The sequence below is a fragment of the Schistocerca gregaria genome, chromosome 4 (assembly GCF_023897955.1).
Source record: "Schistocerca gregaria isolate iqSchGreg1 chromosome 4, iqSchGreg1.2, whole genome shotgun sequence".
Lineage (NCBI taxonomy): Eukaryota > Metazoa > Arthropoda > Insecta > Orthoptera > Acrididae > Schistocerca > Schistocerca gregaria.
The window spans coordinates 284,268,916-284,413,094 of NC_064923.1; the positions used below are offsets into that span (position 1 = coordinate 284,268,916).

The 144,179-nt window shown below is 41.8% G+C and overlaps 1 protein-coding gene across 2 annotated transcripts; it reads right to left on the reverse strand.

Moving 5' to 3' along the window:
- Positions 1-28,482: 28,482 nt before the first annotated feature.
- Positions 28,483-72,637, reverse strand: LOC126267431 (salivary glue protein Sgs-3-like). Of its 2 annotated transcripts, XM_049972685.1 has the most exons (6): positions 72,590-72,635; positions 57,218-57,334; positions 49,237-49,526; positions 36,834-37,016; positions 29,622-29,856; positions 28,483-29,561 (listed from the first exon to the last, which is right to left on the reverse strand). In XM_049972685.1, the coding sequence occupies exons 1-6, from the start codon at positions 72,623-72,625 to the stop codon at positions 29,307-29,309; spliced, it is 1,116 nt and encodes a 371-aa protein (XP_049828642.1). In that variant the 5' UTR covers positions 72,626-72,635; the 3' UTR covers positions 28,483-29,306. The 2 variants fall into 2 exon arrangements, with proteins under 2 accessions (XP_049828642.1, XP_049828641.1); XM_049972684.1 differs by having other exon boundaries at positions 28,483-29,856; positions 72,590-72,637.
- Between the last annotated feature and the right edge of the window lie 71,542 nt (positions 72,638-144,179).

Consider the following 144,179-nt stretch of genomic DNA (forward strand, 5'->3'; position numbering starts at 1 on the left):
TTAATTTTCTTGTGGGCAGTATCTATGTTATCCCTCGTGAGATAAGCCTCTACATCCTTATACTTGTTTTCTAGCCATCCCTGCTTAGCCATTTTGCACTTCTTGTCGATCTCATTTTTGAGACGTTTGTATTCCTTTTTGCCTGCTTCATTTACTGCATTTTGGTATTTTCTCCTTTCATCAATTAAATTCAGTATCTCTTCTGTTACCCAAGGAGTTCTACTAGCCCTCGTCTTTTTACCTACTTGATCCTCTGCTGCCTTCAGTATTTCATTCCCCAAAGCGACCCATTCTTCTTCTACTGTATTTCGTTTCGCCATTCCTGTCAATTATTCCCTTGTGCTCTCCCTGAAACTCTGGACAACCTCTGGTTCTTTCAGTTTATCCAGATCTCATCTCCTTATATTGCACCTTTTTGTACTTTCTTCAGTTTTAATCTACAGTTCATAACCAATAGATTGTGGTCAGGGTCCACATCTGCCCTTGGAAATGTCTTACAATTTAAAACCTGGTTCTGAAATCTCTGTCTTACCATTATATAATCTATCTGAAACCTTTTAGTATCGCCAGGGTTCTTCCATGTATACAACCTTGTATCATGATTCTTGAACCAAGTGTTAGCTATGATTAAGTTAAGCTCTGTGCAAAATTCTATCGGGCGGCTTCCTTTCCATTTCTTAGCCCCAATCCATATTCACCTACTATGTTTCATTCTCTCCCTTTTCCTACTATCGAATTCCAGTCACCCTTGACTATTAAATTTTCGTCTCCCTTCACTACCTGAATAATTTCTGTTATCTCATCACACATTTCATCAATTTCTTCATCATCTGCAGAGCTGGTTGGCATATAAGCTTGTACTACTGTAGTAGGCGTGGGTTTCGTGTCTATCTTGGCCACAATAATGTGTTCACTACGCTGTTTCTAGTAGCTTACCCGCACTCCTATTTTTTATTCATTATTAAACCTACTCCTGCATTACCCCTATTTGATTTTGTATTTATAACCCTGTATTCACCTGACCAGAAGTCTTGTTCCTCCTGCAACCGAACTTCACTAATTCCCACTATATCTAACTTTAACCTATCCATTTCCCTTTTCAAATTTTCTAACCTACCTGGCCGATTAAGGGATCTGACATTCCACTCTTCGATCCGTGTAACGCTAGTTTTCTTTCTCCTGGTAAAGACGTCCTCCTGATTAGTCCCCGCCCGGAGATCCGAAAAGGGGACTATTTTACCTCCGGAATATTTTACCCAAGAAGACGCCTTCATCATTTAATCATACAGTAAAGCTGCATGCCCTCGGGAAAAATTATTGGTGTAGTTTCCCCTTGATTTCAGCCGTTGGAAGTACCACAACGGCAAGGCCGTGTTGGTTAGTGTTACAGGGCCCGATCAGTCAATCATCCAGACTGTTGCCCCTGCAACTACTGGAAAGGTTGCTGCCCCTCCTCAGGAACCACACGTTAGTCTGGCGTCTCAACAGATGCCCTTCCGTTGTGGTTGCAGCTACGGTACGGCTATCTGTGTCGTTGAGGCACGCAAGGCTCTCCACCAACGGCTAAGTCCATGGTTCATGGGGTGGAATAACGCCGGTAAATGCCAAACGACGCCTCGCTTGGTGTAAGGAGCGTAAACACTGGACGACTGAACAGTGGAAAAGCGTTGTGCGGAGTGACGAATCACGGTACACAATGTGGCGTTCCGATGACAGTAGGTATGGCGAATGCCCGGTGAACGTCATCTGTCCGCGTGTGTAGTGCCAGCCGTAAAATTCGGAGAGGGTGGTGTTATGGTGTGGTGGCGTATTTCATTGTTGTTTTGCGTATCACTATTTTAGCACAGGACTACATTCATATTTTAAGCACCTTCTTAAGTCCAACTGTTGAAGAGCAATTCGGGGATGGCGATTGCATCTTTCCACACGAACGAGCTGCTGTTCATAACGCACGCCCTGTGGCGGAGTGGTTACACGACAACAGCGTCACTATAATGGACTAGCCTGCTCAGAGTCCTGACCTGAATCCTATAGAACACCTCTGGAGTGTTTCGGAACGACGACTTCGTGTCAGGCCTCACCGACCGACATCGATACCTCTCCTCAGTGCAGCACTCGGTGAACAATGGGCTGCCATTCCCCAAGGAACCTTCCAGCATCTGATTGAACGTATGCCTGCGAGAGTGGAAGCTGCCATCAAGGCGAAGGGTGGGCCAACACCATGTTGAATTCCAGTATTACAGATGGAGGGCGCCACAAACTTGTAAGTAATTTTCAGCCAGTGTCCGGATACTTTAGATGACATAGTGTACCTTCTTGGCATGAAACATCTGGCGGTGTCAATTTTTGTATTTCCATTTTGCTAAGATTTTACTTGACCTTTCGATGATAAGTACGGCGATCAAAGCGTCTAATAGAGAATAATTTGCTGCTCATACATTTGACGCTCCCACATGAGAGAAAATTTGTAACCCCGCCCTTTCCTTTGTGTCCTTAAGTGCCGAGAGTAAACGGCTCGCCACAGAATCCACAGGAATTTTAATGGAAACATGACTCAGACCTGACCGTGGGAGGATATCAACGTCGTTATCAATATCGTTATTCCTTTCAGTGGTTTCCAATTCATTACCACATTGACGAAAGTAGTCCGAGGGTACGACTATAATTAAAATAGATGAATTTTAAACAATATGAGATACTCTTCTTGAATTTACGAACGTAGAGACAAGAGAAGCCTTGAATGAGCAGATAAACTACCGATTTACAGAGTTAGTAATCAATTAATGCAGGAATCAACATGATGACTATCAAAAACCGTAAACGATCATTGGAGTTCAATGTCACAATGGTCCGCAGCTCGTGGTCGTGCGGTAGCGTTCTCGCTTCCCACGCCCGGGTTCCCGGGTTAGATTCCCGGCGGAGTCAGGGATTTTCTCTGCCTCGTGATGACTGGGTGTTGTGTGATGTCCTTAGGTTAGTTAGGTTTAAGTAGTTCTAATTTCTAGGGGACTGATGACCACAGATGTTAAGTCCCATAGTGCTCAAAGCCATTTGAACCATTTGAACTAATGTCACAATGGCTAGTCTACATTCCTGCATTCTGCTGAAGGTAATGAAAATGCAAACTTTACTCTGACTCAAGGTCCTTAAGTGTGGAGAGTAGCGGGTGATTCAGAAAGAAAGAAAGAACAGATTTTAACTTTTTATTACAGGCAAACTGCAAAAAATAGAAACACGTTGGGCATGTCACTAGATAGAGGAAGGTACAAAATTGTGACACAGCTATGCTGATGCTTGTTTGTGGCAACATGGTGAATACACCACCAAGAGAAATCATTTTGTCTGTTGGAATCTGCCAAAAGTCAATCCATTATTCAATGGAACGCGCTTACCGCCGTCGATTCAGCAACAAGCCGCTTCTGCACAAGCAGATTTATGACTGGCATACAAAAGGAAGAGGACTGGTCGATTATGCACGTCTCATGAAAATGTAGAGTATATCCGTTCACACGGAGCCCCCGGAAGTCCACAACATGGGCAGGCCAGGAACGCCAACTACACTACTACATTTTCACGCAATTTTGGGTTCTTAGATCCTGAGAAATCAGTACCCATAACAACCACCTCTGGCCGTGATAACGGCCTTGATACGCCTGGGCATTGAGTCAAACACAGCTTGGATGGCGTGTACATGTCAGTGGTGTACACGTTCCGCTTTTAACCCGCCCCTGCTTGCCCGGTGGCCAGGCGGGCAGGCTGCTTCACTCCCAGCCAAGCCAAGCAGAACCCAACCCGGGCAGTCTGCGGGAAACTTGCTTCCCTGCCCATAATTTCAGGTCAAAAAATATTGGGTTTTATTTGTACATTATTCCTTTACGCGTCTGTTTCGGGCTTATTACCTATACGAATAAAAATGAATTGCCAAATGTGTTGATAAGCGTAAAACTCGAGAACGGCTGGACCAATTCGGCATTTTTTCTTTTGCTCTGTTCGTAATATGAAATAAAATTTTTGGAAAATCGACCGAAAAATTGGAAAATTTGAGAAAAACTGAAAGTGCGTTTTCAGTGTGTCCTGTATTTGTATTGCATACAACGTTCATGAAATTTTGCAAACTATACCTTGAAACCAAGCGGAAGGTCACAGTCTACATAAAATTTCGTATTGTGCATGGCAAAGGTTACTTTACCTAACGGAATTGTACGTTTTTATTCCGATGTTGATGAAATTTGGCACACTTGATATTCAAAGCAGGATGAAGGGCGCTGTCTGCTTAAAATTATGAATGGTGCATGGCGGAGGGTACTTTACTTACAGACTTCAACACCAACCTACAGTTTGATACCGATCTTGAAGAACTTTTACACACTTAATATTTGTAGAATAATGTGAAGACCGTACTACACATAGTTGAAATTGTAATAGTTTTTAGATGATGCTATCATTTATCGTCCAGTAAAGTCACCAGAAGATAAAAAATAACTGCAAATATTCATTGTGCTGCACCCATCGTTGCGATAAATGTACTGCGGGCTAACTACCTGCCTACTCTATTCATGGTAGCTTGACAGCGCAACCTGTAATTAGGCGCAGCAAGCTGAGCGGGTCCGGTGAAGCTTGGCAGAACCCAGGTAGCCCGGGCTTGCGGGAGCCCAAGTCGGCGGCATTACCCACTATGCCTCAGTACATGCGCACTCTTGTGTTTACGTCGCGGCAGGCTGACCTGCATGAATGGTTGCAGGGGAGCTAGGGGCAAGCAGGCTGCAAGGGGAATTTGTAGATCTCTGGTACATGTACAGCTGCCCATGCAGCTTCAACACAATACCACAGTTCATCAAGAGTAGTGACTGGCGTATTGTGACGAGCCAGTTGCTCGACCACCATTGACCAGACGTGTTCAATTGGTGAGAGATCTGGAGAATGTGCTGGCCAGGGCAGCAGTCGAACATTTTCTGTATCCAGAAAGGCCTGTACAGGGCCTACAACATGCGGTCGTGCATTATCCTGCTTAAATGTAGAGTTTCGCAGGGATCGAATGAAGGGTAGAGCCACGGGTCGTAACACGTGTTAAATGTAACGTCCACTGTTCAAAGTGCTGTCAGTGCGAACAAGAGATGACCGAGACGTGTAACTAATGGCACCTCATACTATCACGCAGGGTGATACGCCAATATGGCGATGACGAATACACGCTTCCAATGTGCGTTCACCACGATGTTGCCAAATACGGATGCGACCATCATGATGCTGTAAACAGAACCTGGATTCATCCGAAAAAATGACGTTTTGCCGTTCATGCACCCAGGTTCGTCGTTGAGTACACCATCGCAGGCTCTCCTGTCTATGATGCAGCATCAAGGGGAAACGCAGCCGTGGTCTCCGAGCTGATAGTCCATGCTGCTGCAAACGTCGTCGAACTGTTCGTGCAGATGGTTGTTGTCTTGCAAACGTCCCCATCTGCTGACTCAGGGATCGAGACGTGGCTGCACGATCCGTTACAGCCATGCCGATAAGATGCCTGTGACCTCAACTGCTACTGATACGAGGTCGTTGGGATCCAGCACGGCGTTCCATATTACCCTCCTGAACCCACCGATTCAATATTCTGCTAACAGTCATTGGATCTCGGCCAACGCGCTCAGCAATGTAGCGATACGATAAACCGCAATCGCGATAGGCTACAATCCGTCCTTTATCAAAGTCGGAAACGTGATGGTACGCATTTCTCCTCCTTACACGAGTCATCAGAACAATGTTTCACCAGGCAACGCCGGTCAACTGCTGTTTGTGTTTAAGAAATCGGTTGGAAACTTTCTTCATGTTAGTACGTTGTAGGTGTCGCCACCGGTGCCAACCTTGTGTGAATGCTCTGAAAAGCTAATCATTTGCATATCGGAACATCTTCTTCCTGTCGGTTAAATTTCGCGTCTGTAGCACGTCATCTTCGTGGTGTAACGATTTTAATGGCCACTAGTGTACCTCAAACAACGGTGGGGCGTTTTCTGAAACGGCACCTGCATATGAATCGTTGTAATTTGCAGTTATTGCCGTAATTACGTCCCTCTAAATATAACACAAAGTACGAATTTTGCATTTCAGTACTTCGAGATATGGTAGAGGACACTTCTTCAGGACGAGTCATCTTTCTGCACGAATTGACGTTTCATGTGTCCGGTAAATGAAACCGCTATAATGTAGGAATTTGGAGGTCACTGAATTCTGGCGTCGTCGTCGAACTTGAAAGAGACTCACTAAACTGAAGATGTTTTGTGCCGTTTATGTTCACAAATGTTGTGGACCTTCTGTTTTATGCGGAAGGAACTGTCACAGAAATGTCATATCTGGACAAGCTGTCAAATTGTTTGTTTCTTCGGCTTCAGGAAGATTCTAATGATTTTCTTTCTATCCACGACGGCGACCCACCTCACTTTCACCTTGAGGTGCGGCATTATCTTAATATCATCTCACAACAAGAGATGGACTACAAGATACTGTTCATTGCTTTTGGCATCCCAGATGAGGAGGGTGGGGGTACGTGGAAGCCAGGGCCTTAGTCCCACCCAAGGCGTCTACTCTTCAGAAGAAATCGAATTATTGAATCTCTCTATTCAGTAAACAGGGACCTGTCGGTTGGTGTGGAATTAAATGGACTACTCTTTCGCTCTCGAGCAACGCATAGTGCACATGCTGAATGTATGGTATAGCGAACATAAGACACTGAACCTTCCTATGTCCAATGACTTACGCAATGTGTTTCTGTCTTCAATAATTTTTCTGTAATAAACGCGAATTCTTTACAGACGAATGGAAAAACTGGTAGAAGCCGACCTCGGGGAAGATCAGTTTGGATTCCGTAGAAATGTTGGAACACATGAGGCAATACTGACCCGACGAGTTAGAAAACAGATTAAGGAAAGGCAAACCTACGTTTCTAGCATTTTTAGACTTAGAGAAAGCTTTTGACAATGTTCACTGGAATACTCTCTTTCAAATTCTGAAGGTGGGAGGGATAAAATACAGGGAGCGAAAGGCTATTTGCAATTTGTACAGAAACCAGATGGCAATTATAAGATTCGAGGGACATGAAAGGGAAGCAGTGGTTGGGAAAGGAAGTGAGGCAGCGTTGTAGCCTCTCACCGATGCTATTCCATCTGTATATTGAGCAAGCAGTAAAGGAAACAAAAGAAAAGTTCGGAGTATGTATTAAAATCCAAGGAGAAGAAATAAAAACTTTGAGGTTCGCCGAGGTCATTGTAATTCTGTCATAGACCGCAAAGGACTTGGAAGAGCAGGTGAACGGAATGGACAGCGTCTTGAAAGGAGGATGTAAGATGAACACCAACAAAAGCAAAACGAGGATATTTGAATGTAGTCGAATTAAGTCGGGTGATACTGAGGGAATTAGATTAGGAAATGAGACACTTAAAGTAGTAAAGGAGTTTTGCTATTTGGGGAGCAAAATAAGTGATGATGGTCGAAGTAGAGAGGATATAAAATGTAGACCGGCAATGGCAAGGAAAGCGTTTCTGAAGAAGAGAAATTTGTTAACATCGAGTATTGATTTAAGTGTCAGAAAGTCGTTTCTGAAAGTATTTGTATGGAGTGTAGCCATATATGGAAGTGAAACATGGACGATAAATAGTTTGGACAAGAAGAGAATAGAAGCTTTAGAAATGTGGTGCTACAGAAGAATGGTGAAGATTAGATGGGTAGATCACATAACTAAAGAGGAGGTACTGAACAGAATTGGGGAGGAGTTTGTGGCAAAACTTGACTAGAAAAAGGAATCGGTTGGTAGGACATGTTCTAAGGCATCAAGGTATCACCAATTTAGTATTGGAGGGCAGCGTGGAGGGTAAAAATCGTAGAGGGAGACCAAGAGATGAATACACTAAGCAGATTCAGAATGATGTAGGTTGTAATAGGTACTGAGAGGCGAAGAATCTTGCACAGGATAGAGTAGCATGGAGAGCTGCATCAAACCAGTCTCACGACTGAAATTGTTCTTTCTTTTTGATTCACCCTGCACATGGCGTGCGCATGGCAGTCCTCTTTCTGAAACCCTTGATTTGAACAAAAGCTGCCAAACTAAGCTGAGCGACGAAGTTTTAAGACCTCTGAACATCCGCACGTTATTTGTGCATCCTACTTCTCAAAATCGGTCCAGTACCAACCGTTGGAATGTGCCGTGGTCAAAGACGGCCTCCTGGGTATTAGAGAACAGCCACAGTCTTTCGTCCATGGAAGTTTCCCTCGTAACTAGATCCCAACCGCCGAAACACAGTCGTTTTTTGAGCACTGAGCCTCCTCTAGGAAGACGAAGCCCTACTCGAATTTTTTTCTGAATTTAATGATTGTCGCAGACTTGAGCCAATCCGCCTAAAATGATCTAATCCAAGTTTATGTTCCGGCAGACTGTCCCTCAGTATGTCTCTCTTTCTGAATTTTTAATCAGGGGTAAACTTGCATTTTTATAACTGCTAAAACTTGAAATAAAAAGGGATAACGCGATAAAAACTTGTGATTCAACCGCTTAAAGTGGGTCCGGAGTCTGCAAGACATACATTTATTTTTAAGTATCTGGGTCTCCTTTCTTTGTTAATCTCTGGTCACGAACGCACATTTTTACATCCTGACGTGTAACTATCGCTGTCAGGATTGTGGCATTACAAATTAACAACGTCCCCTGGTGCATAACTGCCTGCGATTCTATTGTCAGCAGAACTTCCAATATCTCTAGCCAACCGACCACAGAAAAAACGGATGAACCGTAATAACCTGTCTTTCACTAAAGGGCAAAAATTGTTCAAATGGCTCTAAGCACTCAGGGACTTAACATCTTAGGTCATTAGTCCCCTAGACTTAGAACAATTTAAACATACACTTCTGGTCATTACAATTGCTACACCAAGAAGATATATAGATGATAATCGGGTATTCATTGGACAAATATGTTATACTAGAACTGACAAATGAACCATTTTCACGCAATTTGTTCATAGATCCTGAAAAATCAGTACCCAGAACATTTGGCCGTAATAACGGCCTTGATACGCCTGGGCATTGAGTCAAACAGAGCTCTGATGGCGTGTACAGGTACAGCTGCCCATACAGCTTCAATACGATACCACAGTTCATCAAGAGTAGTGACTGGCGTATTGTGACGAACCAGTTGCTCGTCCACCATTGACCAGACGTTTCCAATTGGTGAAAAATCTGGAGAATGTGCTGGCCGGAGCAGCAGTCGAACATTTTCTGTATCCAGAAAGGTCAGTACAGAACCTGCAGCATGCAGCCGTGCCGGGCATTATCCTGCTGCGATGTAGGGTTTCGCAGGGATGGCACCCCATACGCCGGGTGATACGCCAGTATTGCGATGACGAATACACGCTTCCAATGTGTGTTCGCCACGATGTTGCCAAATACAGATGCGACCATCATGATGCTGTAAACACAACCTGGATTCATCCGAAAAAATGACGTTTTGCAATTCTTGCAACCAGGTTCGTCGCTGAGTACACCATCGCAGGCGCTCCTGTCTATGATGCAGCACCCATGGTCTTCGAGCTGATAGTCCATGCTGCTGCAAACGTCGTCGAACTTTTCGTGCAGATGGTTGTTGTCTTGCAAACGTCCCCATCTGCTGACTCAGGGATCGAGACGTGTCTGCACGATCCGTTACAGCCATGCGGATAAGACGCCTGTCGTCTCGACTGCTAGTGATACGAGGCCGTTGCGATCCAGCACGGCGTTCCGTATTGCCCTCCTGAACCCAACGATTCCATGTTCCATGTCCTGCTAACAGTCATTGGATCTCGACCAACGCGAGCAGGACTGTCGCGATACGATAAACCGCAATCGCGATAGGCTACAATCCGATCTTCATCAAAGTCGTAAACGTGATGGTGCCCATTTCTCCTCCTTACACGAGGCATCACAACGTTTCACCAGGCAACGCAGGTCAACTGCTGTTTGTGTATGAGAAATCGGTTGGAAACTTTCCTCATGTCAGCACGTTGTAGGTATCGGCAATGGTGCCAACCTTGTGTGAATGCTCTGAAAAGCTAATCATTTGCATATCACAGCATGTGCTTCCTGTCGGTTAAATTCCGTGTCCGTAGCACGTCATGTTCGTGGTGTAGCAATTTTGATGGCCAGTGGTGTAACTAACCTAAGGGCATCACACCCATCCATGACCTAGGCGGGATTCGAACTTGCGACCATAGCAGCAGCGCAGATTCGGACTGAAGCTCGGCCACAGAGGCCGGCTGCTAAAGAGCATTTGTAAACATTCCTTTTAGCGAAGAGAAATTTCTGAGCGCTGTGATTCCATGCCATGACAAAGCACCCTATCCAGTTGCTCCACAATCGAATGCTGCAAGGTTTGTCTATGAATTGTCAAACTGACCTAATTCCAACTTTTATCCGTATTTGACGTTACAGTGAGTATTCGATTTAGTGGAGAAAAGCGAGGTTTACCAGTCGTGAACTCTTAAAAAAACTCGTGTGAAATGGACAACTATAGATCGACCGTCCCCATGAATGTACTCGGTAAGTTGCTCCAATATATGGTGAAACAGAGGCTGTGTTTTTCTCTCGGGATCTTTGTCTTGGTATGTTTTGCACAGGCGTTCGTAAGTGGAGACAAGAGAGGACACTTACCAATTCTTGGTATCTATGCACAGGATTTTATTCATTCCAGAATTCTCGCTAATGTCCACTTATAACTGATTGCGACTCTACTAAACTGTTGTTTGAAAATTGGCGTGAGATACTCTGACTGTAGGACAGGCTGCTCAATTTCTTGGAGCCCGCAGGGAAGCAAGCTCTCGAATTTTACGTTATTTTCATTTTGTGCAGTATAGCAAACAGCGACGTCTACAGTGGTATAGTCAGAAGGTAGAGTGAAAGTACTTCAGTATTTTGTAAAGCTAAAGTCTTTTATGTCATGTCTGGTTTTGGAATAGTTTAGTTTTTTAAAACTATTCATACGCATTTCCGTGTACCGAACTTTTATCTCGTAATCACTTCCACTGTATATCTCTTCTTGTAATGACTGCACGAAATATGACAGCCAATATATTTAATGACTCTCTAGTGTTAATAACTGTGGACAGTTCACGAAACTGAAGAAATGAGTAATCCGCATTTGTATGATGATGTTACTGTGATCATAATACTGGTACATTTCCGAAGTGAAATGAGTCTGAAGATGCGGTTAAGCCATATGCGCAGTACAAATACAGTACACCAGAAAATCTTATCGGCAGAAGCCAGAGTTAATTTGACACTATTCCAATAAGTATGGGTTCAGCGTTAGAAAAGTCAGTGCAGTTAATTAGTTCAGTCAAGTATCTTCAGCTAATTACTGAATAAGTATAATGAAGGTAACTGCGTATAATGACTGGCACAAATTAAGTAAATCTTCAATGTCTTTAATTTTTAAATTAATGTTTGCTTCTTGAAATGTCAATAATATGCCACCTCAGCTAGCTGCCGTACTGTCCCCCTCCTGGTACCACTGGGGTCAATAGAATCTTCACATCGGAAAAAAATATATATACCACCGGAGTTAGAATGCCCACAATTTATATTTGTTGGTTTCTTGAATGTAAGGCTTATAAAAATAGAATATAACTTTTATGTTGAACATCTGATAGACGAAACACCTGCAACAATGAAAAAATTGTTTCTCGCTTAGTTTTGTAGCTATTCTTACAGTTTCGTGCATCAGCTGTTGTACAATTCCTAGTACTACTGGGGTAAATATGATCCCATAATCACATTGGGAATACGTAGCTGCCTTGTTACCAGAGGTATTCTTTTGAAAATATGAGTCAGTTGTATCCATTGGCTTTGTCCAGTTTTATATTTACAACACATTAAAATTTATTCATAGTTTTTTGCACTGAATACCACTGGGGCCAAAATGACCACAATCTAAATATTTTTTGTTTTGTAGACGTAACATTTGTAAAAATAGAATTATTACTATTACATTGAAAAGGTGCAATGCATATTTTATTTTAGTTCATTAAAATTGTGCCAAAATATTCCTTGTAAATTACGTGGGGTCTACATGACCCCAGTGGTACTCAGTGAAAAAAAATAAAAAATAAAAAACCGAGTATCAAGAGGTTCAGTAAATCGAATTGACATCGATATGTATTACAGCTCTTGTGCCATGTATACTGTGGTGTGCCATCTATAAGAGAAACGCTAAGACCACACTTTGGTTTTCAATTTTTACTACCAAAACCTGTTTGATACAGTTCTGCCGGTATAGAAAAGTTCTTACACATCCATAACTCAACCTTAATAACAAATGGCCCAATGTAGCGTCATCATAACAGACTTGTTGAGAGTTTAATCTGATGGCTGTTTGATGTGGCTACCTAATATGGTTCAGCTAAAGACGATGATTCTGTAAAATTAATCCTGCCGGCCACTGTAACAGTATGGGAACAGTCAAGGGTCAAATCTATGGTCAGAAATTCAGGGTTGATGTCCTCTTTGGTCAAAGTCCCGGTCCCTTCCCTCCCCTCCTGCTGTAGGAGAGCTGTGCTTCCTTTTTTTTTCTTCACACGCGTACTTACGTAGGACCAAATTGAGGAGAAAATCTCCTAGGTCATGGAACGTGTTAGCAAATGAAATGACAATACAAAAGTAATAACAGATCAAATAAAATGTTTATGAACAAAAAACAGTCAAGCCATAAGTTTAAATAAACGCAATCAATAATATAATATAGGAATCAGCTTAATTTTTCAAGGAACTCCACAACAGAATAAAGAGTAACCCCCGAGGAAATTCTTCAGTTTAGATTTGAAAGAACGTGGATTACTGCTAAGATTTTTGAATTCTTCTGATAGCTTATTGAAATTGAATGCAGCAGTATACTGCACACCTTCCTGCACAAGAGTTAACGAAGTTCGATCCAAATGGAGGCTGGATTTCTGCCTAGTATTAACTGGGTGAAAGTTGTTTATTCTTGGGAATAAGCTGATATTGTTAACAAGGAACGGCATTAAAGAATAAATATATAGAGAGGCTATTGTGAACAGGGCTCGACAAGAAGTTCACCAACTTACACCACTTATCTTAACGACTACAAATTTGAACTGTTCGGTGTTACTAGTCACACGCCCATTCTGTGAAATTAAATCATCGAGTTTTGTTGAATTGTATGTTAGAAACTGTAAAAACTGAGTTTTACTGTGATTTAGCGTTAGTTTATCTTCTATAAGCCAGGAACTTATATCATGAACTGCACTGTTTGAAGCAGAGCCAGTATTGCATCCTTCACTACCGATCTAGTGTCATCAGCAAACAGAAATATTTTAGAATTACCTGCAGTACTAGAGGGCAAGTCGTTTGTATTAAAAAGAAATAGGAGTGGTCCCATGAGTGATTCATGGGGCATCCCCCCCCCCCCCCCCCCCAATTTGATTATATCCCACTCAGACCCCACAGTCATTTTTAACACTGTGGATAATGACCTTTTGCTGTTGTTAAAGTAAGAGGTGAAACAATTGTGGGCTATTCCCCATATTCCATATTGGTCAACTTCTGGAGCAATATTTTGGGGCCACCACAACCAAACGCCTTAGTTAAATAAAATAAAATAAGCCTAGTGCTCGAAACCTTTCGTTTCATCCATCCAGTACCTCTTAGATAAAAGAGAATATGGCATTTTCTTCTCCCCACTCCCCAATTGTGGAATTTCTGAAGAAAACGATGTGAACCCCTTCCAAAATATGTTCCTAATCCACTTGACTCAAATGCTGTGCGGTTAATGTAAAATTGTCCTGGAAAATAGATCGCAACAGAGAAATAAGAGCGTTCCTTTGATTCAAGCAACTTCTGAAAATTCTTAAAATATCAAAATGACATACACAGACAACATTGTTTTTTAACAGCTTCCTTTTCAGCAAACGTAAGAACAACTCTGATACAATAATATTGCACTGCAGTATTATTATTGATGAAGCAAAATTTCTCTACGTTTCCAAATTTGCGTGAGTGATATGTTAAAAAAAAAAAAACATTGAAACTTCGGTCTTGCTGTATTATTAAGTGACAAAGAGAAACTACACTCGATGCTTCTTATTTCTTTAGTAGCAAGATCATGTGATTAAATAACAAATTCGCTATTTAATCTCCTGCTACCTTCAAGTTTTTATCTCCTCTTTACAGTTTTAACCCCTTGTGTTTTCGACACTAGACTCATTAATATATTTTATTACAAGCATTTTATTTGTCAGTTTAACTCGATTGGGGTTTAAGTATGACGTCTCAACACACACTTCCAACCTCAACGAATGGCATTAGTCACGCTTTTTCCCTTTCGTGGTAAAACGTTTCCAAAGAAAATGAACTTTGTAGTTTTCGGCTGCGTTTGCGCTGTGACTATGAAGAGTTGTTTAAAACCGCATTGCAACAGTTGATGCCTTTTCTTACCACTTACATACATGAGCAGACCTCTTCTGGTCTTTGCAGTATTAAAACCTTAAAGCGAAATCGTGTTAACGTGGAATCAGACCTAAGATTGGTAGTGACAAATGACAAAACGTATTCCAGATTTTATTGGAATTATGGAAAAACACAAAGAATTTCTTTTCTCTCATTATTGACCCCACATTTGCGATCACTGTTATTCAAGTGGATTTCCTTAAAAAAAAGATTTTTAGTTACTATACTGTATAAAAGTATTTTCTGTATTACTGTACTGTTACAGTAATATGTAAGTTACTTTATTTTAAACTGAATTTTTTCTTTTCAGGAGAAGGGGAAAACTGGTAAAAGCTGATCTCGGGGCAGATCAATTTTGATTCCGGAGATATGTAGGAACACGTGATGCAGTACTGACCCAACGGCTTATCTTAAAAGGTAAGTTAAGGAAAGACAAACATATGGTTATGGAATTTATAGACTTAGAGAAAATTTCTGACAGTGTCGACTGGAATACGCTCTTTGAAATTCTGAAGGCAGCAGGGGTGATGTACAGGGAGCGAGGAGGTATTTACGACTTGTACAGGACCCGGACGGCAGTTGCAAGAGTCGAGGGGCATGAGAGGCAAGCAGTGGTTGAGAAGAGAGTGAGACAGGTTTTTAACCTGACCCCGATGTATGTTTAATGAGTGCATTGAAAAAGCAGTAAAAGAAACCAGAGAAAAATTTTGAGTATCAATTAAAACCAAGGAAAAGGAACGAAAACTCTGAATTTTGCCCAAGTCATTGCAATTCTGTCAGAGACAGCAAATGACTTGGAAGAGTAGCTGAATGGAATGGTTAGTGAATTGATAGGTGGGTAACTGTAGAGAGGAATATTTACTGCCGACTAGGTGCCATGTGAAAGAAGGACATAAGATGAACATCAACGAAAGGAAAACAAGGATAACGGAATATAGTCGAATTAAATTAGGTGATGCTAAGGGAATTAGATTAGGATACGAGACACTTAAAGTAGTAGGCGAGTTTTGCTACTTGGGTGTCAAAATAACTGATTATGGCCGCAATAGAGAGGATATAAATTGTAGACTGGCAATGGCAAGAAAAACGTTTCTGAAGAGGAGAAATTTGTTGATACTGAATATGCTTTTTAAGTGTTAAGAAGTCTTTTTTGAAAGTGTTTGTCTGAGTGTAGCCACGTGTGGCAGTGAAACATGGAAGAAAAATAGTTTAGACAAAATGAAAATAGAAGCTTTCGAAATGTGGTGGTTCAGAATAATGTTGGAGATCAGATGGGTCGATCTCGTAGCTAATGAGGAGGTACTGAATAGATCCGAGGAGACAAAATATTTGCGGGAGAATGTGACCAATGTGACCAAAAGAAGGAATCGGGTGATGGGACACACTCTGAGATACCAAGGGATCACCAATTTAGTATTGAAGTGAAGTGTGTGTGTGGGGGGGGGGGGGGGGGTAAAAATCATAGAAGGCGACCAAGATATGAATACAATAAGGAGATTAAGGAGGATGTAGGTTGCGGTAGTTGTTCAGAGAAGGAGAGGCTCACACAGGATATACTAGCATGGAGAGATCAAAGCAGCCTTCGGACTGAAGACAACAACAACAGGCAACAATCAAATATCTTTAGAATAAATTACTTAATGGACAGTTTTTCTTGTTTTTTTTTCTTGTCGGTGGCAGCTCTATTTAGTAGCCTACATTTTTAATGCCATATGAAATTCCAGACACCACTGCAAGTGGGTCCGCAGATCGCTTTCCGAATAAGGATGGGTCCACGTTATCAGAAAATTTGAGTACCATTGCTGTAGATCACTAACAGTATCACTCTCACACAAGAGACGTGTAACACACTTGGCATACAAATTCTGCCTTGGTCGCTCTTTCTCAATTAACCATATACATTCAGTTTTGTTCTGAGAGCTTTCTATTCTCTTGGTGTAATGCAGTGGTATTCAACGCGGGCGCAGCGGCGTACTGGTGCGCTGTGAATGACCGCCTGGGGCGTCGTGGATTTCTTTCATAGTTAGAGGCAAAGAAGAAGGCTGCGGAAAATTTCATTTCTGGTGTCAGTGTGCGTGGCCTCGAAGGAATTCCACTTTAAATGTGGGCCAGCCTATGTAAACGGTCATCACCTAGAAGCTGAACAATCGCACGTTCCTCTTGTGATAGCACCAGCTGTGATTGTTGTATTTCAAACCAGTTTTTATTTTATTGTGACGTCGTTACAAAGTTGGTAAAGGCTTCCCAAAGGACTGGAAAAAAAGCGCAGACGACTCCTGTGTATAAGAAGGTAAAAGAACGGAGCTGCAAAATTACCGACCAATATCCCTAACTTCGGTTTGCTGCAGACACCTTGAACGTATTCTCAGTTCGAGAAGTAATAGATTTTCTTGAGACCGAGATGATTATGTCCACGGATGAGCATGGTTTACAGGGTGGGGCAAAGAAAAGTGGCCTGCACGAGTGGATACGATTGGACGTGAATGTATGCATATAAACACACTCAGTGACGCCCACACCACGCGTACGCCTGTCACGTGATCCACACCAGTTGAGAGACTAGTGTGGGCTGTGTCAGCGTGAGTGGAGCAGTCCAAAGGGACGGTGGTACTCACAATGGAGAGCAGCGCGTGCTCGTTGTGGAAAGTTTACGTCACGACAAAGTCGTGGAAACGGTGTCGTTAGTTGTTTGCCGAGAACGGTGTCAAAGTGTAAGCACAGAGTGCCATGGACCTCTTAGTCCGAAAATGGCGGCAGACAGGATCTGTTTTGAAAAAGTCAAAAAACAGTTGAAAACGTGTCCGTACACCAGAAGATGTGGCTGCAGTTCATCAGAAAATGCTTCAGAGTTCTACCATATCAACCTGGCGCAAGATACCGTCGTATCAAGTCGATCATGCGGATGAATACGCCACCTGGACCCGCACATGCATCTCACTGTCTGTTGTTCATTCATTAAAACCAGCAGATGCTCCTCAGCGCCTCCAGTTTTATGAGTGGCTGTGCACTGAGATGACAATGAATGACTTGGACATGGATCTGTACTTTATGTTCGATGCAGCCTGCTTTCGCTTGAGTGGTTAAGTGAACTCAGAGACTCACATGTTCTGTGCAGTGGAGAATCCGCATAACTTCCACGAAACATCATTGCTTGACCAGAAGGTTGGGGTTTGGTGTGCAGTGTCTGCACATCGTATTATTGGTCCCATCTTCTTACATCCGACGCTGACTTCGATGCGTTACATTGCCAACATTATGAAACCATTTATGGCAGCATTAACGGAGAAGGAAAAGGCTTACATTTACGTCCAACAGGATGGAGCAACTGACCATACAGCTGACCGAACCTTGAAACACATTTACACAATCTTCACGTCTGACAGAGTTCTTAGCAGAGGTCAGTCTAGTCACGGCCCTAGCTGGCCACTTAGATCACATGATCTGTCAGTGTGCGATTACTTTGTGTAGAAAGCCCTTAGGTCTTAGGTGTACCGCAACAAGCCTCCTAGTCTTCAAGAACTGCAGGAGAACATGTCGGATAAGATTGGGGGGATCCCAGCAGCCCCCCTCTTCGATCTGCCTTCAGCAGCTTCCTCACCATGGGCCAAAAGTGTCAAGGGACGAATGGTGGCACTTTCAACATCTGATACAGACAGGTTAGTACTTTTTTTTCCTCTGTTGTGTTTCTTTGTATCCTAGAACTCTGTTCTCTGGGCCAATTTTATTTGCTACACTCTGGTTTGAGTGGGGCAGTGCACAAATGGTTTAATTCATACTTAACTGGAAGAATGCAGAAAGTTGAAATAAGTGGTTCGTGTAATGTTAAAACAGCTGATTCCTCAAACTGGGGTGCTATCAAGCACGGGGTCCCACAGGGTTCGGTCTTAGGTCCTTTACTGTTCTTGATATACATTAATGACTTACCATTCCACATTGATGAAGATGCAAAGTTAGTTCTTTTTGCTGAAGATACAAGAATAGTAATAACATCCAAAAACCAAGAACTAAGTGATGTAATTGTAAATGATGTTTTTCACAAAATTATTAAGTGGTTCTCAGCAAACGGACTCTCTTTAAATTTTGATAAAACACAGTATATACAGTTCCGTACAGTAAATGGCACAACTCCAGTAATAAATATAGAATTTGAACAGAAGTCTGTAGCTAAGGTAGAATTTTCAAAATTTTTAGGTGTGCCCATTGATGAGAGGTTAAACTGGAAGCAACACATTGATGGTCTGCTGAAACGTCTGAGTTCAGCTACGTATGCTATTAGGGTTATTGCAAATTTTGGTGATAAGAATCTCAGTAAATTAGCTTACTATGCCTACTTTCATTCACTGCTTTCGTATGGCATCATATTCTGGGGTAATTCATCGTTGAGTAGAAAAGTATTCATTGCACAAAAACGTGTAATCAGAATAATTGCTGGAGCCCACCCACGGTCATCCTGCAGACATCTATTTAAGGATCTAGGGATCCTCACAGTAACCTCACAGTATATATATTCCCTTATGAAATTTGTTGATAATAATCCAACCCAATTCAAAAGTAATAGCAGTGTGCATACCTATAACACCAGGAGAAAGGATGATCTTCACTATGCAGGGTTAAATCTGACTTTGGCACAGAAAGGGGTAAATTATGCTGCCACAAAAGTCTTTGGGCACCTACCAAACAGCATCAAAAGCCTGACAGATAGCCAACTAACATTTAAAAATAAATTAAAAGAATTTCTAGATGACAACTCCTTCTACTCATTGGCTGAATTTTTAGATATAAAGTAAGTATTAAAAAAAAAAAAAAAAAAAAAAAAAAAAAAAACTTAATCATTAGTGTCATGCAATATTTTGCGTAATGTAATTTCTTGTACAGACATCTTTTATTAACCTGACACGTTCCACATCATTACGAAGTGTCGTGTTCATGATCTATGGAACAAGTATTAATCTAATCTAATCTAATCTGTAGAGAGCATCCCTCATGCGAAGCCGGCAGGAGTGGCCGTGCGGTTCTGGTCGCTACAGTCTGGAGCCGAGCGACCGCTACGGTCGCAGGTTCGAATCCTGCCTCGGGCATAGATGTGTGTGATGTCCTTACGTTAGTTAGGTTTAATTAGTTCTGAGTTCTGGGAGACTGATGACCTTAGAAGTTAAGTCACATATTGCTCAGAGCCATTTGAACCTCAAGCGTAACTCAAAAATGGTTCAAATGGCTCTGAGCACTATGGGCCTTAACTTCTGAGGTCATCAGTCGCCCAGAACTCAGAACTAATTAAACCTAACTAACCTAAGGACGTCACACACATCCATGCCCGAGGCAGAATTCGAACCTGCGACCGTAGCGGTCGCGCGGTTCCAGACTGAAGCGCCTAGAACCACTCGGCCACTATGGCCGGCTGCGAAACTCAGCTTTCCCTTTTCTCACATGATACATTGCGACGTATGGATGAAGGGCAACAGGCTGATTCCGTAGTTCTAGATTTCCGGAAAGCATCTGAAAAGGTACCCCATTTCAGGCTGTTGGCGAAGGTACGGGAATATGGAATAGGTTCACAGATACGTGAGTAGTTCGAACACTTTTTAAGTTATAGAATCGAGTATGTTGTCCTGAGACGGCGAGTGCTCATCAGAGACAAGGGTATCGTCAGGAATGCCCAAGGGAAGTGTGTTAGGACCGCTGTTGTTTATATAGATAAATGAGTTGCTCGAAAGGGTGGGCAGCAAGCCCCGGTTCTTTGAGAATGTTGAACTGAATTCCCAAGGGTCTAAACTGCTGAGTTCATCGGTCTCTTGACTTACACACTACTTAACTAACTGGCCCCGGTTGCTTGCTGATGATGCTGTGGTGTGAGGTATGGTGTCGAAGCTGAGTGATTGTAGTAGGGCGCAAGACGACTTAGATAAAATTTCTAGTTGGCGTCATGAATGGCAGCTAGCTCTAAATGTAGAAAACTGACTAAGTTAATGCGGATGTGTAGGAAAAACAAACCCTAAAGTTCGGATACAGCATTAGCAGTTTCCTGCTTGACCCAGTCACGTCATTTATGTATCTGGGCGTTACCTTGCAAAGTTATATGAAGTACACTACTGGAAATGGAAAAAAGAACACATTGACACCGGTGTGTCAGACCCACCATACTTGCTCCGGACACTGTGAGAGGGCTGTACAAGCAATGATCACACGCACGGCACAGCGGACACACCAGGAACCGCGGTGTTGGCCGTCGAATGGCACTAGCTGCGCAGCATTTGTGCACCGCCGCCGTCAGTGTCAGCCAGTTTGCCGTGGCATACGGAGCTCCATCGCAGTCTTTAACACTGGTAGCATGCCGCGACAGCGTGGACGTGAACCGTATGTGCAGTTGACGGACATTGAGCGAGGGCGTATAGTGGGCATGCGGGAGGCCGGGTGGACGTACCGCCGAATTGCTCAACACGTGGGGCGTGAGGTCTCCACAGTACATCGATGTTGTCGCCAGTGGTCGGCGGAAGTTGCACGTGCCCGTCGACCTGGGACCGGACCGCAGCGACGCACGGATGCACGCCAAGACCGTAGGATCCTACGCAGTGCCGTAGGGGACCGCACCGCCACTTCCCAGCAAATTAGGGACACTGTTGCTCCTGGGGTATCGGTGAGGACCATTCGCAACCGTCTCCATGAAGCTGGGCTACGGTCCCGCACACCATTAGGCCGTCTTCCGCTCACGCCCCAACATCGTGCAGCCCGCCTCCAGTGGTGTCGCGACAGGCGTGAATGGAGGGACGAATGGAGACGTGTCGTCTTCAGCGATGAGAGTCGCTTCTGCCTTGGTGCCAATGGTGGTCGTATGCGTGTTTGGCGCCGTGTAGGTGAGCGCCACAATCAGGACTGCATACGACCGAGGCACACAGGGCCAACACCCGGCATCATGGTGTGGGGAGCGATCTCCTACACTGGCCGTACACCTCTGGTGATCGTCGAGGGGACACTGAATAGTGCACGGTACATCCAAACCGTCATCGAACCCATCGTTCTACCATTCCTAGACCGGCAAGGGAACTTGCTGTTCCAACAGGACATTACACGTCCGCATGTATCCCGTGTCACCCAACGTGCTCTAGAAGGTGTAAGTCAACTACCCTGGCCAGCTAGATCTCCGGATCTGTCCGCCATTGAGCATGTTTGGGACTGGATGAAGCGTCGTCTCACGCGGTCTGCACGTCCAGCACGAACGCTGGTCCAACTGAGATGCCAGGTGGAAACGGCATGGCAAGCCGTTCCACAGGACTACATCCAGCATCTCTACGATCGTCTACATGGGAGAATAGCAGCCTGCATTGCTGCGAAAGGTGGATATACACTGTACTAGTGCCGACATTGTGCATGCTCTGTTGCCTGTGTCTATGTGCCTGTGGTTCTGTCAGTGTGATCATGTGATGTATCTGACCCCAGGAATGTTTCCCCTTCCTGGGACAATGAATTCACGGTGTTCTTATTTCAATTTCCAGGAGTGTAGAACGAGCATGTGAGGATTTTGGGAGGGAAAGCGAATGGTCGACTACGGTTTGTTGGGAGAATTTTGGGAAAGTGTTGTTCATCTGTAAAGGAGACCGCATATATGACGCTGGTGCAACCTATTCTTGAGAATTACTCCAGTGTTTGGGATTTGTACCAGGTTGAATTAAGGGAAGACATCGAAGCAATTGAGAGTCGGGCTGCTAGATTTGTTATCGGTAGATTCGAGCAACACGTTAGTGTTACGGAAATGCTTCATGAGCTCAAATGGATTCCTTCAAGAGAGAGGAACAATATTGATAAACTTTATGGAACTGGCATTTGAAACAGATTGCCGAAAGATTCTACTGCCGCCGCCACACTTTGTGGGTAAGGAGCACAACGATAAGATACGAGAAATTAGGCATCGTACGGAGGCATATAGATAGTCACATTTACAATTGTCAAATGTCAGTGAAGAGCGAAAATTGCTGAGACAAGTGGTAATGAAGATAAGAACCTCAAGAATAGGTAAGACGACGATAACTACTTAAATTTTGGTTTCAAGTGCACTCTTGTGGACAATCTAGGGAGTCGACAGTGTGTTTGAAAGTACTTTCTGTTGAATGTATGCTACCTAAGAAATTAAAGCGCCATTTAAAATGTGTTCGTAATAATGAACTGCTCAGACCAAGAAAATATTTTTCCAGAAATCAAAGTCAAATGAAAGAACAAAAACAACCGTTTTCAAGCAGGCGAAAATCTCAAATAAAGAACTTCTAGCGTCCCACAATGAAGCTTACAGAGAAGCAAAATGGAAGAAGGCTCATACGATTGTACGAGGGTTGGAACTTTATTAGTGGCAACTATTTATTTACAGTTTTACTCACATTCAGAGTAGTCACCAGCATTATGTATAACCCGTTGCCAGCGATGTGGAAGTCGTAGGATACTCTTAGCAGTGCCAGTTGTGTTGACAGTTCGAGCGGCGCGGTCTATAACCCGACGAATTTGTAGCAGTTCTGAAGCGAATGCCGTGAAGTGTTTCCTTCAGTTTAGAAATCAAGTTGAACTTACCAGGGCTTAAGTCAGGGGAGTGCAGTAGGTGGTGTAGCACTTAACAGCCCCATGAGCAAACAAATCAGTAACAGCTTGCACTGTACGTGCTTGAGCATTGTCCTGCAAAATGATGGTCAGGTACTGCAGAAAGTGTCATCACTTTTATTTCTATGCTGTTCATTTTCAGAACACAGCCTACGACCAGCTTCGTAGAAAAACTAATTCTACCAAGTAATATTGACGTAGTGTCCATTACTCTTGGAAGTTCCATGGCAAAAAAGCTCTTGACCAGTCATTTGTCTGACACTACATGTAGTTGTCGAATTCAAGATTTAGGAGAGAAACTTCATGAAAAAATTACCAAAAAAAATTGGAGGGAGGAATTTTTGTTTGTACTTGATGAGGCCATTAATAGCAAAAGAGATATCCATTCAATTTCTTATGTGCGATTTGTTGATGAAAAAAAGTAACGAGATGGTAAATCTATTTTGTAACGAAATACATGCAGTTACGACAGGCAAAGATTTTTTCGAAATTATGGACGTCTTATGATATAAAATCAAATTAACTGGGCTCACTGTTTTGGTGTGTGCATTGACAGTGAGCATAAATGTCAGTGGCCCACAACTACTTATCCGTGGCAAAGGCCCCGACATTATGTTGACCCTATGCATTATCCATAGAGAAGCACTTGCTTCGCAACATTTTAGTGTAGATCTGAATCACAGGGTGCAAATCATCATAAATGTGGTGAGCTTATTAAAACTCGAACTGAGAAAGTTAGAGTTTAAGCAAATGTGTTACGATTTGAAGGCTGAACATAGATCTTTCTTATTTCATAGCAGTAATTGTTGATTTTCCAGGGGAAACATGTTATCTCGCAGTTTTGAACCTTAGCGAGAAATTTGTTCTTACCTGGAAGAAGAAAATCATATCAGTGCTAAGTGCTTTTTGGACACTAACTTTCTATTAAAGATCGCATATTTTCGTGATATATCAGAGAAGTTAAACTCATTGAATGAGTCTCTGCAAGGAAATAAAACTAGTTTCATTCAGCTTTTTGACAATGTTTCGGCCTTCAAAAAGAAACTTCTTCTTTGGAAGAGAAAATGAATGACGGGTGATACTTTTCATGTTTGCAGCATTCTATAAACGACTGTACGAAAACCTTTAATGCAGATACATTTTCCGGAACTGAAGAACAGCTATCTGAAGATCATTTTCATTTTGAAAAATACCTTCCAGAAAAATGTGATAGGTTTCAATGGGTTCAAAATCCCTTCAGTAATGATTATTCCTTCCTGGTTTAATACTGCAGGAGCAGAAGAACTGTTAGAACTTTAATCACATTCTTGACTATAAGTGAAGTTTACATCAGTGACATTGCCAACTTGAGCAACAAAGAATAAGGTGAGGTGTCCCTCTTTGCGAGAGTGAGTTTTCTACTCTGTCTATTATTAAAACCAAGTACAGATCACGAATTTGTGTGGAGGTTGAACCGATAGCTGTATCTCGTTTGGTACCAAGATCTGTCAAGTTGTATAACAAGAAGCAAGCTCAAGTGTCGCACTGATGTGGGTGGTATTTTACTGGTAACGTTTTTCATTAGTTTTTTCAGTTTCAAGAATATATGCAATAGCGGAACTACGCAGATAACGTAGCAGGTCAGGAGAGCAACGAACTCAAACAGTTTGAAAATCATGAGGGTAATGCGTTATTTTAGCCTGCTGACGACATCCTCCAGTACTTTGTCGTATTTTTTGTAGCGATTTTCTGTAACTGGGCTAATGTTGTTCCTCTCATTTAAATGATACGCTAATTCGGTTATTCATATCATGGTTGCTTATTCTTACTGCATACCTCTCTGAAATTTTTAAATGGGAAAGGGGTTCGAAAGAAATTGATATATATTTATGGAAATGTATTCCATATTTTGTTTAAGTTTCTGTAGAGTAGTTTTCTTGCCACATTTGCCCTTCGAAATTGGCTTTAAATGTATGCATTGCAACTGGACTGATGCCACAAAATTTCTGTTTTAGTACTCATACTGTGCTCGTCAACTACAGAATTATCTATAAACATATTATACGACTGTGCTGCTGTTTCTTGAATTTTAGTTGGAAAGTACATTGTGTATACTAGCTTCTAAGGTTTAAGTAGATCCATTAACATGATTTTGTCTGGAAAAGCAAATAGAAAATTTATGATGTAACTCTTCAGGCTTTCCCGGTGAGATCTTGACATGTGGAATAATTGGGTCTACTGCCGGATGTTTGTGTCGCTCTGGCCAATATTTCAGCCGCGTAACTCGTTGTCTTCTTCAGGTGCTACCTGAGACTGCCGTATTGGAGGATCTTGTCCAGTATTTATGCCCAGTGGGCGATGCGTGCGCTCTCGGCCGTCCGCGCCCGCCTGGCGCTGCCTGTAATGTGTTCTCTTCCCCAGTGCTCCCTCGGACATCCTCGCCCGACTTGGTCACCATCTGATGCAGCTGTCTGAGACCCATCCTGTATTGGGCGCTCCGTTCGCGGTCCGCGCCCACCTGGTGCTGCTCCTGAGGTTTTGGCCCTGCCCTGTTGCTCCCACGGACGTCCGCGCCCGGTTCGTCCACCGTCTGTGGTCGTGGCAGCTGTCTGGAGCCAGACTCGCATTTGGCGTTCCGTTCGTGGTCCGCGCCCACTTGACGCTGCTCCTGAGGTGTTGGCACTTCCCTGGTGCTCCCACGGACGTCCGCGCCCGCCTGGTCCACCATCTGCAGTTGTGGCAGCTGTCTGAGGCCCGTCTCGCGTCGGGCGCTCCGTTCGCGGTCCGCGCCCGCCTGGCGCTGCTTGTAAGCTGTTGTCTCTTCCCTGGTGCTCCCTCGGACGTCCGCGGCCGACTTGGTCTTCATCTGTGGCAGCTCTCTGAGGCCCGTCGTTTGTCGGGCGTTCCGTCCGCGATCCGTGCCCGCCTGGCGCTGCTCCTGAGGTGTTGGCACTTCCCTGGTGCTGTGACAGTCGTCCGTGCCGAAATATTGTGCCAGAGCGACACAAACATCCGGAAGTTGACCCTATTATTCCACATGTCTAGAAAATTTATATTTAAATCCAAATGCAAAATTAATTCGATGCCTTTCTGAATGTGCGAACGGGCGTGCTCCGGCATTGGGTACTCCACTCTGGAATTTCGTAATGCTGCAGCGTGAGGCAGAGCCCTGCGACGTGGCAGCTCTAGGTATTTGCTTAGCTGACCCTCTTTGCCCCCCTCCTTCCCTCTCCCTCCCTCCTCGTCTCAGAGCTCTCAGTGTTGCGTTGTGTGGCACTCAGCAGCCCGTGCACTCGTTACTGTTATACTTGCTTCTTTGGACAATTTTGAACGTGTGTGCCATTTTCACTTTATCTAAGCAAAGGATTGAATTGTAAAAGTTCCTTTTCAGGATAGTATTTATTACAAGGATCTAAAAATACATAAGTATTTTTTTTGTATATTTTTCGCTGTGTAATAGTTGTTAGGCAGCAATTAGCGTTGTTTGTCTATTTGTTTCTAGGTCCAAAGGTTTTAAAAAGCTTGAGGACTTACGTGCACACCTTCAAGAACTCGATGAGACCGAGAGACCTGGATTTTTTTTTTTTTGAGTGACCTGAAAGTGATAGTGATCTGAATGACGCTGAAGTTAATTTTAGCAACCAAGACCATCGAACTAATGACCAACACGAAGAGGAAAGTGGGAATGGGGAGGGGGGGGGGGGGGAAAGAAGTTCAGAAATTGGGTTTTTCTTAGGAAGAGAAAAACTATCAAAATGGAGGAAGAAGCCAGCCTCTTAAACAAGAAATCTAAGCAAAAAGTATTACAAAAGTTTCACTTGGTCTTACAAGCTTAGAAGCTTTGGCTTTCCTCTGACAACCATGCCTCCATCCTTGCTACCTTCCCTGTTTTCCTTTCCCTGTTGCTTCATAACCTGGGTTGTGAGTAACTAAATCCACTTTCCCTTCTTCCCTTTCTTTCCCCTCTCTCCTCCCCGATGAAGGGACATTTATTCCGAAAGCTAGGAACTTAAATTTTCGGTTGTTTTTTGTGTTTCTATCGGCTGTACTGAGCTGAGGTAAGTACTGGCCAGCCCCTCTATCTCTTTGTTAGTAATTGTTTCACATCTTTATATGAGATTTTCCATTAATTAGTAAGCTATTGAAATAATATTTCTAATAAAATTGATGCGTTTTTCAAGCTTTTTGAAACTTATATTATTCATGTGATAGTATCCCATATTAACAAATACATTGACAACCTTAGAACAAACTGAAAACGTACAACATATTGTAAAGTTGCTGACATCTGTGACACTACGGCACTAATCGTCATTTTAATTTTGATAGGTATAAAGACAGGTCAACATGTAAATGTAAAAGATCTTTCGGAGTTAGACGGTACAGGTATGAAATCCTGAGGGCCATAATGAATTATAAAGATTTCTGTTTGTAATGTGTTGCATGAGGTTTGATGACGTTTTCACTAGAAATTAAAGGAGAAAACCTGACAAGTTAGCTGGTGTTGGAAAGTTTTACATTTGTTTACAATCCACTTGAAACGATTCCATAATCCAACTGAATATGTGACGATTGATGAAGTGTTGATTACATCTAGAGGCCGTTGTTCCTGGATCCAATACTTACCATCCAAACTCCGTCAAAAAAGGGATATAATTATTTGTCGTGTGTCATGCAAAGAGTTCTTACAACAGTAATGTTGAAGTATATGTGGTAAAGCAGCCAGATGTACAATTTCAAGTATGAAACAGCCCAGAAAAAATTGTAAAAAGGCTTGTCACACAGAAATGTCATCACTGACAACTGGTACACGAGCTGCCAATTAGCAGAAGACATGTTAGAGAAAAAAATGACAATTGTAGGCACTCTTTGCAAGGAAAAAAAATGAGCTCCCATCCGAATTTTTGCCTCTGAAAGACGAACCTGTCGGACTTTCGACATTTGGGTTTCAAGGTTTTGTCACATACTCAACAAAAAGAAATCTCTCAGTGATACTCCTGTCTACAGCGCATGATACGGATGATATCGACCCCGAAACAGGAAAGCCAACCATTATTATTGATTAAAATCTCGCTAAAGGAGTAGATACTGTGGACGGAATGGTTAGGTGATATTTCTGTTTCCAGAAGTACGAAGAGATGGCCTATGGAATTATCTTTTACTATGCTAAATACAGGTGGAATAAATTGCCAAATTTAATATTCACTTTACAAACCCGGAGGAACTACCGAAATTTAACGTATTTTTTTTTGAAGAATTTAGTGTCTGCATTGATGAATGGACGCTTGAAAAATAGATCGGAAATCATATCACAGCCTACCGATGTTTCTGAGTTTCTAAGGAGAAAATTCCCTTCAGAAGAAGTCATTGACACACCAGGAACGCCAGAGAAAAGGAAGAGAGGAAGTTGCCACGTGTGTGGAGGGAAAAAAGACAACTCTACGAAGAACGTTTGTGTGAAGTGCAGTAAGTTTACTTGTCAAGCTCGTCTGATTACAGAGCCTACGTGCGTTACCTGTCATCAACAGGAGATTGACTCACGCATCGTTTATTATTTTTGTGTAATTGATTTATTGTAGGTAAAATATAACTGTAAAGAGTTAACATAAAATAGTTAAAATTAAAATGTGTATACATTCTTTTACATTATTTGTGAGATAACTTTCGTCATTTATAAGTTAAATAATGTATTTCTTTCCTTTATTACGTGTCTGTATCATTAATCCCTTCATTTAGATGCTGATTAAAGCTTTTGAAACAAATATATAAAATATTACTGGAAAATATAAATATTTAACTGATTCCTAAAGAAATTATAACTTCTCATAGAAGGTGGACTACTGAATATCCCAAGGACCTATTCATACAAAAAAAAAAAAAAAAAAAAAGACGGCGCTCTTGTTCGAAGGTTAATACGAAAACCCTGGGAAATCAATAGAGGTCTGAACTACCTTCAAATATTTGTTCTTTCCAGTGTTTTCGTACGTCATCTCTTTTGAATGAAACATTATATTTGGTATAAATGCCTGCTCCTCCCATCTGCAACAAATTCCTTGTATAGAAATCGTAAATTTTTCTTCTCCAGGTAAAGTATGCTCTGAAGCAAAAATAATGTAAAGGTAGATTATGAATCCATGTACATTATGTCTAATTTCCGTAATATTTTGATGAAATAAGCTTTTGAGCCTTCCGTAGTGCATTTTTCATTTCACTCCCAGCATTAAAGGAGCCTTACTTAAGCAGGGGTACCTCTACACTTCGTAGGTGTCAATACCTTAGAAATATTTCAGCAGTTCTAGGCCTCTGCGTCCTGGGCAGGGCCCGTAAATGCACATATCTTCTTGTGGGTCGTAGTGGTATCCATAAATGCACTCAATGCGCACCCAGGTTGCGCCATTGCACTTGTAAAAGCTGTGGCAGTCTTCTGGGTTGGCCGTGGATTCTGCAGGCGTAGTGCACACGCCGCCTGGTGATGGTGGAGACTGAGTAGACGTAGATGTCACTGGTGGTACAGCTGTTGACGGAGGCGTCTCTGTTGGTGCAGCCGTTGACAGAGGCGTCTCCGTTGGTGCAGCCGTTGACGGAGGCGCCTCTGTTGGTGCAGCTGTTGACGGAGGCGTCTCTGTTGGTGCAGCCGTTGACGGAGGCGTCTCCGTTGGTGCAGCCGTTGACGGAGGCGCCTCTGTTGGTGCAGCCGTTGACGGAGGCGTCTCTGTTGGTGCATCCGTTGACGGAGGCGTCACTGGTGATTCAGCCGTTGACGGAGGCGTCACTGGTGGTGCACCCGTTTGGGTAGGTTCTGGTGTTATGGAGGGCTCTACACAGCTGCAATAAGACAACAGGTTTGTCGACTGGGGTATGCTGCATAAGGCATCAATACGTTGAATTTCAACTACTGCCGCATTTTGTTTATCAACGTAGGTTACACTTCGGTCAAAATGAGGGACGCGTTCAAGGACTATTCGTCAAGATACTAACAAAAATTTGATTTTATCATTCCTTGAATCAAAAATAGTAATGCAGCTTTGTTTCTTAGGATACAGAGCTTTGAAATGTTTCTTTGTGCCTGCATTGCTCAACACAAAAGAATAGTAAGACTGAAGAACTGATGCCATTGAAGTAACCCAAGCTACAGTTTATTTACCACGTAGTTGTAATTAAAGTGCAGCTACTCAAAGAGGGGATGTCATTGTCGTATGACAGCAATATGTGGTAGATCTTCTAGTGCGTAAATGCAGTTCCTATTTACGCTGGAAAAAAATAGTTCCAACTTTGACTACCAGGTGAAAACTGGCGCTGTGAATGCGAGGAAGACGTATATAAATATTCTCTTATGTAGTGGATTAGGAATGGGACATGGGTGAGAAAGGTCAAACAAATGAAAAAAGGCATGTTTATTTTATTACAAACCGCAGGTTACTCAATTTGTTCAATAGCAGCACAGTAGGCGTCGACGAGGTGCTGCATCCGCAAAATGACGTGATAAATACTCGCTCGTAGCAGTTCCAGTGGAAATCTGAGTAACGTGTTTCTCTATTCGTTCGTGGAAGGTTGCATTAAGCAGATCATCCGCTAGGCGAACGACATGAGGTGTTGCCTCGTCTTGCATTAAAACAGTGGTTTTCACGTAGTTACGTTTTTCCAAACGAGGAATCAAACGCTGTACAAGGAGGCATCGATAACGTGTGGAGGTTCTAATACACCTGGCAGGGCCTTTGGGTGTATTCTTTTCTAAGAAGAACGAATCGAAAATAAAGGTGCTTGTGGATGCACACCACGCAGTCACATAAGGCGAGTGCAGTGACTCTGTGTGCACAACACGCGGTTTAATAGTACCCCAAATTCGTCATTTCGGTGTGTTCCCTGCACCCTCCAGTATAAAATGCTCTCTGTCCTTCCGTAGGATACTACCCGGCCACTTGTCATCAACTTCGATCCGTGCCAGAAAACAAAGAGCAAATTTAAAACGTGGCTGCAGATCATGAAGTTTCAGTTGCTGCACCGCCTGTATTTTGTACGTGTACCAGTGTAAAATAGACCGTAAAACTTTTCGTACTGTTGACCATGGGATGGACAATACTCGTGACGCTGCACGAGTGCTAGCACTACACGGGACACGTGCTGCATCGCTAGTTACAGCAACAGCAACCTCGTCATTGGGATAGGACACGTTCCGCGTGACACACGAAGTCCACTTGTTTCCGAATTTCATTTTCATCTTATTTAAACCATTAAATGACATCGGGCATCTCCTTAGGCCTTTCAGTCAGCGGTCCTGTCTTAATGTAACACTGTAATTGCTACAATTCACGAAAAACAGTTTAACTAGGAGCGCAGAGTGTCTCTTTCCGACAGCCATTCTGTTCACTCACATACATTGAGTACGGGAAAGAACTTGCCCCCCTTCTAACAGCCATGTAACGCAAGTCTCTAGAGGAACGGAAGGTTCCAAATGATTGGAAAAGAGCACACGTAGTTCCAGTTTTCAAGAAGGGTCGTCGAGCAGATGCGCAAAACTATAGGCCTATATGTCTGACATCGATCTGTTGTAGATTTTTAGAATATGGTTTTTGCTCGCGTATCATGTCATTTCTGGAAACCCAGAATCTACTCTGTAGGAATCAACATGGATTCCGGAAACAGCGAACGTGTGAGACCCAACTCGCTTTATTTCTTCATGATACCAAGAAAATATTACATACAGGATCCCAGGTAGATACCATTTTCATTGACGTACGGAAGCCGCTCGATACAGTTCCGCACTGACGCCTGATAAACAAAGTAAGAGCCTACGGAATATCAGACCAGCTGTGTGGCTGGATTGAAGAGTTTTTAGCAAACAGAACACAGCATGTTTTTCTAGATGCAGAGACGTCTACAGACGTTAAAGTAACTTCTGGCGTGCTACAGGGGAGTGTTATGGGACCATTGCTTTTCACAATATATATATAAATGACCTAGTAGATAGTGTCGGAAGTTCCATGGTGCTTTTCGCGGATGATGCTGTAGTATACAGAGAAGTTGCAGCATTAGAAAATTGCAGCGAAATGCAGGAAGATCTGCAGCGGATAGGCTCTTGGTGCAGGAAGTGGCAACTGACCCTTAACATAGACAAATGTAATGTATTCCGAATACATAAAAAGTATCCTTTATTGTATGATTATATGATAGCGGGACAAACACTGGTAGCAGTTACTTCTGTAAAATATCTGGGAGTGTGCGTACGGAACGATTTGAAGTGGAATGATCATATAAATTTAATTGTTGGTGAGGTGGATGCCAGGTTGATATTCATTGGGAGAGTCCTTAGAAAATGTAGTTCATCAACAAAGGAGGTGGCTTACAAAACACTCGTTCGACCTGTACTTGAGCATTGCTCATCAGTATGGGATCTGTACCAGGTCGGGTTGACGGAGGACATAGAGAAGATCCAAAGAAGAGCGGCGCGTTTCGTCACAGGGTTATTTGGTAAGCGTGATAGCGTTACGGAAAAGTTAAGCAAACTCAAGTGGCAGGCTCTGCAAGAGAGGCGCTCTGCATCGCGGTGTAGCTTGCTCGCCAGGTTCCGAGAGAGTGCATTTCTGGATGAGGTATCGAATATACTGCTTCCCCCTACTTATACCTCCCGTGGAGATCACGAATGTAAAATTAGAGAGATTCGAGCGCGCACGGAGGCATTCCGGCAGTCGTTCTTCCCGCGAACCATACGCGACAGGAACAGGAAAGGGAGGTAAAGACACTGGCACGTAAAGTGCCCTCCGCCCCAAACCATTCGGTGCCTTGCGGAGTATAAATGTAGATGTAGATACTGGCTTGTGAAATGACAGCATGGTTGTCTTACCGTCACACAAACAGTGTACACCGCCAGATTCGCTGTTGGCCAAAACTGTAATTAATGTTGTTCCAGCGTAAATCAGTTCCTCAATAACGCATTAGCTTGTCTACCTAGCTTCACTGCAATGCGATATTTACAGCCCACACTGGACTTCCGACAGTAACTGAACTTTAATTATAACCACTCGGTACGATGGATGCAGTGTCCTAGACTGCCTCCAGGAGTGAATATGACCTGAGACTACCTCCTCTCTATTTTGACGGAACTCTTTCTAAAAAGGAAGGGAGAAAAAGCACAGCACGAAATGTCAATACCGATTTGTGTTTCAGGTCAGCTAAGCAGCACAGTACAAGCGTGAACGTCCAAAATAACACGCGAACACAAGAAAACTTACATGATCACCATCTAATTGTTATTAGGAATCACGGATCCGTTGAACTAAAAGCTCTTCGCAGAAAGAAGTGTTGAATACTATCCATCACTGCATTTGAGCTGAATAGGTCGCTTCAAAATGGCCATACAGCCGGTGAAAACTGACTTTATTACTCAGATTCCGCACTTGACGTTTTTCATATGCTTTTACATTGTAAGATGTAAGAGTGCACAGAGGGTCCCAGGATACGAGCGTTATAATAACGGTGTATATGTAACATAAGTTGACAGACTAGACAATACTACTAACTAGACAGTCAGATATGCTCTTACTAATGTTCTCACACAAGAAAGATGAAATATCTGAAAGAAAAAAATTTTATTTTACAATACCTATAAAGGGGAAGCCTACATTATGTTTAAATAAGAACGGTAGAAAACATACCTTAATTAATGAAGATTGTTTCATCAGTGAAATAATATTCAGTTTAAATAGAAAAATGATTTCACATTTATTTGCTACTTCAGAAGGAAAACAAGATACAAAATACAAAGTAAAACAGCTTTTTTTAACGCCTTATAAATTTTGTTTGACTTGTTTGTAACTACATTTTTTTTCGAGCAGATAATCGTAAATGTTTTGAAATATTTGGACGGCGTCTTTCTTATTCTTTTAGGTGTCAGAAGTGTGTAAACCTTCCCTCACGTCCTTTGTCAAGAACATCCACTATGAATTTTGCTTCTGTCATTAATGAATTCTGTTACAACTGCTTGCTCCTATAAACTACTGTTTTATTTAGATTTTATGCAAAACGATTGTCTCTCATAACCTCACTCTCAACATTCATGTATCAAACTGCACAGAAGATTGCTGTCATGACACGTGCAATATTGGCGCTAATGTGTCACGCGACTCTCAGTACACAAACAGAACGCCACAAGTAGTCGATTGAGATTAGAAGATTGCATATGTGAAAGGACACTAGTAAGGGAGAACTTGACGGGTGACAATCACCTCCTGGTTTACTATATTGTGCAGAATAATACAATAATCTGAATGTCGATAGAATAATCGAACTATATTAAAAGTGCAATATTAAGAGTTCAGTGGAAATTCCACAGTAGAACGCAGAGGAGAGAGAGGATAGGTGGAAAGGGTATATAGAAAGCCTATACGAGGCGGAGGACTTGCCTGATGACGTTATAGAAGAAGAAATTGGAGTCTATGTGGAAGACACAGGGGATCCAGTATTATAATCAAAATTTAAGAGAGCATCGGAGGACTAAATATCAAATAAGGCAGAAGGGATAGATAAGATTCCAACAGAATTTCTAAAATTTTTGGGGTAAGTGGCAACAAAACTGCTATTCATGTTGGTGTGTAGAATGTATGAATCCGGCTGCATAGCATATGACTTTCTAAAAAATATCATCCATACAATCCCGAAGATAGCAACGGCAAATAAGTGCGAGGATTGTCGCACAATCGGATTAATACCGCTGTTGCTAACGAGAATTATATCCGGTAGAATGGAGAAGAAAACCCGGGATCGATTAGATAATGGGCAGTTCTGATTTTGCACTTCGTGATGGAAGCAAGATGGATCGAAAATCAAGACAGGCTCATAGGTTTTCTTAACCTAGAAAAAGCGTTCGAGAACGTAAAATTGTGCAAATTCGAATTCCGACAAAAGTAGGAGTAAGCCATAGAGAAAGATGGGTAATATACTATTTGTATAAAACAAAGAGGGGCTAAAAAGTTTGAAAGACCGAGAATGAAGTGCTCGGATTAAAAAGAGTGCAAGACAAGGGTGCAGTATTGTGCCCCTACTCTTTAATCTATATATCGAAGAAACAATGACGAAAAAATGGAAGGTTCAAGAGTCGGAATAAAATTCAGGGTGAAAGGATGTCAATAATAAGATTCACTGATGACATTGCTATCCTCAGTATAAGTGAAGAAGTATTACACGATCTGTTGAATGGAATGAACAGTCTAATGAGTATAGAATATGGGTTGGGAGTAAACCAGAGAAAGTAATGAAAAGTAACAGAAATGAAAACAGCGAGAAACTTAACAACAAATTTGGTGACTAAGAAACACGCGAAGTTGAGAAATTCTGCTATCTTGGAAGCAAAATAATCCATGACGGACGATATAAGGAGGACATAAAAAGCGGACCAGCAATGAGAGCATTATTGGCCAAGAGAAGTCCTCTGGTGTCAAACGTAGGCGTTAGTTTCAGGAAGGAATTTTTGAGAATGTACGTTTCGAGCACAGCATTGTATGATGATTCAATCAAAGGCAGTGAGAAAACCAGTAGATCAGAGAACCATAGCGTCTGAGATATGGTCCCACAGATAGTGTTGAAAATTAAGTGGACTGATAAGGAATGAGGTTCTTCGCTGAATCGTCGATTAAAGGAACATATGGGAAACACTGACAAGAAGAGGGGGGAGGGGGGGGGGGGGGTAAGACATGTGTTAAGACATCAGGTAGGAACATCCGCTCTAATGAACGGAGCTGTAAAATGTAAAAACTGTAGCAAAAGACAGAGACTGGAAAACATTCAAGAAATAATTGAGGGGTAGGGTGCAAGTGACACTCCGAGACGAAGATGTTAGCGCAGGAGAGAAGTTTGTGGGAGGCCGCATCATATAAGTGAGAAGACTGATGAGCCAAAATAAAAATTAAAATTATGCTATACAGAACAATTTCATTCCTATGGAAATAGGTACAGAATGTAAATTTTCTACACCACGGATTTCTTGCTATCCAATTTAGGAATACACACTACCTTCACGAAACAACAGCTGACTCTAGTTGAAACTCCTTCAAGGTGACGGCCTTGCGCGACACTAACAGGCTAACGAGAAAGCTAAAAATACGATTTGAAGGGAAAAAGGAGGCTTCAGACTAAATTGTTAACGACAGGAATGCAAACCAAGTTCTAAAATACTGTTGATGAAACTGTAACGTTTTGCATGTAATGAGAGTAGACATTATGTTTGGTATTATGGAAGTCAGGAGGACGTCAATGTATATCCATTCATTTTCTGATAAATCGCGGGACGACGACTGGTACTATATCTTTACAAAGGAGAGATGGCACCAAGAACTGTATTTATAGGTGTTACTTTATTTGCAACCTATTTCGGATTATCGGTGATAACAGTTAATCATATGGATAGAGGGCAATTATCATCATTATACATCTTATGGAGGGTATAAGAAATCATTGACCTCTTTGCTGGACGTGCTTTCCCATTTATGATGTCAACGATGACAGCCCTGTGTCCATGTGATCACCTGGTGTCACTGACAAGTCTGTACATGTTGTAGTGGAAAGGCGATTTCGATTGCAATGAAAATAAGACCTTTAAATACTGGTGAAGATGCGCTCCCTACCACATAGAGAAGTCAACGTAGGACGGAATAGCGATGCCTGGGGCAATAATAGGATGTGGCAGCAGAAAATGAGAAACACTACGGAGTTCAGGAAGGTGTGGAAGAACATAGTGTGCCTGTACAATGAGTTGGAAACACCTCTGTTAATTAACACCATCATACTCCATGTTTGCATGGGATACTTACGAATAAAGAGTGACACTGAAAACCATTCCAGCGGGACACCGGTACATTACCGGGTCGAGGCCGTTCCCGTTGGGCTTGCAGACGTAGTAGATGTTTTGGTTCTCTGGGACGACGCCCACCTCGAGCGACATATTGCAGGGCTTGACGGGGCCTTCTGTGCAGACGCGGTCTGACGTCGTCAGGCTGCCCAAGAGGAAGAATAATTTAATATCAGGCGTACTCGTTTTTTGTGCCTAGTTTAAGAAAAGCAACACATAAACCAAGTAGTTAGAGAGCGCCTTAGACAGTAGTATCAGAGCAAGGCAAATACAGATGAAAGTATTACATAGGATACTGACAGGATCAAAATCACGGTACTGGTATCGGTCGTCTCATAGGATCTCTGTAGGTCACTGAGTATCAGTGTCAGATGTGCGCAAGTGTTCACTTGTAGGAATTCACTTGCAAACCTCTGGTTCCAGCGTTCGTACACTTACATTCTGTGTTGTACACCTGAAAGGGGTCACTGAACACTCCGTATTCTCATTCAAATGATAAAGCAGAAAACGTAATAATTACCTGACATTAACAGAAGGAAAGCACTTTCAATATCAGGTTAAAAGAATTTCCAAAATGGAAGTTTCATTGCCCATATTGCAGTTGATATATATTCTGATTACTAGTTTCGACAAAGTTATAGTGTGTATGTATCAATTCGGATCTGGGCAATAAAGCTGTTCTGGAAGCTTTTTATACAAAGAAGTCACGGTATTTCACACATAAGATAAGCATCGCCGTTCTGACCACGGACACGTCAACTGGGCCTGCTTGACTGCCGCGCCGTTCATTACACAATGGTATCATTTGGATGTGGTGTGGAGTATTAGGGTCAGAACACCGCACTCCTGGCTATTGTTGGGTTAGCAGAACTGGTGTTGTTGCTATTTGGTCAAGTAGCTCCGAAAATGGCATCGCAAGACTGAGTGCACCCCATTCCAGGCATCAAGAATCAATCCTTGACAGTGCTGGTAATCGAACTTGGGTCGTGTGTGTGGCAGTTGTCAGTTGGGATCACAAGACTGAGCACACCCTATTCTAGTCCTCTGCACCTCGTTCCAATTCTACCACCAAGGATAAATCCTTGCATTTCATAAATCAAACCAGGAGTGTCTATGTGGCAGTCGTGAACTGGCATCAGAAGATACCCCATTCCGCCCTTTGCAAGCCCTCTCAGTCCCCCCTCTCCCCTCCCCGCAAGGACAAAGCCTTGAGAATGCAAGAAATCGAAAGGGGGGGGGGGGGGAGCAGTGTCTGTGTGCCAGTCTTCAATTGGCATCACCCCATTCCAGAATTTTGTACCAAATTACAATCCTCCAACAGGGTCTTCAGTTGTAATTACAAGACTATTTGCACCCCCTTACAGTCTTCTATACCCCAGCCCCTCAAGTCCTCCCATCAAGAATCGTACCTGGGTCATCTGTGTGATAGTTGCCAATTAGAATCACAAGATTGAGTGCACCCCGTTCCAGACCTCACCTCGTTCCAGTCCTCCCACAAAGGACAAATTCTTGGCAGTGTCGGGAATCGAATTCAGATCGTCTATGTGGCGTAATTTGGTACATATATCACCTTGATTCTAAGAACAACGTACCCTGATCACTGCGGGTCTTGCTTGGCTAGTTACAATCCGGCTTGATACAAAGCCTCCAAGCTACCTGTTGGGTGCACTCGCCATAGCGCTTACCTGGCGGTGATACACGTCCTGGAACTACCCGCCTACCCTGACTAAAGGGACAGGAAGGCACACTCAAATACAGTTACAAAGTTGCCGATAGGGAGGAGTCTGAACTGTGCGGACTCGCCTGCCAAGCTACAACGCTATGGTTGGCGACAGCGTGAATGGCCTCTGGCATCGCAACTCACATGGAATGTTTCGTTGTCAACTCGGCTGAAATTGCATAGGCAGCAGCTATCGTACGGACAGCTGCACTATCGGATGTTCAACGTACTTCTCTACTGTTCAATTCAATGTGTACCTAATAAGTATGAGATACGTAATACAGAATGGTGTAAATTTCCAAACATAAGGACATGAAGAGTAACCAGTGATACAGATTCTCGCACTGCAAGGTGGATTCTGTAACACGCTGCACCTTAAAGAACTGATTAAACCTTCTGTTGCCTCTTATTTTATTAATGAAACAACGAGAGAATCAGTTCTAAGACATCCAGAGCAGGAAGAGCAGCATTTTAAAATAGAATTTTACTGCAGTCAGAATAGCAAGGTCAATAATATAAAATTTCTATTACAGAAAAGATTATGCTCTGAACTACTTGGTACAGCACCGACAGCTTGACAAGGAAGTAAATTTTCCGTGATAATGAATTTACATTCCATTCACGTACACTGCTTTTTTATTCAAATGTTTCACTGTCGCTACCTTCAGAGCTGGAGTCAATGGATGTGGGTGCCAGACTGACAGTTAACGAATCCATTATGTCGTTTCTAAGAAGTTCTTTCCAGCAGTCTTCTTACAGTTTGTCAGTGTGACTTACTCTGACTTCCCGATCAGCGACGTCAACTTTGCCTGTTGCTTCATGGATCAGACATTCAGTGTCGGCTACTATGAACATAGTATTTTTATCTGCCACGTCTCTTCACCGGTGTCCACACAATTTCTATTGGGTTATAATGACAATGATACGGAGGTAACCCTATCACCCTGTGACTATGTTGCAACTCTACAGAATCAATGTCGTAGAAATCTTAACGAGTTTCAACAGCTTTGCTCTTGTTTGTGCTTCAATATGTCGTGTATTATTTCTTCGCAGTCATGAAAGAATATTACTTTTTTGTGATTCTAGTGGAACGCCTGTCGAGGATAACAGCGTGATAGCTTGCGTTGACCATAACAATGACAGATCCTAGATGATTCGGAAACCACTACCGAAATGTTGATGCATTCATTTCAGAATGGTAGTCAGGATTGGTTTTTGATTTTAGTCGGAATAGAAGTTTACTTTGAGGCACAAATCCGGTAGCAGTGGAACCGTGGTCACATATTATAAGACACCTTTCTTTTACCACGCAATTATAAAGCTGCTTGTCCCTCTGTTGTCCAAATGGTTCAAATGGCTCTGAGCACTATGGGACCTAACATCATAGGTCATCAGTCCCCTAGAACTTAGAACTACTTCAACCTAACTAATCTAAGGACATCACACACATCCATGCCCGAGGCAGGATTCGAACCTGCGACCATAGCGGTTCCAGACTGTAGCGCCTAGAACCGCTCGGCCACTCGGCCACCCCAGGCGGCCCCTCTGTTGTCCGCCAAGTAAAATTTCTTGTGCGGGTTTGATTTAGCTAAGTCTCGCACAGGTAATACACAGCTAATGTTCCTTTTGATATGACTTCAAGCATTGTTCTTAGAAACGTCATCCTAGCATCCTTCCATTAAATGTTTCTATCCGTCTTATATTTTACATATTTAAATTCTTTGAATTGACCTTGATCTTCCCTCACGCATAACAGTGAGCAATTTCAGTGCCCTGTTGTGGGGAACTCGCTCTCTTTCATAACATTTGAAAACCTTCCGACGCAAAACGACTTCCATGAAGTCGTCGAGTCTTATTACCCGCTTTGGTACGCTATGTTTCTTCCCTTGAGTCGAAATTCCACATTTCCAGTTGGTGCTAAGAAAAACTGGCCCCCCACAATTGTTCTGACGGATCATACATCAATATAGCCAAAGGCCGCTACTGTGCGTTCCCGCATCTTTACAACCTCGCAGAACGGCACGCCTGAATCTGCCTCATGTTTGATGAACGAGTACACTTTAAAAATAAGGTCTTTGCCATTTCGTGAAGCACTTGGTGCCTTTTAGATGTTTTCGCCATCGTGGGAAAGCTCACAGAACACACAGAAAACCACAGAAATCAGTCAATCGTAGTTTCGTCCATCGGAAACGCGACAGACCGCTCAAATACACAGATGGAAAAAAATCGCAACACCAAAAAATAATTGATGTAGAGTAATGAAATTTCGGGAACACGTTTGTCTAGGTAACATTGGTACATTAATAACTGTTGTGCCCGCCAGAACATTGAATGCATACATGTAAACGTGCATGCATAGCGTTGTAGGTGCAGGATGTCAGTCTGTGGGATGGAGTTGCATGCCTGTAGCGCTTGGTCGGTTATCAGTACAGGGACAGTTAATGATGTTTGCGGATGACGCTTGAGTTGTCGTCCGGTGATGTCCCATATATGCTCGACTGGAAACAGATTTGGTGCCGGCCAGAGTGGCCGAGCGGTTCTAGGCGCTCTGGAACAGCGAGACCACTACGGTCGCAGGTTCCAATACTGCCTCGGGCATGGATGTGTGTGATGTCCTTAGGTTAGTTAGGTTTAAGTAGTTCTAAGTTATAGGGGCTGATGACGTCTGAAGTTAAGGCCCATAGTGGTCAGAGCCATTTGAACCATTTGAACAGATCTGGTGACCAGGTAAGCCAAAGTAACATGTCGACACACTGCAGAGCATGTTAGGTTACAATACCCGTATGTGGGCGAGCTCCATCCTCTTGCCTGGAAAACACCGCTTGGAATGGTGTTTGTGAATGGCAGCACAACAGGTCGAAACACCAGACTGACGCACAAATTAGCATTCAAGATGCGTAGGATAACTAACTACGGGAGTGGTCCTGTTGTCATACAAAATCGCTCCCCGGGCCATAGGTCCAGATGTACTGTAGGTCCAGTGTGTCCAGCAAGCAGACATGTTGGTTGCAGGCCCTCAAATGGCCTCCTTGTAATCAAAACGCGTCCATCACTGGCACTGAGGCAGAACCAAGTTTCATCAGAAAACACAACAGACCTCCACCCCGCCCTCTAATGAGCTCTCGCTTGGTACCAATGAAGTCGCAAAGGGCGTTGTTTTGAGATCAGTGGAATGCGCGCTATAGGGTGTGTGGCTCGGAGCTGTTGTTGAAGTAAACGATTTGTAACAGTTTGTTGTGTGACTGTAGTGTCAACCGCTGCTCATACTGTCGCTGCAGATACAGTACGATGCGCCACTCATACGCTGAACACGATGGTCTTATCTCTCGGTAGTGTTAAGTGGCCGTCCGGAGCCCAGACTTCCTGTGAGCGTACATTCTCGTGGCCACTACTGCCAGTAATCATGGACAATGGCTACATTGCTGTCAAGTCTTTCTGCATTATTGCAGAAGCAACATTCAGCTTCTCGTAGCTCTATTACACGACCTTGTTCAAACTCAGTGAGTGTTGATAATGGCGTCTTTGTCGCCTTAAAGGCTTTCTTGAGTAGCGTTAACTCATCACGTGGAGTCTCAAAGGTAACCAACGCTTACTACGGTTACAGCGTATGTTTAAAGGACACTCATAGTGGCGCAACTAGAGCCACTCTTACGCAACTGGCACGGTGTTTGAATAGACAACATCTTAGAGATATAGGAACACGCGTACCAAGTTTCGTTTATGCCGCACATCTGCTTCATGGTGTTGTTATTTTTTCCGTCAGGGGACGACGGAAGTTTAAGCCGTACGGAACGCGAAAACCGACAGAGCGCTAATTGGCTAACTGTGCAGCTGTCTTCTGCGCATTCCGGGCCCAGTTGTCATAAACACTGCTGCGGACTATAGGTGCCTCTGGGAACGGCAGAAGTAACTCTGAGAACCTAATAACTAGCGTCAAGAGTATAAAATGTCTCTATGTATATTTGCCCAGTAATGTATTTGTTAATCAAGTGCTGCATCTGGCCCTACACTCGCAAATAGGGTCCGACTTACTGCCATGACATATTCAGTCAACGGTCTCATTGGATGCGGTATGGAATGACATGTGGTCAGCACATCGCTCTCCCATTTCTAGGCTTTCCTGACATTTGAACCGCCACTAATCCATCGAGCAGCTCCGGACCTTACGAGGGTGAGCTCCCCCACGAAGGAAAACCCCCTGCCACTACCGGTAATCGAACCTGGTTCCTCCAGCATGTCAGTGAGCCGTGCTAACCAGTCAGCTGCGTTGGAGAACAAAATGTACTTTTAATAAGGTACAAATACATATATCGTGCATTACTGCCACAGTATACACAAAGGAGGCAATATTTAGAGGATATGGCATCATAACTCTCTCATAACTCTCTCATATGTAATCAACACCAGTATGTACCGAGTATTTGGTGTCATATATGCCATAGTAACCTGAAGCTGATGCGTACTCCTTCTGTCACTAAATGGAACGAGGCACTAAGTACGTAAGCAAGGCAACGAGACTCGTAACTGAGGTGTAGTCGATTGGAAGTCAATTTTGTATGCGACTACTCTGCAGAGCCAAAGAAACTGCTACACCTACCTAATATCGTGTAGGGCTTCCGCCAACACTCAGAAGTGCCGCAACACGACGTGGCATGGACTCGACTGATGCCTGAAGTAGTGCTGGAGGGAACTCACACCATGAATCCTGCAGGGCTATCCATAAATCCGTAAGAGTACGAGGGGTGGTCATCTCTTCTGAACAGCATGGTTGTAAGGCAACCCAGATATGTTCGATAATGTTCACGGCAGGGGAGTTTGGTGGCCAGCGAAAATGTTTAAACTCAGAAAACTGTTCCTGGAACCACTCTGTAGTAATTATGGACTTGTGGAGTGTCGCATTGCCCTGTTGCAATTGCCCAAGTCAGTCGGAATGCAAAATGGACATGAATGGATGCAGATCATCAGACAGGATGCTTACGTACGTGTCACGCATTAATGTCACGCTTATCAGATGTCAAATATCACTCCAACAACACACGCCCACACCATTGCAGAGCTTCCACCAGTTTTAACAGCCCGCTGCTGACATGCAGGGTCCACGGATTAATGAGGTTGTCTCTATAGCGCTACATTCGCTCGACGCAGACAACACGGTATACTCGCGAAACGGTCGTACGGGAAAATCCCCGCTTCATCGCTATCTCGAAGATGCTGTGTCCCATCACCAGTGTGCCGACTAAACCACCACGTTCAAACTCACTTAAATCCTGATAATCTGACATTGTAGCAACAGTAACCTATCTACCAACATCACTAAATACCTGTTGTCTTATGTTGCCGACAGCAGTGCCGTATGCTGCCTGTTATGTGTGTGTGTGTGTGTGTGTGTGTGTGTGTGTGTGTGTGTATGCGCGCACACACATAGTAAACAACTTACGTAACGAACTGAATAAATGTCCTAGGGAATCATTAAAATGATACTATTGAGAAGGGAGTTCAAATTGATTTCGTATTTAGAGATTGCCAGAAGGGTTTTGATTTACTGTCTGAGAGGTTACAGTTCGTAGTAATTGCCAGAAAGTCGTCGAGTAAAACATAAGTGAACTTCTGGCGTTCCCCAAGGTAGCGTTATAGACCCTATGCTGTTCCTTATCTATATAAACGATTTGGGAGACGATCTGAATAGCCGTCTTAGGTTGTTTGCAGATGATGCTGTCCTTTATCGACTAGCAGAGCCATCAGAAGCGCAAAACAAAAACGATTTAGAAAATATACCTGTATGGTGCAAAAATTGGCGGCGTACCCTAAACAACCAAAAGTGTAAGGTCATCCACAAGAGTGCTAACAGGAGTCCGTTAAACTTCGGTTCCACGATAAATCAGTCAAATCTAAAGACCGTAAATTCAACTCAATACCTAGGAATTACAATTAAGAATAACTTAAATTTGAAGGAATTCCGAAAAACTGAGCCATTTTACATTGTCGGATGCTTTTTCCAGGTCGACAAATGTTATGAATTTGTCTTGATTTTTCTTCAGTTGCGCTACCATTATTAACGGTAACATCAGAATTGCCTCTCTGGTTCCTTTATCTCTCCTAAAGACAAACAGGTCCTCATCCAACGCATCGTCAATGTCTTTTCCATTCTTGTGTATATTATTCTTGTCAATAACATGGGTGCATGAGATGTTAAGCTGATTGTGCGATAATTCTCACACTTGTCAGCTCTTGCAGTCTTCGGAATTGTGTGGATGAGATTTTTCCGAAATTCAGATGATATGTCACCAGACTCATACATTCTACACGCCAACGCGAATAATCGTGTTGTTTCCACTTATTCCAATGATTTTAGAAATTCTGACGGTATGTTTGTTATGTTATCTATCCCTTCCGCTTTATTTGATCTTAGGTCCTCCAGAGCTCTCTTAAATTCTGATTCTAATAATGAATCATGCAGCCATTTTGTCTTAACCTCCCTCCACATCCTACTTATTTCATTCCTCAGCGACCTGTACTTCTGTAATCGTGAATTTCCTTGACCATTTTTGTACTTTCTTCTTTCATCGATCAACTGAAGTATTTCATCTGTTGCCCATGGTTACTTCACAGCTATCTTCTTTTTACCTATGTTTTCTTTCCAACTTCTGTGATTGCCCATTTTAGGGATGTCCATTCGTCTTCAGCTGTACTGCCTACTGATATATTCCTAATTGTTGCATCTATAGCCTTAGACAACTTAAAGCGTATCTCGTAATTCCTTAGTACTTCCGTATCCCATTTCTTTTCGTATTGATTCGTCCTGACTAATCTCTTAAACTTCAGCCTACTGATCATCACTACTACATTGTGATCTGAATCTATATCGGCTCCTCGGTACGCTTTACAATCCAGTATCTGATTTCGGAATCTCTGTCTGACCATGATGTAATACAAGTGAAATCTTCCCGTATTATCCGGCCTTTTCCAAGTATACCGGCTCGTCTTCTGATTCGTGAACATAGTGTTCGGTATTATTAGCTTAAGTTTATTACAGAACTCAATTACTGTTTCTCCTCTCTCATTGCTTGTCCCTAGCCCATATTCTTCTGTAACTTTTTCTTCTACTCCATCCCCTACAACAAAATTCTAGTCCACCGTCTCCCTTTATGTGCTCTAGTACCGATTCAATACATTCATATATTTTCTCTATTTTTTCATCTTCAGCTTGCGACGTCGGCATGTATAACTGAACTATCGTTGTTTGTGTTCGTTTGCTGTCGATTCTGATGAGAACAATTCTATACTGGACTGTTCACAGTAACACCCTCTTTGCCCTACCTTCCTATTCGTAACGAATCCTGATTCTGTTATATCATTCTCTGCTGCTGCTGTTGACATTACTCTATACCCGGCTGACCAGAAATCTTTTTCTCTTTCCATGTCACTTCACTGACCGCTACTATATCCAGACTGAGCGTTTTTCAATTACAGGCCAGATGTCCTGTGTTTTTAATGCAGTGGTTTCCATTGCCTTTGCATCCTCATGCCGTTGAGAACTGCTGAATCTTGCCCCCCCCCCCTCCCCTTAGGTGGGGGGGGGGGGGAGGGGACAGATTTCTACCCCAGAGAGTGCCCTGAACCTCTGCCTACTCCTCAACTCTCTTTGACAATGCCGTTTGCAGAATCCGGGTGACTTGTTACAGAAAGCCTTCGGCCGCCAGTGCTGATTATTAACCACAATTTAAACGGTGGCGGCTTTCGAACCCGGGACGGCTTACGTTTTGATTACTAATCGAAGTCGCTATTCCTAGACCACTTTTTTTTGCTGTACCATTTTTTTTAAATTTTTTTTCCCTATTTCAGACTTACAACCTTTGCTGACATACATTTTGTTGTACTACAGCATAAATAGTGTCTACAAAGTCCAAATGTTGACAAATAGTGGCTAATTAGAAAATTAATTAATTAAGGAAATGAATAAAACTGAAAATGTCCAAATGAACGACATGAAGGCATTGCTGATAGTACAAATACAAAAGAAACATGCTCCTGTAGCAATGAAATGAAATTCGTTTCGGGGACGACACCTGCTTACGACCTGACGTTCGATAGAGCAAGAGAGCCATCTATCGACTCGTTCTCCAGACGTTGGTGTAAGACTGGGTCGTCTTCTCGAAATTAAGTAAGGGTCCATAAGTGTGATCGATGTCTATCTCGGCTTCTTCGTCTATCTCATCTCTCACCCGTCTCACCCCATCTGGCCGGCGGGTCGGTAAATGTAAGTCGCAAGTAATTAACGAAGTCTTGCCCATATTTCTTATGCTGTTGCAGCTTCGTGTGTCCATCCAGGAGAAAATGCCAAAAATCCATGTTGTCCTTTTCCAATTCGTTATAGACGTAGCCCACCACCATTATCCGTGCCCATGTCACTGCATTGGTTTTTGGGACCGGAAAATAAGATTCTTGGGGAAAAGAAGTGGGTCTGATGAAATTGTGTGAGGGGCGGAGCGTACCAGGAACGCCAATATCTGTTGTGCCAAGTGCCACACTGGGGCCGTCCCACTACATGCTAAACGATGTTCATCAGTGTCCACTGTTGCGCAGCCTAAACATAGTGGAGTGTCTGCCAAATGAATCGCGTGCCGCCGTTGATTCGTTGCGAACTTCCTATTTACCACCACATACCATGTTGAGCGTAGCGACGTTAGGAGGTAAACGTTCCGTATAACTCGCCATATCCGTCGCCAGTTCTTGTTTGGGTACTTCTTTTCCAGGGTATTCCTGGGGCACCGGCGTAGGAAGAGCTGGTATAAATCTCGCGTCGTCGGTAGTCGTGAGTCATGTTGTTGGGAAGGATTCTCTGACATAGCTAAGCTAAAACAAAAATCTTGAAATGTGCCTTCTTGGGTGAAATATGGCCCACATTGACTGGAGCAGCATTGAAGTGGGCGCTAGTACATCTACCAACGCACCCGAGATATTGCGAAATTGACCGCGCCACTGTCGCAAAATCGTACTGACGTATAACGCCCGTCCCTTTTGTGTTCACTAGACCAAGTCCACCCTCTCCAGGTGGTAGTGTAAGCGTTGTGTATTGGATCTTAAAGAGGTGTCCCACACTCACGTAGGTTCCGAAAGTTGCTTGTATCCGTGATGCCATTGTGCGCGTTAAAGGCAGGACATGCGCTACGTGAGTGAGTCTCGGTGCTAGGTATACGTTAACATAGGTCACCCTCTGAATCATACCCAACGCTCTTAATTTCTGTAACAGCAGCATTGTCCGCATCAGCTTCAATATGCGTCGGTAGTTACCCGCTGCTGTTCGCTGCACATCCGTGTGGGACGTAACACCTAGACATTTTATGGTCTTAACTATCATGAGCGGACCTTCCTGCCCCGGTTGTAATCCTCGACCGACATTCATGCAGCGTGACTTGGACCACTGGGCCCTGGACGACTGGAATACCGTTTCTTGGTCGCATGAGTCCTGATATCAGAGGGTAAGAGCTGATGATAGGGTTGGAGTGTGGCGTAGACCCCACGAAGCCTGGGACCCAGGATGTCAATACTGCACTGTGCGAGTTAGTGGTGGCTCCTTATTGGTTTGGGCTGTCTTTGTATCGAATGGAGTGGGTCCTCTGGTCCCACTGAACCGATAACTGACTGGAAATGGTTATGCTAGGCTACCTAGAGATTATTTAGACTTTATATTTTTAAACAACGGTAGACGTTTTATGGATGACAATGCGCCATGTCACAGGGCCGCAATTGTTGGCGATTTGTTTGAAGAGCTTTCTGGACAAAACTGGCCACCTAGACCGTCCGACATGAATGCCAACTAACATTTGTGGAACATAATCGAGAGGTCAGTTCGTGACCGTATTCCTGTACCGGCAACACTTTTGCAATTATGGACGGCTATAAAAGGACTTCCAACGACTTGTTGAGTCCTTGCCACGAGAGTTGCTGCACTACGCCGGAATAAGGAGGTTTGACATAATATTCCGAGGTATCCACTGACTTTTGACACCTCTGTGTACCTCGTTTACAGACACAGAAAAAGCATTTAATATGATTGACTAGAAATTGTTATTTAAAGCTGTGTGCAGAGTACGAGTTGACTTGGAAGGGCAGGTGGTAAATTTTTAGTATACACAGAAGACAAACTACTGAAATGGATACTAATTGTAGCAAGAAAGCAGCACAAATTGGAAGTGGAGTGAGACAGGGGTTGCCTCTGTCACCGTACTTATTTAATTTGTTCATCGAGCAAGGAATGTCAACAATGAAAAGAAAAATGACTAGAATGAAAATTAATTGTATTCATATTCACTGTTTCAGATCTGCAGTTGTGGCGGACTCAGAGAAAGAATTAAATAAAATGCTTCAAGTCTTAATTCATGAGATAGGGCTCATCGTGGTCGTTTAAAAGCAGCCAATGCACCAAATACAGTACTGTGAACAAATTTGCAAATAAAGAAGTATTACTCAGCTTAATGTATTGCTATTTCAAAGATCACTTGGCAATATTACCCTGGTCGCTAGTTATGGAAGATACAAGGAATAACTGTAACTATAAAACTTGTTAGATTGATAAATAACGTTGCATTGTCTGAGTCGCATTGGGGTGAACCGTATCGTGAAATAACGGTTGCTGGCAACTTACGTGCAGTCTGCTGTGAGAGGGTTATAGGCTTCGTCTGTACCAGGGCAATATCCCAGGTCCGCCGGCTCTCCGACGTTAAGGCAGACGTGATACTTCTTACAGTCGTACGGGTCAGGGTAGGATCCGACGGCGTTACATGGAAATTGCTCCACAGCTGACTTACAATCAGACTGCTCCGCTGGGACGCACGTTCTGTTGACCGCACTGCATTTCATTCCATTGGTCGTACTGCACGTTATCATTGGCCAAGGATCGTATCCATCTTCCAGGTTGCCAAGACAAATCTGCACCTGTTTAAGAAAACAATATTCTATCACAAATGCTCGAAAGGGGAGCAGATGTTTCCCTTTCTTGTTTAAATAATAAATTATTTTCACTTTTCACGTGACGTACACTGGCGACAAAAAAGAAAAAAAAACGCAACACCTAGGAGGAGTTGCAACGTATACGAAAGTTGGCAGTCGTGTTGCTACGAGGCGCATTCAAGTTCTAAGGCCTCCGATTTTTTTTCTCCGGACTGGAAAGAGATAAAAACATGCGCATTATTTTAAAATGAGGCCGCGTTCATTGTCAATACGGCAGGTGGAATTTTACCGCCAGCAGCGAGAATGAGAACTGTTTTAAATACTTAAAATGGCGCTGTTTTCCTTACTTGAACAGCGTGTAGCCACTCGTTTTCCGAATTTGCGTGGTGTGAAACCAATTGAAATTCATCGGCAGTTGAAGGAGACATGTGGTGATGGAGTTATGGATGTGTTGAAAGTGCGTTCGTGGGTGCGACAGTTTAATGAAGGCAGAACATCGTGTGACAACAAACCGAAACAACCTCGGGCTCGCACAAGCCGGTCTGACGACATGATCGAGAAAGTGGAGAGAACTGTTTTGGGGAATCGCCGAATGACCGTTGAACAGATCACCTCCAGACTTGGCATTTCTGTGGGTTCTGTGCAAACAATCCTGAAAATGCGAAAAGTGTCATCCAGGTGGGTGCCACGAATGCTGACGGACGACCACATGGCTGCCCGTGTGGCACGTTGCCAAGCAATGTTGACGCGCAATGACAGCATGAATGGGACTTTCTTTTCGTCAGTTGTGACGATGGATGAGATGTGGATGCCAGTTTCCAATCCAGAAACAAAGCGCCAGTCAGCTCAATGGAAGCACACAGATTCACCGCCACCAACAAAATTTCGGGTAACGGCCAGTGCTGAAAAAATGATGGTGTCCATGTTCTGGGGCAGCGAGGGCGTAATCCTTACCCATTGCGTTCCAAAGGGCACTATGGTAACAGGTGCATCCTACGAAAATGTTTTGAAGAACAAATTCCTTCCAGCACTGCAACAAAAACGTCCGGGAAGGGCTGCGCGTGTGCTGTTTCACCAAGACAACGCACTCGCACATCGAGCTAACGTTACGCAACAGTTTCTTCGTGATAACAACTTTGAAGTGATTCCTCATGCTCCCTAATCACCTGACCTGGCTCCTAGTCACTTTTGGCTTTTTCCACCAATGAAAGACACTCTCCGTGGACGCACATTCACCAGCTGTGCTGCTATTGCCTCAGCGATTTTGCAGTGGTCAAACCCGACTCCTAAAGAAGCCTTCGCCGCTGCCATGGAATCATGGCGTCACCGTTGTGAAAAATGTGTCCGTCTGCAGGGCGATTACGTCGAGAAGTAACGCCAGTTTCATCGATTTCGGGTGAGTAGTTAATTAGAAAAAAAATCGGAGGCCTTAGAACTTGAAAGCACCTCGTACATCTGAAAGATGATGATTAATCAAATTGTGCGTTTGTCGTCGAAGATAAGGCTACTATGTGGAAGCAAATCAGGTTTGCACGCTGTAGTTGGTTGCCTTTGAGATTGGACCTGGTGAGTTGCCTTTCAGGCGACAAAGACGCCATTTATCAACATCTTATCGACATTGAATGTGGTCCTGTAATAGGGGTACGAGAAGCTGGATGTTTCTCCTGCGACATTGCATAAACACCTGGCAGAAATGTGGCGACTGTTCATGAAAGCTGGTAGCGAGAATGTACCATCACATTAAGACCGGGATAGAGCATTGGTTTGCACACTGGACTCGGATTCGAGAGGATGACGATTCAAAACCACGTCCGATCATCCTGATTTAGGTTTCCCGTGATTTCCCTAAATCGCTTAAGGCAAATGCCGGGATGGTTCCATTGAAAGAGCACGGCCTCTTTTCTTCTTCATCCTTGCCCAATCCGAGGCTGTGCTCCGTCTCTAATGACCTCGTTGTCGAAAGGGACGTTGAACACTAATCCATTCCCCCTCCTCCTCCTCCTCCGTGCTCTGGACAGCCAAGTTGCGCTAAGGAGAGGAAGACAATTGTGTTCGGTGTATGACCCTGGCGCATACTTGGCACCACAGTGACATAACGAACTGTTACAAATCAGTAACTCTAACAACAGATCCGAGCCAGATGGCCTGTAGCTTAAGTTCCACTGACCCCAAATCACTGCAATTTGCGACTTCAGAAGTGTCAAGCGAGAGCTCATTGGAGGGCAGGATGTAGGTTTGCTGCGATTTTTTTTAAAGAAAGGACTATGGTATGAAGATTGGCATCTCCAAAACGAAAGTAATGTCAGTAGGGAAGAGATATAAAAGGATTGAGTGCCAAATAGGAGGAACATAGTTAGAACAGGTGGACAGTTTCAAGTATTTAGGATGCATATTCTCACAGGATTGCAACATAGTGAAAGGACTGGAAGCGAGGTGTAGCAAAGCTAATGCAGTGAGCGCTCAGCTAAGATCTACTCTCTTCTGCAAGAAGGAAGTCAGTACCCAGACTAAGTTATCTGTGCACCGTTCAATCTTTCGACCAACTTTGTTGTACGGGAGCGAAAGATTGGTGGATTCAGGTTAACTTATCAATAAGGTTGAGGTTACGGATATGAAAGTAGCTAGGACGATTGCAGGTCCTAGTAGATGGGAACAATGGCAGGAGGGTGTCCACAATGAGGAAATCAAAAAAAAAAAAAAACTGGGAATGAACTCTATAGAGGTAGCAGTAAGGGCGAACAGGCTTAGATGGTGGGGTCATGTTACACGCATGGGGGAAGCAAGGTTACCCAAGAGACTCATGGTTTCAGGAGTAGAGGGTAGGACGAGTCGGGGCAGACCAAGGAGAAGGTACCTGGATTCGGTTAAGAATGATTTTGAAGTAATAGGCTTAACATCAGAAGAGGCACCAATGTTAGCACGGAATAGGGGATCATGGACGAATTTTATAAGGGGGACTATGCTCCAGACTGAACGCTGAAAGGCATAATCAGTCTTAAATGATGATGATGATGATGATGAGCTGGTTCTGTCTTGGTGCCGGCGATGGCCCTATATTGGTTAGAAGGAGGCCAACTGATGGTCTGCAATCAACCAGTCTGCGTTCTAGATACACTGGACTTACGTCTGGAAATGTAGTTCGGAGTACGATATCGTATGAAAGCAGGAGCAATCTCGTGGTTATCCCACGCAAACTGACTGCAAATTTCTATGTCAGTCTGGTGATTCAACCTGTTGTTCTGTCATTCACTAACAGAATTCCAAGGCGTGTTTTCCAACAGGACAACACTGGGCCTCGTACCGCCATTGTAACCCAAATTGCTCTACAGTGTCGCCGTGTTGCCTTGCCTTACTCGATCATCAGATCTGTCTTCAGTCGAGCACAGATAGGCCATCGTTGGACGAGAACTCCAGCGTCATCCACAAACATCATTAACTGTCCCTACATTGATTGACCAAGTGCAACCGGCAGGGAACTCCATCCCATAGACTGATATCCAGCACCTGTAGAATACAATACAAGCACGTTTGCATGCACGCGTTCAACGTTCTGGCGGATACTCGGATTATTAATGTACCAGTATTTCACATTTGCAGCAGCTTACCTCGCGCTTACATTAACCTGTGATTTTGGAATGTCAGTCACTTCAATATGTTACACTATGGGCCATTAAAATTGCTAGACCAAGAAGAAATGTAGATGATAAACGGGTATTCATTGGACAAAGTTCGAGTAACGAAGATTTTTGGTGAGGTAAGTGATTTGTGAAAGGTATAGTTTAATGTTAGTCAGGGCCATTCTTTCGTAGGGATTTTTAAAAGTCAGATTGCGTTGCGCTAAAAATATTGCTTATCAGTATAAGCACAGTCACGAATAATTTCTCTAAGGGGACGTTTCATATATGTAAGTAGGCTGTTTAGGTTTCTTTATTGGTAACGCCGCCGCCACGTAGCGCTCTGTATGAAAAACACCGGCTGTGCTGTGTACAGTCAGTGGCTGGTTGGCATTGTTGTAATACTCGCCATTGTACTGTTGGGCAGCTGGATGCTAACAGCGCGTAGCGTTGTGCAGTTGTAGGTGAGCCGCCAGCAGTGGTGGACGTGGGGAGAGACATGGCGGAGTTTCAAAATTTGTAAGAATGGATGTCATGAACTGATATATATATTATGACTATTAAGGTAAATACATTGTTTGTTCTCTATTAAAATCTTTCATTTGCTAACTGTGCCTATCAGTAGTTAGTGACTTCCGTAGTTTGAATCTTTTATTTAGCTGGCAGTAGTGGTGCTCGCTGTATTTGCAGTAGTTCGAGTAACGAAGATTTTTGGTGAGGTAAGTGATTTGTGAAAGGTATAGGTTAATGTTAGTCAGGGCCATTCTTCGTAGGGATTTTTAAAAGTCAGATTGCGTTGCGCTAAAAATATTGCGTGTCAGTATAAGCACAGTCACGTATAATTTTTCTAAGGGGACGTTTCAAACTGACATGTGATTACATTTTCACGCAATCTGAGTGCATAGATCCTGAGAAATCAATACCCAGAACAACCACCTCTGGCCGTAAAAATAGCCTTAATACGCCTGGGCATTGACTCAAACAGAGCTTGGATGGAGTGAACAGGTACAGCTGCCCATGCAGCTTCAACACGATGCCACATTTATTAAAGAGTAATGACTGGTATATTGTGACGAGCCAGTTGCTCGACCACCATTGACCAGACGTTTCCAATTAGTGAGAATCTGGAGAATGTGCTACAGTCGAACATTTTCTGTATCCAGAAAGGCCCGTACAGGACCTGCAACATGAGATCGTGCATTATCCTTTTGAAATGTATGGTTTCTCAGGGACCGACTGAAGGGTAGAGCCACGGGTCGTAACACATCTGAAATGTAACGTCCACTTTTCAAAGTGCCGTCATTGCGAACAAGAGGTGACCGAGATGTGTAACCCCATACCATCACGCCAGGTGATACGCCAGTGCAGCGATGACGAATACACGCTTCCAATTTGCATTCACGGATGCGACCATCATGATGCTGTAAACAGAACCTGGATTCATCTGAAAAAATGACGTTTTGCCATTCGTGCACCCAGGATCGTCGTTGAGTACACCATCGCAGGCGCTCCTGTCTGTGATGCAGCGTCAAGGGTAACCGCAGCCATGGTCTCTGAGCTGATAGTCCATGCTGCTGAATACGTCGTCGAACTATTCGTGCAGATGTTTGTTGTCTTGCAAACGTCCCCATCTGTTCACTCAGGGATCGATACGTGACTGTACGATTGGTTACAGCCATGCGGATAAGATGCCTATCATCTCGACTGCTAGTGAGAGGAGGCCGTAGGGATCCAGCACGACGTTCCGTATTACCCTCGAAACCCCCCCCCCCCCTCCCCCCGATTCCATATTCTGCTAACAGTCATTGGATGTCGACCAACGCGAGCAGCAATCTCGCGATACGATAAACAGCAATGGCGATAGGTTACAATACGAGCTTTATCAAAGTCGGAAACGTGATGGTACGCATTTCTCCTCCTTACACGAGGCATCACAACAACATTTCACCAGGCAACGAGGGTCAACTGCTGTTTGTGTATGAGAAATCTGTTGGAAACTTTCCTCTTGTCAGCACGTTGTAGGTGTCGCCACCGGTGCCAACCTTGTGTGAATCCTCTCAAAAGCTAATCATTTGCATATCACAGCATCTTCTTCCTGTCGATTAAATTTCGCGTCTGTAGCACGTCATCTTCATGGTGTAGCAATTTTAATGGCCGGTAGTGTACTTACACAATTTCATTACTCTGCGTTAATATATTGTGGTGTTTTTTTCCTGTCAGTGTCTTTATACCCACGTTGTATTTCTATGAACATCGTATGATGTGTGAATGTTATGCTACATCAGTTTCATTGTAGCTACTGTCTTTAGGAGAGCAAATGCGCTGTTATCACACGTCACAACAGAATTAACGAGTCACTTTTTCGAAACCTGCAATAGTGTCCCATTGCGTCGTAGAAGTTTGAAATTTGATATTCCTCTGTAATGATACAAAAGTGAGGCAACGTGCCACCTCGGATTCTGCGACACACGCGAAGAAAAGGCCGGAGCTCAGTTGATTTGGCTGTAAAGTGAGTGAATAATCTCATATTGACACCAAATTTCACCTTAATTCTGCCCAACGCCACCGAGGACTTGCTAGTCGATGGGAAGCTCGTCTAAAGACCCCTTCTTTTAACTTGTCCTTGGTAGATGATAGAATCTTGACGACCAGCGTTAAAATCACGCCGCTTTCTTTTGGGTGGCCGAGGAAAACATTCATTTCAGACACACCGCCGCTCAGAACAGACACCAAAAGGCCTCTAGGGGTGCCTTTTCTTGCATATTTCACAGTCGAAAACTACAGTTCAGAGTGGGATGAGCAACAGAAACGTTCCATGCTACCTACCCGCCTTTGTTGAGCACTTTAAAAATGTACTTGTACAGAGACAATGCTTAGTGGGGGGTCATAGGCGCCTGCAGACAGGCTACACTGCTGCTCTAGCACCCGCCGAATCGGAGGGACGTAAAGGGGTTGCCCGTCTGCAAGTGGATAATACTTTTCCACAATGCTGTCCGTGTACAGACGCATTGTTAAAGCGCGCACAAATACAGGCGGTTGGCACTAAGCGTGTTGCCGAAGTGGGAGGAGCCTTTGCCGTTTTATTCACGCATGCGCCTACGTCACACTCCTCTGTGATCACAGCGTAGGAGGTGTGAAACAAGAAGAGTGGCGAAGTGTAAGCACCCTTTGCTGCTTTTTATCACGTTCAGATTTCATGGAACTGTTTTCAAGAATTCCAGGTGATTCCACCCAGTACACCAGAGGAAAAACTGTCGTGAAACACTCCAAATAGACGAGATCACCTTCAGTGGGGTTATTGGCCCACGATGTCCTTATAAAAGTGTTGAATCGTCTGAGCGGTGTCTGCAGTGTCAAAGGTTGTCGAGGATGTCCTTTCGTTGTTCAACGAACTGCTAACTGTTGTTCTCATCCGCGAGATGTGTGAATATCGATGCCCCAAGAAAAGGGGTGGCATCATTTACACCCTTTGTGCCACGCCCTATGGTTTTCGTTTCAGTTCTGAACGGCAGTGTGTCTAAAGTGTTCTCCTGTACCTCCCATAAGAAAAACGCGTGATTGATGACCCACATCGTGGAGGCGTGAAACGATGCTGTGACATGAGAATAAGAGGGGGTGTGACGACCTTCCCATGGTGTGAGACGACCACTGTGGTTCTGGTCAGAACTGTAGCAAAATTTGGTGGCAATGCACGTAGTCATCCCACCTTACACCCCACATGTACTTCCGATCTCTGGTCCGTGTCGACACGTTGTTGTATGAAGCGTCGCTGAGCCTGATCGTGAACTCGCAAAGTGCAATACTTCTTCACGTTACAGAGGAATGTTTGAGGCACCCTTGAGACTAATATCAAACTTCTACGTCGCAATGAGAGACAGTTACGGAGTTTCGAAGAAATAATCCTCTAAGTGTGTTGCGCAGAGTATATTCGGCGAAGAGGAAAACCTTTAAACTCTCATTTGCTTGCCCAACATTGTGTGGATTACGTGGGATGCAGGTAAGACAAGAAGAAAAAGAGCCTTCCGCCAACTTAGGATCTGTACCAATAGAGGAGAGTACTACCTGCGAACAGTCACTGCTGCAGAGGACTTCACCAGGTGATGAACAGTATGCCCGTTGAGCGAAGGGAGACCACCTTGGTCTTGAAACGGCGGCAGTCACAGATAAAGCAGTCGACAGCTAGAAAGACAGACAAAATTTCGGTATCATTTCGTGCACAAATCAGAGAAAATTAAAATTTCACAGTTCAGTAATTATCTTCCTATTTCCATAATGTAATTGTATATCAGGACCTTTTAGCGACAGTTTACACAGTCAATTGTAAGTGCCATGACCTGTTTGAATAGAATTTTCAGGAAACTGTACACCAAATGGCAACTAGATTTCAGCATCAGCTGAGTAGTTGTGATGGATGTGGAAACAGTTTTTTATTAAACTTGCTATCACGGTACTGGCGGGTGCTGATCACTGCTCCTATAGACTCAACTACAACCAGGAGGTCGTTGATAATTCCAGTCGAGCAGGGTCGCTCTAGAAAAAGTCGGACTTGCTGGTTGTATCTGTATTTTAGAGAGGCCTCTAATCGACTGCAGCTTTCGTGGGCTGACGGAATGCCATATGCTGAAGCTTGTTGATATAATTGCATGACAGAAACTAGCATGTTCTTTCACCAACTTGCTCTCTGACCGAGGAGTCTAAGAGAACGCTTCTAAGTGACCTCACCATATTGAATGAGTACATTTAGAAATAATCCAAACAAAACCCAAGTAAAATTGAGGTACCAGCGTTCCATGATTAGAATAAAGAGATAAACAGGAAGTTACATTTGTTATTGGACGTGCTCGAAGTTTTCCATCACTAAGTCCCTGAATATCTATGTTTCACCGTCGACTGGCAATGTTATTTAAGCAGTACTGTACAAACCCGTGAAAGAAGTGTCGTTCAAGAGTAAATCTGCTCCACAAAATAAAAAGAATCACTTTGGGAGCAAATGCAGATAGGCTACGCATGTGTGTACTCAGCTGCTGAATATAGCGCCTTTCTGTACTTCTGAGTAAGGCAATGAGGATTATTTCTGAAACTGTCATTTCTGCTCCCACTCAGTGGCTGCCCGTTCTATAAAATACTGCCCCTTTGGATATAAGAAGAAAAGCTGGAATTTCATTTTTAACAGGTAAACGTTCCCAAGGGATACACTTAGATTTTGATGGGCATTGAATATGTTGCAGTGTACAGCAGAATAAGAGACATATTTTTTATATATGACCTTAAGGCCGTTGAGGGCGTGAAACATCTCATGAAGAAACATGAGTTAAATATTTCTACATTAATACCAACGAAAGGTTACAGATGCAAAAATAGACTCCAAATAAAAGTTCTATTGTTTTCGATGCACAGTACAACAGTGCACTCAGATTGTCGAAATTCCTGTGCCTGGTGCATTCAGATTTACAGTAAATCCGCAAAGGACAAACATAAGCTGTAAAACAGAATGATGACAACGAAAATTTGTGCCTGGCCGGGACTCGAACCCGGATTTCCTGCTTATTACGAGCTGTCGCCTTACCATTTGGCTATCCGTGCACGACTGACGGCACACATGTCCAAATGAACCTTGCACCGTAATTCGGGATAATATAGGCACTGAAACATCACATTCAGATTTTTTTTTTACCCAAACAATTCTGCACTTCGTCATTGTTGGACAGAATTATAATAATGATACAACGATAATGTAAAAACAATTTGAGATATAAAATAATTAAATCTGAAACTTGTTAAAACTTGAAAAAGAAAACGTCAGATGTAAAAAGATTAAAAGATAAATAAAATTAAAAGAATAAAATATGTATAGAACAATGTGTGCAGAATGCACATGTAGAATATACACTGAAGAGTCAAAGAAACTGGTATACCTGCTTAATAACGTGCAGGGACCCCGCCAGCTCACAGAAGTGCCACAACACGACGTGGCATGGACTCGACTAATGTCTGTGCTGGAGGGAATTGTCGCCATAAATCCTGCAGACCTGTCCATAAATCCGTAAGGTTGCGTGGGGGTGGATATATCTCAACAGCACTTTGGAGGCATGCCAGATATGCCCAGTAATGTTCATGTCTTCGGAGTTTGGTGGCCAGCGGAAGAGTTTAAACTCAGAAGAGTATTCCTGCAGGCACTCTGTAGCAATTCTGGACGTGTGGGGTGCCACATTGTCCTGCTGTAATCGGCCAAGACTGTCGGAATGCACAATGGACATGACCGGATGCAGGTGGTCAGACAGAATGCTTACGTACGTGTCACCTGTCAGAGTCGTATCTAGACGTATCAGGGGTCCCATATCACTCCCATATCACGCTCCACATCATTACAGAGCCTCCACCAGCTTGAACAGTCCCCTGCTGACATGGCCCATGGATTCATGAGGGCTCTATACCCGTGCTCATCCATCCACTCGACACAGTTTGAAAAGAGACTCGTCCGACCAGGTATCACTCCCATATCACGCTCCACATCATTACAGAGCCTCCACCAGCTTGAACAGTCCCCTGCTGACATGGCCCATGGATTCATGAGGGCTCTATACCCGTGCTCATCCATCCACTCGACACAGTTTGAAAAGAGACTCGTCCGACCAGGTATCACGTTTCCAGTCATCAACAGTCCAATGTCGTTGTTGAAGGACCCAGGCGAGGCGTACGGCTTTGTGTCGTGATCATCAAGGGTACACGAGTGGGCCTTCGGTTCCCAAAGCTCATATCGATGATATTTCGTTGAATAGTTCGCACACTGACACTTGTTGATGGCCCAGCATTGAAATCTACAAGAATCTGATCCTGTTCTTGCAGGACATTTTTCTGGCCGCAGCAATGTCGGAAATTTGATGTTTTACCGGATTCCTGATATTCATGGTACATTCGTGAAATGGTCAAATGGGAAAATCCTCATTGCATCTATCACTTCAGCTGTATCGGAGATGCTGTGTCCCATTGCTCGTGTGCCGACTATAACACCACGTTCTATCTCACTGAAATCTTGATAACCTGCCATTGTATCGTCAGTAACCGATCTAGCATCTGTACCAACCGAACACAGCGCCGTATTCTGCTTGTTTGTTTATCTCTGTCCTTGATTAGGCATGGCTATACCAGTTTCTTTGGCGCTTCAGTGTATTTATGTGGAAAATATTTACTGAACAACCAAACATGACCATTGGGATTGGAAGCGAACATACAACGATTTTGAGATATTTCTAGCTGATTTCTGATAAATGCTTATTGGGAATACCACCTCATTATATATCGCTGACATAAATTTTTATGTGATTGAATTTTATATTAATGACGCTATAGGATTTGATGTTTGTCAAACGTCGAAATCAGAAACAAAATAGTGGGGGAGGGACTATTTCGACAAATCTGGGTGAACTATTGTAACGTTCATTAAACAGAGAACTTTTATTTGAATTTTTTTTTATGTCTGTTACCATTTCAACGGTATTCATTCAGATATATTAAACTGAATTTCCTTTTTAAAATAGGTATTTAGACGCTTTAATAACCATATGGGCAGATATAAAAGAATATTTTGTCTTTCATTTCGCTGTGCACTACAGCATATTCAAAGACGATCAAAGGTGAAGTGTTTCGTTTTGGTACGTTTACTTGTAAGTAGTGCTTTCCAGAATCCGCAAGCTATGCACCTCAAGTCAAAGTACCCTGGGTCAGTCTTCGGATCGCAGTCCGCCCCCGTAGCTGAGTAATCAGCACGTCTGATTGCTATGCAGTGTACCCGGGTTCGATGCCCAGCCGGGACGAAGATTGTGTTGTGTTGTCCTCATCATCATATCGTCGTCATAGACACGCAAGTCGCCTAATGAGGCGTCAACTTAGAAGACTTGCAACTCAGCGGCCGATATGTCCCAAGTGGGGGCTCTTGGCTGTCAGTGCCACCATTTTCGGATCACAGACGTTTTCGATGCCACCGAGGAGTCGAAAGAACAATGGAATGAATTTTCAGTCCAGAACGCCAAACCAACGACGAAAGTTTCACGGCTTTATCTTCTCCGTCGGGAATGGTCAACATTCAAACACATCCGCACGAAACAAGGGAACTGTTGCTATTATCTTGAGTAAGTGGGCTTGTTATAGAGCTGCTGCGTGTGACTATGGTGCGGAAGATCAGACAGCAAGACATATCGGGGAGAAATTAACAATTCACACCTTTAAAAGTGATCTGATAGAATACGAAAGTGGCACCGAGAGCTGCCTGCGATCGGATTGTCCGATTTTAATATTAACATGTAAATTCACTGTGGATGTACAACTACAGGGGTGGACAAAAACTTGGATGTGAACAACACAACAAATCGCCCACCCGGCCGAGAATCGAACCACTGAATAGCAATCAGACGTGCTGATTTCTCAGATAGGAGAGCGGACTGCGATTCGAAGATTGGCCAAAGATGCCTTGTTTGACTTGAGGCACATAGCTGGTGGATTCTGCACTACTTACAAGCAAACCTACTAAAACGATACACTTCAACTTTGATCGTCTGTGAATATGTTGTAGTGGAGAGTAAAATGAACGACAAAATATTTTTTTTATATCTGGCCATATGCCTGTTAAAACGTTGAAATACCCATCTGAAAAAGAAAATAGAGTTTAACATTTCTGAATGAAAATACATTTTGGAGGAAAACCGTTGCATTCGGAACAGCTTTCACTGGTCTCTGAATGGATAATTACAGGACCTTACGGTTTTCAACGGAATCGTTGGTAATTCTTCCTGAAAAACTGTGGCAAGTTCAGGTAATTCGGATGGATGTGGATAAAGATCAACCATCCTTCTCTCCAAAGGACACCACAAAGCATCTATAACATTGAGGTCTTATATTATGACTCGAAAAATCTGATAGGACACAAAAGTTAGTCACTAAATGTTAATGGATCTTCATTTTCATAACGCTTTTCGGGTGTCGCCCATCATCATATAACCTGCTAAATTAATAACACATTTTTACATTACAAATGTGAACACAAGGAGAATCGTATTTGTACAGGCACAATGGTTTGTAATGAAAATTCAAAAATTTTTATAGAAATACGCATCACAGAGTAATATGAGTACAATAGTTTGACAAGGAAGTTTTTCAACTTACTACCCGTGAAGTTACTGTATTCACGTATGAACAGAAATACTGACTTGAGATGAACAGATAACTGAAGACTGATTATTGCTGCTCTAATCAAAGCATAAATAAACTCGCTTGTGGTAAATGGGGTTTGAGTGCTGGTGCTGCATACCGCCAATACATTGTTTTATCGTAAGGTTTATTTTACAATGTGGGCTGATATTTATACAGATTTTAGAGCGGTATGTATTTCATCCCAACATAACAAAAAGTTATTTGAACCAAGTGTTACAAGACGAAAAAAAATTAAAGTCAAACCCACGCATAAAATTGTAGTTTCATACTAATTGCCTTTATTTGACACTAGGTGTTTCTTACAAATAAAGTAGAAAATAGTACAACTGTACTGCTGAAATATGTAGAAAAATTTAACCAGTAGCTCATCAACAATGTTGAAAAACCATTGTTTATTACTTATTACTTGCTCATTGATTATATTATCCAGGTTAGTACAGACGTTGAGCATAAATTTCCAGGTTTTCTAAACGTTCATATCCCATGGGTGGAATGTTTAAAGTACGCTCAGTTGGATATGACTGGTGACCGTTTCCACAAATCGATTGCCACTTGGGCTATGCAAGCATTGTCACAAGACTCGCATCTAATCCTACAGACATCTACATGACCGAATAAACTATGACGCAGAAAAAATCCAAGCTTTACTTCGTACGGAACCCAACCTGAAATTTAGCTTTCCTAATGGCGCTAGCAATTTGTCGCACCAGGGGCCAAAACAGTAATGTGGGCGTTAGCTGTCACATCAGTATCAATATTCTTATTTCAGTAGAGTAACGCCATGCCTTGTAAGTCGAAAGTCTTCCTTGTCACAGCACGGCACTCGTACTGCATTGTGGTAAGTATCCCTGTAAAAATGTTTGACTTTTAATTACAAACCATTACGCCTGTACAAATACGATTCTGCATGTGTTCACATTTGTAATGTAAAAATGTGTTATTAATTTAGCAGGTAATCTGATGGTTGGTCACGCCCAACACGCGTTATCAAAATGAAGAAGATCCATTAACATTCAATGACTACTTTTTGCGGACTATCAGCTTGTTTTAGAATCGTAATAAAAATCATTAAAATGGTCGCTCTCCTCACTCACGACTTCACGTCTTACTTCAAATATATTGAGTCTTCGTGTCTGTGAGGGGCACGGGAGATGCACAATTCATACTCGTGCTCACAAAACGAGTCCAGGACGATGCAGACTTTATGAGCAGGGACCCCTGTCGTCTTGGAACACAGCATCAGCACTGAAAAACACCACACTGCACCACGGGGTGGCCTTGTCAGCCACAGTGGTCACATAATTCTTGGCAGTAATGGGGCCTTGCAGAGTAACCACGAGGCCCATGGAATGGCTACGTGAATCGCCACCGAATCCCGGCATGTTTCACTCTTGGTAAGTAAACTCGTCCAGAAATTGGAATCAGTATGAAAGAAGAACTATTCGACCAAATGACACACTTAAGTATATCCACGGTCCAGATTTCACGGCTTCGACACCACATTTCCCTGTTACGGACATTTGCATTGCTGATGAGTAGTTTTCGAATTCCAAGTCGCCCAGCAGCTCTGCTTCTGGAGCTCCCTTCTTGTTGTTTTGCTTCTAACACGTTTCGCAAGTGCGACATTCATTACTGCAGCGACTTTTGCAGCTGTCGCCCACGTATTTTTCATGACAGTCCTCTGCGTTTATGTTCAAGCGTGCATTTTCTGCCGTGTTTTCATATTGTTGTCGAATCCCTCTGTATGTGCTCTTATGTTATACGATGACGATAATAATAATAATAATCGTTTGGATTTCGTCATTTTCGTTCTTAACATTTCCAGCAGACGATGTGAAGCACTGCGAATTACCAAAGCAACTTCTGATAAAATGGAGTCATTTAATTGCCTCGAAGATACTAGGTTTTGAAATGCGGCAGTTCTTTGAAATGAAATAAAATTGAATGACTCCTAGATGTGTAGGGCGAATACTGCTACCGTAGGGAAAGATTCCTTCATAAAAGTCTGATTTCAGCTTAATTTTTCTTTCACTCCCCCCTCCCCCCATGAAGATAATCCAAAGAATTGCTGGCTGTGAGGTCGCAAACGTTATGAAACATAGTGCTAAGCTTAACCAGGTTATATAGTGCACAAGGTCTTCGTGCCGGGATTACCACGAAGAAGATTTGGTACTTATAACAGAAGGGTAGGAAACAGCTTGTCTAGCAAGTTATTCTCTTAAAGATGACATGTGGGAAATTGGTGGAGCAAAAGAACAGTTATGTGCTGTTTGTGGATAATTTTCAGTGCCTTGAGAACCTGTTGCTGCTATTGGGAGGTGGGGATATACAAATCATGGCACTTGAACACGGGTGGAACAGTAGAATAGCTGAAAATCTTTTAGAAAATGTGAGGGGGAGGTGTGTGGCCACAAGCGCACAAGGCAAAATCTTTTCTATTACCAGTATTAGTGGGACATATTGTTTAGCTTAGAGCCATTTTACAAATATACAACCTTGAAAGATATTAGACCAGAACATGGCCGGTAATACATGTGACAGTTTCTAGAAAAGTAAAATTAGTTTGTTTCATCAGAACATTTGGAGGTAGAAAATTAGAATATATGAGCTTCTTGTATGTCTAGATGGTGTGTAATATTCTGAACTGATATATATTATGTGTCTCTCTGAAGACGATGTAACCTCAGGATAGGGAGTATACATATGAGGGGATATAAACATCATTTTTTGTGTACAGTCAACATGGAAAAAGATGGAGCTGCAACACATGTAAAAACTGGACACAAAGTAAGTAATATTGAAACAAACAGTTTTCGTGTAGACCAGAAGCTAGGAATACGTGACTGTGAGTTGTTGGTGCATAATACTTCCATAGTAATTGTAAAGTCTGCACACCTGCCCCCCCCCCCCCCCCTCTACTCCCACTTTATGAAACTTTCAGCTACATCTGAAAATAAAGATGCAGTATAGAGCTACCTGTTACAAGAAGAGACAGTGTTTTGTGGAGATTTCAGTGTAAATTTCTTAAAAGAAAAAAATGAACTGCAATCATTATTTGTGTGTTTCAATCTAATTTTGGTAGACAATTTTCTAACTCATGTGCCAAACGATAGTAGGATTAAGGTTGACAACCTTTGTATGGACAGTATTCAGGCTGAACCAATAATGCATATTTAGTTACTAATGGACTATCCGATCATGATTCACAGTTAGTGGAAATAAACATTATGGCCCTTACAGCCCTCAAGCAGATTCATACACAGCAGTGAGACATATTAATCAAAACAGGGAAGTCTTAAAGTAAGTTAAAGAAGATGGTACAGAATGAAGCTTATTTAGAAAAAGATGATAATATCAGATTCAATTTATTCCACAGGATATTAATGTCAATATTTTAAACTTATTTTCTTAAAAACTTATCTACAAACTCCAGTAAAAAATTGAGAAGCCATAGATTATTAAGGAGATAAAATATGATACTAAAGGAACAGGAAATTTTATATGGAGGCCACAAGAAGTCAAGATACAATATTACTTGCATGCTGCTAAACAAACTGCAATGTTTTAAGGAAAGGAATTAAAATGTTCATAAACATGCACCTATGGAGGGAAATTAATGATGAAGCTAATAAGATTAAAACTATATGAAATATTCTGAAACAAGTGATAGGACAACCGGTCAATGTACAAGACATGATAACAATTACTGAAAATATTATGACTGATAACAAAAAAATTGAATGTACTTCTAACAATCGCTTTCGAAATGAAGCTTCAGAAAAAAAGGCTAAATGATTCAGTTGAAACAGCAGCAGAATAAGTTAAAAATTTAATTCCATATTTTTTTAAACACAGACATAGCACCGACATTCTTCGCTGAAATTAATAGAATTATAAAAGTTAAAAAACAAAAGTTCATAAGGCATTAACGGCATTTTAATCTGAATTCTGGGTATATATTTTAAATTAATAAGACTGTGAAATATCCAATGCATCAGTGACACTGGGAAATTTTTCAAACGCATTACAATATACAATTATTATACCTCTTTGTAAGAAAGATGGCAACCAAAAATTTCAATAATCATCGTCGAATTTCCTTACCCTAGTATTTTTCCAAAATATTCGAAAAAGTAATGTACAGACACAAGAGCAGTCTCACATTTAAGTGGAGAAATTTACTTAACACATCGCAGTTTGGACGCTAGAAGGATTGCTAGACTGAGAATTTATCCATGCGTTCACTTACCAAATTTTACAAGCGTTAATTAATAAAATATTGCCAGTTGGTATTTTTGTGAACTTTCATTGCGTGGATCATGTTATCTTTTGACGTCAGAAAAATATAAATTTTATGGAATCGATGGCTTTGCATACAACTCATTTGAATCATACTTAAAAACATAATGCACGAAGTTGTGATGAATAATTCAAATACTGGAGGAAGGAGGAAAAATATTAGTGACTGGAGATCACGGAGTCCCACAAGGTCCACTTTCAGGTTTACTCATATTGCTTGTACAATGTGGTCATAAGTAGTCTAAGAAGCACGCAAGGGGTTTCCAGGGTAGGATGTGCTGAGAGATTAACTGTTAAGAAAAAATTCGATACGTTACGCCGTTTCCGAGTCAATTAGCATGGAAGTAAGCCAAACAGGATGCTGCGAGCGCACTTTCAACCGACCCACCAAAAATAATAATTATTGTCAGTTGTTCTCATAGTGCACGAGACTGCTCAACCTGTGGATCGGGTTCAGTCCTTACTACCCCATTTTTGTATCGTTCTCCTGCTCGGTTGTAGGAAACCAAACGACGAACACATTTGGCGACAGCGTCTCTGGCGGGCTGCTTGAATTTGCACTCATGACGTCAGGATTGGCTAGCTCTAAGCCTAATTAACTCGGAAACTGCACAACGTATCGGTTTCTTTCTTAACAATAATGTCTTAACACACCCTACTCTGGAACACCCTTACAAAATTTTTAGACTGTTTGTTGCGATGTGAATGAACTTTCACTTAACATTCATCAAGCAGAATTGATTGCTTTTGCAGACGATGCTAGTGTTTTAATAGATCCCATCATAGAGAAACTAAATTCTGTACAACAAATCAGAATCATACCAGCAACTGACGTAGCACACGAGCAGGAGTCAATATACAGGGAGAGCTTGCTACAAATTTTCGGGTGTGCGTATTAATGAAAAACTGAAGTGGAAAAAACGTATTACTGAGCTACTCAAACAATTTTCGGCCACTTTTCCTATTACTATAATTGATAGCCCTGGAAGTCGATCACCTTCCTGGCATTTTTGCACATTTCCGCTTAGTAACGTGTTACGAAATAATTTCCTGGGGTAACTCGTCACTTAGAGAGTATTGACTACACAAAAGTGAGCAACAACAATAATATGTTGTGATTATCTGGCAATCCTCATATAGGTTTGATTTCAGGAATTAGGAATCTTAACTGCACCACCACTGTCCATATTTTCTACAGTGAAATTTCATTAAAAAATCCATCATAATTTGAGAAGAACAGTGATGTCCATAACTAAAACTCTAGAGAAAGATATGGCGTTCATAACCCATTATTTAAATTGACAGTGACTCAGAAAGGATTTCAGTACCCGACAACAAAAGTTTTGAACATTTTCCCAATAATATAAAATGTGTGCAAGTAGTAAAGCAAGTTTTAAATGGAACATAAAATAAATTATCCTGGTGAACTCCTCCTATTCGATGAACGAATTTTTATATAAAAACTGGTAGCCTGTAATAAAATAAAAAATAGTTTTTAAGCCTACCTGCGTGGCTGAATGAGTAGGTCTAAAAAAAGTAAGCTCATTAATGTTAACACTACACATGTAAATATATCCTGTGACCTGATGCATTTCGCATCATTTTGATAAAAGAATCGTTTAAATGATCGATGGAACATGTAACTAACTAACTAACCAACTATCTGCAGCTATCACGAAACTCTCGTACTCTCCATAGATTTGAAATAACACATTCACACCTAAAGTGAGAAAATGGCTTCTACAAACCCACTTACATTATGTGGCAATGTGACAAATTTTCCAACTCGTTCATTTTCTTCCAGTTCAATGTCTAGGAAGCCAGAATACGACACAATAATTTATTTTAAATTTTGGAGACAATCAGACATCATATTTGTTTGCCATAGAAGATTCACTTTGAGCATAACGGACCGTGAGCATATACAAAATACACTCCTGGAAATGGAAAAAAGAACACATTGACACCGGTGTGTCAGACCCACCATACTTGCTCCGGACACTGCGAGAGGGCTGTACAAGCAATGATCACACGCACGGCACAGCGGACACACCAGGAACCGCGGAGTTGGCCGTCGAATGGCGCTAGCTGCGCAGCATTTGTGCATCGCCGCCGTCAGTGTCAGCCAGTTTGCCGTAGCATACGGAGCTCCATCGCAGTCTTTAACACTGGTAGCATGCCGCGACAGCGTGGACGTGAACCGTATGTGCAATTGACGCACTTTGAGCGAGGGCGTATAGTGGGCATGCGGGAGGCCGGGTGGACGTACCGCCGAATTGCTCAACACGTGGGGCGTGAGGTCTCCACAGTACATCGATGTTGTCGCCAGTGGTCGGCGCCGTGCAGGTGAGCGCCACAATCAGGACTGCATACGACCGAGGCACACAGGGCCAACACTCGGCATCATGGTGTGGGGAGCGATCTCCTACACTGGCCGTACACCTCTGGTGATCGTCGAGGGGACACTGAATAGTGCACGGTACATCCAAATCGTCATCGAACCCATCGTTCTACCATTCCTAGACCGGCAAGGGAACTTGCTGTTCCAACAGGACAATGCACGTCCGCATGTATCCCGTGCCACCCAACGTGCTCTAGAAGGTGTAAGTCAACTACCCTGGCCAGCAAGATCTCCGGATCTGTTCCCCATTGAGCATGTTTGGGACTGGATGAAGCGTCGTCTCACGCGGTCTGCACGTCCAGCACGAACGCTGGTCCAACTGAGGCGCCAGGTGGAAATGGCATGGCAAGCCGTTCCACAGGACTACATCCAGCATCTCTACGATCGTCTCCATGGGAGAATAGCAGCCTGCATTGCTGCGAAAGGTGGATATACACTGTACTAGTGCCGACATTGTGCATGCTCTGTTGCCTGTGTCTATGTGCCTGTGGTTCTGTCAGTGTGATCATGTGATGTATCTGACCCCAGGAATGTATCAATAAAGTTTCCCCTTCCTGGGACAATGAATTCACGGTGTTCTTATTTCAATTTCCAGGAGTGTAGTTGCAGCGGTAATGTTAGTCTTTAAAGTGAACGGTGTTGAATCGAATGAAATAAAAGCTGTAAAAGGAGAACTGCAATGCCAGCCGTATTGGACAGCCTCACAATTACAAGAGATACCGCAACGACACTGCGTTTATGTTTTTCCCACATTGAACGACGGTGAACAGGTACGTGCATAAATATGTCGCCCATTCATCCATTGCAAGACCAGGCGGAAATCGGCGCGAAGATATCCAAGAAAAGTGTAATTCATGCAGGAACAATGTGAATGGTACTTTTCGTCTCTCTAGAATGCAGACAAGAGATGAATGATTATAAAGCATTTTTTCGCCACAGGAATAAATTTAATACGAATTACAAAACCTAACTATACCATCTTGCTACTAATGTAATGAATATGTCCATAAAAATAGACAAAATATAGTCTAGACGGAGGCTTATCAAGTTTATGTTCACTTAGTTACAGTTATATTGTTGTTGCGTACATGTGAATGTCCAGAGAAAAAAATCTAAAGAAATGTCTCAGATTCTAATTTCTAGGCCACTAATTTGCAGACGTCCACATGTAAGAAATGAAGACAAAAACTGTACAACAGTACATGACAAGGAAGGATAACAATTAGCTGTACATCTGTGTTCATGTTAGCGCTCGTTAACACCATCTAACATCACCTGTGTGACATTCTCTGCTTAAATCAGTTCACTATAAGGGGCACCCCAGGAGGAATGGACACTATTAAGGGACATGACAGGAACGACCATACGAAGCAACGAAGTCTGGTAAACATGGGCTCTATGATGAACGCCTTAAGAGCTACGAGCTGTTCTTCATCTTCGATACTGTGAAATAACTCTCCTACTACTACAAGTTCTTTGCTTTCAGTATTTTGAGTATTGGCAGTGTGGACCAAAACAAGAAAAAAAGTCTCATAAACATGGCTTCTAAAATGCATACCTTAAGAGCTATGAGCACTTGTTCATCTTCGTTACTGTAAAACATGTCTCTGCTACTGAACAAGTCGTCATAGATCTTAAGGTATGCATTTTAGAATCCATGTTTACGGGACTTTTTTCTGGTTTAGGTCCGCACTGCCTCCTCGAAAACTATGAAAAACCACAAGGTTGTAGTAAAAAAGATTTGTTTCAAAGTATAGAAGATGAAATGCTCACATGCCCGGGTTCCCGGGTTCGATTCCCGGCGGGGTCAGGGATTTTCTCTGCCTCGTGATGACTGGGTGTTGTGGGCTGTCCATAGGTTAGTTAGGTTTCAGTAGTTCTAGGGGACTGATGACCGTAGATGTAAAGTCCCATAGTGCTCAGAACCATTTTTGAAATGTTCACAGTGTCAAAGTATGTATTTTAGAGCCCATATTTAAGGCAATATTTTTGCTTCGAATGATCATTCTTGTCATATCACTGAATATTAACCATTTCTCCTGTATAATACAGAAAGAGAGATTCTGCCACAATTTTTATTGTTCTTCGTACACCGTAACAACACACTTCGTTTCTCAGAACTCCGAGACACACTATAAAGTTGTGCGTTCTTTAGCCATGACTCCGCCAACGCTGAGCGATGAATAACGATGTTTTTGTAAAATTAACTGAAATCAAAAACACGAAAAAAAATTTTCGCATATTTCACTGGATGAAGCACATCATTTATCTTGACATCTCTTCAACGGATCTCATAGAAAAGCATGAAGTGGCTGCTGGGATTTTCGAACCAGTGGCCCACGAAGGGCGTCGTTTTCGTTTCAGAACGAGGTACACAATTTAAAAAATCCGACTTCCACAGCTTGGGAGAGACTTCACTGCAGCAAAAAGCATAGTAGTTAGAAAAAGAAAATTTATTACTTACTTTCACTAAAATCACACACATAAGATTGTCAGTGAGACTTTATCTCTACATCGACGTAATAACTTTGCGATTGACACTTATTTGTGTTGCAGTGAGTTCATAGAACAACTTTCAGATTATTTTTCGATAATTCCACCCTCTAGCACCATATGGGGAAACACGAATATCTAAATATTTCCGCGCGAGCTCTTTCATTGTATTATGATGATCGTTTCTCCATGTGTTGTTGGGTATCAACAAAACATTTCCACATTAGGAGGAGAAAATTGGTGATTTAAATTTCGTGAAAAGATTCCGTCGCATTGAAAAACGCCTTTGTTTTAGGGCTTGGCACCCCAACTCGCCCATCATACCCGTAACACTCTCTCCCTATTTCGTGATAACACAAAAGGAGCTTCCATTCTCTGAAGTTTTTTGATGCCCATTGTCAATCCTACGTGCTAAGTATGCCAAACCGCTCAGGACTGCTCCAGAAGAGGACGGACAAACGTAGTGTGGATAGTCTTTCTAGTAGATATGCTGCGTCTTCGGAATGTTCTGTCAATTAAACGCGGTCTTTGGTTCGCCTTCACCACAATCTTTTCAATGTGACTGCTTCCAGTTTGAGCTGCTCACCGTTACAGTCCCTAGGAATTTAGTAGAATCGACAACCTTCAAATTTTTGCGATTTATCGTGTAACGTAACAACTATCTGATTCTTTATGTTTGTAAGTTTTCTTAGCAGCTGTTGGAGCGATTAGACCTCAATCAGTGAATTTCATGTTCCTGTGATGAGGCTTGCAAATGTTACTCTTATCTTACTGCAGATCTTTGAGGTAATGCTTAAAAATATTTATATGTCGTTTATTTTTCTGCTCAATTTCACAAGTCTATGCTAAATTCATTCTCTCAAAGAATACTTAAAAACTTGATAGCTATAGCATTTCGTTGATACAGACTGCTAAATTACATCGGCTTATTAAATAAAAAATAAAAGAAACGAAAAACCCCCTTTGCTGCCACGAGGTTGTAGAATTTAAGTAGCTCCGTTGCTACCGTAATGAACAAAATAACAGATTCTTACCACAAAGATAATCCACACAGCTTTCTGCCGGTCCATTGTGGAATCTATGTCTTTGAACGGAGTGTCGATATGTATATATATATATATGTGCATCTGACCTTCATATTATCAGGAAAGTTCGCAAGATACGGTTTGTATCGGAAAAATTTGTGGCTCACAACTTTCGAGGTTAGATGACCGTTATCAAATCGTGTTTTACTGTATGAGGAAAGACGGATCATAAGTATCTAAAAGTTAATTAATTGGCATTTGATGCATCTGAAGGAATGCAAGCAGGCGCATACAGTGCAAGCTGTGGCTGCTCTGTTCGGTCGATGGGACTGGGATACTATACCATCCACCATACTCCGCGGACTTAAGTCCTTGTGAATTTGATTTGATTCAGAAGGTGAAGAAACTACTTCGTGGCATCCGCTTCAGAACTGTTCCACAGATTCGACAGGCAGTAGACCATTCGCACCATCAACAGAACGGGCTCTGCAAATGGTATACTACGCCTTCCACATCGCTGACAACGGGTTCTACACAACGCTGGTGACTACTTTGAAGGACAATAACAAGTGCAAACGCGTAACCCTTTTGTATCGGTTGTGAATAAGTAGTTGCCACTATTTCAAGTTCCAATCCTCGTAATTCCATTCCAAATTTGTTGCAAATATGTCAAGCCGTTTCAGCGCAAAGGAGTAACGACAATTCTCAGATACCAACTTCCACACTGTTTTTCTAAGAACAGGTTGGATTTTTTCAGGATTCTAATACACCCCATTATTTCCCACTGTTCTGGCTACAAAACCCTAGTATTCAACATAAACTCTGTTCACTGCGACGGCCGTACTCCACCTACTCTGGAATCCCTGTGCGCCTGAATAGTACCACTCTACTGGTCGCCCTGGCCGACGTCGGAGCCACCGTCCTGCTGCACCAATAATCTCCCCATCATCCGCGTACTGCTTCCTGCGGAGTGCATAGTTCAGTAGGCCAAGCAGATGGAAGTCGGGAGGTGCGAGATCCGGGCTATAGCGTAGACAAGGAGGAACAGCCCAACGAAGCTTTGTGAACTCCTCTTGGGTGCGGAGACTTGTTTGAGGCCTCGTGTTTTCATGGATAATAAAAAGTTCGTTTCTGACGACGAACAAGCTGCCGTCGCTCCTTCAAGTTCCTGATGGTAGCACAATACACTTCAGAGTGGTAGTTGCACAGTGAGGGAGAAAATCAAACAGAATAACACCTTCAAAGTATGGCGCCAATACATGGACTGCCGATTTATTTCCGGTTCGAACTCGTGAACGCATGGTTCATCACCTGTGACGATGTTCAACAAAAAATTGTCACAGTCTCGTAAGGCGCAAGAAATTCCTCACAGATGATCCTTCGATTCTTCATTCCTCTTTATGGTCTTATGCGAGGCGGTGAAGAACCCAGTGGGTACACACCTTTGAGTGCCCCAAATGGTGGACAAGTGCGCCAGTAGTACCAACAGAGACGTCCAGCTGAGCATCGAGGTGTTTGATTGCCATCTGTCGATCAGCTCGAGTGACAGTGTCCGCACGTTCCAACACTGCACAGCTGTGTGCGGTCGGCCGGCACGCACGAGATCGGACAGGTTTGAAGGATCTTGTTCCGATGAAGACAGACGCCTAGCGCAACGACTCATCATGCTTCACTGCCAGGTCTTCATAGACATTCGGGCAAACACCTGTATCTACGATGCTCTGATTTTCCGCCAAAAGAAACTCAATGACAGAGCTGTGCTTGGAATGCGCCTCCGTTACAGACGCCATTTTGAAGGCTAGGTATAGTGGCGTCATCTGTCGGAACTTCATGAAACTACTTGCCTCGATTATTGAACGCCTCTCGTGCATGGGATTTTGGTAGTACGACTACACAATACGATAATGGCCAGTGTGTCTTTGAAATCTTCTCAACTATTGATATACAGACGCCAACGTTTTCCATTTAAATGGAACTTTATTTTTTGAAGTTCTGTCCTGAACGAAGAGAATTCAGTGTCACTGTTTCGAAGCGGGATTGAGGCAGGACGTGTTGCCGAAATCCAGGCGCTCGCTGAACCTGCCGGCTCAGCACCTATGCCTCGCAGTGGCCCTGCTACTACGGCTACTTCGCCGATGCGATACCAGAATTTAGGGACATTTCAACGGCGCTTAGCAGGACGCGTACATGACCTCCAGCACCACAAGACCCACTCTGGTATGCGTAAAGCTTGCCAGCTGAACGGGCTGAAGAGGTCGAACAGATGGGCAGCGCTGCTGCGCCCGCCAACTGTCTCTCGTGGCCTCGGAGTTAACACTGCAACTACAGTGTGGTTGTAATTAAAGTGCAGCTACTCAGAGAGGTCCAATAACGGCTGTAATTACCGTACGGCAGCGAAACTTTGTAGATATTCTAATGCGGTAATGCGGAACCGATTTACGCAGAAAAAAATCTGGCTCCAATTTTTGACACCAGCTGCAAATGTGTCATTATGAATGCAAGAAAAACGTACAGAAATGTTCCCATATGTAATGGATTAGGAAGTGAACGTGGGAAGAAGAGTCAAACAAGTGTAAAAAGCGTAAGGTTCAAGAATAAAATTATGACTCTACAGCGGAGTGTGCGCTGATATGAAACTTCCTGGCACATTAAAACCGTGAGCCAGACCGAGACTCAAACTCGGGACCTTTGCCTTTCGCGGGCAAGTGCTCTACCACTGAGGTACCCACGCACGACTCACGCCCGCTCCTCACAGCTTTATCCTTTCTTCCAGGAGTGCTACTCCTCACAGCTTTATCCTTTCTTCCAGGAGTGCTAGTTCTGCAAGGTTCGCAGGAGAGCTTCTGTGAAGTGTGAAAGGAAAGAGACGAGATACTGGCGGAATTAAAGCTGTGAGGACTGGGCTCTCTGTGGTAGCTCAGTGGTAGAGCACTCGTCCGCGAAAGGCAAAGGTCCTGAGTTCGAGTCTCGGTCTGGCACACAATTTTAATCTGCCAGGAAGTTTCAGCGTAATGTTCATTTTATTATTAATCACTGCTTGCACAATTTGTTCAATGTAAGCAGCGGAGACGTCGACGAGGTACTGCATCTGTAAAAAGATTTGATCAACACTTCCTTGCATCAATTCCGGTGGAATGTGAGCAACGTGTTCCTGTACACTAGATGAGGTATAGCCCGGAAACGTGCCTGGAAAACGCGTTCTTCTTGATATCCTCAGAGCCAAAAGGCATTTGGAACAGGTGGTCTCGCAGGCCATGCATCCGGAAATCTCTGGAGACAACATGTTCGTGAGAGGTTGCAATAAAAGTATATTTCACTGGGCGAGAGAAGTGAAGTGTTGCCCTACCTTACATGAAAGCAGTGATTCAGACACAGCAGCTCTTTTCTAAAACATGAATTAGGTATTACGGGCTGTACAAGAAGTCTCGGTAACGTGCAGACGTCATGGTACACCTGACAGGCCCTCTGGGTGATTTTTTTAAAAATTTTCAGTCCTTTTACTGCTTTGATGCGGCACACACGAAATCCTCTTCTGTGCCTACTTTTTTGTCTCAATCTCTTCCAACCTACATCCTCAGTTATTTGATATATCTCTTCCCGTCTCTGTCTTCCTCTACTGTTTTTACCCTCTGCAGTTCTCTCTAGCACGAAGGAAGTTGTTCCTTGACGTCTTAACACATGTCCTATCATTCTGATCATTCTTCTTCTCATTGTTTCCCACATATTCCTGTCCTCGCCGATTCTGCAGAGAACCTCCTCATTCTTTACCTTATCAGTCCACCCAATTTTCAACATTATACTCTAGCACCTCGTCTCGAATGCTTTGATTTCTTTTGTTCCGGCTTTCCCACAGTCCATGTCTCACTGCACGACCACTAGCGCTACCCAGGGCACTGCTGTGTTGTCAGTTGCAGCAACAGCAACCTTATCAGTAACTTCCATCGTGTGAGGACGCCTTCCTCTTTCAGTTGGCCTATCAAGCTCATCCGTTTTTTCGAATGTCATTTATCCTCTTCATTAAAACATTTCATAACATCCCACCTCTCCTCAGATCTTTCAGTTGACGATATTCTCTAACTGCATCACTGCAATTGCTGCGAGTAACATAAAACTGTTCGATTAAAAATTCAGTCTCTCGTCTTGATAGCCACACTGTTCAGCCCCGTTATGGCTTCTCAGATGCCAGCGTGTACGTCATACTGTCATAGAAACAGCGTACAGCGCCTTGTGGCCACAAATGGAACTAATTGGTTTTCCAGCACAAATCGGTTCTGCATTAACGATTCACGTATCTATCCAGTTCCGCTGCCATACAGTTACATTTCATACCGGAAACCCGTGAGTAGTTGCTCTGTAATTACAACCACCCGGTTGCGCCGCCTCTGGGTTCCGAACCGACGACCGCAGCCCGTGGCCCGACGTCTTTCCGCTGCCCCGTGGCCTTGTGTGTGAACGGATGAGCATCCAGCTGCGTGCCGAAACCTGACGCCGCAGGCCAACTGTGCCCAGAGAAAAATTGCGTTGACTGCTGGTGCGCCGTCGGTGAGTCATCGCACTCCCGCGTAAGCAGCTCGCCCTCCAGCTGCGGGCAAGGAACGCGGCAGCTCACGTGCCTCGTCCGCCACGCTCAACAGAAGTCCAGGGGTCGCCAAAAATATAGAAACACTGAGACAAATGCATAATTGAACACAAGAGCAGATGCTAGGCAAGCCTGCATTTTGCGATGTTGTATACGGCTGACTCCATGCGGAGTGAATAACAAGGCAACCCAAGAGCCACCCTGCTTCAAAATGTTCAAATGTGTGTGAAATCTTATGGGACTTAACTGCTAAGGTCATCAGTCCCTAAGCTTACACACTACTTAACCTAAACTATCCTAATGACACACACACACACACACACACACACACACACACACACACACCCATGCCCGAGGGAGGACTCGAACCTCTGCCGGGACCTGCCGCACAGCCCATGAATGCAGCGCCCTAGACCGCTCGGCTAATACCGCGCGGCGAGCCACCCTGCTCTTTGTGTTCTTGGTGCTCTGACTGGTATTGCACACAGCCCTCCTGGCTCACACTGAAGAGTCAAAGAAACTGGGACACCTGCCTATTATCGTGTAGAGCCCCCACGAGAACACAAAAGGGACGCAACACGACATGACATGGACTCGACTAATGTCTGAAGTAGTGGTGGATGGAACGGACACCATGTATCCTACAGGACTGTCCATAAATCTGAAAGACTACAAAGGGGGGGGGGGGGATCTCTTCTGAGCAGTGCGTTGCAAGGTATCCCAGATATGCTCAATAATATTCGTGTCTGCGGAGTTTGGTGGCCAGTGGAAGTGTTTAAACTCAGAAGAGTATTCCTGGAGCCACTCTGTAGCAATTCTGGACGTGTGGGGTGTCGCATTGTCATGCTGGAATTGCCCAAGTCCGACGGAATGCACAATCGACATCAATGGATGTAGGTAATCAGACAGGATCCTTACGTACATGTCATTTGTCACAGTAGTATCTAGACGCGTCATGGTTCCGATATCACTCCAACTTCACACGCCTTTACAGAGCCCCCTCCAGCGCGAGTAGTTCCCTGCTGACACGCGGGGTCCATGGACTCATGACGTTATCTCCATACCCGTATACGCCGATCCGCTCTATACAGTTTGAAACGAGACTTGTCCGACCAGGCAACACGTTTCAAGTCATCAACTGACCAATGTCGGCGTTGAGGGCCCAGGAGGGGCGTAAACCTTTGTGTTGTGCACTAATCAAGGATACATGAGTGGGCCTTTGGCTCTGAAAGCCCATATCGATGATGATATTTCGCTGAATAGTTCAATCGCTGACACTAGTTGATACCCGAGCATTGAAATTTGTAGCAATTTGCAGAAGGGTTACACTTCTGACACGCTGAACGGTTCTCTTCATTCGTCATTCTTGCAAGATCATTTTCCGGCCGCAGCGATGTCGGACATTTGATGTGGTACTGCACTCCTGATATTCACGATAAATCCCCACTTCATCGCTACCTCGGAGATGCTGTGTCCCATTGCTCGTTCGCTGAATATAACACCACGTTCAAACTCACTTAAGTGTTATTAACCTGGCATTGTAGCAGCAGTAACCGATCTCAGAATTGCACCAGACACTCGACCTATATAGGCGTTGCCGACCGACCGCTGGGTCGTTCCCTACTTGTTTACATATCTCTGTATTTAAATACGCATGCCTATGATAGTTTCTTTCTCTCTTCAGTGCATATATTAGATAATGTATGGATTATAGAATACACTATGTGTACTTTTGTTCTCATTGGAAGTTTTTACTATTTAAAGGCTGCATCTTCATAGTAATAATTTTACATTTTTCATATAAAATTCCACATTTCGTGAAGAAAAACTTCATTTCTTCCATTGTTTTTATAGGTATTCTGTTTTGATGTGATCTAACTGGGAAGAGCCAATCAATTGATTATTCTTTTTTTGTCTGGAAAACAATGATGATGAAATAAGGCATATGAAATTATGCAGAATTTTAGTAATTGGTGATATCTAGTTAAAAATTTCATTTTCGATTCAATTCAGCAATCTCTATTGTTTGTGGTTCAAATAAAGATTTGGGAACTTTCGAATTTTTTAGTCTTTCATGTTATAGGTCGAGTAAATGTTCTGGTTCATATGTAACCACAGGAACACTGATTTCCAGTGATTCTACAACAATTTTTGCCTTCCTTAGGAAGTGTAGACACATCTTCAATGCCAGCATGATTTAAGTGTCAGATCATCGAAAAGCGGCATCTCCAACATTAAAGACCATGTATAAAAATGTTAAATTTCCTTCCCAAGTAATTTTCTTATAATCTTTCAAAAATACACCAAATATTTCTAAAGGATAAAGTACTTCACTTTTCTTCCTTTTATCTTCCCATTAGTAAGTATACCACTCTCTATGGTTATCTCATTGGGTAGACATAAAGTCAGTGCATAAGGACAGATGAAGAAATAAGAGGATGTTGTATTCAAAATATTGTTTCCATTAATTATGTCGATAGTCTCAAACAGCTTTTCCACATACTTGTGAATAAAATTTTTATTAGTTTTTACGTCTATGTTGGATAATTTGTACCATCAACTCCAGTAATACTGAAGGGTGGTTAAGATGAACCGTACCCTCTGCAATATTTATATTAATCTCTGTGATCTTGTTGCAAAGATTTAGGTTATTTTTAGTCTTCTCATTCACAGGGAATGAGTTAAACTGATAACTCTCTCTTTTGTTCATTACTAATTAAAGGTAAAATTTTATTAAGCCATTTCTAAAATAATTGTTACAGTGGTACCACTGAAGTCAATCACCTTTTCATTTTCACTGGTTACAGTTATTTATGAATCCTTAATATAAAAAGTTGGAAAACATACAGAATAATGTTGTTGTTGTTGTGGTCCTCAGTCCTGAGACTGGTTTGATGCAGCTCTCCATGCTACCCTGACCTGTGCAAGCTTCTTCATCTCCCAGTACCTACTGCAACCTACATCCTTCTGAAACTGCTTAGTGTATTCATCTCTTGGTCTCTCTCTACGATTTTTACCCTCCACGCTGCCCTCCAATGCTAAATTTGTGATCCCTTGATGCCTCAAAACATGTCCTACCAACCGATCGCTTCTTCTAGTCAAGTTGTGCCACAGACTTCTATTCTCCCCAATCCTATTCAATACCTCCTCATTAGTTATATGATCTATCCACCTTATCTTCAGCAGTCTACTGTAACACCACATTTCGATAGCTTCTATTCTCTTCTTGTCCAAACTATTTATCGTCCATGTATCACTTCCATACATGGCTACACTCCATACAAATACTTTCAGAAACGACTTCCTGATACATAAATCTATATTCGATGTTAACAAATTTCTCTTCTTCAAAAAACGCTTTCCTTGCCATTGCCAGTCTACATTTTATATCCTCTCTACTGCGACCATCATCAGTTATTTTTTTCCCCAAATAGCAAAACTCCTTTACTACTTTAAGTGTCTCATTTCCTAATCCAATAGCCTCAGTATCACCCGATTTAATTCGACTACATTCAATTATCCTCGTTTTGCTTTTGTTGATGTTCATCTTATATCCTCCTTTCAAGACACTGTCCATTCAGTTCAACTGCTCTTCCAGGTCCTTTGCTGTCTCTGACAGAATTACAATGTCATCGGCGAACCTCAAAGTTTTTACTTCTTCTCCATGAATTTTAATACCTACTCCGAATTTTTCTTTTCTTTCCTTTACTGCTTGCTCAATATACAGATTGAATTACATCGGGGAGAGGCTACAACACAACGACTGCTTCCCTTTCATGCTCCTCGACTGTTATAACTGCCATCTGGTTTCTGAACAAATTGTAAATAGCCTTTCGCTCCCTGTACTTTACCCCTGCCACCTTCAGAATTTGAAAGAGAGTATTCCAGACAACATTGTCAAAAGCTTTCTCCAAGTCTACAAATGCTAGAAACGTAGGTTTCCCTTTTCTTAATCTTTCTTCTAATATAAGTCATAAGGTCACTATTGCCTCACGTGTTCCAACATTTCTACGGAACCCAAACTGATCCTCCCCGAGGTCCGCATCTACCAGTTTTTCCATTCGTCTGTAAAGAATTCGCATTAGTATTTTGCAGCTGTGACTTATTAGACTGATAGTTCGGTAATTTTCACATCTGTCAGCACCTGCTTTCTTTGGGATTGGAATTATTATATTCCTCTTGAAGTCTGAGGGTATTTCGCCTGTCTCATACATCTTGCTCACCAGCTGGTAGAGTTTTGTCATGACTGGCTCTCCCAAGGCTGTCAGTAGTTCCAATGGAATGTTTTCTACTCCGGGGTTCCTTGTTTCGACTCAGGTCTTTCAGTGCTCTGTCAAACTCTTCACGCAGTATCTTATCTCCCCTTTCATCTTCACCTACATCCTCTTCCCTTTCAATAATATTGTCCTCAAGTACATCGCCCTTGTGTAAACCCTCTATATACTCCTTCCACCTTTCTGCTTTCCCTTCTTTGCTTAGAACTGGATTGCCTTCTGAACTCTTGATATTCATACAAGTGGTTCTCTTCTCTCCAAAGATCTCTTTAATTTTCCTGTAGGCAGTATCTGTCTTACCCGTAGTGAGATAAGCTTCTATATCCTTACATTTGTTCTATAGCCATCCCTGCTTAGCCATTTTGCACTTCCTGTCGATCTCATTTTTCAGACGTTTGTATTCCTTTTTGCCTGCTTCATTTACTGCATTTTTATATTTTCTCCTTTCATCAATTAAATTCAATATTTCTTCTGTTAGCCATGGATTTCTACTAGCCCTCGTCTTTTTACCTACTTGATCCTCAGCTGCCATCACTACTTCATTCCTCAGAGCTAATTCTTCTTCTACTGTATTTCTTTCCCCCATTCATGTCAGATGTTGCCTTATGCTCTCCCTGAAACTCTGTACAACCTCTGGTTTAGTCAGTTTATCCAGATCCCATCTTCTTAAATTGCCACCTTTACCATACAGAATAATATGGTTCATAAATGAGTGGCCTACCTAATGCATCATTAGACTTGAATGCAACAATAATATTAGTTTCCTGATAATAATGATCAGTATGTCTTAGAAACATCACTAAATTAAAATTGTATTAATTAATTTTAAAAGGATAAATTTGTGCACATTATTAGTAGCAGTTTTTTATTGGCTTCAGTAGTTTGACCCACGACTCCAAGCATGCTTCAAATACTATTTTTTGTGTCCATCAAAAATTTAATATTGTTCTCAATAGTTAGTCTATTATAACTTCATTGGCTTTATTGCAAATGTTTGAGTTTTTTCTATGAATAAATTTTTCTGTGCTTTTTAAACTCTATTGATATACATGAATTGCTGTTGTTTCTCCATCCTAATATAATTTATCATTGTCCAATGTGATATTTGGAGTTAAAAAAGTTGTACAACCCCAATTAATGCCACATTTTCAAAACATTCTTGTATAGTGACAACCAATATTTCTTTGAGAAAAAATTACCTGTGACTCAGTTGAAATTGGTTGGATCATTTAATATTAATAAAATATAGTTAATAAAACCAAAACTGAGATGGAACAAGAAATAAGAATTCCAGAGAAGAAATAAAAAGAACAAACATGGTAGGCTTTTATCATATTCTATTCAATGTGCAATAATAGAACCAAGTGGTTGGGGGAAAACAACATTAATGATTGGCCATATATTTTAGGTCCTGAACCACTGAACTGGAATAAAACCAGTAACTTGTATATTTGTTCAAAAGGTTTAGACAAACCAAAATACCCAGAATTTTTAAAAAGATGCAGAAAATAGAAGATAAAATAATGAGAAATAGGTACTTTTATTGAGAATAAAAGGTGAAATTATACAACTAGAGGACTGTGAAGATAATGCTTTTGTTATATTTGATGTTTATCATCCTTGAAAATCAGGACGTTAGAGATTATTTCACTAGTGGTAGATATCAAGATATAGACTGTTTTTATTTAGCTGACATTGAAAAATATTAAAACAATTAGTAACAGATAATTTAACTTTTTATAATAATTTTAGACAGTATGTACAAATCCAAGTCACATTATCATAAATTTGTTGGTGTTGTTTTAAAATTTGATGATTTCATATATAAATACAGTAACTCTGAGAAAGTGTTCGTTTTTTTACAATAGATGTAACCAGGAAGCCTAAAGATGATGGTTTTTATCTTTAATAAATGTTTACCAAATTCTAACCTGACATTGTAAAAAGCTAGACAAAGTAGAAAGACAAACGAACAGTTGAAAGAAAGATTTAAGAAACGGATGAAACAACCTAGAATACAGTATATAAAATATAAAAAAGAGGATCAACTTATTATTGACACAATTGAAGAAAAAGGAGTTAAAATTTTGAATAATATTGAAAAGCAGAGAGGCAGGAAAACAAATCATTTCCTATAAATGTCATGTCACCAATTAAATAATATGAAAGTCCATAGTATTACTATATGCTATGTGAATCAAAAATACAAGACACATCTACGAAATATGAGAAACAGTTTTAAGATTGAAAAGCTAAAAATGGAGGGTGATGTTAAATAAATATCTAGAAGCAAAAGAATGCTAGAATACATCAACCACAATAAAGATCCTGTTTCTGGATTTTAACCAGTTGGAAGATTTTAATTCGTAGGTAATTTACCAGTAAAAATTGATGGAGATAAATTAAGAGTTGATGACAAAACATATGAATGTACAAATCCACAGGTTGCGGCAGGACAGAGTTGATGGGACTCGTTTTGCGATTTAATTATTGATGTCCACCTACCTCAGTATAGTGTCAATTCACAACCCATTGCTTGTTTTGATAGGTGCTATGTTGACGATTAGAAAAGCAGCGTTGAAGAAAATCACCATCCATACTTACGATTACAGAGTCGGCATAACTCAAGTACCAAGATAAACCTGTAAATCTCTGTTAATAACGGGCAAAATGGGTGCTTCCTTCATCCATTCAAAATGTTTGTTTGTAGGTACTGATGTTTTATTTTGTTTCTTTTTTATTTATGGTGTCACCAAGCCCACATTTACGTTGGTAGTTCATCTACTACTAGTTTGTGCAGCTTATATCACAAGTAAGACAGCCAGAAATGTCCAACCAGAAATATTATGAGATTCACACAGGCAATTCACTGTTACAAATCGAGTTCACATTCAGTCCTTTTCAGTAGATTCTTCGAAAGAAGATGCTCGCCAAAATGTTCTGAACATGCATATGGAAAACTCCATGCAGAATATTCGTAAAGGCTGATAGTTTCCCACACCATTTATTCAGCAACCAACATTTCAAAACCTGTCAAAACTTCACCAAAAAGTCTGTAATTGCATCTGCTTTAACCGTTAAATGGTTAATGTTTCTAAATAAATGGAGGTTTCCAAAAAGTGTAAAAAATGTGTAGTGGAGAAGTCAGTTGATAATTTTTATTCACATAGAAACACAAATCATAAACTTTCACATATTTGTAAATAATATGATAAGAAATGTCATAAAAATATATATATAGTAATAAGGAAATTCTTTGTGTATGTGGAAAGCATTTTTAGTTAACTCTTGTAAGAAGCTTTTAAGAATTGTTTCCAGTGATGAACAGTCTATGCTACTGCTATCTATGAAAAATTATGAGTATGGTAATTGAAAAAAGAAATCTATTAAATGCCAAGAAAAGAAATACATTAGTTGTTTTTACTTAAACCACACATCTAGGGACAAACTCTAAAGTAGATGGAAGATTTGACTACGAGAAGACAGGAATAAACGAAAAATTTTGTGTAAATGTGGAAAAAAATTATTAAAAATCTTCTCAAAAAACATTTATTGTCAGCTGGAAATATAGAATTAACTGAAAATGAAATTTAAATAATCATAACATTCTGCTATTTTATGACACCCTCATTTTTCAAAAAGCTCTTAAAATTTTACATCTAAAAATAGAGGGCCTATTGAGACAATTTACTCTTGCTCAACTTTGTGATCATTCCAGAAGAAATAATTTAAATATCAGCAGATTAAAGAAAGATGATTTTATTAGTTTAATTATATCACATAATTTACCCATCCCTATAAGAAATTTCAATAACATGAGTGTAATTGAGCTCAGACCTTAGCTAAAAGTCTTGGTACAAGAGGCCACTACAACTTGAAGAATTCACATTTAATTAATTCAATTGTGGTACTAGAATTTTTATTGTATGCAAAATTATTCCAGAAGACTAGATCAAGGCAAAAACTTATACCTAATATGAATTATTTTTACAGATTTGGTGATGATGTCTGAAAAACTCGACCACTGAGATAAGCAAAAATTGTGAGAATATATTAAATTCAGTTATTCAGCAGTAAACTGTTTTAGAAAGGAAAGAGGACAAACCACCTAAAAAGGATTTATTTGCGATGAAAGAAATAAAATTCAAATTTAATGAAAAATGTAAATATTAGTCAAACCTTGATCCACTAGTGACATATTATGTAATGACAGTATTCAGTTCAATGGTGCAAGTAGCTAAAAAGATAACCAATTTTAGACAAGGAAATAAGTTGAATATAACAGTAGCAAACCGAAAAATGTTTTTACCAGATAGTACAGGAAGTAAGGCATCAGGTAATAATTAACAATCTATTCAAGTTTTTAGCAAAAAAATTGGAAATATATTATTGTCAGATAAATCTACTCATCTCACAGACACCATGTTTAATATTCAGATGCTAGCAATTCTTGGGGACTGAGGTGAAAGAGGTAAAAAAATAAGTTTAGCTCATGATATAAAGTCTGATAGATGTTTTACAAGAATTAATAGTATTGACAATCTTTATCTTCCTAGAGCAATAATAGTGTCATGAGAACTAACTACAAATGAGATTAAGGAAATCAGTGAAGGAGTAACTACAATTTACAAAAAGAGTTAACCTGGATATTACACAACCAATTAAGGAAATACAATGATGAAGAAGGATATACTCCAGATAATATTAAAAATGTTGAGAAACTGCTAGATATCCAAATAAATGTTGTATGTGCTGAGAATTTCAGTTCAGTTATATTTTGTGGTCCTGACAAAATAATTAAGATGTATCTGTATAAAAATTACAACCATTTTCATATAATTACTAGTATGTCAGCATTTTAGGAACATCATATTATTTTAGTATATGTAATAAACCAGATAACAGCGATAACAAGCACAAGTGTAAAACAGAGAGGAAAGTCTGAATACTTGCAATGCTAGAGAACACAATACTCTTAGCAAATAACCTATATTATGAAAATTGTAATAGATACTGTTATAATACAGTATTGGATATGTACTTAAGAAAACACCAAAGAAGTTCATGATATAACTTATAAAAGTAACGAAGTATGCTCATTTGTTTGACATATAAAGAGCATAAATGTGGCTTTGAATTATATATAAACTGTAAACAAACAGCAAAAATTAAAAACCATAAATATTAAACGAAATACAAGGTGCAAAATGGTGCTATATGTGAAAGAAAATTTGGGAAGGATTTTATAGTCAATGGTTGTCAAAATTTTAATAAAGATGGTTATGATATTATTGATTTGTTGAAATATTATTATGTTTTCCAGTGCTGGGTTGCTATAAAATAGTTACAGGAAAACAGTTAAAATATTGTGAAAAGGGAATACCATAGAGAGTTCGTTGTACCTATACAGAAAGGTACATGTGGTTTGAATATGAACCTGAACAAGAAATTGATATACATATTTCAAATCGAATAATAATTCACAATATTAATGTTGATACTGCTATTAGATTTAAAAAAAATAATGACTTTTGTAGGTGGATGGTGCTCATACATCAGCATTATACATTTATAGCTCATTATACTTAAGAGTACAACTCATAATTCATTTTGGCATTGTGTGTTGAAAATAAAATAAAACTGTATAGTACCAGCACAGGAACTAAATGGATATAATTGGGGATTAAGCATTTAGAACTAAAAATTAAGTATAGCAGCAATTTTGTACAATGCCTTGTTAATATCTTCCTAAAAACACTTCATTTGAAAGACATAAGGAAAGATTACTACCTGCATTTAATGCAATTAACACAGCATAGGACAAATTCCCGAATCATGTATTGTTGTGATGGCACTATGAATCCAAAAGGAAGAGAAGTGTTTCTCAAATGGCATAGTCAAAAAGTTAATTATGTGTCCAATATGAGGAAAGAAATTAACGAATTTGGTAATTCCGATGTCGATATATTGGGAAGAGGTAGCTTAGAGCTTGGGAAACAATTCGTGGAGACAGCTAATATTCATCCATTCTGTTATTTAACAATTTCTGGTATTTGTATGGTTATATACAGATCGAAATGTTTGAGTGAAGGGAAAACTGCTGTATTGGATAAAGAACAAAAATAAAATTGTAATCAAAATCAGAGAATGGTTAAATAGTTTAAGCATTATTAATATTCAGCATACTCTTAATGGTGATGAAGATAGAGCTAAAGCTTTGATAACGAAACCAATACTGTTTATCAATATCATCATTTTTTTGCATAGATGTGAAAATGTTTCACAGGTGAGACAAATAACAGAAAATCAATAAAGAAGTAATGGGTGACCTATCTCTGTGGTCTTTAATAGACAGTAGTGAAATACAAAATGTTGGATATGATTTAGTGGAGATGTGGGAATATGATTGGTTTAACGCAGCAGTCTATAAAACCTTAAGAAATTGCAACAGTTATCTGAAGCTGTCAAACAATTGAATTCAAGAGATGCTTTTTTGTGGCTGAACTGACACAATAAAATTAAGAACTAAAGCAGTTGGTGTTAACACAAAAATAAAATATATCGATGTATGTGATCTTTATCCACCTGCACAATAATATGATTATTATTGTGAATGATACCCTAGAAAATAGACCAAGATATTATACCATAAAATGTTGTGGCACATAGAGGATTGTATTGTGTTGTTTTGCCAGTATCTATAAAGATTGATAAAAATGAAAAACTGTTGTTTACTTTTTGTGAGAAATGTTGAGAGGAGAAAATAAATAAATGTAGTCACACTGATGACAAAAGAAGTTTTACTCGAACTTTGAGAATTGATGAAGTACATGAACATATAGAAAAAGGATTAAAATCTTTAGATGTCCATTAAGTATGAGATTTTAGAAGTAAGAGCAACATGTTGTTGAAAGATTGTGATAAAAGACATTAGGAAAATAAAATTAGAAACAATGCCCATAATTTTGAAGCTAATGAGATGTATACAAAATATGTGAAAGAAGAAATAGTTATTGCCTTAGATCTTTATAGATGAAAATTAAACCCAAGAAAAGGAGTTGTTTGCTAAGATACATCTGAATTCATTGTGGAGAAAAATTGGACAATAGCAAATTATCAGTCAAACTGAGTGTGTAAAAGATTTACAACAGTTTTATGATATAATATTGGATAATTGATTAGATGACACAGATAAAAAATTTGCTGATGAGCATAAAGTACAGATGCAGTAGAATTTGAAGGGTTATTATGTAGAAAATAATACCACTACAAATATTCTTAGGTTATTAATTTAGTTGAGCTGGGAAAGTCCTTGATATTGACAATGCAATATATATTGATAATGGCGAATATACTATGGATCAGGTTGACTTTTAGGTAAATGGACATATGAGTTAGGAAATGACTGGATTACAGATTCGGCTTCAACTGCACCTGAGATTATTCGTTTGAGAAAACAATAGATGTAAATACTAATAACAAATTAAGAAATAAAACTCATAGTTGTCTGATAGAAGAGTAGTTCTAGAAAATTATGATCCAGTGGGTTATAGATATAAGAATTAGTTTATTATTTAACAATTTTTTTCAAATTAAAACTAAAATAAGTTCTCTGCATCTTTTCATGTAAAAATAAGATCTACATTGGCTATTTCATTATAACAATGGAATACATAATTAGTTTCGTTTTATTGTATTCTCTGTATTCTAAATCTCCAGATTTAGATTCTTTCATTATTGAGTAAGAAACTTTGCAAAAATAAAAGCTGTAATGTAATTTTTTGATATTACTAAGTTGTTAATTTGCTATTTTTTACAGTTATAGAAATAGAAAATTTGAATTCTCTATTTTGTCCCATGTTTCTGTATCAGTTTCCTCAAATTTCTATTCTTCTCCATAAGCATTATGTTTCATACTTCTCAAATATTCTATAATTGAAGATTGTTTATGATACTATTTGAAGTTATTACATTTAACTTGGTTCTATTGCCTTTAGTATTTGTTTCAACAAAAGTACTTTGTCAAATTTAATTTCTTCCCACATATTAGTCATATTCATCCTTATTTAGAAGGTTAACAAATTTTAACCTTAATAAAATTTTTGTCTATATGAATGGAGGTTCTGATAAAGAAGCTCAATAACCCAAACAGTTCTACTTTAAGAAGATTAGTGAATTAGAAGTAAATGATTTATATTAGACTACTGGCTTGAATATTTAAAAACTACATATTGTGAAAAAGCTTGTATTTAGCTTGATAATAAATTTAAAACTATTTTGTTAAATGAAAACTTGAATTAATTAGTGGTTTTTCAGATCTTTTGAGATGGAAATATTGAACTGAGATGTAGTGGAGTGAAGAAGCCTAAAAATAATGATAATAAATTTCATGTTATAGAGTTTTTAATTTAATTTATTTTCGGACTTTTCTATACGTATATATTCTGAGTTGTTTTAGTTTGTGGTTGCTTGAGAAGAATGTTAATGAAACAACCTCCAAGTGCACTCCATCTGCCAACTTCATAGTTGTGGTGGGCCTGGAGAACCTTCCACAGAAATTTGGTGATTTTCTAATGAACAGGACAGCCCATCCTGTTAGAGGTTCGAGTCCTCCTTCGTGCTTGGGTGTGTGTTGTTATTAACGTAAGTTAGTCTAAGTAGTGTGTAAATCTATGGACCGATAACCTTCGCAGTTTGGTCCATTAGGAACACACACACACACACACACACACACACACACACACACACACACACACACACTTGAACAGGAGCAGCAATATGGTGCCGCTACGCAACTTATTCAGAGTGGCCCCATGTTCAACAAAGTCCACCAATAACATACCATGCATATTCCAGAACACAGTCACAAGCACTTTTCTTGCAGACTCAATCAGTTTGAATTTTTTCGTCCTGGGGAACCAGCATGTTTCCAGTCCATAGAGGCCTGCTCGTTTTCGAGCACTTAGTGATACCACAACGTCTCATCACCCGTAACGATTCCTTTCAGAAAGTCATGCCCTTCTGCAAGCATTAAGTGACCTAAGCTAGTCATCGTTCCGTTCGCTAGCCGTTGTGGTTGTCTGTCAGGTTCTTAGTCACCCAGCTAGCATTAACTTTACAATATTCCAGAGTGTAGTGAACAATATCGTACACCGAACCATACAAAATGTTGAACTGCTCGCAGTTGCACATACCGTTCGTTCAAAATTGCTGCTACTGTAGCTCCGACATACCGTGGGGTTGCTGCCGTCACCAACCACCATGAGCGTGGCGAATCACTAAGGTTCACACAGCCCTCTTGTAAGAATGCACACCGCCTGGACACATTGCTACGTTCCATACAGTCGTCCCCAAACACGCTGCACATGTCCCTATGAATTTCACTCGGTTTATGCCCTTTGGCCCCCAAACAGAAAACTTTGCTGTTCTTTAAAGGTTGACGACAGTGACATGAGCGTCATATTTGTTTCGTAGCTCAGGCGTCTCTCTCGAGAGCTACACATGAAAACAGAATATCCTACACTCCTGGATATTGAAATAAGAACACCGTGAATTCATTGTCCCAGGAAGGGGAAACTATATTGACACATTCCTGGGGTCAGATACATCACATGATCACACTGACAGAACCACGGGCACATAGACACAGGCAACAGAGCATGCACAATGTCGGCACTAGTACAGTGTATATCCACCTTTCGCAGCAATGAAGGCTGCTATTCTCCCATGGAGACGATCGTAGAGATGCTCGATGTAGTCCTGTGGAACGGCTTGCCATGCCATTTCCACCTGGCGCCTCAGTTGGACCAGCGTTCGTGCTGGATGTGAAGACCGCGTGAGACGACGCTTCATCCAGTCCCAAACATGCTCAATGGGGGACAGATCCGGAGATCTTGCTGGCCAGGGCAGTTGACTTACACCTTCTAGAGCACATTGGGTGGCACGGGATACATGCGGACGTGCATTGTCCTGTTGGAACAGCAAGTTCCCTTGCCGGTCTAGGAATGGTAGAACGATGGGTTCGATGACGGTTTGGATGTACCGTGCACTATTCAGTGTCCCCTCGACGATCACCAGAGGTGTACGACCAGTGTAGGAGATCGCTTCCCACACCATGATGCCGGGTGTTGGCCCTGTGTGCCTCGGTCGTATGCAGTCCTGATTGTGGCGCTCACCTGCACGGCGCCAAACACGCATACGACCATCATTGGCACCAAGGCAGAAGCGACTCTCATCGCTGAAGACGACACGTCTCCATTCGTCCCTCCATTCACGCCTGTCGCGACACCACTGGAGGCGGGCTGCACGATGTTGGGGCGTGAGCGGAAGACGGCCTAACGGTGTGCGGGACCGTAGCCCAGCTTCATGGAGACGGTTGCGAATGGTCCTCGCCGATACCCCAGGAGCAACAGTGTCCCTAATTTGCTGGGAAGTGGCGGTGCGGTCCCCTACGGCACTGCGTAGGATCCTACGGTCTTGGCGTGCATCCGTGCGTCGCTGCGGTCCGGTCCCAGGTCGACGGGCACGTGCACCTTCCGCCGACCACTGGCGACAACATCGATGTACTGTGGAGACCTCACGCCCCACGTGTTGAGCAATTCGGCGGTACGTCCCCCCGGCCTCCCGCATGCCCACTATACGCCCTCGCTCAAAGTCCGTCAACTGCACATACGGTTCACGTCCACACTGTCGCGGCATGCTACCAGTGTTAAAGACTGCGATGGAGCTCCGTATGCCACGGCAAACTGGCTGACACTGACGGCGGCGGTGCACAAATGCTGCGCAGCTAGCGCCATTCGACGGCCAACACCGCGGTTCCTGGTGTGTCCGCTGTGCCGTGCGTGTGATCATTGCTTGTACAGCCCTCTCGCAGTGTCCGGAGCAAGTATGGTGGGTCTGACACACCGGTGTCAATGTGTTCTTTTTTCCATTTCCAGGAGTGTATGTAGCGCAAACTTGAAACTGATTCGTCCTCAATTTTACACATTTCAGCTGTAGTACCAGGGGAGGAAAAAATTATTGTAGTTATTTTCCGATTCTCCCTCGTATCTACTGCATGTCTTCTCTCATTAATTCGGGATCGTAGTAACACGACCATGTCGCGTCTATGGTGATCAGCGCTAAAGTAGAGATCTAGACAGATGTGACACAGATAGAACATTTCAGGTGCTGCCCCCCTTCGATGAGATTTCTAAATCGGTGTACGCATTCGCTGAACCCAGTGAGTGCTGCCATTTTGCATGTTTTGCATGTCGTGAAAGATGTTGATAACAGATCGATTAAAAATGATTTTCACTTTTTTCGACTACCACCTCGATTGTGTTATTACGATGTTCAAGCACCAGGGGGCCATATTCCCTTGGCTTCTGATTTCCGATTTTTCACAGGGAGACGGCCTGCCAATTTGTTCTTCGTGATTCACACTTATTTGACGGCACTTGTAGCATCGGCGCCACCTAACAACAACGTTGTCGTATGATGATGCATTGTCCCCGCACACTTCCACCAACTCGGAATGGACCATTGGAGCACAGTACCCCTTCAAATGCCAAACACGATCATCCTCTGTATCAATGGGCTGTGCCAGTATGCTCTGGATCCTATAGCGCCGTCCGAAGGCACGGCGGGAGGCGATTTCAGTGTGTAAGATTTCACCGAGTACAAGAACTGCTGACACGTACCTGCAAATTAATGACGTATCCAGTAGAATACACCTGTGGTCTCAGGAACGCCAGAGTGGTAGCTCAGCGTGTTCGGTCACAATAATTAAAAAAATGCAAAGAAAGGTAGAGTCTTTGATAAGTAATCAAAATGTTCTCTGTCCCGGCTTCGAAACCCACCACCGCTTAAATTTTGATTAATAATCAGCATTGGCGGCCAAAGACTTCTGGCTTAAGAAGTCATCTCATTCTGCCAACGGCCTTGTCAGAGAGAGCGAAGGAGCGGACAGATGTTCAGGGCACTCTCTTTTTCTTGGGCTGGGAAACTGCCCCTAAAGACAGATCAGCCAGCAAAGACCAACGGCAGGCAGATGCAGAAGGCAGTGGAACCACAGCATTAAAGTCACATAACGTGAGTCCACAGGACATGTGGCCTGTAATTGAGAAAGATCTCTCCATTGGCAAAATATTTCGGAATAGTCCCCCATTCGGATCTCCGGTAGGGAACTGCCAAGGGGAGGTGACCATGAGAAAAAGACTGACTAACCAACGAAATGATAACGTTCTACGAGGCGGGGAGTGGAATATCAGAAGCTTGAATGTGGTAAGGAAGCTAGAAAGTTTGAAAAGGGAAATACAAAGGCTCAATCTAAATGTAGCAGGTGTCAGTAAAATATAATGGAAAGAACGTAAGGATCTCTGGTCAGATGAGTACAAGGTAATATCAACAGCAGGAGAAAATATTATAGCGGGAATAGGATTTGTTATGAATAGGAAGGTAGGGCAGAGAGTGTGTTACTGTGAACAGTTCAGTGATAGGGTTGTACTTATGAGAATAGACAGCAAACCAACAATCATAACGATAGTTCAGGTATACATGCCGACGTCGCAAGCTGAAGGTGGAAATGCAATTGTAGGGGTAGGAGTAGAAGAAGTAGTTACAGGGAAGTATGAGCTTGGGAGAAGGAATGAAAAAGGAGAAAGACTAAATGAGTTCTGTAATAAATTTCAGCTAGTCATAGCGAATACTTTGTTCTAGAATCACAAGAGGAAGATCCAAATTAGATTACATCATGGCCAGGCAGAGGTTCCGAAATCAGATGCTGATTTTTAAGGCGTAGCCAGGAGCAGTTATAGACTCAGATCACAATGTAGTAGTGATGAAGGTAGGCAGAAGTTTATGACATTATTTAGAAAGAATCAATACGCAAAGAACTGGGATGCAGAAGTACTAAGGCACGACGAGATACGCTTGAAGTTCTCTAACGCTATAGATGCAGCAAGAAAGAATTGCTCAGTAGTCAGTACAGTTCAAGAGGGACGGACATATCTAAAAGAAGCAATCACGGAAGTCTGAAAGAAAATTAAGTACAAAGGAGGTAACTGAGGAGAAACCATGGTAACAGATGAAATACTTCAGATGATCGATGAAGGAAGGAAGTACAAAAAAGTTCAGAGAAATTCATTATTACAGAAATACAAGTCGCTGAGGAATGAATTAAGTAGGAAATAAAGGGAAGCTAAGACAAAACAGCTGCATGAAAAATGTGAAGAAATCGAATAAGGACTGATACAGCATACAGGAAAGTCAAAATAACCTTCGGTGAAATGAAAAGCAAGGGTGGTACGATTAAGAGCGCAACTGGAATTCCATTGTTAAATGCAAAGGAGAGAGCAGATAGATGGGAACAATATATTGCAGGCCTCTATGAGGGGGAATATTTGTCTGATGAGATACAAGAAGGAACAGGAATCCATTTCGAAGAGAAAGGAGATCCTGTAAGAGAAACAAAATGTAAAAGAGCTTTGGAAGACTTAAGATCAAACAAGACAGAAGGGATGGATAGGATTCCATCAGAGGTTCTAAAATCCAAGGGGGAAGTGGCAGCAAAACGACTATTCACGTTGGTATGAAGAATGTATGAGTCTGGCTATATACCATCCGACTTTCGGAAAAATATTATCCACACAATTCCGAAGATTGCAAGAACTGGCAAGTGGTAGAATCATCGCACGATCAGCTTAACAGCTCGTGCATCCAAGTTGCTCACAAGAATAATATAGAGAAGAACACAAAATAAAACTGCGGATGTGCTAGATGACGATCAGCTTGGCTTTAGGAAAGGTAAAGGCATCAGAGAGGCAATTCATAAAGGAATCAAGATACGTTCATAGGATTTGTCGACCTGAAAAAAGCGTTCGACAATGTAAAATGGTGCAAGATGTTCGAAACTGTGATAAAAATAGGGTTATGCTATAGGGAGAGCCAAGAGAGAATAATAAGAATGGGTGACCATGAACGAAGGGCTCGGACTGAAAACGCTGTAAGACAGGGATGTAGTCTTGCGTCCCTATTGTTTGATCTATACATCGAAGAAGCAGTGATGGAAATAAGAGAAAGTTTCAGGTGGTGGATTAAAATTCATGGTGAAATAATATCAATGATACAATTCGCTGATGGCGTTGCTATTCTGAGTGAAAGTGAAGAAGAATGTCTGAGCTACCCAAGCACGACTCACGCCCCGTCCTCATAGCTTTACTTCTGACAGTATCTCGTCTCCTACCTTCCAAACTTCACAGAAAATCTCCTGCGAACCTTGCAGAACTATCACCCCTGGGAGAAAGGATATTTTGGAGACATGGCTTAGCCACAGCCTGGGGGATGTTTCCAAAGTGAGATTTTCACTCTCCAGCGGAGTGAGTGCTGATATGAAACCACCTGGCAGATTAAAACTGTGTGCCGGACCGAGACTCGAACTCGATCTGTTCTATACTTGAATGCAATTGGTGAAATTCCGTCATACATATTAACATCCACCTAGAAAGACGTACTGTGCGAGTGTGACTTCACTCACAGGTCCGCAGCTCGTGATCTAGTGGTTAGCATTGCTGCCTCTGGATCATGGGGTCCTAGGTTCAATTCTTGGCCGGGTAAGGGATTTTCTCCGTCCAGAGACTGGCTGTTTGTATTGTCACATCGCTTCATCATCATTCTGGAAAAATGGAGTGACTGGACTGTCAAAAGATTGGAAATTTGTAGCAGCACTGGTAACCGCTCAGCTGAGCTCCCCAAGAACCAAACGTAATCGTCATCCACTCAGAGCAGCCTACTCAACAAGTGCCAGCATTGCCTGAATGAAAGAGATTTACAAATTTTACCTGGGATATAGCTTTACTCACTTAATGATCCGAAAGTAACTCCACTTATAAACCTCAGCTCAGTGAAGTAAATTTTTTTACTCACGTAAGAAGACTGGGCACGAAATTCTGGGGACATACAGACTGTCCGTAAACTGAAAAGCAAGCAGCGCTCGGGATGGAGGGAGTCGCCTTTTGTAAGAGCGTTTTAACTGTCGTGCACAGTTACTAAGAATCAGTTTCTCCTCGAACAACACAATGTGCAGACATTTCGATAGACTCCACATGCGTTAGTGTTATTAGCAGCTCATATCTGTATTCCATGTTTAGCATCACGCAGACACGTTTGCAGACTGGGTCACCAGTGATTCATCACGCGAACAATGAAAGGTTTGGTATGTGTAGAGCACCTTGCACTTTTACTATGAAAATACTATTTCCTATAATCTGCGATTTTTATGTTTCCTGAAAGGTGGAAACTGTAGACCAAGAGAAAAAATGAATAACACCTTTTTTGTAGTAAATTTAAAATAGGTTTATTTTCTTTCTGAAACTTGCGGTTGTCAAATTATTCAAGGAAAACATTAAAAAGTTGCGTTTAATGGCACCCCCACACTCACGCTCACACCCCACCGACCAGAATTTTTAGTAAGTCGGTCATTGTACTCTAGTAATGAGGAAAGGTAGGTTGTCATCATGAGCTCCACCCTCCCCCCCTCCCCCACCCGCAACCGAGAAAAAAAATTGATGAGTAAATAAATTTTTCTTCTGTTTCACATTTTCTGGTCTTCGTTGACTGGGCTAAATGCCCTAATGTGTGCAACAAAAGCTGCGACCAGCTCAGTGAGCCTCCTATGAATCGTATATACTGCAGCATGAAAGGCAAAGGAGAGTATGTCTTAGACGGTGGCTCGCCATACGGAGACCACCACCAGCCGTCGCAATGTCCCGAGCCGTGGCACTACTGCTCCTGCCGCGTGAAGTGTCGAAATGGCAGACGACCAACGACACATTTTCGCTGCTGAGAGTTTGTGTACTTTTCATTCTGTAAGCAAAGCAGGCTGTTTGGGTAATGAGGATCCTCTGTACAATCAGGAAAGTTTCAAAACAAGCCAGTCGTGGTGGCCGAGCGGTTCTAGGCGCTACGGTCTGGAACCGCGCGACCGCTATGGTCGCAGGTTCGAAACCTGCCTCGAGCATGGATGTGTGTGATGTCCTTAGGTTAGTTAGGTTTAGTAGTTCAAAGTTTTAGGGGACTTATGACCTCAGAAGTTGAGTCCCGTAGTGCTCAGAGCAATTTTTTTCAATACACTGGCCGAGTTGGTAGTGAGGCAAAGGCAATTCTAATAGGGAATATTTGGGAGGCGATTTCTTATTCCACCATCTGTGTCCCAACCAAGGGAAAACTCCCGAAGACCTTGGTGAGAACTGGTAGATGGTAACTGGTTTTGACTTAACGTGGGACAATTTTTTCCAGACAAAAAAACTGAAAGCAAATTGCCTGTGAAAGAGAATATGTTTACACCTATAACAGAGTAAAGTCAATGACGTGTTCGACGAGGGCTTTGTACCTGTGTAGCTACTGGTAACAGGTAATGCGAGCACTTCTTGAAGAGATTCTGAGGCCTAGCATATTTATTAGTTTAAGGCAAATTAACGTCTGAGACACAAGAGTCACCATCATACATGTTATTAGAGGATGTTGATGTTGATAGAAGCAACAAGGGTGATATAAAAACGCCATATAAAACCTACGTAACAAAAATGAATTATCCAAATAGGACGGAAATCGGTATACGTGATGTACATGTACAGCTAAACAAATTATTGCTATTTCAAAAAAACGGGATGATTTATTCAAGTGAACGAACTTCACAAATCTAGCAGTCAATATCGAGTTGTCCCGCCTCTGGCCCTTATGAAAACAGTTATTAGGCTTGGCAGTGATAGAGTTCGTAGGATTTCTCTGAGAGATATCAAGCCGAATTATGTCCAATTGGCATGTTAGATTGTCAAAATCCGTACCTGGTTGGAGGATCCTTAACATAATGTTCAGAAATCTTTCAACTGGGGAAATATTCGTACGACATTGTCAATGTACCGCTGTGCTATAACGGTTTCACGGATGACAACGAAAGCGGTCCTGTTAGGAAAAGAAATGGTAATCCAGACCATCACTCATATTTGTCAGACTGTACGGTAGGTAACAGTCAGGTTGGTATCCCATCAGTGCCCAGGGCATCTCCAGACGCGTCTTCGCTGTCAATTGGTGCTCAAGCGAGACTCATCATCTGCAGTCAGTTCTACTCTGGTCAACGAGATTACAGCCTTGGTTACCAGCGAAGATATGTCTGGAGACGCCTCAAGCAGTGGTGCATACCAACCTGATTGTCACCTACTATACTACACGAGAACCAGGAGTGATGGTCTGGGTTCCATTTCTTTTCAGAGCAGGCCCCCTACGGTTGTCATCTGCGGTATCCTTACAGCATAACGGCGCATCGACGATATTCTACGTCCCGTTTTGTTGTCCTTCATGGCATGTCTTCCTGGGTATACATTTCAGCAAGATAATGATCTCCCGCACATAGCGAGAGGTTTTACAGCCTGTCTTCGTGTTTGCCAAACCCTGCCTTCGCCAGCAAGGTCGCCGGATCTCTATCCAGTTGAGAACGTTTGGAGCATTACAGGCAGGGCCCTCTAACTAGTTCAGGAATTTGACGATCTAATACGCCAGTTGAGTAGAATTTGGCACAATAATCCTCAAGACAACAAGCCGAATACCTGCTGGTATAAGGGTCAGAGGTGAACTTGCTCAATTTGTGAAGCACTTTCCCTCGAATAAACCAGCCGTTTTGAATTTCTTATCATTTTTTTTAGCTGTACATGTACGTCACAATTGCCGATTTCCGCCCCATTCCGATAATTCCCTCTTGGTGCGTCGTTTTTTTTTTCTTAGAGTGTGGGCTAGAGGGGCAGGACAAGCCATGGTGTTCATGTCAAATACTCCCATGTCAAAGGCTGGAGGCCTCGAACGCTCAACAGGTGACTGAGACTGTTGCTATAGAATCCAAGAGTTTTTCCCTACCACATTCGTGAAAAGTAATATAGTGACTGTATTCTACCCTACAACGTCGAGGGTTGGTAACGTGTTGTTTAACAGTTCACTTCTATTGGGACACTGAAGACAGTGATGTAGAGTTTGTCAATTATTAGCCCTAGGTAATGTTTGGAACAGAGGCTGCTCTCCAAAGTTTAGTTAGTAATTGTATTTATAAGAAATGTGTTAGACAAATCTGCAATCTTAAAGTGCAAATTTGCCGTATTCTGAGCTGCATGTCGAGCGGCGACCAGTAGGGTAATAACAGCGATATATGCCGACTAGTGTAGCACGTACGGTTTGGTCTGACAGTCTGGAGTGCGACAGGCTGCAAAGGAAGGGTGTACAAGAATAAAATGAAGCACATATGATCAATATTTTACTTGTTACATCCCAATGCAACATGGGTGCTCAGTGAGATTCGAGTCAGGTGAAGGTGGAAGCTGCTGCAGTTGTGTTGTTTCATATCCACATGCCTCTCAAATCAGTCATCGACATTAACAGTGCTAAGGGTGGTCATATTATCATATACGATGATCGTATACCATCTTGTACGCAAGACGTACTGATAACCTAAGACGGTCTCATAGTACTAAAATTAGGCAATGAGACCAACCGGCCGCGCTGCAAATTACTTTTTTTACCACCTACACCGTTTACAAACTTCCATCCGTCTCCGTAGCAAGGAGGACATAGTCCTTGATGTCTTCTATGCGCAAACAAGCCTCGATTCCTTTCATATGTGAACACGCCATGGCGAGGGACTATGTAAATGTATATATGCCTACTTAGTGTAGAGCTATCCTGCAGTGCAAATTCACCACTCATAGTTCTTGAAGTCTGGTCTCAAGCGGAAGGAGATGGTCACCACGAACAGCTTAACAGCAGGTCACATTGATATTAAGGAAATGTAGCATCTACTACTGTTAATACCATCTCAGAAAGGCAATTACTGCGCAGTTGATGAGGCCATTATGCAATTTTTAGTTCAGATATACATTAAAAATACAAGGGAGGACACTCTGTGCATGTCTTACAACTTATTACTTATCACTATATTATATTCAAGTTCATTCAATAATGATGTCTATATACAAACTTTTGACTTGATTCGACGTTGTAAAATTAATTTGGAATAATATTTTAGGATTTTACTTCCTAGCAGCTTGATTCTATCATTTGATGAATTTATAATATAAGGTCAGTTTTGAATTACGCAAAATTCAATGATTTTATATTCGTGTCAACAAAGTAAACACCTATTAAATTTTCAAAAAATCGTTATGTTTTAAGTCCTATACACAAAACAACTTAATCTCGATCTTGTGTCAGGACCTCCTTTTTTAAAAAAATAGTATTTGGCTGTATGAGCCATTACACGAAGCCATTAAAAACTAAACAAATACGAATCACACACGTTTCCACGTGACAGTTTTCCAGGTTGTGTGCTGCTTGTGCAAATCAAGTCCATTTGCATTCACTCACTTTTCAAGCTGTTCGGCAATAACAGCTGTGACATGTGCAGTTTATATGAATCCGAAAATGGGGAAAGAAAGGAAAGGGATGGGTGGGAATTCGTGACTTTGTTTTGTGCAACGGGCGAAGTGTGTATGCCTAGAAGTTGCTAGGAATACGTTAAGGACCGCTATCTCAATCAAATGCAGCAAGTAAACAGGCAGATACAATCTGATCGAAGGGCGTGCCAGATTAGATACGACAGTAGATAAAACAAACACCACAACCAAGACAGTGGTACTGACAGTTCTGAATCTTTTCAGATATGTTTAAGTATCGGAGAAAATAAGACACCGCAGTGTATTATGGTTTAATAAGAAAACAATTTATGGTAAATATGTATTTACATGTTTGCGTATACTGTTCCTGTGAGCCAGCGACGTGGCGCACTGCACTCGTATTCGGGAAGATGGCAATGCAAATTCCAGTCTGTCGGTAAAGATTTAGATTTTAAGTGGATTCCCAAAATCGCTTACCGTGAATGATAAGATGAAAACTTTAAAATACTTTAATGCACGGCAGCGGCATCCAAAAGACAATCAGCCACTTGACAATAGCAGAGGAGGTCTCTGCCGAAAGCTCGTGGGCAGTTAAACACTTGACGTGGCCCGATACCCGAGAATATTTTATGAATGAATATCGCTGTGAAAGCGTGTATTTGTACTCAACATTTTTATTTCTTCTTTGTGAACCCTTTCCAAATTTTCTTCGTTTGCTTTGATGCTTTCTCAACATAAGGTTGACTAACACTGGGGACGGGCTACAACCCTGTCTCACTCGTTTCTCAGTTACCTACATGCTTTCATGTCCTTCGAGTCTGCTTTCTGCACATGTTGTAGGTAATCTTTCGCTCCAGAATTTGGAAAGAGTGATAGAACTTGAGTGGAGTGGATATTCAGGCTTGGTTGGCATAGCAGAGGATGACACGGACAAAGGCCTTGTAGGTGGCAGGATGATGGTACCACTTTCCACATTCTCTGACTGTGTCGATTGGAATAAGTAAGAGAGCTGCTGTTCGTAATACAACTTCAAAAATTATCAACGAAACTAAGTTTCTGTGAGCTTAGTTTTGGAGCAGAAAGTGGGCCGAGTTGTTGTTGTTGTAGTAGTCTTCAGTCCTGAGACTGGTTTAATGCACCTCTCCATGCTACTCTATCCTGTGCAAGCTTCTTCATCTCCCAGTACCTACTGCAACCCACATCCTTCTGAATCTGCTTAGTGTATTCATCTCTTGGTCTCCCTATACGATTTTTACCCTGAACGCTGCCCTCCAATACTAAATTGGTGATCCCTTGATGCCTCAACACATGTCCTACCAACCGATCTCTTCTTCTAGTCAAGTTGTGCCACAAACTTCTCTTCTCCCCAATCCTATTCAATACTTCCTCATTAGTTATGTGATCTACCCATCTAATCTTCAGCATTCTTCTGCAGCACCGCATTTCAAAAGCTTCTATTTTCTTCTTGTCCAAACTATTTATCGTCCATGTTTCACTTCCATACAGGGCTACACTCCATACAAACACTTTTAGAAATGACTTCCTGACACTTAAATCTATACTCGATGATAACACATTTCTCTTCTTCAGAAACGCTTTCCTTGCCATTGCCAGTCTACATTTTATATCCGCTCTACATCGACCATAATCAGTTATTTTTTTCCCCAAATAGCAAAACTCCTTTACTACTTTAAGTGTCTCATTTCCTAATCCAATACCCTCAGCATCACTCGACTTAATTCGACTACATTCAGTTACCCTCGTTTTGCTTTTGTTGATGTTCATCTTACATCCTCCTTTCGTGACACTGTCCATTCCGTTCAACTGCTCTTTCAGGTCCTTTGCTGTCTGTGACCGAATTACAATATCATCGGCGAACCTTAAATTTTTTATATCTTCTCCATGGCTTTTAATACCTACTCCGATTTTTTCTTTTGTTTCCTTTACTGCTTGTTCAATATACAGATTGAATAACGTCGGGGAGAGGCTACAACCCTGTCTCACTCCCTTCCCAACCACTGCTTCCCTTTCATGTCCCTTGACTCTTACAACTGCCATCTAGTTTCTGTACAAATTGTAAATAGCCTTTCGCTCCTTGTACTCTACCCCTGCCACCTTCATAATTTGAAAGAGAGTATTCCAGTCAACATTGTCAAAAGCTTTCTCTAAGTCTACAAATGCTAGAAACGTAGGTTTGCCTTTTCTGAATCTAGCTTCTAAGATAAGTCGTAGGGTCAGTATTGCCTCACGTGTTCCCATATTTCTACGGAATCCAAGCTGATCTTCCCCGAGGTCGGCTTCTACTACTTTTTCCATTCGTCTTTAAAGAATTCGAGTTAATATTTTGCAGCTGTGACATATTAAACTGATAGTTTGGTAATTTTCACATCTTTCAGCACCTGCTTTCTTTGGGATTGGAATTATTATATTCTTCTTGAAGTCTGAGGGAATTTCGCCTGTCTCATACATCTTGCTCACCAGATGGTAGAGTTTGGTCAGGACTGGCTCTCCCAACGCCATCAGTAGTTCTAATACAATGTTGTCTACTCCCGGGGCCTTGTCTCGACTCAGGTCTTTCAGTGCTCTGTCAAACTCTTCACGCAGTATTATATCTCCCATTTCATCTTCATCAACCTCCTCTTCCATTTCCATAATATTGTCCTCAAGTACATCGTCCTTCTATAGACCCTCTATATACTCCTTCCACCTTTCTGGTTTCCCTTCTTTGCTTAGAAATGGGTTTCCATCTGAGCTTTTGATATTCATACAAGTGGTTCTTTTTTCTCTGAAGGTCTCTTTAATTTTCCTGTAGGCTGTACCTATCTTACCCCTAATGACATAAGCCCCTACATCCTTACATTTGTCCTCTACCCATGCTTGCTTAGCCATTTTGCACTTCCTGTCGATCTCATTTTTGAGACGTTTGTATTCCTTTTTGGCTGCTTCATTTACTGCATTTTTATATTTTCTCCTTTCATCAATTAAACTCAGTATTTCTTCTGACACCCAAGGTTTTTTACTAGCCCTCGTCTTTTTACGTACTTGATCCTCAGCTGCCATCACTACTTCATTCCTCAAAGCTACCAATTCTTCTTCTACTGTATTTTTTCCCCATTCCTATCAATTGTTCCCTTATGCTCTCCCTGAAACTCTGTACAACCTCTGGTTTAGTGAGTTCATCCAGGTCCCATCTCCTTAAATTCCCACCTTTTTGCACTTTTTTCAGTTTTAATCTACAGGTCATAACCAATAGATTGTGGTCAGAATCCACATCTGCCCCTGGTAATGTCTTACAATTTAAAACCTGGTTCCTAAATCTCTGTCTTACTATTACATAGTCTATTTGATACCTTTTAGTATCTCCAGGGTTCTTCCATGTATACAGCCTTCTTTCATGATTCTTGAATTAAGTGTTAGCTATGATTAATTTGTGCTCAATGCAAAATTCTACCAGGTGGCTTCCTCTTTCATTTCTTAACCCCAATCAATATTCACCTACTACGTTTCCTTCTCTTCCTTTTCCTATTATCGAATTCCAGTCACCCATGACTATTAAGTTTTCGCCTCCCTTCACAATCTGAATAATTTTTTTTATTTCATCATACATTTCTTCAATTTCTTCGTCATCTGTAGAGCTAGTTGGCATATGAACTTGTACTACTGTAGTAGGCGTGGGCTTCCTGTCTATCTTGGCCACAATAATGAGTCACTATGTTGTTTGTAGTAGCTTACCCGCATTCCTATTTTCCTATTCATTATTAAACCTCCTCCAGCATTACCCCTATTTGATTTTGTGTTTATAACCCTGTATTCACCTGACCATAAGTCTTGTTCCTCCTTCCACCGAACCTCACTCATCCCCACTATATCTATCTTTAACTTATCCATTTCCCTTTTTAAATTATCTAGCCTACCTGCCCGATTAAGGGATCTGACATTCCACACTCCGATCCGTAGAAAGCCAGTTTTGTTTCTCCTGATAATGACATCCTCTTGTGTAGAGATCCGAATGGGGGACTATTTTACCTCCGGAATATTTTACCCAAGAGGACGCCATCATCATTTAGCCATACAGTAAAGCTGCATGCCCTCGGGAAAAGTTACGGCCGTAGTTTCCCCTTGCTTTCAGCCGTTCGCAGTACCAGGACATCAAGGCCATTTTGGTTAGTGTTACAAGACCAGATCAATCATCCAGACTGTTGCCCTTGCAACTACTGAAAATGCTGCTGCCCCTCTTCAGGAACCACACGTTTGTCTAGCCTCTCAACAAATACCTCTCCGTTGTGGTTGCGCCTACGGTACGGCTATCTGTATCGCTGAGGCACGCAAGCCTCCCCACCAACGGCAAGGTCCATGGTTCATGGGGGCGGGAGGGATGGGGGGTGGGGGGGGGGGCGAGTAGTTCATATGCAAACGTTTTGTTAAAATATATAGATATTTAACTATTGATTTCTTTAATACATGACATAAAAGAAAAATAGCTTTTCATATTCATGAGAAATATTTGGAGATTTGGTTCTTATCCTGCAATATTTCATGTGTACTGGTGTTAGTACTTTGTTCTAAATAGATTAATTTTTGTCAGCTCTTTTAAATTGTGAAAATGAATATTGTCCGTATTTATCCGCACCTGTCAGGTAACTGACTGTGTAACTCGGTGTCACTTACCTTACGACAATGTTTGTGCATTTTACTGAGTTTCACGTCACAGTGGTATGGCTGCTCATTGTATTCAAGTGGCTTTGAGCATTATGGGATTTAAAATCTGACGCCATCAGTCCCCTAGAACGTAGAACTAATTAAACCTAACTAACCTAACAACATCACGCACATCTATGCCCTACGCAGGATTTGGACCTACGATCGTAGCAGTCGCACGGTTCCAGACTGAAGCGCCTAGAACCGCTCGGTCACACCGTCGGCCGTATTCTCAGGTATGATTAAGTACAAGACGTTTGTGTTATATCTTGCTGCTTTCCTTTACGTTTTTACTAAACGTTATTCCGTATATAAAATGTTGCTCAATTTAATCTCAATTTCTTCTTTCGTGAATATGTATCTGAATGTTGTATTATGTCACCTCCTTTTCTTCTTTATTTAATACAGATCTGCAGATGGACCGTATGCTGGACCAAAATTTTCAGTAATTAGAAATAAATGTTCTAGACGTTGTCGTCTAAAAGATATAATTTGTGTATATGAAGGAACACGGACTATAACCAAATAGAACAAGGAATATATCCACAAACACCGTGAAAATAGGTCAACAAAATCAGGTCAGATCTAATCTCTAGGTGCACGTGCATTTCCTACTCTTACCCACGACAGCTTTGCTATTGCCGTTAGTTGCTCTGATAAGACTATCAGCAAAATACTTGTTTTCCTTACGCTGCCATTGAGATATCGATTTCCACCATCGACATATCAGTGGTAACAAATGTAAACAGCGTACATGTGATAGCGTCTGCATGCTCGTCATTTATTGGCTAAGCGCCTGCTGATCTCGAGGAAAACGCCCTGTACTTGTATACTTGAGCGGTATCACTGTTTTGCTCTTGAAGCAGTCTCATGACTCTAGAATTTTCTGGGAGACGTACCTCTTTGTCCTTGAATGACTTACTGTATGAATGTAGTTACGACGACTGAAGGCAGTACCAACTAAGCTACAGAGTTACGTATGACAGCAAGTGTTTATGAAAACTTTACCCTTGACGCTATTTATTGCGAACTACAACTGTTTTATGTTCTCTTTACAAGTATTATTGCTTGCTAGTATAATACAATGATCATACATTACCACGACAACCGCCAGACCGATAGCAAACATTTACTTGACATACACAACTGGAAAAAGGCCACCACCAGATTTTTCCATTCTTTCTGGTTTCCAGAGGTATTCATCCATGCTGCTATTGTTTGTTTTTATCATCTGGTTGGTTTTCCATTAACTCGACGTCTGCCTTTTCTTGTATTTTCGAATCCAGAAGTAACCTTCCGAAGTTGATCTACCATCATTCCTCATGACTTAATGCTTTGATCAACGAAGTTTCATTTCCGTTAAAGTCATAATTACTTCTAGCACGTCTCCCTGTTTCTTGAAATATATTCGATCCACTTGTCCCTCTCAGTAATTCTCAACATCCATTCGTCGCTATTCTGCGAGCAACCCCAGTTGTTGAGTTGTATCCGCATTAACAGCTGTGTCTCACTGCCATAAATCAAAATGATTAATGGAAATCGATTGTAAGGTTCCTTTCTGAAACAAAACGGCATCTTGGCTGTGAAAATTCTATTTGTGTTAGCAAAGCATTCAAAATTCAGTTTCGCTTTTCAGTTTATTTCTTTGCTTTCCATCCACATGTTACTGTTTATCTTTTTGTGATGCAGTGCTTCACGACTGTAAATGCTTAAGGGGGAACAACAGTGTGACGATCGAAAAAATTCGAATTTTTTTACTACGCGATTCAAATGTGTATAAATTGAAGAATTATTCCCCAAAACATTATTCGCGAACTACAAAACGTAACGGTTCTGTGAGAGTTTGAAGCTGAGCGTGCACGGCTCGCCACGGCGTTAGAGAAATGGTTGCTACGATGCTATCACCCCTATTCTTAAATAATATATCTGAATTGCTGGAGCGTTTGTTTGGACGGTTATACTCAAAATGTGAACGATAGTTTCAACAGTCTCATTTCAAGATACGCTCCAAAAATGACATCCACCCGAAACAAAATTGTCAACATTGCTTCAAAAATGGCTGCACTTTCAATGTAGGCATGCTACATTAATGCACGTGGCAAATGCCCTTGAAATAAAAATCGAAGAAGAAGTGCACAGATAGAGACGCAAGCGGCGTAGCTCTCAGCGACGAAAAGGGCTTTGAGGACGAAAATGAGGACTTATCAGGTCAAATTAGCAGAAAAAGGCCATCCACTAGTCAGGACGATAGTTATTATGGACCAGGCATTGATGATATCACGTAAGTTTCAAGCTTTGTCCATTTTTTGTGTGATAAATATTTATCAAACTTTAATCGCGTTTTTCTCAAAATCATGTTTTTCGGCATGGTAGTCGTCGCCCATGCTACACTTTTCAGCTGATTTCAGTTCATGGTAGCCGATTTTTTTAATGTTGGTATTTAGTATTTTTATCGGCTGAAAAAGAGGGATCCAGAAATGGCTGTTATTTGAAATACCTGTAATTTCGCCATTTTTTTTTTTTTTTGTAATTCCTTACGATGAACGAAAATTACATCTGTTAGGATCAGGTTGGCATGTTAATTTTAAGTTTCACATAACCACAACTAGAGTTACAGCAACGAAAGTCGATCTACCTCCTTTCAGAGCTACCTCGGGAAAACACCAATTACAATAAAAAGATATTAATATTTTTGAATAAAAAAATGCCAATAAAACTTCAATGTATGCTTTATGCATTGCAGCAAACCCCATTTGTCTACTACATTCCAGTACAGAAAAAAAATGCGTGAATTTGAGCAATATTTTCGTCAGCCACCCTGTCGTTCCCCCTTAATGAAAGACTCTTCATGTGCATCATTAACTGCTCTATAGACTTAATAAAAAGTGCTACAAATTTCGGTCCATTTGACACTGGTCAAAAATTCATTATAGCATTTAGCTTTCTGATTTATAAGACATAGATGCCTTAACATTGAATTAAATAGGCAAACGCCAATGGCATTTAATATAAGTATTGATGTTTTACAGTTTAATTAAATATTAAGGGAGCTACAGTTAGTCCATTAGGAAGCAAAATGCTTTTGCGAATTTTTGATCAGTGCCAGAAGGTGGTCGAAATGCATCGAATCTCGTACCACATTTTAATAATGTTTATGCAGCGGCTGACGATGTACACAAAAATGTCATTCAAATGATGATACTATTAATTCAATTTTAGTCTTATGATGATTGATTTAGACCTAGTATGTAACTAATTCTATTATGTTTCCCCACCAGATCCTGAAGTTCTTCTACACTAGAGCTAAACAGAACTATTCCATCAGTAAAACTAAGGTGAGTCAACTGTGTTTCATTAAGACGAGTACATATTCCTTCTTCTTTTTCCCAGTTTAAGGACCTCAAAACTTTTTCTAGGGCTGCAGAGAATAGTTACGGTGATATGGAATTTCCATTTTTGTTTCTTTTTTTAATTTTACGTTCCGCGCAATAGTGATAAAGTGTGATGTAAACTGTTGCATTAAACGTATTCTTCTGCATACATATTTAGTTTAACGTTTATGTATCTAATTGTGTGAAGATTATGTGTAATGTTCTAATGGTAATAGTAATGTAATCTGAAGACTGTAACTTCTGGGAAAGGATCTTTGCTGCAACATTTTAAATTCACTGTGATGACGCAGCTCCCATAAGGTAACGTGTAACGTATATTTAAATATAATGCTCTAAACGTAGTGTAGAATGTGACCGAGCTTCTGTGACTGAGAATTTGTTAGCTATTTTTTGTCAACACGGAAACTCAATATGATTGCTTTCGTGAGCTCTAATACATGAAATTCATGTACTGACACTAATACTGCACAGTCTAGTATATGTTTGCTGTTTTGTGAAATTCTGCTACGTTTAAACTGGAAACAGTAATATGCACTCCGTTTCCTTACGGTACAAGTAGTGATCTAAACATGAGAACTAACTAGCTGCTAACCAAGCTACTCAGTAACTTGCCCGTCAGTAATCAAGTCGTGTGTCGTATGTCAAATCTGCGCACGGTTACTGATGAAAAACATAAAACTGTGAGAACTGTTAATAATGGCCCTAAAACTGTAACATTATCCACGCAACGGACCTGCTCTGCTCTGCCAGCGGTACCTATAACAAATCACTGAACTGCCAGTAGACCTGAAATGAATAGTCCTCCTGTGCCGTGCATTGCCAAGAAAATTCGTATTAAATAAATCACATTGAAGGCTTTCGTGTGTAAAAGTTTAAGAAACCAGTCACACGATAATGCAAGAATGGTCATAGTAAGTAAGCTTTTACTCGTCACGAGAAATTATGAGTCTTCGAGATGAAATGAGTCGAATCCTGTTTCAGTTTATCTCTTGTACTGCAGCCAAGAAAGCATAAACAGTTAAAAAGCTGATATTTTAAGGTAAGGAGATCACGCTTTTAAACAATGTTGACACTAACAATCACTTGGATACAAGCGTGGAAACACAAAACTATTTCGTGTGCTCCCCGAATAAGAGAGAGAGAGAAGAGAAGTATCTCCTGACAATCCATTAACGTTCTGATATAATAAAATCCCGAAGACATACGTGGAAATCGTAAGATGACTGCCAAGGCAAAGATTTATTGAACACAAATTTATTCTCAATGTAACAACTAGCGAAATGAATGATCTGCCTTAGTTATGTTGCGCAAATCTTGGAGATCACAGCAGATCTTACTTTATGATACTTGTTACTCCATGTATACGGACATGGAAAGAGAACATTCCGAAACTAAGTCTCGAGAGAATGACCGCCAGCAAAACAGAATAACGACATTATCGTTCTAGACGGGGATGAAACAAGTGACGTCATCTACATGCAACATTTACTCTGGTTGCCAGAGAGATTTAATCCATCCGTGTGTTCAGGTACAGAACCATAGGGGTGAAACTCATATAGGGACATCCAGTAACACGACCTTGGTTCGTTGCCAGGTCGCTTGGAGCACTGCAAGTTTATCAGTCCATCATCTCGCTTTCTTATTGGCTGATTTTAGTCTTCAATGTTTGTTTTCATCACATTGTGTTTCTGATTACAACTACTCGTGTGTGTTACACTCTTTGAACTGCATTGTAAATGTGTTGCTCGTATTCTGACTGTTTTGCTCGTGTCAGTAATACTGGGGGAAGTAAATGATTCCATATTTGTTATTGTTTCATGTAAAACAGAAGTTGCTTTCGTTGCATGTGTTCTCTAGTCTTACGTGTATTTGTTATTGCTTACGAATGTGTGTGTGACGATCTAGATTTTAACACATTTTAAGCATATTGCTTTTATTAATTTAAGTTTTGCTTCACCGTTCACGGGCGTCGTGTCGGATAATGTTGTGTAAACTGCACAATATTTCAACGAGACAGCTGCTTCAGGAGTTTGTTTAATTTTTTTTCCTGTGAGGTTACGGTACAGTGTCGCCGATTTAAAGTGGTCTAACTGGCTTGGAGTAGGAGTAAGACCTTCCTATGTTACAGTGACAAAGACATTTTTTGTATTGAGGCGTGACGGTGCATCTTGAAGTCCCATACAATCCTCCAACAGTGGGAGTTCGATGTTGTTGATAAGAAGTGAAAAAACTACATTGGTACTTATAGTGGTGGAGTGGTGGCCGTACCAAGTGTTTCACGTAATGAGAGGTCGTGTAAAATGCTGCCACATTATGAGTGGCCGTAAGAGGGATACGGTTATCCGCGGCTCGAATCCGAGTCCTCGAGGGTGGTTAGAGGAAATGGCTGGCGGTGCTATTGTCGGGGAGTCGTGGTGCCAATGTTAGTCACGGGAACAGTCGAACGAAAGCAATCGATTCATTCAGTTGCTGGAAAACTATCGACTCATTTGGTTGCAGTATTACGTCTCGGCTGAATTAGTCATTCATTCTTTGGGGTGGAACTAGTCCGTGGGAGCAACCGAATGAAAACAATCGATTCTGTCAGTTGGACTATTCATTCATTCTTTTGAGAGAAACGAAGCTCTAGGAGCAACGCAATGAAAACAATCGTTCAGTTGGTTGGACAACTCATTCGTTCTTTTGAATGGCACCAGTCTTTGGAAGTAACCGAATGAAAACAGTCAAACCAGTCAGTTTACATGTCGGTTGGATTATTAGTAATTTGTTTTTTTCGAATGAAAAGAGTTTGTGGGAGCAACCAAATGAAAACAATCGACACCGGTGTTTGCTTTGTGTACTGACTGAATTATTCATTCTTTCTTTTCAAGTGAAAACAGTCAGCAGTTTTTCTGTTGGTTGAACTACTTATCCACCCTCACAGTTGAAGCTACTCTTTAGTGTTTTACGGACTGAGCTATCCATTCATTCCACTGAGTGAGACCAGCCTCCAGTATTTTCATTAATTGCAGTTCTGCATTATACCACCAGAGGGTAGCCCTACCCACAGGGGTAGGTGAAGACATATGTGCCAAAGCTAAAAGAAGCAGTATACATGTTCATTTCATTATGTACTGATTGGAGTATTTCTTCTTTTCGTCATTTAGAAAAGGAATAATATATTCTTGTTCCAGATGCCATTAACGTGAAGTTATTTAAGCTCACGTATCACTGGAGTAAGCCTATCTCACTTAAATTGCCGACACCAGACAAAAACTTCGAAAACCGCAATTGGAAAAAATCGGATTATTCTCCCGGACACACGCAGTCTGTAGATGAAAAGTTGGTCGTTGGCCACGATATGCCACCGGTAGTGGGGTCGTGAGAGAGGGAATGTTTTCTCACTTGTGTGTCAGTGCAGACAACGCCAGCGGGCGCGCGGCTCCTACCAGTCTTCAGATATAAATTACACACGAGAGTAACAAGGATTTGTGAAAACGCAGTCTGGAGACGTCCATGTTCAAACGACGTACTCATTGGCAGTAAGGAATAGAACGTAAATTAAGTCATTTTGATACCGCTGAATGAGCAGAAGGCAAATTACATTTAAAATAGCGTATCCAGTTGTCTGGCGGCCGGGGCAGCGTCGCAGTACATGCGATCGCCGATTGTCTCAATAAATGTTCAAATGTGTATGAAATCTTATGGGACGTAACTGATAAGGTCATCAGTCACTAAGCATACACACTACTTAACCTAAATTATCCTAAGGACAAACACACACACCCACGCCCGAGGGAGGACTCGAACCTCCGCCGGGACCAGCCGCACAGTCCATGACTGCAGCGCCTCGGACCGCTCGGCTACTCCCACGCGGCATTGTCTCAATAAAGTAGTATAAAAATACAGGGTGTACAGAAATAATCCTTACAACTTTGATCACATATAATTCTCAAATAGGGAAAGGTCGAAACGTGCCCCTTGCGGCTTTATGTTCATACGTATGGCCGCCTATCAGAGTTCAACGTGTTAAGGTGACCATATTTTCCGGACAGAAATTCGCGGTAAATTAAAAAATTTTGATACTGCAAACAAGTTATAATTAAGCGCAATAAATGTAAGTTATCACTTTAGTTTGTTACAAAAAGTACGTTAAATTGTATTTTATTAGTATCGTCTGAGATAAAACAGTGTCAGCACACATACAGTGCTGTAAATTTTCTTGAGCATGTCTCTATTCTTCAACGGCATGTGAAAACATCCCACTCAAATTTCATTATAATTCACTCCAGTTACTAAAATTGCTTACGTAGTTTCTATAGCACACTGTGTTTTGTCACAGCTCCATACGTTAGTTATTTGGGAAAATACCTTTTCAGTACCAGCATACTGACACGGGTGAAATGAACGTATAATTTGGGATAAATCGTTTGAAAATTATTAAATCCGGAAAAAATACGTGCCTCTAATTAATTTAAAAAAAATTGGGATAGAGCTAAAGAAATCGTGACTGTCAAGGAAAAGAAGGGGGGGGGGGGCGGGGGGAGTGGTGGCGAATGGTCTACATCTACAGCTACATAGATATTTCGCAAACCACAGTACGGTTCATGGTGGACGCTACCCTGTATTACTACTAATCATTCGTTTCCTGTTCCACTTGCTAATAGAGTGAGGGGAAAACAACTATCTCTATGCCTTAGTTTGAGCCCTAATTTCTCGTATCTTATCTTCGTGGTCCTTACGCGCAGTGTATGTTGGCGGCAGCAAAATCGTGTGAAAGTCAGCTTCAAATGTCGGTTCTCTAAATTTTCTCAATAGCGTTTCTCGAAAAGAACGTCGCCTTCCCTCCAGGAATTCCCATTTGAGCTCCCGAAGCATGTCCGTAACACTCACACGTTGTTCGAGCCTATCGGCAACAAATCTAACAGCCCGCTTCTGAATCGCTTCAGTGTCTTCCATCAGTCCGACCTGGTACGGATCCCAAATACTCGAGCAGTACTCAGGAATAGTAGCACCACCGTCCTACATGCGGTGTCCTTTACAGGAGAACCACAATTTCCTAAAATTTTCCCAATAAACCGAACTCGACTATTCGCCTTCTCTACCACAGTTCTCACATGCTCGTTCCACTTCATATCGCTTTGCGACGTTACGGCCGGCCAATGTGGCCGAGCGGTTCTAGACGCTTCAGTCTGTAACCGCGCGACCGCTACGGTCGCAGGTTCGAATCATGACTCGGGCATGTATGTGATGTCCTTAGGTTAGTTAGGTTTAAGTAGTTCTAAGTTCTAGGGGACTGATGACCTCAGTCCCATAGTGCTCAGAGTCATATGAACCATTTGGATTGTGAAAAAATTCTGACTTTGCACGGGCGCTGATAACCGCGCAGTTGAGCGCCGCCCCCCCCCCCCCCCCCCCAAACCAAACATCATCATTATATTATGAAACTACATGAAGAAAATAATTCAAGGGAAATTAACGGATGATGACAAATATTTTCCGCGAAAAAAAAAAAACTTCCCACAAGTGTCAGAATATGCTTAAAAAGCAACAGATCAAATCTACAATTAATTATCGATGGTGGGCTCTAACTGGATGAAGAGAGAGGTAGAGCTTCAATAAATTTAAATTATAAACGCTATTTTAAGTAATTTTTTTAAAAATGTAATACGTTTCTATAATGGAGGAAAATGTATTAAGTAATTTCTCCTAGTCCCATACAGATTCCTAGCACCATGAGGATAGTTATGAAAATTTGTGCTAGTGAATTTTTAATAGCTATGACATTACTGGTAAAATTTAAAACAAAAAACGTGAGACGCACGCAAATGCATGAATAGTTCACCTAAGTCGCTAACAATCTTATTGCGCTTCAGAACTGTTGTAAGATAATTCTCAACGGCAGTTACTCTCTATGCTACTTAGTGTTACTTCATGCATCTCACGTTTTCAATTTTGCAATTATTGTCACAGCTATTAAAAAGTCGCAAGCACAAATTTTCAATGATATCTGTATGGAATTATTAATCTCTATGGTGCTAGGAGAGATTATTTGATACTTTTTAGTCCATATTAAAAATGTACTATATTAAAAAGTTATTGAAGTATTTATTTTCTGCTTTGAGTGTGTGAAATTTCTCGACTGATTAAAAATATTTTGATGAGATTACAGCAGAGACAGGTTGTAAATTTCAAGTTTATTTCAATTTCTCTTCAACTGAATCAAGTAGTAATTGCTTCCACCTATGTTTGTCTCGCGAAAAGACCATGAATCTAAAAGTTAGAGAGAACCGAGCTCACACTAACGTTAGTAGCAATTGGTCTTAACTGCCAAATATTAGCGACTGGAACAGAGAAATGCCAATGATACACCAACTACCCTCTCACGACACTGTAGGAAAAAAAGCGAGTTAATATTCCATAGTCATGGAGTTAAGAACTAAGTTGAAAGTTTGAAGTCTTTAGCTTATCGCGAAGTTAGTTAAAGCCGACCGAGGTAGCCGATTGGTTCTAGGCGCTTCAGTCCGGAACCGCGCGACTGATACGGTCACAGGTTCGAATCCTACCTCGGGCATGGGTGTGTGTGATGTCCTACATTAGTTAGATTTAAGTAGTTCTAAATTCTCGGGGACTGAAGACCTCAGATGTTAAGTTCCATAGTGCTCAGAGCCATCTCAACAATTTTGAAGTTAGCTTAAAATGAGTTGGGCAAGTTGTACCGAACAGATAGACAAACCGGAAAACAAAGTACCCTCCGCCACACTCTAGACTCGAAATCAAGTTAATATTACAGCGTCATCTAGTTCTCAGCTATGTTAAAAGTTTTAACTGTCTAGTTTATCGGGAAAGTAGTCTACAATCAGTTACAAAATTTGTACCGAATGAACAGATAAGAAGCCGACCTAATAAAAACATTCTAGAAATCGATGGTTTATTTATATATGCAGAAATTTTCACCGCCAAACCGGATATTAAACTTTTAAAACCAACTGGAAATTGATATTTGTGGCCACGAGCACGAAACTTCTTATATAAGTAAGTAAATAGATACATTTTGAACACACTTTATTTTTAGAAATACAGAGACTAGTTTCATTCGACTGAAGAAGAAAACAGTCTGGTAACCAATCGATTCCTAAAAGCAGTCGGTTGTCCCATCACTAGCCAATGCGTTGCAATGCACTGACCGTGTCGCGCGGGGCGTCCACTTTGTCGTAAAGGTGCCTTCTGTCGAATGGTCGTCTGTAGAAGGACAATGTTTGTCTGCTCGTGCAGGGTAAGAAATCTCGTGAGTGGAGGGACATGCAGGCTCCACTGAAGCACCTTTTTCTGCATTCTGGAGGCAATAATCGTGGCCCACGCAGTGGAGCCATAGGTGAGTGAAGGGTGGTTTTGCTGCACGGCTCGCGAATATACACTGATCATCCAGAACACTATTACCAGCTAAATAATAGCCCTATGTCTACCTTTGGTACGGATAGTAGAAGTGACACGATGTGGCGTGGAAGCAGTGAGGCCTTGGTAGATCGCTGGAGGGAGTTGGCACCACATCTGCGCACACAACTCATCTGATTCTTGTAAATTCCAGGGAGGGGGGTCGGTAAGCTCTGACAACAAGTTCAATCACATCTCAGACCTGTCAAGATGGGGGGCCAACATATCAACTGGAACTCGCCATTGTGTTCCTTGAACCATTACAGGCCTTGTGATGTGGCGCATTATGTTGTGGAAAAATGCCTCTGCCTTCGGAAAACATGATCGTCATGAAGGTGTGTACGTGTTCTGAAACAAGTGCACTTTACTCGTCTGTCATGATGCCTTACACGAGATCCACTGGATCCACAGATGTGCATGTGAATGTTCCCTGGGACATAATTGAACAACGTCCTACTTTTCTCCGTCCCGCAATAGAGACGTCAAAGGGCTGTTCCCCTGGAAGGCATGATGAAGAAGGTATCGGGATGCATCAGACTATGCAACGTTGTGCCATTGAGCAAACGTCCAGTGCCGATGGTCACGTGTCCGTCTCAGTCGGAGTTGCCGACGTAGTGGTGTTAACATTGGCACATGCATCGGTCGTCGGCTGCGGAGGCCCATCGTTAGAAGTGTTCGGTGCACTGTGTGTTCAGAGACACTTGTACTCTGCCCAGCATTAAAGTTTGACGTTAGTTCCGCCACTGTTCACCTCCTGTCCCGTTTTATTAGTCTGCCCAGCCTACAACGTCCGACATCTGTAATGAGAGGTCGTCGTCCAACCTCACGAGGTCTGGACGTGGTTTCACCTTGGTTTCGCCACGTGCTGAAGACACTAACCACAGCACTCCTCACTCGACAAGTCGTACAGCTTTCACAATGCTCCTTCCGAGGCTTCGGGCCATTACAATCTGACCTCGGTCAAACTCAGATATATCGCGCCCCTTCTCCATTCTACACACGGACAACACGCTCACTGATACGGCATGCTGTGCGCGTGTGTCTCACTAGCAGTCGTCCCTCGGCAGGTGACGCCGCTATCGTCTGGGCGGGTTTGTATCGATAGCAAGTCAGTGGTAATAGTGCTCTGGCTGACCAGTGCATGTGATGGCACACTGGAAAAGCGCAAGCGCCAAATGTTGGCGCTATAACGTCGTCGTAGACGAATCGTAAAGGACGACGACACACTGCCGGAGAAACGGGCCACGGTCTTCACATGCGCGACGCGGGAAAAGCGTGGCCGCAAATCGCAAAAAATGTTCAAATGTGTGTGAGTTCTTAAGGGACCAAACTGGTCCCTACGCAAATCGCAGCCCAGCGCTGCACTGGCAGACTGCTGGGCCCAGTTTTAGGTGTCCGGTCTCTCTGTCGAGTCGTTGGATTCTTTCGCCTGCGGCCGACGATGCTTAGTAGCGCCAGTGTTAGTTCCCATGCCTTTCTGAGCTGAAATCGTGTCTCTGCTAGTCAGATCGTTACTTACACGAATTTCGGCTGCTTTTTAATGAAGTCCCAGTAAGTGGAGGCGGGCGAAAGGTTCTTTCTCTCTCCGTAGACAAGACTGTTTTCAACAGTACAGGCTTTTAATTTTGTTTGCACCCGTTTTCCGTACTTCTTGCGTTTAATCCTAAACACCATGTTCGCAGATTTTGACAGCATTTGTATTTAACTTTATTACACCTTGTCACGAATTAGTATGTAAGTTTGCATTGAATGGTTTTGGTTCTTGCCACTAAATGCCATGCTTTTCATAGAGGCTTTCAAACTACGGGTGTAGATGTACATGAGTATGCTTTTTAGTTTTGGTGACTACAGCATTCTTCCTCGCAAATGCTAAAATGCGTCAGTACTTACGTAAATGTTTTCAAACGTCATTAACAGGTACTATAAACAGTACAGTTTAGTAGAAATCTGAAAATTTCAGTGGACTGCATTAAATACGAGAAAGTACGGGAAACGGATATGAAAAGACTGTTTTTGCTATCTAGCATTTTAATTAATAAAGAATGACGAAACTAACGTTCCGTCTACGTCCTCTTCCCGAAAACGCTGAGGACACATTTCGCAAAATGGTTCAAATGGCTCTAAGCACTATGGGACTTAACATCCGAGATCATCAGTCCCATAGACTTAGAACTACTTAAACCTAACTAACCTAAGGACGTCACAAACATCCATGCCCGAGGCAGAATCCGATCCTGCGACGCTAGCAGCAGCGCGGTTTCGGACTGAAGCGCCTAGAACCACTCGGACACCGCGGACGGACAGAACACATTTTCTTTTGTTCTTTGTTTGGTTGGTTTCCAAACATTCCTTCACACAGCATTCACCAAGCAAGTTTTTCGAGTTGGATAGGAAATTTAAAGTCAGACTACATAAATAAATAAAACCACTACAGTAAAAGTAAACAGTGGGACGAAAATTTACGTATACAAGGCTTAACGGGTGTAAGTGCAAAAATTTTTATATGTGTTACCGTAATATGTACACACACCGTGCGTTGGCTGTTTTTTCAGTGAGTCGAACAATCTTCCCAAAAACAGATCACAAACGTTTCTACACGCTCGTAAGTACATCACTAACGAGGAGAGCACGGCAAGTGCTATCACCTGATTTCCTAGAAACTTCGCTCAATGGAAGAGCGGTCACAATAAGCGAACACGTGTCACGACTTATCCGTAGATACTCGACCGTTTCTGAAAAAAAAGATGGTCATGGTTTTCTAGGCATTTTCAATAAACTTTATGTGCTTTTACTCAAGTGATATTCTCAGCGGAAGTGGTTGAACTGATTAGTGAGGCGGATTCTTAATTTTGCGCCTCATGTTCGAAATCTTATTATTACTTTTATTTTTGTTTTCCATTTATATATCCATATCTCTAGAATACTACTACACAAATGTTTTCCAATGTATATTGATATAACGTTGTCTTTATTCGTCTACTAACCTATGTCACACAACTGAATTTAAAATAAGAGAAAATTATTTGAAATTATTTTAAATGAAATTCCTGTAGTGTATCTAGATTCGTAATGAATTACAAGCACCAGTTTTTGGGAACGTGATCCGTTTTGCGTGGCATGGTTTGCCGCGAAATTATTGCCAACGTGCGAAACGTTCAGCAATGTTAACGACGTTTCTTTTTCGGAAAGAAATTCGTGCAAATAAATGTTACTGTGGCAAACTTGCCTTCGCACGATGCTCGTCGTGTTCAGAATATCTGTGTTGTGAGTATTTATACAATCAGCACCATCCAAGCTAAAGCACCAAATCTATCTGAAGAATAAACAAGTGAGTAAAATATAAGACTTAATATAAAAATTGATATCAAACTCAAATCTCAGGATATGAAAACTTAAGAAGGTTGTAACCATTTGGCATATCACACACACATTTTTTGTATAATAAATGTATGACACTTTTGTGAAATCCAGTTTTAAATTTTTTACAGTTAATATAACGTCGTTGTATCTTCTTATTTGATTAGAAACTTTCATGCAGTAACCTTCTACGGATATGCGTATAAATAATAATAATAATAAAATTAATAATAATGTATAATATTAAATACAACAAAGTAAATAAAATGAGTAATCGAGTTTTAAACACAAGGCACAAAATCAAATAGATGCCCGCTAACCACTGAGGCAGCATTCCGTCTGAGGCTTTCGAGAGCTAAAAGACACATAAATTATGTCGAAAATTCCTCGAGAACTTTGACCGCCGCTTTTTCAGAAACGGTCGCGCACCTACGGATAAGTCAAGGCGCTCATCCACTAAGCGAAATTCCTGCGAAATCGGATGATGATTCTTAGCGTGTTCTCCTCGGAAGTGGACTACGCCTGTCGGTATAGACTAACCATTCTGCGTCCAAGTGTCACACGTAAACACCTGATCTACTTCCCAGGGGAAAATAACCGTTAATCGCTTGTTCCTGCCAGATGTACTTGGAGGTATTGAAACTAATCCAAACTCCTCACGAACAGGTCATGAAGGCCAAACGGTACCTACCGGCCGCCGTGTCAACCTTAACCCACCGGCGTCACTGGATGCGGATATGGAGGGGCATGTGGTCATAAAACTCCTCTCCTGGCCGAATGTCAGTTTCCGAAACAGGAGCCGCTACTTGTGAATCGAGTAGCTCCTCAGTTTGCCTCACAAGGGCTGAGTGCACCCCGCTTGCCAACAGCTCTGGGCAGACAGGATGGTCACCCATCCAAGTGCTATCCTAGCCCGACAGCGCATAACATCGGTGATCTAACGGGAACCGGTGTTACCACTGCGCCAAGGCCGTCGGCATTTGGGGGTACTACCCAACCTAAAGAGATACTACTTATAATAGCTGTAATTATTAATCTGCGAATAATGTAAATGATTATGTAATGTTGTTCAGTACACCGTCCTCAGTTACCAATGGAAATATCTGCACTTACACACATTACGTCCAGTTTAAAAGAAAATATCGCTTGAACGAGTCCACTTACGAATGAAATGCGATTGCTTTTCAGTTCAGAATGATTAGTACACCTGTGAATGACGCAAGCTAGCATTTTTGACTAAAACACTTCCACCAGGGACAAATGTTCGAGGCAACTATCTTGACAGATGTCGTCTTTCAAGTTTGTGATTCCATAATAGCTCCCCTTATTATATCTTCATGCATAGAAATCTCTGTGGCAAAGATCACGAAAACTACAGCCAGCCGGCCGCGGTGGCCGCGCGGTTCTGGCGCTGCAGTCCGGAACCGCGGGACTGCTACGGTCTCAGGTTCGAGTCCTGCCTCGGGCATGGATGTGTGTGATGTCCTTAGGTTAGTTATGTTTAAGTAGTTCTAAGTTCTAGGGGAGTTATGACCTAAGATGTTGAGTCCCATAGTGCTCAGAGCCATTTGAACCATTTTTTTAAACTACAGCCGCGTATCATTCATACACTTTATAACTTTGAATAAGTTGCTTTTTTTCCTTTTTTTCATGGCTATGAATCTCAGACAAAGTGTTTAACTATACTAATTACTGAGTTCTATAGCTGAGGGTCAAGGTACTGCGATAAGCATACTAGACACGCATTTGGAAGGGCCACTGTTGAAATCTCCAGTCCAGAAGGTTTTCCTAATCTGTCAGGATAATTTCTACATCTACATCTACGTGATTACTCAGCTATTCACAAAAAAGTGCCTGGCAGAGGGTTCAATGAACCACCTTCATGCTGTCTCTCTACCGCTCCACTCTCGAACGGCACACGGGGAAAACGAGCACTTAAATGTTTCCGTGAGAGCCCTGATTCCTCTTATTTTATAGTGATGGTCATTTCTCCCTACGTAGGTGAGTGCCAACAGAATGTTTTCGCAATCAGAGGAGAAAACTGATGACTGAAATTTCATGAGAAGGTCCCGTAGCAACGAAAAACGCCTTTGTTTTAATGATTGCCACTACAATTCACGTATCATGCCTGTGGCGCTATCTCCCCTATTTCGCTATAATACAAAACGAGCTGCCCTTCTTTGTACTTTTTCGATGTCATCCGTCAGTCCCACCTGATTCGCATCCCACACCGCACAGCAGTACTCCAGAACAGGGCGGACAAGCGGAGTGGAAGCAGTCTCTTTGGTAGACCTATTGCACCTTCTAAGTGTTCTGCCAATGAATCGCGGTCTTTGGTTTGCTCTACCCACAATATTATCTATATGATCGTTTCAATTTAGGTTATTTGTAATTGTAATCCCTAAGTATTTAGTTGAATTTACAGCCCTCAGATTTTGTGACTTATCGCGTAATCGAAATTTAGCTGATTTCTTTTAGTACTCATGTGAATACCTTCGCACTATTCTTTATTATGGGTCAATTGCCACTTTTCGCACCATACAGATATCTTATCTAAATCATTTTGCAAGTCGTTTTCATCGTCTGATGACCTTACAAGACGGTAAACGACAGCATCATCTGCAAACAATCTAAGACGGCTACTCAGATTGTCTCCTATGTCGTTAAAATTAGATCATGAACAATAGAGGGCCTATAACACTTTCTTGGGGAACGCCGGATATTACTTCTGTTTTACTCGATGACTTTCCGTCTGTTACTACGAACTGTGACCTTTCTGACAGGAAATCACGAGTCCAGTCGCACATCTGAGGCGATACTCCGTAGGGACGGAGTTTGATTAGAAGACGCTTGTGAGGAACGGTGTCGAAAGCCTTCTGGAAATCAAAAAATACGGAATCAATTTGACATTCCCTGTCGATAGCACTTATTAACTCGTGAGTATAAAGAGCTGGTTGTGTTTCACAAGAACGATATTTTCTGTATCCGTGTTGACTATATGTCAATAAATCGTTTTCTTCGAGGTACTTCATAATGTTCGAATACAATATATGTTCTAAAACCCTACTGCAACTCGCCGCTAGTGATATAGGCCTGCAATTCAGTGGATTACTCCTATTTCCCTTTTTGGGTAATGGTGTGACTTGAGCAATTTTTCAGTCTATAGGTACGTATCTTTCTGTGAGCGAGTGGTTGTGTATAATTGCTAAATATGGAGCTATTTTATCAGCATACTCTGAGAGGAACCTAACTGGTGTACACTCTGGACCGGAGGCTTTGCCTTTATTAAATGATTTAAGCTGATTTGCTACACCGAGGATACCTACTTCTATGTTTCTCATCTTGGCAGTTGTCCTTGATTGGAATTCAGGAATATTTACTTCGTCTTCTTTGGTGAAGGAGTTTCGGAAAACCGTGTTTAAGAACCGTTGTTATCGCGCAGTGTAGGTATTGATTGTCTTGCCACTTGTGTGTTTTATGTATGCCCAGAATCTCTTTTGGTTTTCTGGCAGATTTCGAGAAAGAATTTTGTTGTGGATATTCTTAAAGGCATCTCGCATTGAAAGCCATATTTCGAACTTCTGTAAAACTTTGGCAATCATGGGGATTTTGCGTTCTTTTAAATTTGGCATGCTTATTTCGTTGCTTCTGCAAGAACGATCTGACCCGTTTTGTGTACCATGGGAGATCAGTAGTATCACTTATTAATTTATGTGGTATATATCTCTCAATTTCTGTTGATACTATCTCTTTGAAAACATTCCACAACTTTTCTACACTTACATGATCAGATCGGAAGGAATGAAGACTGTCTCTTAAAAAGGCGTTAAGAGCATTTTTATCAGCTTTTTTTAAATAGATATACTTTGCGTTTCTTTTTGATGGTTGTAGGTGTTACGGTATTCAGCCTAGCAGCAACTGCGTTGTGGTCGCTAATCCCTGTATTTGTCACAACACTCACTATTTGTCCAGGATTATTTGTTGCTAAAAAGTAAAGTATGCTTTCGCAACCATTTACGCTTCGAGTGGGCTCATGAACTAATTGTTCAAAATAATTTTCTGAGAAAGCATTCAGTACAATTTCGGATGATGTTTTATGCCTGCCGCCGGCTTTAAACGTATAATTTCTCCAGCAAATCGAGGGTAGATTGAAGTCACCACCGACTATAATTGTATGAGCCGGGTACTTATTTGAAATGAGACTCAAGTTTTCTTTGAACTGTTCAGCAACTATGTCTTCTGAGTCGGGGGTTCGGTAAAACGATCCAGTTAATAGTTTAGTCCCATTGTCAGGTATAACCTCTATCCATACTATTTCACATGAACTATCTACTACAATTTCGCTACAAGGCAAACTACCCCTGACAACAATAAATACTCCACCACCAACTGTATTTAAACTATCCTTTCTGAACACTGTTAGATCGTTTGAAAGAAATTCAGCTGAACTTATTTCCAGCTTTAGCCAGCTCTCTGTACCTACAACTACTTGAGCTTCAGTGATTTTCATTAGGGCTTGGAGATCTGGTTCTCTCTCAACACAGCTACGACAATTTACAGCTACAATACCAATCGTTTCTACATCTGCCTTACTGTCTTTTACCTGCCCACTTTCTGACGGACGCCCCTTCTGTGGTTTCCTGAGACCCTCTAACCTAACAAACCGCCCAGTCCCTTCCACACAGACTCTGCTACCCGTGTAGCTGCCTCCTGCGTGTTGGCAGGAGGAAACCCACCACCCGATGGAGCAGGTCAAGGAATCTGCAGCCTACACGGTCACAGAACCGCCTGAGCCTCTGATTCCGACCCCCCACTCGGCTCTGCACCAAAGGACCACAGTCGGTTCTGTCGACGATGATGCAGATGGTGAGTTCCGCCTTAATCTCAGAAGAAAGATTGGCAGTCTTTACTATTTCCGCTAGCTGCCCGAAAGCAGGCAAAATCTGCTCTGATCCAAAGCGACACACGTCATTGGTACCGATGTGAGCCACCACCTGCAGTTGGCTGCACCCTGTACTCTTCATGGCATTCGGAAGCACCCTTTCCACATCCGAAATGACTCTCCCCGGAATGCACACAGAGTGCACACAGGCTTCCTTCCCCTCCTTGGCAGCCATGTTCCTAATGGGCCCCATTACGCGCCTAACATTGGAGCTCCCAACTACCAACAAACCCACCCTCTGTGAATGCCCAGACGGGTGGACGACTGTACCCGGCTCAGAGACACAGATAACGCCCGAAACCTGTTCGTCAAACGAACCGGGGAGGCCCTACGATTGGCCCCACGGAACGTTTTTCGCTGTGTGCCAGACTTTGGAATGATCTCCCACTCTCCCACGGGTGAGGGGTCAACCTCAGACCCGGGGATGTCATAGCAGTGGACCGATCGGAGCACACGTGGGACGTCCTCGACGTCTCTCGCATCCCCGCTTCCGATCCCCCATAGTGACTCCCCCTGGCAGCAGCCTCAAGGTGTGTGACGGAAGCCAACGCAACCCGAAACTGTGAGCGAAGGGTCGCCAGCTCAGCTCGCATCTGTACGCAACAATCACAGTTCCTATCCATTACTGCACTCCTCCTGTTTGAAGCTATGTTATGCTCCGTCTTTGATGATCTCGTCGTCGACACTACACTGAACACCTATCTTCGTGCCTTTCTTTTTTATGCGGAGTAAAATACAGTCAAATGAAAACCGAGCATCGGCCACAACGGGACCATGGAATGATCAATTCAAAAGTAATCTCCAACTGGGAGACGGGGCGACCAGTTCTCTGTTTCGCAAAACACTGACAGACCCACAACCGCACCCACTCCTGCACTTTCTCGTCTGACTGAAACCAACGTCCATGCATGTCTTTCTTCAGGTAAGCCAAAGATGTGAATTTTACACGATGAAAGATCAGGACTGTACGGAGGACGACGCAGTGTATCCCAAACAAATCGCTGTAGCTTACCCTTCGCCCGATTGACGAAGTGGAGGGGGGTGGGGGCAGATGTTGTAGTGCAACATGATGATTCCGTTCGACAGCATTTCAGGGTGCGTCGCAGTTCCTGCAAAGAGTTTTCATAGCGCTGCGCATTGATTGTGGTTCCACGCTCGAGGAACTCGGCGAATAGAGGGCCCCTACAATCGAAGAAGGAGGTCGTAATGACCGTACTTGTGTGAGCAGCCATAGATTTCTTTGGCGGGTAGGATGTCGGATATTTCCACAGTTGACTTTGCCGTTTACCCTCGGATTGTCGGAATGCTGTCGGGCGGAATCATCCTGCTGCACGATAAGGCCAATTCCCACGCTGCCAATCGGACAAAGGCTAATTTTCAGAGATGAATCATTCTGTTGCACGATAAGGCCAATTCCCACGCTGCCAATCGGACAAAGGCTAATTTTCAGAGATGAATCATTCTGTTGCACGATAAGACCAATTCCCACGCTGCCAATCGGACAAAGGCTAATTTTCAGAGATTTGGCTAGGAAGCACTGCAACAGCCTCCGTACACCCCAGATTTTCACATCATTGGCCACCTGAATAAAAACGTTCGTGGACATATGCTTCAGTTGGAGGAGTAAATGCAGCAGACAGTAGAGTTGTGAATTCGTCACGGCGGCCAACCGCTTTCTACGAAACATGAATTGAGCATCGCGTCTCCCTATGGAATAAATATGTTAATGTGTACAGTGAATAATTTTGAATGGAACTATTCCGTAGTCCTGATGTGGCCGGTGTCTGGTTTTCATTTGACTGCCACTCATACGTTCGCGATTTTCAAATTGTCGTTATGTTGTATTCATTTCCAAAGCCAGCTCCTTTCCTTGCTCCATTAAAATACCATTTTTGTGACATGGTGGAAATTGTAGGAAATATTTACTGACAGGAGACAATCATGTTTATAGGTTGAGTGTTGTCTGGCTCGTTTTAGTGAAATGAAACAAGTGCACCATTTTTACAGCTACGGAAATTTATCTGCAGACATTCAGTATATAATTTCGGAAGTTACGTTTTTATCACCTCACCTCCGGTATTAACCATTTCTTGGGGTTGTTTGGGGGAAGAGACCAAACAGCGAGGTCATCGGTCTCATCGAATTAGGATAGGATGGGGAAGGGAGACGGCCGTGCCCTTTCAAAGGAACCATCCCAGCATTTGCCTGGAGCGATCTACGGAAATCACGGTAAACCTAAATCTGGATTACCGGACGCGGGATTGAACCGTCGTCCTCCCGAATGCGAGTTCAGTGTCTAACCACTTCGCCCCTCGCTCGGTTAACCATTTCTACAGGGCTGTAATATCTAAGGCATAGTTTACCGTTTTTTAAATATTAATGCAATTTATTCGGTAGTTATTCTTCGCAGCACAGAAGATGATAGAAGTTTTTGTACCACATTGCTGATTACATTTCGTGTATCGTTTTTCTCTCGCGATGACGGAGTTTTTAATCTTCTGTCTTCACTCTTTTTTGTATTGGAATTCATACGAGCAGGACGCATTTCTGACTGCTCTCATTAAGTATGCATTTCATGCATAGTATTCAGAGTGTTATGGGTATGAGACCAAATATTTTTTGTTGGTGATTGAGTACAGCGTACTGGACACCATTATATGAGTTTTTCCTTCATAAAGCTATTGGTAAGAATATGTTTTTAGGTTGGTTAATTCGTCCAAGTACACGTGGCAAGAACAAGTCATTAATACTTATTTTCCCCTGGGCAGCAGGTGAGATGCTGAAGTGTGGACGCGTGGACGCAAAACAGATAGTCCACACTGAAGGACATAGTCCACTCACGGGTGTAGTTATGGTCATGCAGAAAGCATCAGCAAAAAATTATGTGATTTGTTTGAAAGAAAACTGCTACACGCAGAGAAAATAAAAAATGGCCAATTCGCTCTCTAAGGAACCCGCATACACCTAATTATACAGGGTGGTCCATTGATAGAGACCGGGCCAAATATATCACGAAATAAGCATCAAACGAAAAGGTTACAAAGAACAAAACTCAGCTAGTTTGTATGGGCGCTATGGTTGGCCCGCTAGTTGGCGCTGCCATAGGTCAAACGGATATCAACTGCGTTCTTTTTAAAAATAGGAACCCCATTTTTATTACATATTCGTGTACTACGTAAAGAAATATGAATGTTTTAGTTGGACCACTTTTTTCGCTTTGTGATAGATGGCGCTGTAATAGACACGTAACATTCCGCCAGTGCGGACGGTATTTGCTTCGCGATATATTACCCGTGTTAAAATGGACCGTTTACCAATTGCGGAAAATGTCGATATCGTGTTGATGTATGGCTATTGTGATCAACATGCCCAGCGGGCGTGTGCTATGTATGCTGCTCGGTATTCTGGACGACATCATCCAAGTGTCCGGATAGTTACTTTATTTAAGGAAACAGAAAGTGTTCAAAATGGTTCAAATGGTTCTGAGCACTATGTGACTTAACGTCTGAGATCATCAGTCCCCTAGAACTTAGAAATACTTCAACCTAACTAACCTAAGGACATCACACACATCCATGCCCGAGGCAGGATTCGAACCTGCGACCGTAGCAGTCTCGCGGTTCCGGACTGAAGCGCTTAGAACTGCTCGGCCACCGCGGCCGGCGGAAGTGTTCAGCCACATGTGAAACGTCAACCATGCCCTGCAACAAATGATGATGCCCAAGTAGGTGTTTTAGCTGCTGTAATGGCTAATCCACACATCAGTAGCAGAAAAATTGCCCGAGAACCGGGAATCTCAAAAACGTCGGTGTTGAGAATGCTACATCAACATCGATTGCACCCGTACCATATTTCTATGCACCAGGAATTGCATGGCGACGACTTTGAACGTCGTGTACAGTTGTGCCACTGGGCACAAGATAAATTACGGGACGATGACAGATTTTTTGCACGCGTTCTATTTAGCGACGAAGCGTCAGTCACCAACAGCGGTAACGTAAACCGGCATAATATGCACTACTGGGCAACGGAAAATCTACGATTGCTGCGACAAGTGGAACATCAGCGACCTTGGCGGTTCGGCATTATGGGAGGAAGGATAACTGGCCCCCATATTATCGATGGCACTCTAAATGGTGCAACGTATGCTGATTTCCGATGTAATGTTCTATCGATGTTACTACAAGATGATTAACTGCATGACAGAATGGCGATGTACTTCCTACACGATGGATGTCCGGCACATAGCTAGCGTGGCATTGAAGCGGTATTGAAGAGCATGTTTCATGACAAGTAGATTGGTCATCGAAGCACCATACCACGGCCCGCACGTTCACCGGATCTGACGTCCAAGGGTTTCTTTCTGTGGGGAAAGTTGAAGGATATTTGCTTTCGTGATCCACCGACAACGCCTGACAACACGCGTCTGCGCATTGTCAATGCATGTGAGAACATTACGGAAGGTGAACAACTCCCTGTTGAGAGGAATGTCGTTACACGTATTGCCAAATGCATTGAGGTTGTCGGACATCATTTCAAGTATTTATTGCATTAATGCGGTATTTACAGGTAATCACGCTGTAAGAGCATGCGTTCTCAGAAATGATAAGTTCACAAAGGTACATGTACCACATTGGAACAACCGAAATAAAATGTTCAGACGTACCTACCTTCTGTATTTTAATTTAAAAAATCTACCTGTTAGCAACTAAAATTGTGAGCCATATGTTTGTGACTATTACAGCGTCATGTATCACAAAGGGAGAAAAGTGGTCCAACTAAAATATTTGTATTTCTTTGCGTACTACACGAATGTTGTTGTTGTGGTCTTTAGTCCTGAGACTGGTTTGATGCAGCGCTCTATGCTACTCTATCCTGTGCAAGTTTCTTCATCTCCCAGTACTTACTGCAACCTACATCCTTCAGAATCTGATTAGTGTATTCATCTCTTGGTCTACCTCTACGATTTTTACTCTCCACACTGAACTCCAATGCTAAATTTATGATCCATTGATGCCTCAGAACATGTCCTACCAACCGGTCCCTTCTTCTTGTCAAGTTGTGCCACAAACTCCTCTTCTCCCCCGTTCTGTTCAATACCTCATCATTAGTTATGTGATCTAGCCATCTAACCTTCAGCATTCTTCTGTAGCACCACATTTCAAAAGCTTCTATTCTCTTCTTGTCCATACAATGTATCGTCCATGTTTCACTTCCACACATGGCTACACTCCATACAAATACTTTCAGAAACCACTTCCTGACACTTAAATCTATACTCGATGTTAACAAACTTCTCTTCTTCAGAAACGCTTTCCTTGCCATTGCCAGTCTACATTATATATCCGCTCTACTGCGACCATCATCAGTTATTTTTTTCCCCAAATAGCACAACTCCTTTACTACTTTAAGTGTCTCATTTCCTAATCCAATACCCTCAGTATCACCCGATTTAATTCGACTACATTCAATTATCCTCGTTTTGCTTTTGTTGATGTTCATCTTATATCCTCCTTTCAAGACACTGTCCATTCCGTTCAACTGCTCTTCCAAGTCCTTTGCTGTCTCTGACAGAATTACAATATCATCGGCGAACCTTAAACTTTTTATTTCTTCTCCATGGCTTTTAATACCTACTCCGATTTTTTCTTTAGTTTCCTTTACTGCTTGCTCAACATACAGATTGAATAACATCGGGGACAGGCTACAACCCTGTCTCACTCCCTTCCCAACCACTGCATCCCTTTCATGTCCCTCGACTCTTATAACTGCCATCTGGTTTCTTTACAAATTGTAAATTGCCTTTCGCTCCCTGTACTTTACCCCTGCCACATTCAGAATTTTAAACAGAGTATTCAAGTCAACATTGTCAAAAGCTTTCTCTAAGTCTACAAATGCTAGAAACGTAGGTTTACCTTTTCTTAATCTAGCTTATAAGATAAGTCGTAGGGTCAGTATTGCCTCACGTGTTCCCATATTTCTACGGAATCCAAGCTGATCTTCCCCGAGGTCGGCTTCTACTAGTTGTTCCATTCGTCTTTAAGGAATTCGCGTTAGTATTTTGCAGCCGTGACATATTAAACTGATAGTTCGGTAATTTTCACATCTGTCAACACCTGCTTTCTTTGGGATTGGAATTGTTAAATTCTTCTTGAAGTCTGAGGGAATTTCGCCTGTCTCATACATCTCCCAACACCATCAGTAGTTCTAATGCAATGTTGTCTACTCCCGGGGCCTTGTTTCGACTCAGGTCTTTCAGTGCACTGTGAAACTCTTCACGCTGTATTATATCTCCCATTTCATCTTCATCAACGTCCTCTTCCATTTCCATAATATTGTCCTCAAGTACATCGCCCTTCTATAGACCCTCTATAGACTCCTTCCACCTTTCTGTTTTCCCTTCTTTGCTTAGAACTGGGTTTCCATCTGAGCTTTTGATATTCATACAAGTGGTTCTCTTTTCTCTGAAGATCTCTTTAATTTTCCTGTAGGCTGTATCTATCTTACCCCTAGTGAGATAAGCCCCTACATCCTTACATTTGTACTCTAGCCATGCCTGCTTAGCCATTTTGCACTTCCTGTCAATCTCATTTTTGAGACGTTTGTATTCCTTTTTGGCTGCTTCATTTACTGCATTTTTATATTTTCTCCTTTCATCAATTAAATTCAATATTTCTTCTTTTTTACCTTCTTAATCCTCTGCTGCCTTCACTACTTCATCCCTCAAAGCTACCCATTCTTCTTCTACTGTATTTCTTTCCCCCATTCCTGTCAATTGCTCCCTTATGCTCTCCATGAAACACTGTAGAACTTCTGGTTTAATCAGTTTATCCAGGTCTCATCTCCTTAAATTCCCACCTTTTTGCAATTTCTTCAGTTTTAATCTACAGTTCATAACCAATAGATTGTGGACAGAATCTACATCTGCCCCTGGAAATGTCTTACAATTTAAAACCTGGTTCCTAAATATCTGTCTTACCATTATATAATCTATCTGTAACCTGTCAGTATCTCCAGGCTTCTTCCATGTATACAACCTTCTTTTATGATTCTTGAACCAAGGGTTAGCTATGATTAAGTTGTGCTCAATGCAAAATTCTACCAGGCGGCTTCCTCTTTCATTTCTTACCTCCAATCCATATTCACCTTCTACGTTTCCTTCTCTTCCTTTTCCTATTATCGAATTCCAGTCACCCATGACTATTAAGTTTTCGCCTCCCTTCACTATCTGAATAATTTCTTTTATCTCATCATACATTTCTTCAATTTCTTCATCATCTGCAGAGCTAGTTGGCATATAGACTTGTACTTCTGTTGTAGGCGTGGGCTTTGTGTCTATCTTGGCCACAATAATGCGTTCACTATGTTGTTTGTATTAGCTTACCCGCACTCCTATTTTTTTACTCACTATTAAACCTACTCCTGCATTACCCCTATTTGATTTTGTATTTACAAACCTGTTTTCACCTGACCAAAAGTCTTGTTCCTCTTGCCACCGAACTTCACTAATTCCCACTATATCTAACTTTAACCTATCCGTTTCCCTTTTTAAATTTTCTAACCTACCTGCGCGATTAAGGGATCCGACATTCCACGCTCCTATCCGTAGAACGCCAGTTTTCTTTATCCTGATGACACGAATATGTAATAAAAATGGGGGTTCCTATTTAAAAAGAAAACGCAGTTGATATCCGTTTGACATATAGCAGCGCCATCTAACGGGCCAACCATAGCGCCATCTGGTTTCCCCTTTCAAGCTAGACGAGTTTCGTTCTTTGTAGTTTTTTCGTTTGATGCTTATTTCGTGAGATATTTGGCCCGGTCACGATCAATAGACCACCCTGTGTATGGATGTGTTTTATCCATACTGGAAGTCAAGAATCTCCACGATTTTTGCCTGTTATCGATTGACAATGAGCACCGTGAGAAGCTGATAAACCGGAGGACAACGAAATGCACAGACTGAAGAATCAAGAATTGCAACTCAATCCTGTAATGGAGGACTGCGAACTCAAGCCAGCCTTGAAAATATCACCCTCTGGGAGCTCTGGCGAGGTCAAGTAAACAGTACAACTTGAAGCATTCCACTACGACCCGACGAAAGAATATAACAGGCTCAAACATTTCGTAATTGGTAAAACCGATAACATCTGCCAATAAATTCGATAGAGAAACCCCAGGATTCCGTTGCATGAACTGAAAAATTCTATTAGCACCACTGGAAGCAGCTCTGCAGGAATGTTTACATTCCATGATCAGTATCAAAACACTTTCTTCAAGATATAAAAGTGTACAACGCCTGCTTCCAAATGACTTATTTCGGTGTTATTTCGATCAATACTAACAGAGATGGGATTGATTATGTTTGTTTTTCACCCAAGGCCAAATCTATCACAAAACTGGATCATTACTACCGCTACTCAACGAAGATCATAAATTTCTGCAAGTATATTTAATCGGAAGTAAAGAACCAGAAATAAATCAACGATACACAAATATCAGTGGATTGAAACGAGAAGTAGTCTGAGATGTACAGAAGATCTTACACGAATACGATCAACTATTTCGCATATTCAAAAGAACAGCAAACCGAATGATTTTTTTATAAGTATGTAGGTATTCCTGAACGAAACCGTGTAGCACAGCTGGTATGTAACATAAACGGCGGTATCTTTTGATTGAAGTGACATAGCAGCTTAAAATTTTTACACCTTCAAGAAACCGTAGATATTAATATGTGACATAATTCTGAACTTTATACACTTACACTTTTTTGAGAAAAAGGGTTCTCAACTGTTGGACGGATAGACAGACAGACGGACAACAAGGCATTTCTCTAAGGGTTCCATTTCTACAGGTTCAGAGATGGAAATCTAAAAACAATGATCAAACTGAATTGAGTATATATTAACGCACCAACGTTTCACTTAAACCCCTAACACCTTGAGTGTACATCGGAGTCGTTTATTGTTCTAAGGGACTTAGCGATTCAGGTAATGCTATGTATTGGATTTTGTAAAATATAAGGGACGTAGTTATTTACGAAATGCTATGTATTGGATTTTGTAAAATAAATTAAGGTATGCGTATTACTCATTTGTACCTAGCAACCTGAAATATACTCACTGTTTGATTATGTCTTTTTTCTGTCGAATACAGTAATTAATATGTAACTTTACTTCCGTCAGTATTTCAGTGCTATTTCTGCAAGTTTCGCAGGAGAAATCCAGTTAAGTTTGGAAGGTAGGAGATGAGGTACTGGCGGAAGTAAAAGTATGAGGAGAGATCTTGAGTCGTTCTTTGGTAACTCAGTTGTCAAAGCTTTTGCCTGCGAAAGGCAAAGGTCACGAATTCAAGACTCGGTCCGGCACACAATTTTTGATCTGCCAGGAAGTTTGATACTGAAAGTGTTATTCAACAGAAAAAGACATAATCGAACAGTGAGTACATTCCAGGTTTCTAGGTACCAACGAGAAATGCTTTTATTTATGTTACTTTTAATAATCCAATACATAGCATTACATAAATCGCTTTATCCCTCAGCGTTGTACGCCACTCCAATGTACGTATATCATGCGTATAATATTATACTTTTTGAGAGCTGTAAGAAATGCCTCCTGCTGGTTAACGAATACTCGGAAGTTTACTAATTATTCACATTTAATTGAAGTATTCTGTTACATTACATTACTTTTTATTATGCGGACGCTACGTGTAGCAGAGGACAGTTGAGGCAACTGTTGTGTTACATACCATTCTGAAGCTATTCTCGTTGTGTATCCCCGAAGGAAGGAACATTAAACGTTCAGTCAATGATAACTCTGTTAGAGACAGGCTATGCTGAGAATCAGATCAGACTTGCCTACGAAAATCAAGACGTCTTTTAGTCTCAAAATTGCCATTGCGATATTTCTTCCAATATGACGTGCAATGTTTCATTGAGGAACCATCGAACATTAATCTTCGTTTAGCTTCGAGTTTATAACTGTATAACAGTGAAACGTTGTAGTAGTAGGGAAGTGAATTCTTGGCTCCTTTTTACACAGGAAATCTGTCCAACTCAATCCCAAACTGTCCTATTGGCCTTCAGCGCCGAACCTCCAAAGCAAGTTGGGAACGGGTGAGGTGATGCCACCCATCCACATACTAAAGACACAATGTATAAAGGGAATTCAAAACCGCTCATAATACTGTGTTTATGTAAATGAAACAAAGTTGTATCTACATATAATGTTTTATTTCAATCACAAATAGATTTGTTTTTATACAGAATCTAAAAATCATTATTTTCCCATTTTGAGTATTCCACACCACACAGTCTAACATTTTCTCGTAACTAAGCAGTAAACAAAAGGGTCGTTTCGTATAATATAATGAATATAATGTAACACCGCAGCTCTACAATGAACTGACAACGTTTTCATTGTTTTCCAAAGAATTCGTGGCGGGCCGCGTCAAACCATTCAGAAGACTGACATGATGATTTGAAATAAAGTGACATCTCCCAGGTAACTGAGAGCCTCTGCTGACCACTTCACTCCTGGTAATTTCGACCATACTTTGCCAAACATGAGTTGTATTCAAAATATCTAAATTAGAACTGGAAAGAGGTCTATTTGTCTGTCCAACAAGGAATAAATTATTTCACACATGTTGTTCTCCATACTGCAGTGAAGCCGCCTTTGGCAGGATACAAAGACATAAATCACAAGTTCTCTCATTTAAACAAAAGCTTCAAAATAATGATACAAGGTTTCTGACAAATGATAGTACATGGATGGACAAATATTTTTCTTTATAGTTGATACTGGAAACCCTTTTAACTATCAAGATACGGAAGTAATTTGAAATTTTCTGAAGGGACGGTCAACATCAAAAGTAATCAATAACACTTAAACACAGATGTAAAGCGATAAAGTACTTGGCAATGTTTACAGTGAAACGAGTTAAAAACAGAACCCACAAAATGTTCACACTGCATTTCATGAATGTAAGGAAATTCAGATTGGTAGTGGTTTAGGACCAGTTTCAGCACACATATTTTTATTTGTACCACTGATCCCTTCACTTCTAAGACAGTGAAATTAGTAGCCCCACGTGCTTTGATGAAATCCAGGCTTATGGAATTAGTCCGTATTTTCGAAGCTGTAATTGTTATAGAGATTCAAATATCGTGAATGAGGCTACTGGATGCGAAAGATGGGATTCGGGACAAATTTTTTATTGATAAATAACACAGTTTAGGACACACACACAATTTCATTTTTGAAAAATTACATACAAAATCATTTATTAGCAGTTTACATTAATATTTGCACACTACTATATTCAGACAACAGAATTTGTATGCAAATAATAATAACATGCGTAATGACCGAATCACGAAAAGTCTGCCAGAAAAAAAGAAATCATCTTCGTATGAATGTTAGCTGTAAGTCTTGGAACGAACAGTGCTTGCCATATTCATCGTCCATCAACAGGTCACACGCAATGAGAAACAGCTGATTTCACGCTCGCTGACTTCGAATTGGCGTTAAAATGCGACGCAGTCACGTCCCACCTGTAAGCAAAAGGCCCCAGATTCCGTATATAGATACCCTCATACGTCAAGCAAAGCAGAGTTTCAGAGTCTCGGATGAACAAGCCTACAGCAGATACTACGCAAGTGAGGATTTTCTTCAGTTAAGTTTGTACAATAAGAACGACTTGCAAAGCTGGACTGCATATACCTCTAGACTAGCATTATTGGGTTCCATCGTGCATCTGCCTACATGTACCTCTGTTTGTTTGTCCTTTCATTGTGGCGAGTACTTCAACCTAAGGTTTCGATTAGAACAATAGAACTTTCATTGGTAGTGGTCTGTAGTAACATACGTTACTGCGTGTACCCGAACTTAACAAAGTTACAGCCTGGGGTGGCCACTTGTTCTGGTAACAGAATGGAGACTCTAGTAAGCGTCATCTCTGTCTCACACTTACTAAAATTATAAACTAGTGCCTGGCTCTTCTGCATGGTTCAAAATGGTTCTGATCACTATGGGACTTAACATCTCAGGTCACCAGTCCCCTAGAACTTAGAACTACTTAACCCTGCAGGACTGAAGCGCCTAGAGCCGCTCGACCACCAGCGGCCGGCTCTTCTGCATGTACATAGCATAAAAATGAAGAAGTGATCAAGGGCAGACCCGTAAGCCAACCTAGAGTCTCATCTCCCTGTCACCACTGTACACTACTGTTCAAATGGCTCTGAGCACTATGGCACTTAACATTTGATGTCATCATTCCCCTAGAACTTATAACTACTTAAACCTAACTAACCTGAGGACATCACACACATCCATGGGTGAGGCAGGATTCGAACCTGTGACATTAGCGGTCGCACGGCTCAAGATTGAAGCGCCTAGAACCGCTCGGCCACTACGGCCGGCGCCACTGCACGCATTATGCATCTGTCTACATGTACCTGTAACATTGGGGATAGGCTACAGCCCTGTTCCACTCTCTTCTCAAACACTGCTTCCCTTTCATGCTGGACTCGCATTCGGGAGGACGACGGAGCAATCCTGCGGCCGGACATCCTGACTTATGTTTTCCTAAATCGCTTCAGGCAAATGCCGGGATGGTTCCTCAAACAACCCAACCCAACCCTTTCATGCTCCTGAACTTTCATTACAGCCCTCTGGTTTCTATACAAATTGTAAATAACCTTTCGCTCCCCGTATTTTAAGCCTGCCACCTCAGAATTTGAGTTAGCATTCCAGTCAGTAATGTCAAAATCTATCCCTAAGTTTACAAGTGCTAGAAGCATAGGTTTGCCTTTCCTTAATTTATCTTATAAGATAATTCGTTAGGTCAGTTTTGCCTCACGTGTTCCACCATTCCAAAATGATCTCCCCCGAGGCCGGCTTCTACCACTTTTTTCTTCCTGTTAAAACAATTCGTGTCAATATTTTGTAGTCGTGACTTATTGAACTAATAGTTCGGTAATTTTTAGACCTGTCAACACCTGGTATCATTAGGATTGGAATTATTATATTCTTTTCTAAGTCTAACGGTATTTCGCCTGTCTTATACATCTTGCTAACCAGATGGTAGAGTTCTGTCTGGGCTGGCTCTCCCAAGGCTATCAGTAACTCTAAAGAAATGTTGTCTGTTCCCAGGGCCAAGTATCGACTTAAGACTTTCAGTGCTTTGTCAAATTCTACATCTACATGACTACACTGCAATTCACATTTAAGTGCTTGGCAGAGGGTTCATCGAACCACAATCATACTATCTCTCTACTATTCCACTCCCGAACAGCGAGCGGGAAAAACGAACACCTAAACCTTTCTGTTCGAGCTCTGATTTCTCTTATTTTATTTTGATGATCATTCCTACCTATGTAGGTTGGGCTCAACAAAATATTTTCGCATTCGGAAAAGAAAGTTGGTGACCGAAATTTCGTAAAAAGGTCTCGCCGCGACGAAAAACGTCTGTGCTGTAATGACTTCCATCCCAACTCGTGTATCATATCTGCCACACTCTCTCCCCTATAACGTGATAATACAAAACGAGCTGCCCATTTTTGCACCCTTTCGATGTCTTCCGTCAATCCCACCTGGTAAGGATCCCACACCGCGCAGCAATATTCTAACAGAGGACGAACGAGTGTAGTGTAAGCTGTCTCTTTAGTGGACTTGTTGCATCTTCTAAGTGTCCTGCCAATGAAACGCAACCTTTGGCTCGCCTTCCCGACAATATTATCTATGTGGTCCTTCCAACTGAAGTTGTTCGTAATTTTAACACCCAGGTACTTAGTTGAATTGACAGCCTTGAGAATTGTACTATTTATCGAGTAATCGAATTCTCGGCGGGGTCAGGGATTTTCTCTGCCTCGTGATGGCTGGGTGTTGTGTGTTGTCCTTAGGTTAGTTAGGTTTAAGTAGTTCTAAGTTCTAGGGGACTGATGACCATAGATGTTAAGTCCCATAGTGCTCGGAGCCATTTGAACCATTTTTTTGTCAAATTCTTCCCCTCTAGATACTCCTTCCACCTTTCTGCTTTTCCTTCCTTGCTTAGGACTGGTTTTTCATCTGAGCACTAGATGTTCATATAGGCGGACCCCTTTTCTCCAAAGGTCGCTTTCAATTTTCTGTAGGCGACATATACCTCACCCCTAGCGGCATACGCTTCTACGTCCTCACACTTGTCCTCTAGAATACTTAGCCATTTTGCACTTCCTGTCGTTCTCATTTTTCAGACATGTATACCCTTTCGCCTGCTTCATTTATTGCATTTGTATATTTTCTCTTTTCATCGATTAAATTTAATATCTCTTCTGATACCCAAGGATTTACATTAACCCTCGTCCTTTTACCAACTTCTTCATCTGCTGCATTCACTATTTCATTTCTCAAAGGTACCCATTCTTCTTCTACTGTATTCCTTTCCCCTGTTCTTGTCAATCGTTCCCTAATGCTCCCTCTGAAACTCTGTAGAACGTGTAGTTCTTTCAGTTTATCCAAATTCCATCTCCTTAAAATCCTGCCTTTTTGTAGTTTCTTCAGTTTTAATCTGCAGTTCATAACCAATAAATTGTGATCAGAGTCCACATCTGCCCCAGGAAATGTCTTACAATTTAAAAGCTGTTTCCGAAATCTCTGTCTAGCCATTATACGATCAATCTGAAACCTTCCGGTGTCTCCAGGTCCTTTTTACGTATGCAACCTTCTTTCATGATTCTTAAACCAAGTGTTAGCGATGGTTAAACTATGCTCTGTGCAAAATTCTAACAGGCGCCTTACTTTTTCATCCCTTTCCCCAGTCCCTATTTACCAACGACTTTTCCTTCTTCTTCTTTTCCTGCTATCGAATTCCAGTCCCCCATCACTATGGAGTTTTCGTCTCACTTAACTTTCTGAATAATTTCTTTTATCGCATTATACATTTCCTCAATCTCCTCCTCATCTGCGGAGATGGTTGGCAAATAAACTTGAATTACTGTGAATGGTGTTGGCTTCGTGTCTATCTTGGCTATAATAATGGGTTCACCATGCTGTTCACAGTAGTTTATCCACGTTCCTATTTTTTCATCATTATTAAATCTACTTCCGCATTACCCCTGTTTGATTTTTTATTTATAACCCTGCATTCACCTGACCAGAAGTCTTGTTCCTCCTGCCACAGAACTTCGCTAATTCCTCCTGTATCTAATTTCAATCTATCCATTTACCTTTTCCAATTTTCTAATATACCAGCCCGATTAAGTGATCTGACATTCCACTCTCCGATCCATAGAACGCCAATTCTCTTCCTCCTGATAACGGCGTCCTCCTAAATCTTCCCCTCCCGGAGATCCGAATGAGGGACTATTTTACCTCCGGAATATTTTACCCAAGAGGATGCCATCATCATTTAAACATACAATAGAGCTGCATGCCCTCGGGAAAAATTAGGCTGTAATTTCCCCTTGCTTTCAGCCGTTCGCAGTATCAGCACAGCAAGGCCGTTTATATTGGGTTGCAAGGGCAAATCAGTCATCTGGACTGTTGCCCTTACAACTACTGAAAAGGCTGCTGCCCCGCTTCAGGAACCACACGTCTGTCTTGCCTCTCAACAGATACCCCTTCTTTGTGATTGCTCTTACGGTACGGCTGCCTGTATCGCTGAGGCACTCAACCCTCCCCACCAACGACAAGATCCGTGGTTCTTGGGAGGGGAGAGGAATCACGTCTAGAGTACTAAGTGTGGAAATAATATGGTTATATATTTTTTAACATACCTCACGATACTCTTAGCTGTATACGCTGGTAGATTTACTTCTATCATACATTGTACAGCTTGTCATCTGCAAACAACAAAACTTTTCAATTTTTTGTTTTTCGTTAAATTTAGACTAATAATAACTAAATATCGCGTCATTTAACTTCTTAATTATTGTTGTTCTGATATTATGGGCTTGCTTCCTTCGTTTATGACATCTTAATGCGCTTATTTATTTTGCTGTTGACATTCTTTGCTCTTATACGCATTTGCTATTATTTTTATAAAAGAAGAAGGCTTCTGCCAACAATTCACGTGGTGTTATAGCAAAGTGATGCACAATTGTTTCATTTCGTTCTTATATGGTGAATGGCGCTCGATTTTAAAGTGTTAAACAAGGGAAGTAAGGAGCCTTAAGTAGCAGGCTAAATAACGCGGTACGTAACGATTTTCAGTCCGAAATTAATGAAAAAGAAAAAAAGAAATAATGGAAAACGTTTTGTTGTTTGCAGATACAAACTGTAGAATGCATCGGTACGCAATCGACGTCATGCGCTACCTAATATGCTTGAAAAATCCGTACATAAAATCGGGTTTTTCCGGAGATCGTACCTCGGGTCCTGTTGGTGGTAGGTAGTGTCAAATGTTTTGGATACTCTTTGGCTAGGAATCATTTTTATGCCCAACAGAAGCATCATCTTAGTGTCACTATGCTACAGTACAGAGTCAAAGTAGGAATATTTTATATTCCTCCTGCTTAGGCAAACGGAGAAAATCTTTTGGTTATTTTGCATTTGACGTGGTCTACAGAGCGCTTTAAGGGGCTTACGATGGCACCATTAGTTCAATGACAGATCTTTAGAAAAAAGTATTTTTTGGTAACAAAACCGAGCGGTGGCTTCGAAGAAGAATATATAAGCATATACCTGAAATCTTTATGATACATTCCTAAGACCCCGATCTCGACCAACAATGAAAATTTTCATTCTATCTTTATCAGTTTCCGAGATGCAGAGGTTCGAGAGAAATTTGGAAATTTTTGGTAAGTTCCCATGGCACTAAACTGATGAGGTCACCGATCCCTAGGCTTACACACTACTTTATCTAACTTAAACTTCAGCTGACTGAGAAATGGGCTGTCTCATTATACCTTCCTCAGCACTTTTAAAAATATTCGCTAAAACTTTGACATGGGAACATAACTGCGCTATAGAGAAAGAGACAGTGGCAGTGGGAAAGAGGGGGAAAACAATAAATGCTGGATGAAAGTAGGGATCGGTTGTGGTACAGAAGGAGACAACGAGAGAAAGAGAAGGACACAATGACAGTGGAAACGAATAGACAATGACAGAACAGTTCTTGGAAAAATGTGAAGGAGACAGTGCCAGTGGGACAGGAATAAAGAGAAGGAGAAAGTGGAAGTGGTTGAGAGCCAATGAGAGTGAGAAACAGAGTCTATGACAGAGGCAAAGAGGAAGAGAGAGGTAGAGGCAGTGACACTGAGAAGCGACAGCAGAAGTGGGAAGGCATGAATTACACTACTGGCCATTAAAATTGCTACACCACGAAGATGACGTGCTACAGACGTGAAATTTAACCGACGGGAGGAAGATGCTGTGACATGCAAATGATTATCTTTTCAGAGCATTCACACAAGGTTAGCGCCGGTGGCGACACCTACAACGTGGTGACATGAGGAAAGTTTCCAACCGATTTCTCATACACAGTTTCTCTTTGATAAAGGTCGGATTGTAGACTATAGCGATTGCGGTTTATCGTATCGCGACATTGCTGCTCGCGTTGGTCGAGATCCAATGACTGTTAACAGACTATGGAATCGATGGATTCAAGAGGGTAATACGGAACGCCGTTCTGGATCCCAATGGCAGTCGAGATGACAGGCATGTTATCGGCATGGCTGTAACGGGTCGTGCAGCCACGTCTAGATCCCTGAGTCAACAGATGGGGACGTTTGCAAGACAACAACCATCTGCACGAACAGTTCGACGACGTTTGCAGCAGCATGGACTATCAGCTCGGAGACCGTGGCAGCGGTTACCCTTTACGCTGCAAGCTGAAACATGTCAAACTTCCGTTGGGCATTTTAACGGAAATCACCACACTAAAAACGCGATTACCCGAAAGTTTGCAGTGGAATCTTGTCCACAGTCTTTGTGATTCCGTGGACGAATTTCTAGAATGTGTAGAAAAATTAGAGAGGGCTTCGAACTTCAAACCTCAGATAAAACCAGGTGGTAGTTATCAAAATGGGAATCCTAAAAATCATCACCAAAATAATAATCGTGAGAGGTTCAAATGGCTCTGAGCACTATGGGACTCAACTGCTGCGGTCATTAGTCCCCTAGAACTTAGAACTACTTAAACCTAACTAACCTAAGGACATCACACACATCCATGCCCGAGGCAGGATTCGAACCTGCGACCGTAGCAATCGCACGGCTCCGGACTGCGCGCCTAGAACCGCGAGACCACCACGGCCGGCTAATCGTGAGAGAAATCAAAGGAATTCTCAGGGAGATAGTAGATGGAATGAGCAGAATGGTCGGAGAACGAACGAGAGTTTCCGTGAACGGGACCCAAGTAAAGGACGCAAATTTGACAGGGGAAATTTCGCGCTAAATGCAATCGCGTAACAACCGGTTGGGAAACAAGTTCGCCACATCTGAGATTCGAGGATGGCGATCTGAACAGGTGATGAAAAGGACTGGAGATAATGGTAATGGTAGAAATGTCGATAGGTTTGGAGAAAGGCAACAAATATGGAATATGGAGTATTACGAAGGCTATATAGGTGGCTCTTTCAATAAAAGTAGGCGCGAACGGTGGAAGCATAGATTTGTGAGAGATTTAAGTAGAAGTAATGGGAATAAATTTGTGGGGAATGATGTAAGTTATGAATGTGTAATGAATGAGTGTGTGAATGGTGATGAATGGAAATATTCAGTGATTCAAAAAGAATTTAAAGAGGAGATGAATTTTGTGTCAGCAAATTGTGTGGAGAGTTCTGAAGAGGTATTAGCAAATAGTAGCAACTGCAGTAAAGAAGATGCTGTAGTAGCAAGTACTTACGAGTCGGCGAAAAGCGTCGATGTTAGTGAAGGCGGCGTAGCATTGATCTCACCAGCTCCATGCGAGGGTGATTGTGTTCCGGCGGAAAGCGTCAGTGTCACTAAGGGAGGCTTAGCATTGGTCTCGAAAGCAGCTGAAGTTAAAAATGTATCTGTGGAGGTAGGTGATTTCTGTTTAAAGGAACAGAGTCATGGTAATTTATATAATGATGAAAAAGCTACTGGCATACTTCGGAGGAAGGAATTTACGCGTTTCTAGCCACAAATGAAGGTGAGACGAAACTTATTGATGAATGTCTAGATCTAAAACGTTTGTCAGAGTACGAAGTTGACAAAGTATGTAAAGTAATATCGGGGGTTAATGTGAAGGAAATGGGTGTAGAAATGGCAGTGTGTGCTGATTTTTGTCCGATCACAGCGGAATGTAGCAAGACTGGAAGTCCCAAAATTGTACGACAAGGTAGCAGCAATTTGTGTAGTGTAGCGGCGGAGGATAAAGGTGTGTACGATTCACGTAAAGTTAATTTGTCGACGGAAGAATGTAAGGTTTCTGGTGTGAGTTTATGTTTTGATTTAAATGGTGTATCAGCAGATAAGGTTGCTGAGATGAATATTCATGGTTCAAAAATGGCTCTGAGCACTATGGGACTTAACTGCCGACGTCATCAGTCCCCTAGAACTTAGAACTACTTAAACCTA

Bases quoted from the DNA above. Each gene is read 5' to 3' on its own strand.
- LOC126267431 (XM_049972684.1), bottom strand. From the start codon at position 72,625: ATGGACCGGCAGAAAGCTGTGTGGATTATCTTTGTG. The intron at 57,335-72,589 runs GTAAGAATCTGT...CTGTCTTTCTAG, and splicing joins CTGTGTGGATTATCTTTGTG to CTGTCGACTGCTTTATCTGT. The intron at 29,857-36,833 runs GTAAGTATCCCA...GTCTTATTGCAG, and splicing joins TTCAGTGTCACTCTTTATTC to CTGTGTAGAGCCCTCCATAA.